The 144,179-nt window shown below is 41.9% G+C and overlaps 3 protein-coding genes across 6 annotated transcripts in view; 1 reads left to right on the top strand and 2 right to left on the bottom strand.

Annotated features, from left to right (window-relative positions):
- Positions 1–18,565: 18,565 nt before the first annotated feature.
- Positions 18,566–48,651, top strand: LOC310704685 (amine oxidase [flavin-containing] A-like). Its single transcript, XM_083498472.1, has 16 exons — positions 18,566–18,615; positions 18,650–18,734; positions 29,194–29,288; positions 29,555–29,692; positions 33,470–33,574; positions 34,816–34,907; positions 36,761–36,902; positions 37,786–37,935; positions 38,403–38,562; positions 39,622–39,718; positions 40,288–40,341; positions 40,768–40,825; positions 43,766–43,863; positions 45,115–45,226; positions 46,172–46,234; positions 46,764–48,651. Exons 2-16 carry the CDS (start codon positions 18,689–18,691, stop codon positions 46,923–46,925), a joined length of 1,572 nt encoding a protein of 523 aa, XP_083354598.1. The 5' UTR covers positions 18,566–18,615; positions 18,650–18,688; the 3' UTR covers positions 46,926–48,651.
- Positions 48,652–52,561: 3,910 nt separating this feature from the next.
- On the bottom strand, positions 52,562–109,450 carry LOC310704677 (amine oxidase [flavin-containing] B-like). Its single transcript, XM_083498449.1, has 16 exons — positions 109,291–109,450; positions 90,487–90,581; positions 89,592–89,729; positions 77,323–77,427; positions 75,532–75,623; positions 71,056–71,197; positions 70,453–70,602; positions 68,938–69,097; positions 67,404–67,500; positions 66,661–66,714; positions 64,959–65,016; positions 64,155–64,252; positions 63,243–63,354; positions 62,332–62,394; positions 59,190–62,087; positions 52,562–58,940 (listed from the first exon to the last, which is right to left on the bottom strand). The coding sequence occupies exons 1-15, from the start codon at positions 109,337–109,339 to the stop codon at positions 61,932–61,934; spliced, it is 1,569 nt and encodes a 522-aa protein (XP_083354575.1). The 5' UTR covers positions 109,340–109,450; the 3' UTR covers positions 52,562–58,940; positions 59,190–61,931.
- Positions 109,451–135,566: 26,116 nt separating this feature from the next.
- The window catches only part of NDP (norrin cystine knot growth factor NDP), a 26,433-nt gene continuing 17,820 nt past the window's right edge, over positions 135,567–144,179 (bottom strand). For 3 of the 4 annotated variants that reach the window (XM_083498485.1, XM_083498483.1, XM_083498482.1), the window contains 2 exons: positions 141,690–142,048; positions 135,567–136,458 (listed from right to left, as the gene is read on the bottom strand). In XM_083498485.1, the coding sequence (XP_083354611.1) occupies positions 136,231–136,458; positions 141,690–141,908 (447 nt within the window). In that variant the 5' untranslated portion in view covers positions 141,909–142,048 and the 3' untranslated portion in view covers positions 135,567–136,230. The remainder of the gene's footprint in view (positions 136,459–141,689; positions 142,049–144,179) is intronic. The other variant, XM_083498484.1, reaches the window with a different exon arrangement.

The raw sequence follows: 144,179 nt of genomic DNA on the forward strand, positions 1-144,179 counted from the left end.
AGCTAGGATTAATGCTTAGATTAACAGTTAACCCCCTGAGCATTGGCCTATATATGTAATTTCATTATTGTTTATTGCTGACATTTTGGCTTGGCAATGTTTTGGTGCAACCACCATTTCTCTTCATTAATGGCTGTGATAAGCAGCTTGGAAATAAAAATAAAACACTTTTTAAAGTCTCACTGTGGGCTAATGCTACACTGAACGTTTAGTAAATTTTATGTGTAAATTGGTAAAGTTCCAGGTTGTATGGTTTATCGTTCAGTCTTCTATTAGTCTAATTCATTGCAGTTTTTGCTTGTAAGCATGCACTGGCATACATAATTTTTGCAACACGGGGATGTAGGATGCCATGTGTGAAACGGCTTTGAGAAATCAAGTCTGTGACACAGGGCCTAAAGCGGACCTGATCAGAGATAGATATGCTTAAGCCCATTGATTTAATCTAACACACTGAAGCCCATTGACATCAATAGGCACCAACATTTCAAACTCTGCTATGCCTAAAAACATGTAACTAACAGGTTATCATACAACTAAGTTATACTCAGAATATAATTGAAATTAATTTCAATTGGTCTCCTCTGAGTAGTGCATATTAAGGATAATTGCATACAAAAATGAGGACATTAGGCAAAATGAGCACGAAAATTCACACTTTTTTTCCTTTGGAGCAGAAAATTGCAAACTGATATGGAAATATGGCCAACTGCACTTAAGATTTTTTTAAAAAAGAGAGAAACTGAGAAAAAAGGAAATGGGCAAATCTGTCCCTTCCTGCTGGGGACCCAGTTTCGCTGGAAGGAGTATGCTAATGGCCAGATGCAGTCGCTGCTTGTTTTAAATTGAGCTAATGCTGATGACTGTCTAGTCATGGTAACACAAGGCTTTGGCCAGTAGTTTATACCTCAGTCCCTAATCCCTTCCTATTAAGGGCTTTAAAAAGATGAGAAGAATTCTATTGACTTTTACCTGAGCTGTGCTAGAATAAATATATGGCCATTGGCCAAACACTGAAATTCCCAGAGAGTCCTATAACTCTTAAGTCCTTCAAGAGGCATGTAATCAACGAGGCCTGTCAAATGCATTTTCAGAACACACTATGCCTGATATTAGCCACATAAAACATAATGTCTAGCAAGCTCATGCCATTCTTTGATCTAGACCTACAAAGGGGAAAGGCAGCGTGTTTCACATGAGCTCAGCTATTTCCCAAATGGTTTGCAATTCCAGCAGTCCAGTCAATGCTTTTTTTAAAAAAACAACAACACTAATCCAATTAAAAAACAAAATATGGTGTCAGCCCTTAAAATCTCTGCAGCCCAGGTTCATCGACCTTCTGAAGACCAACTGCAGTAATTAGAATGGTTACTTTAATTGCATAATATTGGTAGCATAAGTGGCACTGGGTTATCTAATATCAAATGCCAGCACAGAGATGGCAATTACAGTGAGTCAAATTAATATAAGATACAATCATATTTGCTTTCTAGGGATGCTGTTGGAGAGGGTCATGGCAGGGCACTTGCAGACATTCTTGAATGATATGGGTTATCTAGACCTCTTCCAATCTGGTTTAAGGCCTGACCCTTGAATTGAATCAGCCTTGATTCACCCTGATGGATGGTCACTATCAAAAACAGAACTAGAGAAGTGCAGCCTTGCTCCTTATTCCTAATATCTATGCAGCCTTTGATGTTCTTGACCATGGTATCCTCCTGAACTGGCTTCCTGGGATGGGAATTGGAAGCATTGAGTTACAGTGGTTCTGTTCCTACCTCTGTAGCTGAGTCAAGCAATTAGCTTTGGGGGTCCACTGGTTGGTAATGGTATGGAGTGCCACATGTTCTGGGGTGCACATTTGGTTTGCAGGAGCTCTGTTGGACTTCCCACCCCCAGAAATGGTCCATGAACTGAAAATGCTAGAGCCTTTACTCCTACCCTTTAAAGCAGGATTCCCCAACTTGGTGCCCTCCAGGTTTCCCCTCCCCCCAAAAAACTTTGTTGAATTAATTAAGCAGATACATACACACACACACACACACACACACACACAACAAACAACAACAAACAAACAACTAGCCATCTCCCCCAGAACCACATTCCATAATCATATCAACAAATATTAATTAAATTTAAAATGTGTTTGTTATCTGTCTGCTGTTTCACAGAAATGTCCAACTCATCACAACTCATTGTGCCGATCAGAGGCATCCAGATTCTGAAGAAAAGTAGCTGACATTATTGGTTCCATATGAACTGGTATTCCGTTGGGATATTCTGATCTTGCTATATAATCAATGAAGTCAGATCAAATGGTGTAAAATGTGTCTTTTTTTTAGTCAGTGTCTCTGAAAATGTCAAAAACCATACCCCTTCATACCATACCTCTATAGAAAAGCTCTCCAAATATTTCCAATAGCTAAAGATTAATATTCTTGCAGCCATAAAAAAATCTGATTAAAATTTTACTTTTCCCATCTTTGTTTTGATTGCTCCATATACCTACAAGTGGCGGTGAGGGCACTGGCAACAAGTCATGTGCTGCTGTTTGAGTTAACATTTGTTAAAAAAAAACCTGAAGCATTTTTATTAGGGATTGTAGGGAAAGATCTGCCAAAAATGCTGAAAAACATCTTCATTTATGCGACAATGGCCGCAAGAGTTCTGGTAACACAAGGATGGAAGACTGAAGAAACCCCAACCAAAGAATCATGGCAAGAAAAATTGATGGACTATGTAGAACTGGCAAAACTGACATACAAGCTACGGGACAAGGATAACTGTGACTTTAAAGATGAATGGAAACCCTTTACAAAGTATTTGAAGATACAACAAAGCGAACTGGACTCCTTGGCTGGTTTTGAATAAACATTCATAAACTTTTTATTGATAATAATCAGCTAAATAGTTTGAGGATTTATACAACTGTGTAACATGCAGAAAACAGCATTTTTAGAGAAATCAAAGACTGGAACTGAGGGAAGTCGGGGGGTGGGGGTGGGGGGGTTCTGTGGGGGGAGGGGGGAGGGAGGAAAAATGGGGGGGAAATAAGGATGATATGTTTCTGGATAATATGTTTGTTTTAATTTTGAATAAAAGTTATTTTTAAAAACCCCTGAAAGTGGAGTATTTTTAAACTACAAGGGCCTTTAAAAGTCTGTGGAAACTAGCAGATTCTGGAATTAATAATATGCAAAATACTCACCTGCACTTTCTGGATTTGTGCATATCATTAACATATGAAATGAAGCCTTGCCATCTCCCATGTGTGGAATTGAATGTGCTATGCCTACACAGTGAATACCCACACCTCCCTGTGGGGGAAGATAGGGAGTCCCTGCTTCAGGCATTAACAGTATGTGCAAATGCAGAAGCATGACTCATGCTTCCAGTAGCTATGCATATGATTAACATCCTAACCATTCTCAGAAACAAGAGGAACCGAGTTGTTTGCTATCTGGTACTGTAAATGATTGGCTATGTGGTGACTTGCCTGCATGCTCAATTCTGGAACAGGAGAAATTAAAAATAAAAAGCAAAAACCACTTTCATTTTGACCTATTGCTATTCCAATCGATTTTAGTAACTCCGCAGGCCTCCAATATAGCTTGTCAAAAATCCTGATTCACTTTCCCACCCCTTTTCCTCCTTGAACTTGTATTGTGCAAAATCAATGTTTCCTAAACCTTTATTGCCCCCTGGTGGAATTTCCTAAGTGAACACCTACCAGCAGGCATTTCCAGTTGTAAACATCTGCTGCTTGATACAAACATACATGGAAAACTAACAATCATCTAATCCACCAATAAATATTTCAAGCCTTCCTAAGAAAGTGGATCTTCCAGAATGAGCACTAGTCTAATCCATCTATTTATTTTTTTGCAATTATGGATCAGAGCAAGGATGTCCACTTGCACAATGGAACTTACCCACCCTCCCTAAATCTGTTCTAGGGTTTTCCCCAACCCTTTAAAGCAGATTTGGGGAGGGTGTGGGGTGCCAAGAAGGGGGACGTTCCATTGCACGAGTGAAAACCCTTGCTCTGATGGAGCCAGTTAGTTGAATACCACTCATAGTCTATAAAATCATTTTTCAGACTTTTGTACAAAGCACATTACAAATCTGAAAAAAGACGACAATATAGCCTTTAACCCCTAGCTTCACCCTCCTGCTGAATTAAAGTAACTAAAATTAGGTCAGAGCACATTCATTCCTCAAGGCATGCAACACCCCCCCCCCATGCTGATTTTAAATCTCTATCTCTATCTCTATCTCTATCTCTATCTCTATCTCTATCTCTATCTCTATCTCTATCTCTATCTCTATCTCTATCTCTATCTCTATCTCTATCTCTCTACCTCTACCTCTACCTCTACCTCTACCTCTACCTCTACCTCTACCTCTACCTCTACCTCTACCTCTACCTCTAATCTATCTATCTATCTAATTGTGCATTCATTGTGCTGGTGAATTTCTTTCATATCTCAAGGTACTTAATGTGATGTTCTCTCAGATGCACCAGTAAAAACAGATATTAGCTTTCTTCAGTATACAGTGGTACCTTGGTACTTGTGTGGCTTGGCTCCCAAACAAATTGGCTCCCAAACGCCACAAAGTGTTCTGGTTTTCAAACATTTTTCGGAAGCCAAACATCTGATGCGGCTTCCACTTGAGTGCAGGAAGCTCCTGCAGCCAATTGGAAGCTGCGCCTTGGTTTTTGAACAGTTTCAGGAGTCGAATGGACTCCCGGAACGGATTAAGTTTGAGAACCAAGGTACCACTGTAATGTTGTTTCATATATTTTACGATCTGAGGTTAATTTTAGTATTTATTTGGCATGGTCATGTTCTGTGCTAGGCCCATGGGGCCAACTCCTGGGGGCTGAGGACACTTTGACCTCCCCAATAAAATATTTGAGGGAGGCAGCCCCCCCCCCCAGTTGATGGGCATTGCCATTCAAATGGTGTGCTGTGTCATGTGATTGTTTATGGGGGGGGGCAGAGCTTACCTGTATTTTGAACCATACAAACTGAACACTTGCCAGGCAACTGTAGAAATGTCCATGACAAGGTCATAGATGCAGATCATTATTCCACCTAGCTGTGTATTGTTCACACTGGACCTGGGACCTTCTGCATGCAAAGTACCTCTGGTTACAAACTTAACTCGTTCTGGAGGTCCGTTCTTAACCTGAAACCATTCTTAACCTGAGGTACCACTTTAGCTAATGGGGCCTCCCGCTGCACGATTTCTGTTCTCATCCTGGGGCAAAGTTCATAACCTGAGGTACTACTTCCGGGTTAGCGGAGTTTGTAACCCGAAGTGTTTGTAACATTCCCTGTCAATGTTTCCCTTTTTTAAAGGGAAATCCCCTTATTCCAAATAGGATTCCTCGGAAGAAAAGGGAAAAGTTTACAGCTATGGTTTGTAACCCGAGGTGTTTGTAACCCGAGGTATCACTGTACAACCTTCCCCTCGCTAGGAGACCTTGCCATTAAACATTTTTCATCTCTAAAAGGCTGGCAACAATTCACAACAATACCAAAAAAATGATTGCGGAAGTGCCAGTGGCGTAGCGTGGGTTGTCAGCACCCGGGGCAAGGCAAGTAATTTGCGCCCCCTAACCCGTGGATTTGTGCCCCCTAACCCGTGGATTTGCGCCCCCTAACCCGTGGATTTGCGCCCCCTAACCCGTGGATTTGCGCCCCTAACCCTAAGCCCCAAATGTTGCGCCCGGTGCGGCCGGCCCCCCCTGCACCCCCCATGCTACGCCACTGGGAAGTGCCACCCATTGCAAACAAGATTATAATATTTTATTAAACTCAAACAAAAAATTGCTGCAGACTTGTTTACGCTTGGGGAGTAAGAGTCTTTGAACATGAAGCTACCTCTGAAAGAAAGGAAGATATAGAAATGAGAAATTTGTTAACAGTTACTTTTATAGATGCCTTCTTGTGCAGCTCATACATATGCAGTCCTGCACCTTCTTCCCACCCCCACCTGCAATCAATAAAATGGCTTTTTAAAGTGCCCTGGACACCAGCACACTATGCCAGGAGCAATTCTCATACCATGATCATTAACATGAGAAATTTAAATAGCAAAGTGATTCTGTAACAAATAAGCTTGTTTTTACAGTACTTGTACTAGGAATATGCAGTTAAGTATTAATAGCCGCAGTTGTTTGACTCTAAATAGCTGGCAACTAACCACCAGCTGTAATGAAATCTCATTTTCCTCTTTTGATCATTACGCATTAATAGCCAAAGGGAGGGGATAAGGACCCGAGCTTGACATCAACTTTTAACGATCTATTTGGTCATTATGCAGGCAACACACATAAGAATGACTCACTAATGGCTTCTGCTGTAAACTGTATGTTTAAACAATGAAAAAGACAGTTTACAGTGCTAGATGGCTTATCTTGCTTTGATGGTGGCTCCTTTTACACTTGTAAGATGGAATTCCAGGTAATTTGATGGCAGTCTTAATGGCAGGTTTTCTGTAAGTCAGAATCCTGCTCAACACTGCTGACCTCAGCACAGCCAAAGGTACATATGAGGAAGGGCTGGAAGTCAGTGACAGAGCATCCATTCCACAGACAAAAGCAGAGGCGTTCCCATGGGTTGGCGAAACCAACCCCACCAGGAGCAGAGGCAGTGAGATCAAACTCCTAGATGATAATATTAGCTATAAGGCATGGTGTAATGTGAGCTGCGCTGTGGGTTAAGCCGCAGAGCCTAGGACTTGCCGATCAGAAGGTCGGCGGTTTGAATCCCCGCGACAGGGTGAGCGCCTGTTGCTCGGTCCCTGCTCCTGCCAACCTAGCAGTTTGAAAGCACGTCAAAGTGCAATTAGATAAATAGGTACCACTCCGGCGGAAAGGTAAACAGCATTTCCGTGCGCTGCCCTGGATCGCCACATGACCCGGAAGCTGTACGCCAGCTCCCTCGGCCAATAAAGCGAGATGAGTGCCGCAACCCCAGAGTCGGTCACGACTGGACCTAATGGTCAGGGGTCCCTTTACCTTTACCTTTACCTTTAATGTGAGGTGCAGCCGTACAGGCTTACTACAGTCAACCTTTTTGGGATAACATGTTGCATAGCCCCCAACATTTTGGGAGGGCAATTCAGGGCACCCCCCACACCATCCCGCTGCCCCCGTCACTTGCCCTCTTCCTGCTGCCAAGCCCTTCCTCACCTGCCCACGCGCCCCCTACCTTTGTCCGCTGTCCTCCTCTTCCTCCACAGCTTAGGGGGAGAGTCAAGAGATGCTGCAGGGACAAGCATGGCCTACTGGAAGGTTGCACCAGCCTGTGTGGTGTCAGGAGATGGAGCCACGGCAGAAGGAGGAAGAAAAGTGGTGATGGACAGGGTTTTCCTTCTGTTTTTTGGTCCCACACTCTGGTGTGAGCCAACTGACTCGCACCACAGCGCAGAACCTAAAAACACCCATATTTTGGTCCTGGCATGGCCAGAGCACAGGAGCCAAAATAGGACATTCAGGATGTGGATCAGAAGCCAGGGCAGCTTCTGTCAAGTCTATGATGTCCTGCTTAAATCAGGACACTTGGAGGGTATGATGTTGGTGCTTAGGTAACAGGTGATCTCAATTCATATCCATTTTTGGTTGTGGGAGAGAAGCAATTAATTGGCCCTGGTGGAGAATCTGCAGAAAGACAGAGGAGGTTATATGATCCCTTGATATATTTCCAGACTTCCCAGAAACCTTTGATACTGCTGCTAACCATCAAATCCTTCTGACTTTCCAGGAAGAGTACCAGTTGGGTTTTCTGGTTTTGCTCTTATACCAATAGGCAGTTCTGTAAGGTAATTTTTGGACCAGCTTTTGCCAACCTGGTGCCCTCCAGATGTCTGGGGCTACAATTTCCAGTGTTTCCCATGCACTTGGGAGTTTTGTTGCTTGTCTAGGATTCCCTGATTAATGTGCATAGGTTTCTTGGTTTAATCTGTGTTATTAATGTCACTGTGTTTTTATTAGCTCCATGCTGCACACTGCCTTAAGCATAATTGTGGAAGCCCAAGATAGGAATGTAAAGATAAATAAATAAGCTGAATCCATAACTTCATCTCGCTTCACCCTGCAGCCTCAGCTTTATAAATGGTGAAATGGCTCTGGTGTTTAAGCACAGAAGCAGCCTGTGGGTGAAATGGCTCGTGCATATTGTGCTTTGTAAAACACTTCATGTGGTAAATGCCGGCATTGTTAAATGGTGGTGTTTTATTCATTTAATATACAGCAAGGTTGCACACTTTACAGGCCCAGAACAAGAGGCTGATAACTGATGAACAGGTTAGCACACAACTATTTAGGAAAATGAAAGTAATCACAAGCTTAAGGATGGAGTCTTTACTCCAATCCATAATCACTGGACATAATCTTTTACTCTTTAATGACCAAATACTACAGGCATAATAGAATTGCTTTTCAGAGTCCCGCACACACACTTCTGACCGGATTAAACTACAACATGCTACTACTACCTTTTTATGTGCTTTACAAGCAATTTCTTACATTCCTGCTATCCCTAGAGAGTAGTTCTTAAATGACTCTGTTTCAGCCTCTGCAGTATTGATCCTGCATTCAATTCCCATATTGAAATTTGCCTCAGATTCATGTATTTAGCTTGGCACTGTCAACATGCACTGGCAAACATTCTCCAGGGTGGCAGAGAGGAGTCTCCTTTTCAGCTCTGCCTGGGTTTACCAAGAACTGAACCTACATGCATATCACTTTTTATTATTCTTGGTGAGCTCAGTCCCCTGACATTTGGCCTCATAAACAATGTCCTTAATGACAGAGCTTGTCATTTCAGCTTCAGCAGATATCCTTGCTCTGTCAGTGTGTACTCCCTGCTCTACTGGTGAGTGTTTAACCCTGATTTTAGTGGTGCTAATAAAATATTCCCATTTTACCAGTTCTCAAAATTCAGGCACTGACATAATCCTATATGCCAAATTTACACCAAATCAGTACAATCTTCCTGAAATCTATAGCAATGGATTACTGGATTACTGCAGTGCTCTCCATGTGGAACTTCCCTCACGCTTGATCCAGAAGCTGCAGTTAGTGCAGAATGCTGCAGCATGATTGCTGACAGAATTGAGGCCTTGTCAGGATATAACACCTGTGCTCAGGAATCTGCACTGGTTGCCTGTATGCTACCAGGCCAGGTTCAAGGTGTTACCTCAGTATATAGTAACAACTTTGCAACTTGGGACCACTTTGCCTATAAAATCACCTTACCACATTTGACTGCTTCAGTCTGTGGAACTGGCCCTGTTACAGATACCACATAATGCCTGTTCTTCATTTGTAAGAATGCGATCTTTTAGTGTTCTTAGGCTCTTTTCAGTGCCTGCTAATAACATTTTTTTGTTTAGACAAGCCTGCCCAGAAATTTAGAAAGTTGATGTGAGTTTTAATCTGTTTTTAGTTTGTTGTTATTTTAACTTTTTGGAAGTCTTAAAATTATGGTTGTTCATTCTTATTGTTAATTATATTATTTTGGGGTTGTTGTTTTTTGGTTAAGTACTTTGAGGATTGTTGTTGTTTTGCAATCAAGTAGTGCACATGTTATTTTATGAACTAAATACTGTACACAATAGCATACAGTTGTCTGAACACGTTTATTATTTATTTAATGAGTTAGTGAAATGGTCATTTACGCTGCTCTTTAACCAAAAACAAAACAAAACAAAAACTTCCTAGTAAGACAATCCCTGACCTCAGACCTGCATTCTAAAAAGGCATAACACAGAAGAAAAAAGGGATGGATTGGGGGGGGGGCAAAATCAGGGCCCAGTCCTTAAAATTACAGTTCTTATCATCTCCAGCTAGGACAGAACCATGATGGCAGCCTGATGAAATGGCTGCAACTGTGTGACAGTTGAAGGAGGACTAATGGCATCTGGCATCAATAGAGGCAATTACTGCTTCTCTTTTCTCCTTGCACTCTGTAGCCTGATAGAATGGTACCAAACGTGTAATCAAACCTCAGTTAGGAGCATAGGCATTAATTTCTAGGAAAGGTGCATCCTTGCCAGAAGGCTGTGTCTGCCTGTTCAACAGCCTTTCCTTAATCAAGAAGAAAAATATACTTGGGTAGATTTTGACCCGTTGTAATGGACAGTCAGGGAGACATGTCCCTACACAGCACATTTCCCCACTTTGAATTCCATTTTGAAAGACTTTTATACATGCTAAGCTGCCTTCTGTTGTTCTCTTTTAGCGGCATTTTGAGGAGGAAGCTTGAACAGTATCGGCAGATTGCTTTGACCAACCTTAAAAGCCCTTGTTCTAAAAGTGCACAGAATATTGGGTAGGATCTAGCCAATGTTCAGTGCTTTTGAATCTCAGTATTCAATGGGGAGTTTAAGCAGTGAGCTTAAATATATTCCATGGTAATCAATGGGACTTGGAAGTGTCTCAACTGTGGCTATTGTTAACAGAAATCAGTGCAAAACGAATGCTATTTAAAAGAGGTAGGAATGTGAAAGCGTTTAAAATATTTGGAAGCAACTATAAGCCTTGCGCAGCATGTGGCCACATTGATAACAGCTTGTTTTTAAACTTGAAATCTGATTAATAGCCAGTGTAAGTACAGCTATAAATGCACTACCTGCCCAGATTGCACACTTTCCTTGTTAATCTGTAGGGGCCCAATATTAGTTCCCGTTCTCTCTTTTTTGTTTAATTTTCCTAAAATGTTTTAAGGAAATAAACTGAAGGACAAAGTTATGAGACTAAAATATAGGGTTTTTTAAATCACACACCAGGCTCAGCATGCATTCTTTGGTGCTTTATTGCATTTCAAGGAGGCAGACTTAATGAAGGCATATTAAAGCAAAAGGCTATTATCTAGTCCTAGAGATCTCATTGATCTTGGCATCAATTTATTACAAGGGTTCTTGAAATTTAAGCTAATTAGATGAGAGGCCCTGCTCTCTCAGGGTAAATCCCCCCCTTCTTTTTCTTTTATATTACAATCAAAGGCATAAATATGAAATAAGGGTTATTAGAGAAATTTCATGCCTACTCAAGCATCAAATAATCAGCACTGTCCACTAATGAATTAATAGTGCTACTGAACTGGAATTCCTGGTCTTCAACCCTTTTTGTTCATTCCGCAGTTCATTAGATGCAATTAGCATATATGCAGCACTCCAAAATATTCCTTTTGAGACAAGTGGTTGAACTTGTGCAACTGTGAAATAGAATATTCTTGACTAGAGATGCCCACCACAGAGCGATGCAATTTACCAAGGGACAGAGCAGGAGAAGGCAGTGGTGGGTTTTCATAAGCCTCAGCACTGCTTCTTTTCTTGCTGGGGTTGCACCTGGGAATACAATTCCAGAACCGGCAGGAACTGGCCCAATTTGTGACAATTCCACCCAGGATAAAGCCCTGGCAGGAGCTCAGGGAGTGGAAGATGCTGTGTGAGCATCCAGCCCTCTTGGGACAAGCTCTGCGGGTATAATACTGCTTGGTACAGGAATGGAGGGTTAGCACCTTGAAATCCCGTTGATTTCAATGAGAGAGTTAAGCACATCAATGGGGCCTGATTCTATGCATGTTTCCTCAAAAGTATCATCTGTACTCAAGGGGACTTGAGCAAACATGTGTACGTAAGATAGTATCCTGACAAACATTTAACTTTGGCCGGATCACATCCAATCAACACAAATTTGTCCTCCTAGTGGTGCAACAAGAAAACTGCTACCACTTTCGCAAGGCTAAGCAGGGTCCAGTATGGTTTCGAACTGGATGGAGGACCACATGTTGGTATTCCAGCATTTCAGGGGGCTGGACTAGATGACCCTCAGGATCCCTTCCAACTACACAATGCTATGATTTTAAGCCCTCTCAGATCTCAGGAATGCAGGACAATATTTCAAGCCTACACTGATGTCAGCACGGGTTCTGTTATTCCTTGGGGCATGCACCTGCCATGGAGCGTTAGAAATGGAATGCATTAAGATATATGAAGCACAGAATCCTCCGTAAGTCCAGCCAGCCTGCTGTTCCTAAGGGGCAACGTTGCATTTACTGACCTTCCAGTCATCATATATGAGGAGTGTTCTTTGCTTCATCTTTGACACTGACTGTGTATTGGCTCAGACTTGCCTTGCCATATTTCTTCTACCAGAGAGCTGTCTCAGTCCCCTGGGCTATCATTTACCTTCCAACATTTTTGCTCCTTTTTCCCTTTGACTGCAATTTTATGCTTGCGGTGTATGTTAATAAACCTTATTTTTTATTTTTATGATTCTATTTTTCAGTTTTTCAAATTAACAACAACAATAATAATAATAATCAAATATGATGGCATACATAGTTGTTTAGACTTCCCTCCTCCCCTTCCTTGGTTCCCTATAGGAGCATTTGCAAAACTGCATCTCTTCCTTAACTCCTTTTGTTTATTACTCTTTATACTTCTTTCAAAGCCACCTTTTAACTGCTAGATTTTAAATTAATCCTGCTAATGTATTTAATTGTTTACATTTAAATAATAATAATCCACATACAGTATTCACAATAATCCCCCATTCTTTGTTGAAAGTTCTTTCTTCTTGATTTCTTAATCTTCCCATGAGTTTTGCCATTTCTGCATAGTCCATTAACTTTACTTGCCATTCTTCCTGGAACCTTATTTCTTGGTTAACCTGCAAGTTCTGAACTGGGGCAAAGGGGTGGGTGGGGATTCTGACTAATCTTAATTTACACTGCATTAATGCTTTCATCATCTTGTCCAGTAACCAAGGGAATCCACTACATGGAATACATAGGCTTCACACCACCATAAAACTGTGCTCCTAACACACAGAGGTAGTCCAGGAGGATGCCATCGTCAACAGCATCCAAAGCTTCTGAGAGGACCAGGAGAAGCTTCTAAAAAAAGTTTGTACATCCAGGCAACAAAGGCCAACTCAGAGCATCTGCATCTGAACACCCATCCTCTCAATTATCTTGCCCCCCGCCAAGTGTGTATTGGTGACTGGGTGGAAGTTGGCACAAATCTCTGTTTTCAGGATGGTTTTTTCTCCCCTGGAATGGCCACACCTGCATGCTCACACAACAGGCACCAACCCATAATGTGCTTTCACCACACCCTAGATCTACCCAGTCAAGAGAGCTGCAAAGGTCCACAACCCTGGGCCCCAGTAACTTAAATCAAACTCACAATCAGATAGGATGGCATATCAGACCCTTCAACAGACACTATCAGGGCCAGCCCTTAAATCCACATGGAGACAGGTGATTTCATCCTCAAAGTCCCTTGCAAAATCATCACAGTGGGCTTCCATTAGCTTTCCATTAGTTTCATCCTCCGCCCCCAGCAACTCATCCACCTTAAACCAATTCCTCTCCTTGCTTTGCTCTGTACCTTTCACACTATGTATGTTAACTTCCAGCCAAGGAGCAAAAAGGATAGGCTGAAAGTTTAAAAAATTGGTGCTCATGCTTGCCTTTCTTCTCTTCCGCCCCCTTCCCTTTTTCTTTATGTGTCATGTCTTTTAGACTGGAAACTTGATGCCAGGGACTGTCTTACGACTGAGCTCCAGGATGGAAGAGCACTTTTAATAAAGTGCTTATGTGGGTAAATAAAGCACTTATGTGCTTTGAGACTGTATTATGTCTGAATGCATAGCTGGGAGACCAGGGTTCAAATCCCCCCTCAGCCATGAAGCTCACTGGGTGACCTTGGGGCAGTTACTGGCTCTCAGCCTAACCTCACAGGGTTGTTGTGAAGATTAAATTAGGAGGAACAGAACTATGAGGTCCTTGGAGAAAAAGGTGGCATAAAAATACAAGTATGGAAACTTAGCAAAACACAAGTTTAGAAATCTTAATTAGAAAGTGCATACAGTGGGTTGCGAATGTGATCCGTGTGGGAGGCACGTTCGCAACCCGCAGCATTCACAACCCGCAGCGCCGCGTCTGAGCACGTGCAGGTTGCTATTCGGTGCTTCTGTGCATGTGCAAAGTGCTATTTAGCACTTCTGCACATGCACGAGTGCCAAAACCCAGAAGTAACCCATTATGGTACTTCCGGGTTTGGCGCGGTGCACAACCCGAAATCGCATAACCTGAAGCACCTTTAACCCGAGGTACCACTGTATCTAGTCATGATAATAAAGTTTTAACATCCAATATTAGTGTTCTGTTGGGTGTCTATGGTAAAGCCTTGAGTTTCTGAAAGTCAGGAATGAAAAAGAAAGAAAACAGAAGATATTACCTATTTTAGACTCTTCCTCAGATGCATCCCAGGAATACTGGCATGCTTTTTAACTGTTGTACTGATTATGGCTTTCCATATGTACAAAAGAAATCTGTGATACTGCGATCGACAAGGTCTTTGGCTTTACTACGAAGTCTCTTCTCCACATCCTTTATCCAGGTTCTCTTTACTCTGATGTCAAAACAAGCTTCCCCCAGTCAAGAAGGGCAGCCAGCCATCTGGAAAGCTAATGACTCCAATCTCCACTCTGCTAGCTTTCAATATTGTTGGCAGAGAATCAGAACTTCAGTTATCCTTCTGTTCTATAGATTTTAAAAAATGCTTTTAAAAGAGGATTTCAGAACACCATACAAAAGATTCTCAGAATAAAAATCACATTCAAGTCTGGCATCTAATACACAGGTGTTAATTTTGGCTGTCTTTAGCTGCATTTTATTCCTCCTTCCCTCCAAGGATCTCAGGATGGCATACATGACGCGCAACCCATTTTATCCTCATAACCACCACCATGTAAGGTACGTGAGGCTGAAAGACAATAGCTGACCCAAAGTCACCCAGTGAGCTTCAGGGCTTAGCAGGTATTTGGCCCAGATCCTAGTCGAATACTCTGACCACTACACCATACTGCCTTCACATTTGCATAAGCTAGCACACTTTCCTCCACTGCAGCAAAAGATTATCCCCATGTGCCACATGCTGCTGAAGCATGGCCAAGATTAATGGTGGAATCCCCCCATGAAGACATCTGGGGCAAGAGTAGCACCCATAGGGACCATTAAACCCTAAGTGTGCAGCAGTGTTACAGCTCCTGAACTGGCCTCTCTTCCTCCCCAGCATCAATTCCAACACACAAAAATCCTTGAGAGTTCTCTGACTTGTGCACTTCATCTGTTTTCTCCCTCTTCCTGTGTCTTGGCTTGTACATGGGAGCAAGCAGCTGAGACTCATGATAAGGGGGAAACTGTACCAAAGCATCTGTTTGAAGGGCTATAGTTCTTTGACACCTCAAGGCAGGGCCAGGAAAATTCATTTTCTGCAATCCTGATGACTTCTTTGACCAGCAAACAGCCCCACACAATCCAAAGGCCACCAGCTGCCAGTGTTCCTGTGCCACTGCTCCCATGGAGGGGACAGCTCTTTGAGGAGTCTCCGGGGTGAGTTAGGGGGCAGACCCATTCGAACACTGCTGGCCCTTGTTCAGTTTAAAGTGTGATCCCAAAACCTGCAGTTGTGAATGACCCAGTATACATCTGCAGCTGAAACAAGGGAGGTTGTATGAATGCAAGTTGGCTTCTGTATCTTGGGTTCGTGTGCAGCTTACCATTGCATTAGTAGAAGCCAGTGCAAGGAGGAAGGTTAACAACAGGAAGATTTAAAGGAACTATTGGAAACTCAAGGCAGTAGAGATATAAGATGATCAGAGCCCCCCCTGAACTTGAAGCATGGGAAGTCCCAATAAAAATTTATAATTTGGCAGAATATTCAGACTATATGATATGTATTTGTATAATTTGGAATATTTAATGTGATTTGATTGGATTGTTAAAATGGAAAATTTAATTATATATATATATTTGCTTTCGTAGATTTTCACGGGTACAGGAATGCAGGTTTTGGTGTCTTCGGGTGTCTTCCCGTGTAAGAGTTGGGGTGTCTAGGCGACGTTTCGACGAGGTCTCACTCGTCATCTTCAGGCTGGTGCTTTCGGCTTCTTGTTACTGGAACAGAGCCAGTAACTCTGTTCCAATAACAAGAAGCCGAAAGCACCAGCCTGAAGATGACGAGTGAGACCTCGTCGAAACGTCGCCTAGACACCCCAACTCTTACACGGGAAGACACCCGAAGACACCAAAACCTGCATATATATATATATATATATATATATATATATATACACATACATATAGCCAGTGCAAGGATTCCCACTAGCATAATGGGAATCCCCACTCCCCATGTACCCCACACCATTCCCAAATCTGCTCTGGAGGGTTGGGGAAGGCCCAGGGCATATTTAGAGGGCACACAAGGGGAGGAGAGGGGGAGAAGTTTCTCTTGACTAAGGAAAATCCTTGCACTTACAGAACTTTGACGGTATAACTTTGGCCAGAATGCAAGCCTTGGTTATTTTTAGCATGTGGTTTTCTAAGTTAAGGTTGGAGGCAACCTTCATTTTTTTTGAGAATCTCATCAGATAATAATTAACAACCAAGGCTGGTCATAGAGATACACAAACCTTTTCAAATTCTACTTGCCATGCAGCTGCTATAACATCCACATATAACAATGTTGCTCATTTAGCAACTACTATGAAGTGATACAATCAAAATGTATACTGTTATACAAAAAAACCCCCACCGCAAATATAAATTCTGTGTACGTAAGTGGCACAGGCAGCATTTGGGGGGCGCAAAACAAGCAAAAATGTAGAAACAAGTCCTTCTAAGACATCCAAAATTGAGACGAACTCAGTGACAACATCACAGTGATGCTGCTGACAGTACAAAGTTCCCTGTCTAACACTGTTGCAGAATTTGAAACTATTATTAACTGATACAGTTAAAATATAAACCGGTATACATAAATACAAGTGTAAATGTTGCAAACATAGCTACATAGGTAGCATTATTGAGGGAGTGGGTGGGCTCAGTGACATACTATTGTCCTCATACTCTTGGGCTCTTAACACTTTTCCATGGTTAACTTGCTCTGAAATGATGTTGTTGGCATCTACGGTTGTTCCAGCTCTATGGTTCTTTGGTTCTATGATTACATATGCATTTAACAACTGTCAATATATTATGTGAACTCAGGCATTCATTTTACACCTGTCTCCTGATTGCACAGAGGGTGTATTCTTGCTTTGCTTCACCACAGTCACTTTGCCAATTCTGAATGAGCATTTGAACCCATAAAAGGGGGGGGGGATACAGTGCTGCATTTTATGATAGGTGGACTAAAGCTGATTCTGTCAGTTCTCATCAAGTTGCTTATCTATTTGTGGCATTTACTAGCAGTTTGAGCTTGGCCTTCTCACTATGGAAAAGAACTTTGAACACACTTAAAAGTAAATCATCACATCATAATAATTTTTGCAAAGGAAAACTGTTATCAATATTTCATTGCTGTTGCAAATGATGGCCTTCAAAAGATAAGGAGATCATGCTTTAAAGAAAGATAAGTGGGCCTCTGAAAAGCTGATCCGATTCAAAGGACTGATATTCTGACAGCCAACAGATATCAGGAAGAGGCTCTGAATTTCAGGGTTGTGGGTTCGAGCCCCATTTTGGGCGAAAGATTCCTGCATTGCAGGGGGTTGGACTAGATGACCCTCATGGTCCCTTCCAACCCTTTGATCCTATGATAATAAGAATAGTTGGTGTGGGCGCTCCTCAACCTGCCTACCTGCCTACCAATTATATACCATTGATATATAATTTTATGGAGTAATACCACAAAATTATATATCAGCGGAAAGATAATTCAATAAAGAATGTAATGCAACAAGGTTTGTTCAATTATCTGTTTTCTATCAAAAGATATAGCCAAACAACCAGAAATAGGAGTGTTAAGAGAGCCAAGCATCTTGTTTTGGCTATGATGACTCTTAACACCACTTTTTTCTTTTCTTTTTAGTAATGCCATAAAATTATATATCAATGGAAAGATAATACAGTGGTGCCTTGGGTTACATACGCTTCAGGTTGCAGACTTCGCTAACCCAGAAATAGTACCTTGGGTTAAGAACTTTGCTTCAGGATGAGAACAGAAATCATGCTCCGGTGGCGCGGCGGCAGCAGGAGGCCCCATTAGCTAAAGTGGTGCTTCAGGTTAAGAACAGTTTCAGGTTAAGAACGGACCTCTGGAACGAATTAAGTACTTAACCCGAGGTACCACTGTATAATGAAGAATGTAATGCAATAACTTTTATGAAGGTTTATTTTTTACAACATAAACAAGGAGGGCATTTGTCAGTGTGTTATTAATAATAAAAAATAAAATGGTGTTATGAGCCATCAGACCTCAGAAATCCACTTTCTCCAAAAGCTTTCCACAATTTTGGCCACTAGTGTACATGAGTGGGAAGAGGCTGGGCTGATCTCGCCAGTTTGGGGACTTCGCCCTCTTCCTTTCCCGAGAAGGGCCTGAGAGACCCGCTGTCTGGCCAAGAAAAGCAGCGCCCCGCCCCTCTTCCGCCCCTCCCCTTGGGCACCAACCTTCTGCCCTGATTGGCGGCGCCGGCGAGGGGGCGGGGCGTCATAGAGGGAGACCCAGCTGGGAAGTTCCCAGGACTGCCGCCGTGGCCGCTTAGCCCGAGTGGAGAAGCCCGGCGCGGGCGCGGCGCTGACAGGACGAGAGGCGCGCGAGGAGGCTGGCGGCGCCCGGAGCTGCGAAGGGCACAGAAGCAGCAGCAGCAGCAGCCATGAGCGTCGACTGCGACGTGGTGGTGGTCGGCGCGGGCATCTCAGGTGGGTGAGCTTCCCCGCTCTTTGCCCGCCCGGGTGACCCTTGTGAGGAAACCGGCCTGGCGGTGCTGCGGAAGGCGAGGGCGGGGAAAGGGTCGCGCCCTCTGTCACGGGAGACCGGCTGGGCGCGTTGGGTGCGATGGTGGCCCCGCCGGGAAAGGCGTCCGGGGTGAGGCGAGCTCGGGGAAAGGTCGTCGGCCGAGCTCGTGAGAGGAACTTGGTGGCGGAGGCTCCGGAGGCGCCTGGCCCCCGGCGGACAGGGACTCTGGCCCCGCCCCCTGTGAAGTCTGCCCAGGGCCACCCGAGGCTCGGCGTTGGCTGCCTGTCGCGGACGGAGCCGGCTTCTGCTCGGGGTCAGAAGGCTGGTCACGCCGCGCCCCACTCCCTTGGGGCTCGGGGTCCGGAGGGGCCACAGGGGGGTTGTCAGGCAGTTTGGCGACTGCCAGGACGGGGCTCCGCCAGATGGAAGTTCTTGCGAGCCGAGAGAGTACAAGGGAGTTTCGTTTTCGCATTGTTTCGTTGGTTTGTTTCTTGTCCCGCCGCGATCGGTTTCACTCTGGTCTGCCCATCCCCGCCCAGCGCGCTTTGCACCCAGACGGGTCATATCAGCAGTGAGAGGAAGGGCTTCGCCAAAGCGGAGAGGACAGGACCTGAGCAGGTGCTAGGCATAGTTTGTTCCGAATAGGATTCCTCGCAAGAAAAGGGAAAAGTTGACAGCTATGGTGCTAGGGAAGACTTTCTCACTATGAGATTCTGTGATCCATTGTGTGTATGTGTTTAAAAGCCTTCACTGAGGGATAACGAAAGCAATACATTGAGTCGCCCCTTTAAAACACACACACAAATTGCCAAAACTGTTGACTTGCAGCATTGCTCCCAGGAAAGCTGCTGGCACCTGTTGAGTTCCTCTTCTGTTTCTTTTCCTACCTGAGGCAGACACCTGCATTCTGATATGGAATACGTATATCTCAGCCAAAGGGGTTGGCATTTTTTTGGCCAATCCTACATGTGCCTGCTCTCAGAAGTACGTCCCACTCAGTTTGGCAGTACAGTTATAGTTGATTGGCAGGTCTTGTGCAACACACACACACACACACACACACACACACAAGACTAGACTCCGTACATTAAGGAAACTGACAGGAAAATGCACTGGAAAGTGTGAGGTAGCACTTGTTTTGACACAGCCATTGAACAAATCAGAATCAATGCTCTTTAAATAGCTGGTATCATCTAATCGCCATGCAAACAAGTCTGGATGGATGCTCAGTTAACAGGTTGCTTGAAAGCACAGTGCTTACCCCTGTTGCACAGTATGTGCTCCCCAGCTACTGTCTGTTACATTAAAATTAATTCCCTTGGACACTTCAAACACGGGCGTCTTTTTTTGAGAATAACTTGTGTGCTAGAAATATAACACTGGAAGAACTATAACCCACTTACTTGCCTTATAACAAAGAGACATGCTCCCTGCAGGCGCTAACAGTTCTGTCCTGTTTAACAAGCCTGCACTTGCAGAAATATAATCCAGCTCTTGTATTATATTTTCAAGGATGTTAAAAAATGAATGTCCCAAAGTGAACGCCCATGCCATTCAGACCTTATGTGGTGTTTTATGTTTTTATTGTTTATTTGAGCAGACTGTTCAGCACCCTAAGTGCTTTTACAGAATGGCAGCATGGGCACTTTCAAAGCAAAAAATATACACATACATAGGAGGAGGAGTCTTTGCTACAGCCTGGAATTGTAAAATTAAGATGACAAAACACATCTATAGGAAAGTAGTATATAAACAGAATAAGGAAGGCCATGAGTCTGTGTACAAATACCAGGAAGTACGCCCTACTGAATTTCAGTACAACTTACTTCAGAGTTTGCATGCACAATTAGGCTACACTCTTGCACACACTTGCCTCAGAAGTAAGTACCTCTTGAATTTTGAAGGGAGGGGCTGCTTTTGAGGAAGTCCTCCTAGCATACGGGTGCAAAGCTTCCTTTATTTAGCTATTTCACTGTCAGACTTTTATTTATTCTTCATTTTTTTCTTCCAGTGCTTCAGATTAGAAAAGAAAGGATGTGTTAGCTAAGGGAGCAAACACACATAGTGCCAGCCTTGTTCCTGTTTTTCAGTAGCAGTTGGCTGTATCATATTGCTTTCTTGGATGCTTGCCACAGCGAGAGCATGTGGAAAACCTTTGATTGACCTCTCTCCAAGCCTCTATCTCAGGAAGCTACCAAAAATCAGACAGAGCCCTTCAGACTGAGAGCAGCATTATTATTCTAAATTAAAGGACAGAGGTCTCTTATTAAATAACAGTGGGAGTGGTGCTTATTTGTAGCTAGAACATGGCTGCTGAATTTGTTTTCAGGGCCCAGATCTCATGTGGAGTAAGAATAAAGATGGTGCCTCTAAGCACCCTAAGAAGGTACAGAGTGCTTTCCACATAGTCCCAATGAATAGCTACAGCCAGCCCCAAAACAACAGGTTTTAAGGCTGTAGGGTTTACAGAGCATAGCTTTGAACAATCTGGAGTCACATTCCACTTCATCTGAGATATTAAGCATGCAAATCTCACGGATGGTAATAGGCAACCACACTTAAATGAACATAAAAGGGGGCCTGTTAGATCAGGCCAGTGGCCCATCTAAGTCCATTATCCTGTTCTCAAATTGGCCAGCCGGATGCCCATGGGAAGCCCGCAAGTAGGACCTGAGTGCAGCAGTACCCTCCCCAGCTGTTATTCCCAGCAACTTGTATTTTGAGGCAGTGGAGGTACATAGCCATTGTGGCTAGTAGCTTTATCCTCCATGAATCTGTCTAATCCTCTTCTAAAGAGAGTGCAGTGGTACCTTGGGTTAAGTACAGTGGTATCTCGGGTTAAGTACTTAATTCCGTTCTTAACCTGAAACTGTTCTTAACCTGAAGCACCACTTTAGCTAATGGGGCCTCCTACTGCCACCACGCTGCCAGAGCACAATTTCCGTTCTCATCCTGAAGCAAAGTTCTTAACCCGAGGTACTGTTTCTGGGTTAGCGGAGTCTGTAACCTGAAGCGTATGTAACCTGAGGTACCACTGTATAAGCGCTTGGCTTATTATTTGATTATTGACTTCCTCCCCCACATGGTGCTTGCCATTCCCGCACCCCCCACCCAATCTAGTCAAGTGAAGTTCCACACCTACATCAGCAATGTCACACCCACTCATCTGGATAGAATAAGGCAGGATGTGCAAACAAAAAGTACAATATCACACCCTGTTGATGTTGGTATCTTACAGCAGCAGAGTAATGCTTTATTAGAATTAGAAGTCACCTGTTTTGAAGCAGGGTGAGGTCCAAGTTCCATGTTATAATGGGAGATCTGTTGTTGTTTTGTTAAATGCAGCTGGGGGAGCAGGGAATGCTAATTTGATCAGGAAGTGGTGCCGGGGATGGTGGCATTTAACCCTTTTCCAATTTAAATATTGCTCCATGCTGGGGGTGTGGGGGGGGATGGGGGAGAAATATAAGTCCCTTATTTTCATGTCTGAATTTTTATTCAAGACAGAGCAAACGCCATGTGTATGTGATATAGATTGGAAGAACAGTTCAGGGGCAAGGGTTAAATACCTCAAGCCCTTTCTATTTATCCCCAATCAGATTAGTACCTCCGCTCTTCCATGAAAAAAAAAGCTTGGGAATCAGCTAATCATGGATCTTTCAGCCTAGCCTGTAGTTTGGCCTTGGGATAAGAATTCAGCCTTCTTTGTCATTTATGTCCCATAATTTCATTATTACTCTATGCTGTATTTTTATGGCAGCAATTATAAGTTCAGTGAACTGATGAAGGTCTTGAGACACACAGTACAAAAGGTGGCCCCAGCCGTGAAGACTTGCAATCTAACATCTCAGTCCCTAAGCACATTTCACATGACCCTCCCCGTGAACTTGGAGATGAGTATTTCAAATCACTTTTGAACATTCATCCATCAGAAGGGAGTTCCAGATTTGTCAGGGGCCAGAACTAAAAAAGTTTTGTCTTAATTGTTCTTTCCACTACATGGGGTGCAGAGCAATCTTGCCCACTTCCTCCAGCATCCCCATACATATCGCGTTAAGAGAACCAGCTGAGGTGCTTAATTAATAATAGTAAAAACCCCCTTCTCTCCAAGCATTACATATTACCGAGAGTTCTTATCTGCCTGCTGTACATTTTATTCATGTATTTTGTGTGCTAGTTTGTGTTGGTGCAAGGGAAAATAAATGCATATAGAAAGGAGAATTCCCTGGATGCCAAGATCCAAGTTTCAGGCAAGTATCCTTGGGTGAGAGAACCCAAAAAAGTTTAAAAATAACAAAATATGTAAAACCTATGCATGCTAATTAGGGTTGTTTTTTTAAAAAACAACAACACAAGGAATCCCCATAAAAATATACAAATAAAACCAAAAAATTACCAGGGATAAGCACCAGGAAATAGGTGCTGCCTATTTATTTATTAAAATACATACATTTATATTGTGCTTTTTGAAAATGAAGTGTTTTGGCCACTCATATCCCTATTACTGGTAACCCTTACAGCATAGTTGGCTATTGTTAGTAACTCTATATTACAGATGGGGGAGGTGAACTAAGAGTGAAGATGTGTGGCTTCCTAAGACCAATTCATGACTGAGGTGAAATCTGAACTAGGTACTTCTGACCTCATAACATTGGCCACTAACCACGGATCTTAATAAAATGCATTAACTGGGAACTTGTATTGATCTCTGATGGGATATTGGATGATGGTATTCCTATCATTCATGTATCCCAACTTGAGTTGAGTGGTGGTATTGATTATTTCCACAGTACAAATAAAATGGAGGTGAGTACTGGGAAATGTTTCAATAATTTTTCCTAGTTCTGATCCAGCAGCATCAGCTTGAGTCAATGCTATATAGCAGATCAAAGTACAGAGGAAGTTAATACAGGCACTTCCCTGAATAATATTGGCGAAGAGGGATCTGAATGCATTTGTGGGCTGCTTTAATCATGGTCAGGATTCTGTGATCTTGTATTTGTTCTAGGGGTTATAATGGAAGTATGTAAGCAACATCAAAAAGAACCCTGCAGTCAGGTATATCTCTGAGTAAATTTAAGACATAGGAAACTCTGAGCTATGTTCATAATTAGCATCATCTCATTTAGTACAGAGGACTCTGAGTATAGTAGTAAGTGGTTTGTTGCTTGGAACATCAAAAACATGTTGCCAAGACAAGTGGCTTCTCAAATTTGCTGGTAGCAGTGGGAAATGAAAGTGCTTCCTACCATATTTATCTATCAAATATGGCCAATTAGTTGAGAAGAAAAAAACTGAATCCTATTCCATTTCATAGAATTGCTCATCCAGCTATATCATAATTTTAACTAGTTTTCAAATATATGAAAAACAGAAAATATAGGTGTGCTTTGTGAATTCTGCAATGACAGCAAATATCATATATGCTTTGCAGACAGGCAAAATACTCTTGGGTAGAAAATACAGACTATAGTTCCAGACACATGCTCTAAGCTTGGGAGCAAGCATAGCCATGTCCTTCTTTGATACATGGGAGGGCGGTGGAGGGAGAGAAAGAGAGAGAGAGGGAGGGAGGAAGGAAGGAAGGAAGGAAGGGGAAGAAGCTTCATTTTCTTCCTCATGAAGGTAAGGGAAAGTGACCTAGTTTAGGAACAGAACACACCCCTTATACACTAGCTAGCTCTCATGCATTGCTATGTTTGACTGCAATTTCCCACAATATCAAGGTCATCTTGATAGAATACCAACAACTTTATTTACTATGCAATTACTTTGTGTGGTAAACATTCTGCCTATGGTCTTTGGGCTGTCCACAGTGTCTGTACATCCTCATGACTGGTTTATCACTGGGAATTATAATCCTAAAAAGAAAGGGGTTTTGACTATTGGTGGCTACCTAAAGATGCATTGGAAAAACAAGTCTAGGCCATGCATTTCAGTAAGCTGCTCTAACAAAATACCATTAAAACACAACTGCATATTGGAAAAGGGAAGAATGGGCAGGAAAGTTTATCCCTGGGGGGATTTTCAAAGTATTATCTGGCCCATATTGGCAGCTCCACATTTTACTTGGCACAGAGATTCCTGTTTGACTAATGAGAGCTGAAGTTAAGATGGGCCATTGCCAGATTTCATTTCTCAGTTGTGTGTAGGAATAATTAGATTCCCCATCGAGGAAGCAGCGAAAGTAAATCATGGCAAAAGTGCATCATTATGGTGGAGCTCTAATGTAATAAAGATACATCAATAATTAGCCTTATTTACCACTAACTGATGTGGACAGTGAATAAGAAAGGAGAAATGTTGGGAAATAAACGCACAAATAAAATGCAAAGACAAGACCATAAAGGGATTTTCTGTGTTTACTGTTCAGCGTTAACTAGCAAGGTGACTGCTCTAATGGGCCAATAACTTTATTTTTAATGCACCACTAAAACCATAATCTCATGGAGGATGCTTGTGTTATCATTCTAGCATAAAGCTCATATTCGTGACTTATTTCTTTAGCTGTTCGTTACTTTAGCAGTTTTTTAAAAAAATCTTGCTTAATTAGTAAAGAACTGCGCAGGAAAATCATATAAACCACCTTCCTCCATTCGTAGAAGTAGCCATTGATTTTATTTATTTAACAAAATTTATATGCTGCTTGATTGCAGGGAGGCGGAGGCGGCTCAGTGAGTGGAAGGGAGCATGTGCACGCAGTGGCTCCAACAGCCCAGACACATGGAGGGGCCAGGCACCCTACCACTCCTTCCCTCTCCACAGGCCCAGGGTCGGGCATGCTCAGGCATCCCTAAGCTGATCCTTCTCCTCGTGGAGAAGGAGGCACTGCTGGCACCCCAGCCCCTAAGGCCTGACCAGGTGCAGCTTGCCTCCCCATGGCTCTGAGTCTCCTCCCACCTGCACAGTGGGAGCCCCAGCAGCCAACACAGTCCTTGGTGGGTTAATCCTCTCCCCTCAAAGCTGGTGGAGAGGAGTGCTACATGATGTTTCAATGTATATTATACACTCCTTTGGGTTAGTGTCCCCTGCACATCATATATGAATAAGTGTTTTGACTTCCTTCTTGTCGACTTACACCTTGCTACATCTCTGCAGGCTTTGACATAAATAAATACATTTAGAACAATTTCTAGCTGAGAGATACCTGCACATATTAAATAGTTATTGTAAGGAGTATTGCAACAACAGCCCAAGTTTCACATGTTTGGATCTGTTGAGTTGGTTCCGGTAGGGAACCTTGCAAATGGAATGCAGTTAACTAATAGTTTACGCATGTTTTTTTTTAAAGTAATGCTCAGTCTACAGCTTGTTTACACAAGAGAAGTCAATTTAATGTGAATGGGGTTGCTACAGACCATATTCTGGTCTGCAGCCAAATGGATAGTTTCTACTTAGCACTCACAGTTCTTCACACACTTAGGATTTGTTGTGATGAGAACAAGCAGCTCTTGTAGAATTTTGCTGATGTTTTATTTTGACTTTTAGCTAAATTTGGGGGCAGCTGGGAAGAACTGGCTTGTAATCTTTAGCCTGACATTGGTTTATTTTCCTTTTTATCATACTGGATCGTAGCACAAATTGTATATATCGCTGTGCATCTGTGTTTGGATGCGATGAGATTGAGGGCTTTTTCTAAAAGTAGGTCAGTTCTGGTGCTGAATGTGGCAGTTGCAGTTTAGTGTCTTTGAATCCACTGTAGAATCAAACTGGGATGCAGCCACCCCCCCCCTTTTTGCAGCACCTCCAAGCTTGAGTTGAGTTGCTATGGAAACGCCTGGGCAAACTGTTCAAGTGGCTATGACTTATTTACCCTGATCAAATAATAAGCAGACTCTACTTTGCTAGGAGCTTGCGAATAAGTCAAATTTGTGATAGTAATGTTTTGTTGTGACTTTTGGGTGGAAAGGCTTAATTTCGTCAGAAAATGCCAAGGTCTATAATAAATTGTAATGGCATGAAGGTTTTTGAAACTAGGACTATGTTTGGAAGACATGAGGGATACAGCTGAGTACTGTTCACCACTGCTGGTGAAGGAAAGAAGGAAGGAAGGAAGGAAGGAAGGAAGGAAGGAAGGGAAAAAAAGAGAAAGAAAGAAATCCCGCTGTTCCTCCTGAAGTTACCCAGGGTGGCAAACACACAATTAAAGCATCTAAAATTCCAACACAGTTGCAGACTGAGAGCTATATGTGCTAAAAAGTCATGTTGAAAGAAGAAGGGGTTGTATTCAGTGCAGTTCTTGCCTTGCCTCCCCCTCTTGGTAGTCTACAGCAATGTGCAGCATTGGGAAGCCAGAAGAGCAATGCAACCCCAGCTACACAGCCCCACTGGCCACTACTGGGAGGGGTAAAGGTAAAATCCACCTCTCTCTGTAGCCAGACTCTACATGGTTGTGAGCTGTCATGTAGTCAGTCACCTGCTGTGTCCAGCTGCATTGGAATACATGGAACTCTGCAAAAGAGAAACACTGTGGCAGGCAAATGAATTTGGAAACAGAAAAACAGCTGGCAGAGAAAGGATAAAGCCCCATCCACCTCTCTTCCTGATCATCCACTCCTGAAACTGCTTTTTGATTTTAAAGAAACATTACATGCACCTGTTTCTCACGTGTAGCTTGTTCCCCTCCCCATCATAGTTGGAGTCTTTGTTCTCCATGGAAAAGGCAAAGTAGTGTCTTACTACTTGGAGTCTCCAAGAACTAGTGAGATTCTGGAACAGAGAAAAATAAATGGCATGAGGATAAAATTCCAAAATTGCTTGCTTGGTTTCCTGTTTCGAACTCTGGGTTGTTGTAAGACTGCACTGTGTCACATGAGCCTGAGGTCCTTTCCAGGCTTGTGATGCTAAGCCTTGAGACTAGACATATGGGGCTCCAAAGGGCTTTTCCTTCCTGCCTCTGTGCTAGCTGATAGTACAGAGAGCCAATTGCTGGATTACATATAAGACTGGCAGTACACCTATTTCCTTCCTCAGACTGTTGGGAGCACTGAGATGTTTTGTGTACTTCCTCCTCACTCATAGTATATTCCTAGCCAATATATAGCTAGTTAACACTTTGCATATCCAGCCATTTTTGTATTTAAGAAGGTTTTTTTTTGTATTTTGAGGGGTTCTTTATGCTACTTAGCTCCATCCTCATGCAGTTATACATTTTTAAAAAGGGGGGTGGAATTAAACCCAATTTGAGGGTATCCATTTGCACATTGCCCAAAGGGAGAATATGTACCATAAAAAGGGGGGGGGATAGGGCAGAAATCTGCATTAAATGTGCATTTGCCAATTTTTATGTGTAGGTACAAATTTAGAAATAATTGTTAGAATTTAAATTTAACTGCAGGCAAAACAATTTATTTCACTTTGAGATTACCCCAAAAGAGTTCATTTAATTTGCTTCACACCTCCCGATCAAATGAACTGTTCAATAATTTTGCCCTGCATCATTAGGTCAACCATCTTCGGTTCATGGCCCACAACTGCAGTGTGTGTGTGTTACAAGGTGGCCAGGGGATGGTGGTCTTTTGGGGTTTTTTTCTTCCTTAATCTAAACCCCAAAAGGCAAGCTGGGAGCCCAGAAACAGGTGTTCCCAAACCACAAATGACCTGGGAATTGGAAAATAACCCTGCAGGATTACATACCCTCCTGGTATATAGCCTTTTCTTTTCCCACATGTTCTGGAAATGAAATTGAGGGTACATCATTCTGCCAGGTTGATTCCCACTTTTCAGAGACATCCTGCAGCACAATACATATTGCTTCCCTTTAGGCATCTTGCAACACAATCCTAGAATACCTGCTCTGTAACAAACACCATTGACTTCAGTGGGACATAACTATGATTGCAGTCTTATATACACTTACTTAGGACTAAGTTTAAGTAAATTCAATGGGACTTACTTCTGAGCAGACGTGTGTGTCTATATCTATCTATCTATCTATCTATCTATCTATCTAGTCTAAGTGGTTTGAATAAAAACATTAACATTCAACAGTTCAAAAAATTCATAAAAACCAGATTAAAACGATATACCAACTGAATGCTACTGTATATCACAAATCAAACTGAGTAGTGTATAAAATGGAAAATAAAAATTAAAAATTAACCGAGTCCAGGGAAGTTTGGGTAAACATAAAAGATTCTAAGATGTGTTTAAAGGTCATTACTGTCTCCACCTCACAGAGTTGTTCTGTTTGCACTTATTCAATAAACTTCCCCTCCCCTCCTACTCCCCCCTCCCTCCATGCACCCCCCTCCCCAAATCTCTACAGGGGTTTCCCTGACCCTCTGGAGAAGATGCAGGGGGCTTGAGAGGACAGAGAGGAGAAGAGGTCCTAGCATGAAAGGAGCAACTTTGTTGGAGTCAACCCAGTACTTTTTAATAGTAGAGGAAATAAAATAAAATACTGTTTTGTCTTTGTTTTAGGTCTGTCGGCAGCTAAGTTGTTGTCTGAATCTGGAGTTAATGTTGTGGTTTTAGAGGCTCGTGACAGAGTTGGAGGACGGACTTTCACAGTTAGGGTAAGAAACAAGTAGCCAATAACCATATTTTATGTAAATGTAGCATATGACATTCTTGAAAGAGGGTGCCAATTCTGCAAAAGGTTCTGCTTAATCACAAAGTTGTGTAGAACACATAACTGTGGTTCTAAGTTTGCATGTGTGAATTAGGCCTAATTCTGAGGTGGAGCTTTGTTTGCTGCTATGAAACGTAAGCACTTCCTGGCTCTTCCAGTGTGGAACATCTAGTAGGTTCTGTTATTCCTGCATTTTTCCTCTTTTGACAGAACAAGCAAGTAAACTATGTAGATGTTGGTGGAGCCTACGTGGGACCTACCCAGAACCGAATTCTGCGACTGGCTAAAGAACTTGGCATAGAAACATACAAAGTAAACGTAAAGGAGAGAGTTATCCTGCATACAAATGTAAGAATTACATTTTCTACATCTCCTTTTGGCAGCAGTGTGCACAGGAAAACATTTGATGCATTGTAATATGAAGGACATAGATCTCTTTTCTGTTCGTTTATTGACAGCTGAGTGGAAATATTTCTTATGTATTCTTTTTCTAATACAGTGGTACCTTGGGTTAAGAACTTAATTCGTTCTGGAGGTTTGTTCTTAACCTGAAACTGTTCTTAACCTGAGGTACTACTTTAGCTAATGGTGCCTCCTGCTGCCGCACGATTTCTGTTCTCATCCTGAAGCAAAGTTCTTAACCCGAGGTACTATTTCTGGGTTAGCGGAGTCTGTAACCTAAAGCATCTGTAACCTGAAGCGTCTGTAACTCGAGGTACCACTGTAATAAATTCCCTACTGCATATGGATGATCCATGAAGCACTGCTGAGTGAAGGCAATTGATCAGGACTTAACAGATTCAGGAACCTGAAGATTTACAGAACAATTTTTTTATTGCCCTCCAACAACAAAAATCCCCAAACTCCAAAACACTAATAAGAACATAAGAACTTGCTGTGTCCTGCCAGTGGCCCATCTAGTCCAGTATCCTGTTCTCACAGTAGCCAACCAGATGGCAATGGGAAGCCTGCAAGTAGGATCCAAGTGCAAGAGCACTTTCCCCTCTTGTGCCTTCCAACAACAAGCATTCAGAAGCAGAATGCCTTCAACCATGGAGGCAGAGCATAACCATCCTGACTAGCAGCCACTGGTAGCCTTTACCTCTATAAAACCTCCATGCATTTGTTTAATCCAGGCATAGGCAAACGCGGCCCTCCAGATGTTTTGGGACTACAACTCCCATCATCCCTGACCACTGGTCCTGTTAGCCAGGGATGATGGGAGTTGTAGTCCCAAAACATCTGAAAGGCCGAATTTGCCTATGCCTGGTTTAATCCTCTTTTAAAGCCATCTAAGTTGTTCACCATTACTGCCTCCTGCTGTAGCAAATTACATAGATCAACTTTGCTCTGTGTAAAGAAATATTTCCTTTTGTCTGTTCTGAATCCTCCAGCACCCAGCTTCTTTGGACAACCACAGATTTTAGTGCTATGAGTTCTCGTGTTTCCAACAAAACAAAAATGTCCCATCTTGGTTTCAGAAATTAAAGAGAATGCTTATCAGTGGAGATGCGTTCTGTGGAGGAACTGTCTCCTCATTCCATAAAATAACACAATCTTTTAAAAAAAATTAATAATGAATAATTAAATGACAATTACTAATAGCAGCAGAAATCCAGGTTCTCGCTCCTCCAAACATCCACTGAAATAAAAGGGTTGTAACTAGTCACCTAAAACTAGGAGGGGTTGGGGTTGGGAGAAAGAGTGTGTCAGTTTAATTCTTGTTTCCTTATATACACATTGTATTATTGCAAATCAATAACTGGATACAGAAGAACCGAACAAAACCCTGTACTTGCCTGTCTGTGCATCCTTTGCTGTGAGTGTGTTCAACGGGACACAGTGGGACTTACATCTGAAAAAACATGCATGAGTTTCCATAGTTACAAGGTGTGTTCTCCCCACCCCCCAATACACTGTAGACAAAAACAAGTTTTTGGAAGCTCAAATGTCATTTAAAAATAATAAAGCAATAGAGTGTGATAGCCAAAATTGTATGCAATAAAAAATAACTTCTGTCATGCCACCTTGGTTACGTTACATGCTGTTCCCAACCTTCAGACCATAATTCCAGTCACTGGTTTAAGCACAAGTTCACTGTTGAGTTTTAAATCTGAATGCAGAGCACTTAGAAGATACAGCAAAATGTTTATTTCTAACTGTTGAAGAGAAATTGCTTTCTTGATTGATGATGTTTTTCCCCTCCCTCTTGAGTTATATGGGAATGATCATGTTCCTCCATTCCCAGAAGGTGTGTATCTTGTGATTATGAGCTAAGAAAGGGTTGAGGACGTTTCCTACTTGGCTGTGATAACTGGACAAGTTTTCTCATGTTTCTGTAAATCCAATTGGATTATCTGCTGAGTTACTTTGGATAAAAACTTGCAATAGAGCACTGCCACTCACATTTATCTCCCTGCCACTCTGAGCAGCAACACAGGATTAAGTGGGGTGTATCTATAGCCCAAAAGTCTTCTGCAGTTTTCTTATTTGGTTTCCTTACGCTATGTTTATTTAGCTACAACAGTAGTTTTGGTGCCTATTTAAACACTGCATTTCACATCCATGCAATAGGGGAGCAGAGATCTAGAAGGGAGTTCAGTGTTGCAGCATCTGCCTTGCATGCTGGGAATTCTCCCTGCCTGTAATCCTAGAGAGATGCTGCTAACCTGTGAGGACAGTACAGAGCTAAATAGAGCAATAGTCAGACTCTGTATAAGGCAGCTCCCTATGTACCTTATCAGATCCATCCTCCTGGGACCAGCGCTGTAGTGACCCTGCTGTCAGGAGGGTGACTTTGTGGCTCTGCCTCACCACAGTGGTTTTTATGCCATCCAGGGAAACACGGGACATGGAATTAATAGGCAAAGCCCTAATTTGTGCATGCTAGCCTGCTTCTCTACTGAAGTTTAGCAATTGGTAGGATGGGTGGGGCAGGTCTCTGTAGTATAAGAAAGCAACTCTATTTGCTTAGGAGATGAAGTTTTAAATTTTGGGTTTCTGTCCTAAAGACCAAACTGAGCACAGTTTGCAAAGGCAGAACTGTGAGAACAGCTGAAGGAAGAGAAGAAGAAGAAACTCTGTAGGAGATTTTGTTTCTGCAATACCTAGAGGTCAGAATACTCATTCCATAGTAATCATTAACCTTTATTTCTGAGGCAGTTGGACAATGAACTTGAGCTTTGTTTATTGCATTTATTATGTGTTCTTTGATTTCAGTTTGTTGGGGTGGATAAATGGGGTTGTTAGCTGATGCTTTTTGAATATTTGAAACGTCCTGCTAACCTGTGCAGATGAATTATATAGAGCACACTTTTAAATGTTGCTTTTTAGAGCCGTTTCAAGAGCCGTTTCAATCTGATGAGCTACATGGCATGAATGTAAAAGGGTTTACTCAAGCATGAATGCAAATCAGGAAGAAGCTTTATCTTGCCATAGCCTCAATCCAGCTTTTCCAATGTATTCTGCTGACATTCTGGACACACACGCCCATATCACAACTTGGGGACACAAAATTAAATCAATTGGTAGTAGATTCAGCAGCAAAAAATTATGCTCTTCTCACAAGACATGAGAGCATTCATGCAGTCAGCAAAAGGAAATGGCAGACCTTAGCCCTTTCACGCCCTTGTGGTTCTGATCCCTATAGTCCTAAAGTAAGAAGAGTGGCATTCACTTAAGAATATTCATGAAATCACATAAATGACATATGATGCAGCAATATTTGCATCCAGTTAAATATTTATTGATTAATCTGTATGTAGTGTAAAGGGTTTGTTTTGGGATCCATCTGGCTTATATTTGAACATTATATTATATTCTCACGAAAAGGAATACATTTTCTTTGGCTTTGACTGTGGTATAACAACATGTAGAAAGTTTAATTCCACACACCCACACCCTGGAAATGGACATTACATTTTGGGATCTTCTCTATATGAAAGCTACCTTAACTAGCTTTGCTTATTGGCTGATGTCTTCAGAAAAATCCATATTTTTCTATACTTTGTGTTTATGGATTCATTTCCAATTTTGTTTGTGGATTGTAACTGATATGGCTGCTATGGAAACCTCAGATCCATGCCAGGAAACAAATTCATTGTTCCATATATTTATTTGTTTCAGGGAAAGTCCTATCCATTCTGTGGTGCATTTCCTCCAGTGTGGAATCCTATCGTATATCTTGATTTTAACAATTTTTGGAGGACAATGGATGAACTGGGAAAAGAGGTATGCTAGGAACAATAAAGGGATACTACGTATCAATATCTGCAATATTTCTAAAAGCTCATGTGGAAAATCATTAGGGCTACATGAAGATAGCATTCAGTAAGAATCCATCAAGAATCAAAGAGAGTTCTTTATACTGTATAGTCATTGTGTAGACATTGAAATCTTCAATTGTGAAATGTATTGGCCAAATGAGTTGGTGTCATCTGGCATGATTAACAACCAAGTGTGTTTTACTTCAGGAAAATAAATTGTGCCAGAGGCACAGACCTGCCTTTCCGGCACTATCCTAATAATGAAATACAGATAGTGGAAATCTCTTGTGTGTTCAGCTTTACTGGCTCTGTTGGATGTGACCCAGCCTAGCTTCACTCTATTTTGCCCAGAAGCAGAGTTAGTGGCATATATTTTGTCCAAGCCAATTTTTCTTCTTTCCTTCCACCTGATAGTTTTTTGCAACAGCAGCAAAGAAGGGCAAAATAAAACAGACGTAGTGTTGGGGTGGGCGGAGCCCAGTGCCTTGAGAGGGATACAAATTGCCCCCTCCTCAGACATCAGGTGGATCATCTGATGGGCAGAGATGGGGCAATGAAGGTCTCTGCCCAGTTGATCTTCATGGATCAGCTGAGAAAAGGAGACTTTGCACCTGAACATCTGCCTTTAAGTGGTGTCTCTCTCTGTGTGTATGTACAAGATGCATGTGCAGCCCCTGGAGGGTTGGTTATGGTTGAATGGGACCCTCAGGCTGAAAAGGATTAGCCCCCACTGGGTACCTGGGTATAAGTCCTATTGGTGCTATCTGAGTAGACATGCATAGGACTGCACTTGAAATCTTAGTGAGTATTAAATGTACATATAGTTAACTTCAACAGCAATGGAAAATATCTACTAATAGCTGTCCTATCTCCAGCTGTTCTGACTGATTAAAACAATGTTCTACTGGTTCTGAATAGAAGAATTCACCTATTTAATTTTATTCCACATGGAGTGTTCTGCATCTATGAAGCATGAAACACACGTGTGTGTGTACATATGTATGCGCACATGCACACACACACACACAGAGAGAGAGAGAGAGAGAGAGAGAGAGAGAGAGAATTGCATTAGCATGCATTTGGGGCTGTGGAGTGAAATTATTGCCTGAATGCCCTTTCGGTGCATGGATGGAAGTTCAGTTTTGACTGTGATGTATGTAGTAAGGAGAGTGACTTATTTCCCCACCTCCCACCCCTGCTCTTCAGATTCCGGCTGATGCTCCCTGGGATGCACCACATGCTGCAGAATGGGACAAAATGACAATGAAAGAATTCATTGACAAACACTGCTGGACCAAGTAGGTGATTTGATTCATTTTGAAAGTTTACCTTAATGTGATACTTGCTTCTTTGCTTGCTGCATGCCATATTCAGGCTACATACATCAAAGCCTTATTCATGTTGCCTCTCTCCTCTAGTCATAGAATAACCAATCACACATGTACAGTGTTTCTAGAGAAATACATCTGGGAGCAGATAGTAAAAAATGTAGAATATACATAAAGTGCGGAACATGCTTGACAGATTGACCTTAAGCATCCATCCTGATTTGCTTGTGCAAAGCTTATGCACAAGTTAGACAATACCTAGCCTTTGCTGAGCATTCATTCTGATTTCTTTGGTGGGCAATTATACAACAATGAGTAGTCATTCTGATTTGTTTTCAGGGTGTTCTCACTTCTTCCCGGTAAACATTGATCCACCTCACACGTTTCAGTGTTTTCCCCATCACTTCCATAAAATCTGGTTTTTTAAAAGTGCATTCATTGCATCAATGAATAATAAACATGAATACTGGAAGATGTATAGAAAACACGTTCCTGATTCTGAAGGTGAAAGGAGGGGCTTTGGGATATGGTATTATAGTACCCATTACCATTCCCTACAGTTTAATAGTTAGTTCTACTTGTTTCCTCACATCTCAATGTATGCAGGCATTGAGAGACAGGAATAGGGAGAACTGTGGTGGACTTCAAGGGAAGACTCCTCACATTGAGGGGTTTCTGCACTGTGTGTGGTGGGGCAAAGCCACCCTCCTGCCATTGACGTCATTGCTGCTTATCTTGGCAGGGCCATGGTGAGGTTGGGACTACATGGTTGCACTGGCAGAGCTGCTGGATCACCCCAGCCCAACCCTGTCCAGACAAGGAGCCATGACGCCCCAGCCATGCCATGCCCCACCACACACACCAGTACTGAGGGTTCAAAAGAGATGCTGAAAGACTTTTCAACTACATAAATGATGAGCTTAATGAGGCTCCCTTGGAGGGCAGAGCAAACATCACCACTAAATATGAAATACAGTTTTCCCCAAAGCAAATATTAATCATTGACTGCAACCATTGAATAAATAAGGCTATAGTATGTTGAATCCATAGAATTTGTACATTCATATTGCTTTTGTAGACTAACAGCCTAGTTGGGAGCTACCTCAGATCATCAGCTGGTCAGTTCTGGTCTAGACCAATATTAATATGCTATCTGCAGTTTTAAGGTCTTTGCAATTAACAGAGAATTTGGACAATTTATTTTTAGTGGAAGTGATAACATCTAGGAACGTAATAAAGGCAATAAATTCTGAACAAATCAATAGCACTACAAAATTAATGAACAAAGGAGGAGCTGTCACTCATTTAAATGATCTTTCCTCATCAGATTAAGAAACCACTTTCTTCTATTATTATTTATTAGATTTCTTACCTATCCTTCACCATAAGGTCCCAGGGCAGGTTATAATGGCAGAAACAATAGAGTTTAAAACAAAAGAAAACCAACAATCAATAATAATATTTTAAAATCCTTACATTAATTTACAATTTTCAGGTAGGCCAAAATAATACTATTCAGTTATCAAAGCCCTGGATAAATAAGTGCATTTTCATGCGTGATAAATGCCAAATAATGATGCTGCTGGAGGCACACCTCTGTTTGGTTGGAATTCCACAGTTTATGGGCTACTCTTATCTCACATTGCCACCCCTCAAGCTTCTGAGGGTGACAGAACTACCAAGAAGGCCAATTAAATAGAATCTTTGTTTGGTTTCCTAATAATAATATATAAAAAAATTGTAGAGAAAAGTACTGTTGATAATAGCAAATTAATATCAATAGCTCTCAATCTTTGTTGTCTCTACCTCTTCATTGTATAAAGAACCACTAGGGATTTTGCTACACTCTTTGTTGATATCAACGTCACTTCGGAGTCACACATGGTCTCTGCTCTCTGGTTCCTGTGGTATGTGAAGCTGTGTGGAGGAACAACCAGGATATTTTCTGTAACCAATGGAGGGCAGGTATGTGAAATCATATATGGATTCTTCCTTGTGAGAAGAATGTGCTGTTGCATCTTCTCTAACTGATGGAGAAAGAGCATTTGGCAAGAACTCAATGTGCTGGAATAAACAAACAGAAGATCATGCTATTTTGGACATTTAGACTTGTGTTGAAATTAGATTACTATTATTTCCTCTCCCACATTCACACATCCCATACTATGGAGGCTTTACTGTGCTATTGTGATAATGATCCAGTTTAGTTTCTATGGTTACTAGCCAGTTACTGTGTTCTTAAAAATTCTGTATCTCATCACCACCACCTCCTGCCCAGAGTCTCTAGTTTAATAAACATGCACCCAAAGTACAGTACTACTTATTGCCTGACATAATCACAAGGGTCTTTGGGAAGGTCCCTCAATTAGAGCAGAATTTATAAAATAGTTTTTATTATTTCTGAAAACATGAAAGTAATAAAGAGACACTATTTCAAGGAAAACTTTGTCAGGAACACTTCTGTCCCCAGTGAAAGCAATATTTCATAAATTGGAAACTTTATGCTTTCCCTGTACTCATATCAATTGTGAATTCTCCTGACCTAGAAATGATAGCAAAAGACTGTCTATGATCACCTCTTTCATAATTATACTAAATGTATCAGAGATACCATATCCCATAGAAGAAAACTAATATGCTTTTGTCCAGATATGGTTTTGGTTCAGGGCTGACGCCAGTAGTCAGCCAGGTCAAGCACATGTTGAAGATGTTTGCTGATTTTGATTACTTGGGAAATCCAGATTTCAATGTCTTTTTCTCTCAAGCTTAACTAAAGATGGACTACACCATTAAAAAAACACACAACAACATTATTATCTTATTTCTCTGATGGTGCTGGTGTTCCCAGGAGAGGAAGTTTGTTGGGGGTTCTGGACAGATAACAGAGAAGATAATGGCACTACTCAAAGGCACTGTGAAACTGGAGAGGCCTGTAATCCACATTGATCACTCAGGTGATAGTGTCATTGTGGAGACACTGAACCATGAGACATATAAGGTAATCCAATAAGAATAAAACATAGTATGCATTTAATAGGGGGCATGTCCGCTATAGCTTTTAAGCCAATGTAATCAGCCCCACCCTTGTGTGTTGCTCTGCTTCTCTCAGTACTGAGGAAATCTTTGAAATCTATTTTATTGATCTATTTATGAGAGCTTCATCAGCCTCTGACATTTTCCTGTCCTCGCTGTCACTTCCTTCCTTCCTTTTATATTTATGTCACTGGACTGCCACTACAGTGCTCACTGCTTTTATCCTGTACAAATGTAAATGTCAGAATGATTGAAGTACTGAGTGAACATCTCTCAAAAGTGTGTAACATTTCCTCGTACAAATCTGGATGAAAAGCTTATGCCACGATAAATGTTACTCTTTCAGCATTTAACAAAGCAGCGTTAGCCTTTAACTGCCATGGTTGCTCTTCTTTGATATTCGTCTTATGTTTTCCTGTTTACATTTTACAGAGCAAGTACGTGATTAGTGCCATCCCACCAGCCTTAACCACAAAGATCCATTTCAAGCCAGAACTACCAACAAAAAGAAACCAGTTAATCCAGCGTATTCCCATGGGCTTTGTTATCAAATGCATGATGTACTACAAAGAAGCCTTTTGGAAGAAGTCGGGTATGTGTGCATCAGTCTGGCACAATTAAGAATTGATTCATTTATATCCCACTTTCTGCTTACAAAAACAGAGTGGACTTTGGCCTTTCAAATTTGAGTAGCACACTGTGCAAGGTCAAAATCTTGTGCCCCCCCCCCACCTCTCACTTTCCGTTCTGCTCAATTCACATCATAGTTGCGGCGTTCCCTAGGCTATCCATCTAATGTAGCAGAACCAGTTAAAGGTAAAGGGACCCCTGACCGTTAAGTCCAGTCGCGGACGACTCTGGGGTTGCGGCAGTCATCTCGCTTTACTGGCCGAGGGAGCCGGCAGCTTCCGGGTCATGTGGCCAGCATGACTAAGCTGCTTCTGGCAAACCAGAGCAGCTCATGGAAAGGCCATTTACTTTCCTGTAGGAGTGGTAGCTATTTATCTACTTGCACTTGACATGCTTTAGAACTGCTAGGTGGGCAGGAGCTGGGTCCGAGCAGCAGGAGCTCACCCCGTCATGGGGATTCGAATCACCCACCTTCCAATCGGCAAGCCCTAGGCTCAGTGGTTTAGACCACAGCACTACCCAGTTATGCTGCCCTAAATCTGCCTCTGGTAGAGCTCAAGAAAGCTAACAACATTCAAAGTAAAACTGTAATAAGGGTGGAGTTATCAAGCATCTAAGTTTCATCTGTTGGGTACACAAGTTATGTCATCCTGTCAGTATGTACAATCACTAGTGTTGATGCACTTTCCTTCTCTAACTCATATTAATCACAACATAGATATGCAGTGTATTATCTCAGTAACTGTGTTTAATAGAATTATCATTGTATATGACAAGGGGAGACAGGGAGGCATATCAAAGAGTTTTTGAATATTGCAATGAGCAAAAATGTTTATTGTAAAGAATTTAAGATTAGAAAGTGCATTCCTTGGAAGTTTGAACAGGAAGATTTATGCAGCACAAGAGTTCTAAATGTGCAATGGCTAACAGGATACTTAATGTTAAAATAAATGTACATTTGTGCCTGGAAATACTACTCCACACTGAGTATTTCTGGTGGCCATTCTATTTTTCCTTTCAGATTTTTGTGGCTGTGCAATGATTTTGGATGAAGAGGCTCCAATTTCAATCACCTTAGATGATACTAAACCTGATGACTCTGCACCTGCTATTATGGGGTAATGAAGCCTGCATTTATATATTAGATGCAAGAAATATTGACAGAAAGACTTGTGCAAGACCAGCTGGTGTGAAGTTATGGAATGTATGCTAGGTAACATTAGAGAACCGTATAGAAAAATGTATTTATGCCTTGCTGTTAGTTCCATCATGCATGTCCTGAGCTCTGTCCTTCATTTCACACACATGCAAACATTATCTTTCAGCACTTGTTGCTGTGCCCACAAATCTCCACATACCACAAGGGAATCTACATCCCATTGCAGGAATCCAGTATGAAGTTACCAATTTCTGAAGTATAATAATAATAATAATAATAATAATAATAATAATAATAATAATAATAATAATTTATTATTTATACCCCGCCCATCTGGCTGAGTTTCCCCAGCCACTCTGGGCGGCTCCCAATCAGTGTTAAAAACAGTACAGTGTTACTTATTAAAAACTAGTTGCATGTAGCTCTTGCATATTGCTGTTCTTTTTTTTACATTTTGGTGGCATGTATTTTTTTCCAGTTGGTACCTTTATGTATGCAATATTGACATGTACTTTCCTCCCTGTTTAGCTTTATCCTTACAAGAAAGGCATTTAGACTAGCAGATCTTAGCAAAGAGGAGAGGTAAGAATAAGCAACATATCTCTGATTTGTATTCCCTAACAATAATTAATTCTTTATTATTGTATAGTGGTGCATTTTTAAGATGCAGAAGTCAGATTTTTAAGATACATACAATCAAACCTAACTTCATGGTTGTTATGAGATAGCACCTTGGACAAGGTCACCTAACAAGCTGAGCAGCAACTAAATAGCATGCTCCGACTCTCTGGAAGAGGCGAAAGTCTGCCATCTTTGTGTATGAACTTCAGTTTAGTACAAAAAAATGTAGTCTTTTGAGTAAATACACTCACTAGAAGATTTGAGTTGTTCAGTGGTTTTGATAGTTGTTTGAAATCTTATTTTGCTATCCTATTAGTTTCAAAAACCTAGTGATTATGGATTTGAGTGCTTTCACATTTTCTCTATTCCTTTTCCTTCTTCATGTAGGAAGAAAAAAATCTGTGAACTCTATGCAAAAGTCTTTGGATCAGAAGAAGCTTTACATGTAAGGAAGAAGAGCATCTAAAATTGGTGGAGTATTAATTATTACAACTTATGGTTTAGCTATATGAACATTTGAGGTCTGTGTTCATATTATTATTTGTTTCTTAGGTGAAAAGGTAATAGATGACAACTATTTTATCCCTTGCCATCTGAATGAAATCCTTAAATGTAAATATCAGGTGATATCCAGTCATATTCAGAGCAGACCCCTCAGAATCAATAAGGGAAAAATGCAGAATTTCATGCCACAAATTAGGAGATACAGGTGTGTTAAGTAAATTAGCACAATCATTACGGGTGGAATAGGGTATGTGATAACAATCTTTTTGAAAATGAATGCAGATCCTTCTATATTATATTAGAATGCACGACAAAATAAGGTGCCGGAAAACTCTTTTTGTAAAAGCATTCTTTTCTTTTTATTTGGAAATATATATTTTACAGCATGTAATTGATTAATGTAGTGTTCTTTTGTTTATTTTTCCTCGTAAAGCAAAATACAAATCTAACTTGAAAGCAGTGCTTCTGTTATAGGGAAATGTAATTTATCTAATATGACAGCAATCTTGTTAATGGTTTTGATTAATGTGAATGGTTTTGATTAATGTTAATGGGCCTAGGTAAAGGTAAAGGTACCCCTGCCCGTATGAGCCAGTCTTGACAGACTCTAGGGTAGTGCGCTCATCTCACTCTAGAGGCCGGGAGCCGCCGTCGTCCGCAGATACTTCCGGGTCACGTGGCCAGCGTGACATCGCTGCTCTGGTGAGCCTGCACCAGCGCAGCACACGGAACGCCGTTTACCTTCCCGCTATAAAGCGGTACCTATTTATCTACTTGCACTTTAAGGGTGCTTTCGAACTGCTAGGTGGGCAGGAGCTGGGACCGAAAGACGGGAGCTCACCCCGCTGCGGGGGATTCGAACCGCCAACCATACGATCGGCAAGTCCTAGGCACTGTGGTTTTACCCACAGCGCCACCCGCGTCCCTGTTAATGAGCCTATCTTGCATCAAATGAGTGACTAGCAAAAGAAGCTTGATGGCCTTTAATTACTTAGAATCTCAGAGGCAGAAAGAGGCAGGTATCTTTGAGGAATGTTGTTTGGGGATCTGATGCAGGAAGAACCATGTAGTGATAGTCAACTACCTTTTAATCAGAGTTGCTCCATTGATATTTACGTAAGAACTAAGCTAGATTAAGTTTATTAATTTCAATAGGACTACCTATGAGCAAAACTTAGTTGGTAAAACTTACTTTTACTTTGGATCTATGTGGAAGCAACCATAATCTCAATGGCAATCATAACAATTTCTATACATCTAAAGATTATCAGAGCTTGTTTGCCTATCTTATAGACTATCCTAAGCAACCCTGAGAGGTGGAATTATGCTTTCTTAAAACATGTTAACCGTTACTCTTAGAACATTATTTCAAAAGGCAACTGCCATTATTCTTTTGTACTGCTGAAACACTGTGTTTATGAAGCATTGCCTAATCCCTTGTATCCCATCACTGAAATCTTCAGAGGAGTCACTATTAACGACTGCCCATGGCTTGGATGAAAACAGCTCAAATCCACCAAGAGCTGTGCATTCAGCGTTGTGGTTCCAATCTTATGAAATTCCCTTTCAGCTGAGGTCAGGCAGGCCCCCTCTCCCGTTGAACTTCCAATACCTGTTGAAGACCTTTTTTTTTTGTTCCAAAAGACATTTTAATTGAAGTCTGGTTTTATAGTTGTAGCACATTTTTATATTTTCTGTACTGTATTCCTTGTACACAGCTTAGAGATGATTATAGTTAAGCAGTATATAAATCATTTAAATACCGTATTTTCTGCCCCATAGGACACACCGGCCCATAGGGCACACCTAGGTTTTTTTGGGGGGGGAATAAAGGGGGGGAATTGTCCCCCCCCCGGCGCGGGGCTGGGGCGGGGGAAGCCCGAGCTTCCCCCGACCCCAGCCCCCAGAACAGGCTGCTATCCGCAAGCCTAGGGAGCCCGGCGCGAAGTCGCGTCGGTCTTCTCAGGTTTGCGGATATCTGCCCGAAGCCCGGGGCGCGCTACTCAGCACGCCCCGGGCTTTGGGATCCAGGCAGCTCTCCACAAGCCTTGGGAGACCGGCGGGAACTCCCACAGGCTCCCAAGGCTTGCGGATAGCTTCCTGAAGCCTGGAGAGCGAGAGGGGTCGGTGCGCACCAACCCCTCTCGCTCTCCAGGCTTCAGCGAAAGCCTGCATTCACCCCATAGGACGCACACACATTTCCCCTTCATTTTTGGAGGGGGAAAAGTGCGTCCTATAGGGCAAAAAATATGGTGAATAAAAACAAGCCAAATCAATAAAGTTTAGAAAAAAGTAGATTCTGTTCAATACTTATAGGAACAAATTAATGCAGACTTTTCCCATTTGCATGAAGACTCTCACTTCTTCCTGAAGGGGGGAGGAAATTGCAGTGGGGGTCACTTCTACCAAGGACCCCACCCCTCGGGTTGAAGAGCATAACCTATGAGTCCATACCATGGGACTGCAACATGTGAAAACAATGCAAGTTCTGGAAATTAAAGTTCTGCTCCATTATTACCATTTCTTCATAGACATACTACAAGAATAGTCATTTCTCTTACCTACCAATCCTCAAAGCACTCGGCTCTTCGGAGATATGAATCAGGCTTTGTGTTAGAGAAATGCTTGAAAAATCACAGCCTTGTTCATAGCCAGTAACAGTGAAACCCAACTCAGTCCAAAGTATTGAGTCAGCACTGTGCAGTAGCATAACCTCCTTCTCTGATTTATATGAATTGTATTCCGTTTGTAAATTAACACACCTCCCTGTAATCCAGTAATGGAAACCTGGAAAAATATCCAGCATTTACAATGTAAATTCTGCCATGAATCAATGCCTTAAAAAACAAACAAAAAAACAATGTTTGATTTATTCCTGCAGCCAGTGCATTATGAAGAAAAGAACTGGGGTGCCGAACAATATTCTGGTGGCTGCTATTCAGCCTATTTGCCACCAGGCATTATGTGCCAATATGGAAGGTAAAACTAGCTAATAATATACTCTTGTTTCGTTGTTGCTAGCAGAAATTTGTTGAACTATAAAACCTTCTAGATATGAAGCCTGCTACACTTAGGCATACTAATACACTATCCTAGTGAGAAAAATGCCAGAAAACTGAAGCTATTGCCAGCAGGCAAAATAATAATATGCTGTAAAGCGCTCTGTAAAAGCATAATAATCTATTTTAAGGTTGTAGATAACATGCTCCTGATTTAGGCATCATTGAGGAGAAACAATTCAATTACAGTCATGGGGCTTAACTACAGATTACTAGCAAATATGTGGCTTATGACCTGTGAAGGAGAAGACAGTTGCGGGGGGCAGGGGGGGCAGTTTGGAGATTCCCACCCCCAAAATGGCCCACATATTTCCAGTTCCCTTTGTTTGATTCCTCTTAATAGATGTTGGATATATTTAAACCTCTGGAACTGGGGATTACTAGTGCTGAGGCAAAATGGGAAGGCTGCATTTCATACAGCATTTTTGTTTCTTGTAGAACACATCACCCACTCATTCCCTTGGTAATTTTTTCACTGTGTTAGGTTAGATGGCATGTCACCATTGGCTAGGCAACTGGACCCAATGTTCTCTCCTCCGGCTCTGATCACAATTAGCAGAATATTTGGGCTAGAATGTGGACAGAGATGCACATTTGAATGTGCAACCAAGTCCGCATCCTGCAACAATTAGTACTGCATAATTAGACGTGATAATTGGAGGCAGGGCAGAGTTTTACTGCACAATACAAATTGACAATGACGCTGTCAACAGAACAGTCAAGGGTGGCACATTTGGCAAGCAGAGATGCTTTTCCTTTTCATCTAAAACAATAGCCAATTAGGGTAATGGCGTAATCATGAATGGGAGAGAAAAAATGAACAGTGAAATGGAAGGTTCTGTGAGTTTTCCAAACATTTGCACCTTCCCTGAAACAACTTTCCCAGTGTTACTGGCCACCCCAATCTCTGCCAAGCAGTGCATGAGATTTCAAAGAGGGTCTTGGCACTCAACCAGGGTCCGTGTTCCTTTGGAGAAAATGAGACACAGTGGAGTCTGCAATGTCTTATATGATTTATTTACACATATTTATACCAGATCTGTAACAATACCAAAAGTTGAACATCACGAATATTTGATGCTGTACTGCCTGCTACTGTTCAGTAGCCTAAAGCTCTTTGCTCTCAGTGCCTACCAAGTGGGACTTATGTGTTGCAATGTTTGTTTTACAGGGTCATTCGTCAGCCGGTAGGTAGGGTCTACTTTGCTGGCACAGAGACAGCTACTCAGTGGAGTGGCTACATGGAAGGTGCAGTGCAAGCTGGAGAGAGAGCTGCCAGAGAGGTAAAGAGAGCCAGAACTCACTGGGCATCTTCATTAAAGACCTAAGTGATATAGCTGTACCAATGAGATTTTGGGTCTTCTTGGTATTCAAATCTCAATGTCACTGTGCTAAAGAGAGAATTCTCAGCAAATCAGAAGGACCAAAGAAGAACAATAGAAACTAACATTCTTTTATAACAATCAGCTGCTAATGAATCTCAGCTATTGTTGTTTAATGTATCCTTGAAATGCCTGAATCAAAGTTTTTATGTACAATAGGATTTTTTTCAAACAGAATGCTAATTAAGCCAGAATAGACTTGAATGGCGTGGAGCAGCTGCTTTAATTTAAACAATAGCTCTTAGTAGTCAAATGTGCACCATTCAGCTATCGAGTAAACCACTTCAGATGACTCAAATGATAAAGGTATTAGGTGTGTGTCAGTTAACTTCCTTGTGACATCTGAACCTCTTTTGTAAATATGTTGCGGTATTTTTTGTATAGGCTAGATATTGAGGACTTGGATCTATGAATCTTCCTGGCTTGCAGTATTTGTGGGAAGTAAACATGGAACCAATTCGTATCTCACCCCATTGTCCTACTGAATTATGAGTTGCCCTTGTGGTGTGTTTATTTTTCCACATGGTCTGGTTTTGCAACACCAACTTACTGGTAATGTTTGAAATTCGGATCATTTGGGATGGTCAGACAATGTGGTGCTTACCACATCAGTGGTGTACCTTCTGGGAAGCCAAGAATGTTAGCATGGAAGTTAAGTGTATGATCTGTCTCTGATCTTAGACATCACTCTTGCAATGTGGGATTCTAGTATGTGGAAACAGTGTCTGAACACCATGTGCAATGCAGGAAATGGCCCTCAGTTGTCTTTATCTCATTTCTGCCTTCATGACTTGCATGGTGATGAAAAGAATTACTGTTAGTGGGATATCATTTTCTGTCTTCCAGATACTGTGCAGTATGGGAAGGATTTCAAAAAATGAAATTTGGGCGACAGAACCAGAATCAAAGGCAAGTATGATTTATCATGCTCTTTTTGTACGGCTGAACGCAACATTTCATTGTCTGGCTTATATGACTGCATCACTATAATTTATTGCCACATTATTATGAGGATACCTGATAGAAAAATAGCCATGAACTTAAAATGGAAATCTTGGCCTAGTTTCTAGTATGTGCATTCAAGGTGGGCATATTTCATCAACAGAAGCCCAAACAGCCCTGCAGTCTCCCACGAGAAAAATTGCACATAAATAGTTTCTAGTTAGTTAAGTACAGTGGGAAGTTATTCCTGTGCTTTGCAAGTCTCTCGTTCTGCTCCTCAAACTGCCCATCTCTATCCCATAGTACCTGTCTCCACTTCCTTCTAGTTCCTGATAGTCTTGTAGTCTCACTCATTTGCTGAGGTACCAGATAGGGGTTCTTCTAGCTTTCATCTAGCAAGAGTTAGTTTCTGGCGCCCTGTTTAACTGCATTGTACAGTTGCTTTCTTTGTTGTTGAAATTGCTGTGCTCTAAAAATGACTGCACATTCTACCTAGGATGTCCCAGCTTTCCCAATCACTACCACGTTTTTGGAGAGGAACTTGCCATCTGTCCCAGGCCTCTTGGGGTTCCTCGGATGTTCTGCTTTCCTCACCTCGCTGGCTGCGGCTGGACTTCTTGCCTATAAAAAGGGACTTATCTTCCGAGAATGCTTCTGAAGAAAATGTTTCAATTTCGCCCTTCATGCTGGGTATCGTATTTTTATCGTGGGAACTGTATTTTTATCTGTTGCTTTTATAAGTGGCCTTGAGTGGGTGAGTTTTACCCATAAAGGTTGCCTATAAATATTTTCAATGAACAAATGTTGTTCTTGGAGAGAAGTATCAACACATCAAAAAGAGTTTTAGTGTCCATTTAAAAATCAAGCAGTAGTGAAGCAAAAGTTCTATTTTCTAGTTCAAGCCCCATGTTGGGCAAAAGGATCCTGCATAGCTGGGGGATGGACTAGGTAACTCACATGGTCCCTTCCAACTCCAGAATTCTATGATTCCTCACTTACTTTTATTGATTAAAGTCAGTGGCCTTTTATGCCTTATTCCTTTTGAGAACAAGCCAGAACAGATACTTTGCACATTTCACAATGCTTTTGGGGAAATTCTGTTTGTCTTAATTTTTTTTTAAATCTCACAGTGAACAAATCAATGTTAAAGGCTTACTCTAGTGGCTCATTAAACTCGATGTTTATGCTGTCAAGTGCCTGTTGTACTTAGTCTACTGCCATTTAAAATGACAAAACTGTAATTTTGTAAATTTTGCAACTGTAAATGTAGTTTCAGCTATTATAAGATATGAGGTTCAGCAAGGATTTGACTAAAGAGAAATAACTAGCATTAAGTGCAAAAGCAAGGTAATAAAGTTAGCAAGAGAGATAATTTAGGATTCCCAAGGCTCTATAAATAAAAGTGGGGTTACGATACGAGATGTGTGTAATTATTTTACATGTACTACTTTACAGAAAAAAGTATAGAATCCCTCACTATGTTCTGAACTCATAAGATGTTGCTTTGCCATTTTTGAAATAGGAGTAACTTACAAACCCCTTAATTAAAAACAGGAACTAGGGAAGTAGAGCCACATTTGTGTAGAAAGCTAGACAAAATGTTTCCCTTCTGACACAAACAAATAAAAATAAATCAGCTAAATGAAAATGGGTTGTATTCTGCTAAGCGTCCTTATTTCTCATAACTCTGTGGGATAGTTTAAGTTGACAGACAGTGAATGGAATTAAACTAAGTTTCACAGAGTAGACCCATTGAAATTGATGGGCATGACTGAGTTAGAGCCATTACTTGCAGTTGGTCTGTTCTGAGTAAAACTTAGTTGACTACCCCTCAGAAACTGACTCATGGTCATCTAGTGAGCATGGTGGCTGGACAGGCATTTCAACCCTGTTCTCCTCAGCCTTACACAGTACTCCATGGGTAATCAGTGGCTACTAGCCACAATGGCTATACTCTGCCTCCACCATGATTCTTCTGAATACCAGTTGTTGAAAATCACAGGAAGGGAGGAAGGAACACATATCTTGTGTTCAGGTCCTGTTTGTGGGTTTTCCACAGGCATCTGATTAGCCTCTGTGAGAATATGTTGCTGGACTAGATGGACCACTGCCCTGATCCAGCAGCTTTTTCTTATGTTGTTAATGTCCAATGGTAATGTGACCAATGGTTCCCGGAAAAGACAGTTTACTTCAGGTAATGTTATACAGGTATGTAGATAACTGACAATTGGGTGATAAGGGTATCCAAGTCTGTTGGGTGCTCCTCTCATCATTAACTACCTTTATAAAATGGTAGATACGATTTGTGCCTCTTATCTGTGTAATTTAGTGAAATGTGCCTTTGAACATTCCTTGAATTGCCATTAAAGTATCCATTTAAAACACTCCAGATCATTCAAGCTGTGTCATTTTTATGTCTATTGAAGGGCAATTTGTCTGCTGCAAATTACAACCTCCCTGCAAATGCGCATACGCACAGCTTTTAGGAAACATTTCAGAGCTCTGTAAAAGAGGACGTTGTGACAGCTCTAGATGCTAATGACCTTGGTGCAGGGAGAAGGGGAGGGAGGCGTTTGGACAGAAGGATTAAACTCTCACAAGTGCAGCAATGGGTGCACACAGAATTTTGCTATGTTTGTGGCTCTCTGAATTGAAGCAAGCATGATATGTGCACAACTCTGGGGGAGCTGGGTGCTCGGATTCTTTCTTGGGGGTGGGTGTTTGAGGCCAAATGGCAATGTGGCACTCAGGAATGTTGTGGCACTCAGGAATGCCCCGGCTCTCTCTGAACTCAGCAGGAGCCAGGGTGTTCCTCAAAACAATGCTGCTTACCTGGCTTCTCCACCAAGGCCAGGGAAGATGAACATCTATGACACATGCTGGAGAGCCTCCCTCTCGACAGTGGAAGTGGTGGGGTGGGTGGAGGACCGCCTCTTGCACTTCTGCCTGAGGTGGGTGCTTCACCTCGACTCTTGGGTGGGCTGGCTCCGGCTCCAAGAATCATTGGAGAGAAGACATGACTTTGTATTCCCAACATTAGTATCCATTTAGAAATCTCTCTCTTTGGTGCAGAAAGAAGTAAATCAGGTTGAAGCATAGCTGTCAACTTTCCCCCTTTCTTGCGAGGAATCCTATTCGGAATAAGAGAATTTCCCTTTAAAAAAGGGAAAAGTTGACAGCTATGGGTTGAGGTTCCTGTTGTGTGTTGTGGATCCAATGCAGAATGGCCTTTTGCATTGTACAGCCCACTTCTTCTGCAAGTGGATCAGCCTTGCTGGTTTGGGGCATTTAGGGGGAACCTTTTATTGGCTTGCAAAGTGGCTGTATTGTTCTGCAGCTGCTCTCTTCAATCACTTAACATTGCCTTGTGCTGTGTTCCAAAACTTCACACAGAGAAAAGCACTTCTCATGACTGTGGGAGCTGCAAATGGGATTTCGACTAAAAGACTTTCATTAAAATTGGCAGTGCCCTGCTGCTTGCTGACATGATGCTCCTGCTGGAAGCAACATCTTTCTTTTGCTGCAGAATAAATTTATACATCCAATTTCTTTCTACTTTTTGATGTTTCTGACAACCAGCTCAAACTTAACAGAAGTAAACTTAAATCTTTCTGTAAAGTAGATACAGTGAAGAACATGCTGAGCTTTAGCTGCAAGGACAAAACCATTCTTCTCAGAACACTGGGCTGAATCCAAGTACTGTTGCCATAGAACTGCTGTGTGTGAATAAGTGCCCTGAGTCAGAGAAGATGTGACACTATGGATCTGTTGTTTGAAAAGCCAGCAGTATGAGCTGGAACATCTCAATTTCATATTGTTTATCTCTGCGTATAGGGATATAAATAGCCTAGGATTTCTTTCATTAATTCTGTTGACTGGTTCTGTTTTTGCTGAAACCAGGCTATGAAGAGGTGTAAACATTACAATTCCAAGGCCATTGTGTAGCATAGCATATTGGTTACTAGATATATAATTGGTTGCAGACCATTGTGTTGCATAGTAAATGTTGGCTTTAAAAATACTCTACAGTGACATTGCAGGGCTCCTCACACACATCAGGATATCAAAGAACTAGAAAAGTTGCAAAAATATTGGCAACCATCAGTAGTAGACAGCATGGTTGGCGAGGGGAATGATGCTCATCTGACCTCTGGTTCATTACATCCCTGCCTTTTATGGGGAAGGGAGAGGCAGTGGCAAGTTCAGCATGGTGCAAACACACTGCCTGGAACACTGCAATGGCCTGCACCTTGCTGACCTTGCTGCCAGCTCTCCATCCCATTATGTAGCAGTGATGCAACCAACTGGAGGTCAAATGAGTGGCATCACCCCACCATGACATCTCCTACAAGCATCTAAAACAATCAGGCAGATGTAGCATTTTCTCTAAGAGGAAAAGCTATGACATTCAGGGATCTTTCATTTAGAAAAAGGCAACTTCATGAACTAAACATGCATGAACTGGGGGAATTATAGTTTTGCAGGAAGGGACTTGCCTCAGCAACAGGTGAGGGAAGGGTCAAATATTCTCACCCGCCGCCACCCACCTCTTCTCCACTTTGCATTTCAATAGCAAGCTGTCAAGCTTTTACAAAATTCTTTGTTACCCAATAGCAGTGCAGACTGGGGTGGGGTGGGAGCTGTCATCCAAAGGGATTGGAAAGCCACCAAGAAGGCTTGTTTCAGACTCTCACAGAGACCAGTACTAAGACTCAGATGCAGGCTTGGCCTATTTGTTTTGCGTATTTACAGACGGGCTGGTGGCATCTGTTCATAGTTCATGTTCCCAGAGTCAGCTTCTTGATAGGCATGGCTGAGTGTTTACTCTGTCAACACTGTGAAAAGGGGTAGGCAAATCAGTCTGTTCCAGTTCATGCCTCTTTCACATTTGTTGATGCATAAATCTGTCTTGTCCCTTTTCTACAGTCAACCATGTTTGAAATCCACGCTTTTAAAACATTTTAAACACATATTTTTGCACATACACGTTTCTAAACTTATTTTGATAGTCTCTCTCTTTTGAGCAGAGAATTGCACCAGAACATTCTGTAGAAGAACCAGGGGACAACTTAGCCCCAATCCACACATTAATCTGGGAGGGAAGGGTCAGATTGGTTGCAGGTTTTTCTAGGACACCACTGATTTTTGTGGTGATGATTAAAAATATATATATCCAGCCCAGCTCTCTGAAGGGGAGGCAAATTGTCCTTTCCCTCATCAACTGATGGATAATTTGATGGATGGCGAGAGGATGATACTCATTTCCTTGGCTGATCCATGCAGATCAGCTGAAGAGGTGGGGCTCTGTGCTTCTCTGTGGACATGCCTGTAGACTTGCATGAGTGGTAACATCTACCACTGTCATGTAACCCCTAGCAGGTTGGCCAAGGGTGACAGAAAGAGTTAGTCACCCCTGCCATAAGCAACTATGAGAGCCAGTGTGGTGTAGTGGTGTAATGAGAGCCAGTGTGGTGTAGTGGTTAAGAGCGGGAGACTCGTAATCTGGTGAACCGGGTTCGCATCTCCACTCCTCCACATACAGCTGCTGGGTGACCTTGGGCTAGTCACACTTCTCTGAAGTCTCTCAGCCCCACTTACCCCACAGAGTGTTTGTTGTGGGGGAGGAAGGGAAAGGAGAATGTTAGCCGCTTTGAGACTCCTTAGGGTAGTGATAAAGCGGGATATCAAATCCAAACTCCTCCTCCTTCTCTTCTTCTTCTTCTTCTAACTACAAAATATGAGTGATATCCACCTCATACAGTAAACCCATTGATATCCATGGATGTAAATGCATTGGGTATCACCTGTTAGGATTTCTATCTATCGAAGCTGCTCCAGTGAGTGGTACTATGATTGTATAAATCATGTGAGTGTCTGAGAGAGCGTGAGAAAGGAAGTCTGTATTATCTCTTCCTTCTGAGTACTATTGGAAGTTAGTTTCACTTCTGAGTGTGTCACAGGTTTCTGTACTGGTGTTCAGAGAGCACAGACGTACTGAAGGAGTCTTCTGTATATAAGACTGTAAATAAAGTAGTTTTAGAACTATGATTGAATCTTTTTTCTGCTATGATATACCAGAAGACTGGCGTGCTCTTTTCAGGAAAGAAGGATCGATTATTACCAGCTACTCTGGACTGAAGGAGATTTACAGCCAGAGAGGGGCACCGAAGAGACACTCCGAAGACTTGGGAAGCTTGCAGCCTTCCCAGGGCATTTTTCCAACATCACACCTTGACCAAATCAATGCACCAATGGAATGCAGGGACTGCCAAAAATTAAAAACAACAAAAGACATTCAGTGTGGCAATGTTTATTCCTTTGAGTTGAATTTTTAAAAAGGTTCACAGCTGCCAGATAAAAATATCTAGAACAGAAAAAGGAACATAATAAGGGACTCAAGACGAGATAGCCACCACAGAGGCACTTAAGAAAACGCCACAATCATGTAAGGCACAAACAAACCATGACTGACTGAATCCATATCTCGATACTGTGATGTTACACTTGTACAAAACAGATACGACGACTAGTACTAGTATGTGATCAAAGGAGAAGAAAGCTCAGCTGCAGGTTAGATCAGTATAATTTATTTAATTTAAAAAACCCCTTTTAAAAACCTGCTTTGAAGATTTTCACTTTTATTTCCACTGGAACAGAAACCATTAATAAGGTTTCAGGGATGAAGGTGCTGGAAGGAATATTATGTTTAATCAATGGGTACATTTACTTAGGGAGAACTGTTAACTTTTAATTGCACTGTGCAAACTTGCCCAGGTCTCCTGCGGATTAGCTCTTCCAGTTTTCAAGCACACACTTTCCTAGTGTGTTGTAATTTTTCCTTTTCTGCGACGCAAATATTTTATTTCTCCACACTTCAAAATAGGCTTAAACTTTAGAAGCCTGCCTCTGGACACAGTTCTTATAGCACAGTAATATTCTAGACTAATGTTATGCTAGTTTCAGTTCCATAAACTGAACCTCTTGGGGGAATGGGACTTTCCAGAAGATGAAATCAGCTAGAGGAAGTAGAGTCCATCCCTTTAGGATAAAGTAGAGCCCTTCTCTTTCTGAGAGTGTTAATGAGCATGGAGGACCTTTCTGAAAAGTGAGCCACTATTTAAAAAATCACTGCAGATTTGGACAGGCCAACATCCAAGACGGTGAATGTATTAATTCTCATGTGCATGTGTTTTTGTGGCCAGAATGCATGCATATAAAGATTTTTAAGTGTTAATTTTTGAGTTTGAAAAACTGAAATTTTACTCATGGACAGCTTTTTAGTGTCCCAGCCTTTAGGAGATGCATGCTAAATGTTCTTCAGATATCACAGTATTGCAACTTTTCCTGCACTTCTTCATATCTGCTGCCAGGATATTCCTACCAGAGAAAACTTAGTTAAAATCACTGAAAAAAATATAAGTGTCATGCAGACACCACTGCTCCTACAGGCCCTGCAGAGCAGATCTCCATGCAGATCAGCTGGGGCCAGTACAACTTCAACCCAGTGTGGACATGCAGGGATCAGATCTCAAAGACAGATAAGAGTAGACCTACTTGAAGCTGGCTGCTTATAGGTATGTTAAGTTAATTTCTATGCGAACAGGTCAGCGGTTTTAAAATGTTGGCATTGGTCTTCTCTCCAGCACTTAATAATCTGCTTGATTTCTGCTGATAATTAGAATTCAGGTGTTATCTTGGAACAGGACATCTTACAGCAAAGATGACAATGTTTCTAAAGCCTTTAACAGGGTATTGCCAGAATATTCATCTGACTGGGTGCAGAGAGGGGCCCTTTAATGAACTATGCACCAATTCTCACTGCCAAGTACAACAGCTGATTTTTCTGACCCCTTTGACATTTAAAACAGCAATACAATAGTTACAGCTCTGCAGTATATGAACAGATACAATGGCTTTCAAATGCATTGATATAAGGGGCAATTAGTGCACACTTAGCAGCACCTTTTTCTCTTCATTGTCTCCTGGACTCTCTACATTCCTTCCCCTCCAATTTTTGCAACCTTATCTTTAACCTGTAGGGCAGCACCATAGTCATTTACAGAAAAGATACAGTGAAATGTTACCGTGCGCCTCTTATTCAACAGCCTTCCTCGACATCAATGGTGCACAGAGTCCTTAGTTCACTATGTCCTAAGTGTCACTTTCCCACAATTTGACATATTGATCTGAGTACTGCAACTGACAGTGGGGCATGCCTCTATGCCAAAATAGTTGAATTCATTATCCACAACACACACACACACACACATGTGCGCGCACCCCTCCTTCAATAAACAAATGAAGTATGAATGGATTGTCTGGCTCCCTCGAAAGATGCTGGCATTGTAGCCTGCTGCCCATTCCAGAATTGGGCATGTACACACACACACACACACACACACACCCTTTGGCGATGTGGCTCAACAAGGGCCATCCAAACTGTGGCACTAGGGTGAACTTACAATAAGCACCCTGGTCAAATAAAACACTGACCCAGACATTCATTAAAAAATATTGTAGCCATAGCAGCATACATGCTGTCTTTACTGAATCAGTGAAGTGCAGTTTTAAAATTGTGTCAGATTTCCAATCACATATCGCAGAGAGTCAAGTGGCACTGCACAGAACAAGCACTTACTTAAAAATGTCATCAAACTCCATGCTGTGTTATGTGCCTTACAGTCCTATAATGCCTTTCAGAGGAAGTAATTAAATTCCTAGTGTGAAGGGAAATCTCTGTTATGCCCTTCTTGTAAGCTCCACAGAGGCACCTAGCTAACCAATGGAGGCTGCAGTCCTATATCCACTTAAAAAGGTAAAGATAAAGGACCCCTGACAGTTAAGTCCAGTAGTGATTGACTCTGAGGGTGTGGTGCTCATCTCACTTTACTGGCCGAGGGAGCCGACGTTTGTCCGCAGACAGTTTTTCCGGGTCATGTGGCCAGCATAACTAAGCCACTTCTGGCAAAACCAGACCAGCGCATGGAAATGCTGTTTACCTTCCCACCAGAGCGGTACCTATTTATCTACTTGCACTTTGACATGCTTTCGAACTGCTAGGTTGGCAGGAGCTGGGACCGAGCAGCGGGAGCTCACCCTGTCGCGGGGATTTGAACCACCGACCTTTCGATCGGCAAGCCCTAGGCTCTGTGGTTTAGGCCACAGAGTAAATCCCACCAAACTCAGTGGCACTTACTTCTAAGCAGACATGTGCAGGCTTGCACTACACATTGATAGAGTACAACCTTAGATGGACATTTCATCTGAGGATCCAAGCAAGGCAACCTCTGTGTTCTTTTCCTGTTATGTTGTATGACATCATACACATTTTTGTCCATAAACAAGAAACAGGATGCTAGTTAAAGTATGATGCAAAACAGTCGGTTGTAAGTTAACGAAACACACCTCAAAAGATTAAGACGCTGTCATTTTATGAAGTCTAACACAAACAATTTATGAGGTGACAGCTTAACAGTTTGCATCTTCCTTCTCCCATCTGACCCTGATTTTGGTTCTGAACTCTCAGAGAAGTTTATAAATTCATGAGAATAAAACACGCTGCTCTTAAAGATGTTGGTCCTAGCCTTAGAGGGGGGATTGCAATATACTGAGTGCCCAGTATTTGGCTTGTAAAACCCTCCTCTTCTCCTTTCCCCACATTATCTTAGGTATGATCAGCATTTATCAGCTCTGAAAGATTAATCACTTGGTAGATAAGAAGGTTGAAGAAAACATCATCCCTGTATTGACCCCAGTTCTTGTTTTCTCCTCAGCTAAAGAGGTGATTGGAGATGGCAGGCACTTTAAATTCTTTGCATGGTGCTGGAGCTTAGTGGTACCCGCACCGTGTGTTGGCTTGGGGTTTTCCCATAGCAACCTTTTATACTGTTATTGTAAATTCATGCCCAGAAACCTGTTTCCATTCATGGATTGATGTAGAAGAAAGTTATATTGAAATATGTGGGACATGCTTCCAAGAAATGTTGATGAAAGAACAGAAGTTCAGCAAGTTCAACCTCTTGCCTAAAGGCAGGATCATTCATCCACCAAATCTCATAGGCCAACTTCCAGACCAGAGGTAAGACTTTAATGTGCAACCGATTTCTGTTTCTGAAAAGCAGTTGCATTCTCTCCCCCCCCCCCCCCCAAATCTCCACATTCTCATTTATCTCAAGAAATGAGGAACTGAAGAAAGCGGGGAAACAAAACATTTATGGAAAAGAATGATTAAATGGAAGAGCTGAGGATTGTTGAGAGTGTTTGAGTGCTTTTTTGAAAATGATCAAAAAGTAATCCACAACCCACTTTTTCATGCCTGATGGGTGAATTTCTGTGACTGCTACATCATAACTTAGTTAGAACAGGGGAAAGGGGTGCCGTAAAGGAAATCACATTTTGCATAAAATATGCTGTCTTTGTTCTCCGCCTCCCTCAGTTCTGCCAAATATTCCTAGGGCTGCATACTTACTCACAACAGTATAGGGAAATGCTTCTTTATTAAGTCTAGTCTCTTGCCCTATCGTATGATGCTGATGGGATACTAAAGCAGAAATACCACAAACAGCTGTATGCTCACCTTCCCCTCCTCTCTATAAACTAAATATTGCAGGTGCTACAGATCCTCTCATTCTACTTGAATGGCCGTCACTGACACCCAAGTTATACACAGGAAGAAACCCAGAGCTTCTGTGGTCTCACACCTCTTTCCTCTCCAGTCTTTGTAATTTCTAACAAAACCAGTGTATAAAGCAAGGTGCGGGGAGCCTTTGGCCCTCCAGATGCTGCGGAACTGCAACTCCCATCATCCCTATTACTGGTGCTTGCTGGGACTGATGGCACTCATAGTTCAGCAACATCTGGAGGGTCAAAGGTTCCCCATACCTGGTATAAAGTGACCTCAGGTTGGTCATTTCTTTGACCCCTGCCTCACATTATTGACAGGAAGACTCAACGTGCTAAAATGTCACATCGCATCATATTTTATAATGTCTAATGCATTACCGAAAAACAAAACAAAGCAAAAACCAAACCCAGATAGGAAAGAGGCACACAGCTAATGTCCCGTCTCTTTAGCCCAAAGACAAGTGTTTATGATGCTTCCAAAAGATGACTGGACTGTGGCAAAGCTCTGAGAGGATGAACTATGAAGCACAAATGTAAAATGCTTCATTACAGACCCTGAGGGGAAGAGGCCATTGCTTGGTGGATGAGAAGATGCTTTGCATGCTGACGTTCAGGTTCAGTCTCTGGCACCTGTTGCTAAAATGAATTCAGATACCAAGCTGCTACCAGCCAGAGTGGGCAGTCCTGGGATAGATGGACCAGTGATCTAACTCTGCAACCTGTTTTTATCACAGACTTGCCTTCAAAGACCCAACTGTGTGATACATTTTTGCATTCAGGTGAAATAATAATCAGACTTTGACACCTGATTACCATAACATTCCTTGTTTAGAAATATCAATTTGACAAGTGCCATTTGAGGAATTATTATTACTTAAGAAAAAAGTTCAATTGAATTCAGTAAGTTTTAGTCCCTAGTAAGTGTGCACAGGAACACTGCCTTGAATTACTAATTTCTTTAATAATTAAAATGGAATTAGTTTCACCACTGTTTTGACTAATAGATTCTAATTAGTGATAAAGCCAAGCACATTCTGACTGATGAGAAGAAGCAATTGAACAGTGCTTGCTCCCTCTGTGAGAAAAAGGGAAGGATCTAGAATTGCTGGCATGGTCCCAGAACCCAGCAGAGCCTTCAGGAAGATGAGGATATACAGGCTGTCCCACTAGGGGGGTGGGGTGGGAATCTTTAGCACCACCTCCTACATCATCCCAGCTTGAGAATGTGGTCCTTCCACTTTCCTTGGGTTCCAAATCTCCAGCAGCATCTCCATCTCTTCCATCTTGTAGACAAACAACAATAGTTCCAGAACACCACAAGGGTCATTTAATGGAGCACAGCCAGGTCTTCCAGGGAGATGGGCAGACAGAAAAGCCCTGGTGGAACATGATAATTTCAAAACTCCAGCATTCTTTAAGCTAGAGGTAAAGAACTTTTGGCCTACAACTCTCACTATCCCTGCCTATTAATCATGCTGGCTAAGGCTGATGGGAGTTGAAGCCCAACAACCGATCAGCGACCCATGCTTTAAACCTTTTCAGTTCCAAGCCAGGAGCCACAAGGCTGGGCGGGAGAGAGGCCACACATAGACAGGGTGACTTCTCATTACCAAAAACCAACACTTACTACTTAAAAACCTGCCCCTCAATTGCCTGAAAACTGCTTCTGAAGCTTAGGAGAACATGGAAACAGCCTCCAATAGTGTCACCTGGAAAGGAAAAGGGGGCAGAGGTGGAGGCCACAGTGTGCAAGAAGGTACTTTGCTGTGCCTTGGGAGCCCCCTCAGGTTCTGGCTACTGCCCTAAAATTTCCTCTGTACCCACGAGTAAACTGTGGAAAAGTGATCCATTATGAAAAAAGGGAAATATCTTCATAACAGCAGCCCTGGGATATTGTTAACAAACCTGTCTGTCCAAAGAATATAAACAAAAAACATAATACCACCCAAAGGAAGAGGATGGTAAATTCATCAGGCCAAAAGCTAATAAACCTTGGCATTCCATTTTGGTCAAGGGATGTAACTTGGAAGTTGTATAAATACAGTGGTACCTCTGGATGCGAACAGTATCCGTTCCAGAGCCCCGTTCGCATCCTGAAGCGAACGTACCCGTGTCTGCGCATCTGCACAGGTCACGATTTGCCGCTTCTGCACATGCGTGTGACGTCATTTTGAGTGTCTGCGCATGCACGAGTGGCGAAACCCGGAAGTAACATGCTCCGTTACTTCTGGGTCATTGCGGAGCGTAACCTGAAAACGCTCAACCTGAAGCATGTTTAACCTGAGGTATGACTGTATACATATGTAACTCCCAGGGAGTCACAATGCCATTAGTAAAAGATAATCCTAGTTTAGAAAAAAAATGCAAAACAACTCCAAGACTTGGAAATCTTTTTGTAAGAACATGACTCTTCCATAATACCCCAAAAGAAACATCATGTCTGTCCTATAGCTTGTTCCTCTGTCTTTCAAAGTCCTAAGAGATGCTCTCTCAAGTTAAATTGGTGCCTTCAGTTCACAGTGGCACACTGCATAGCCAGAGCACAGAGAAACAGCTTAATTCTTGCCAGAGGCAAGCAACAGACTTCCCAACAGATTGAAATCTGGCATTCTGAAATGCCATTCTAGTTGGCCGTCTTGATTTCATTGGAGCTACTTGAGCAGCAAGATGTTGCAGTTCCATTTTGTGGGTGAAAAATGGGCTTCAAGACCCTTCCCACAGTGTACTTCCTGTGTGCCATCTCATTAGAAACCAAAGCAGAAGCACTTTCACACATAGAAATAATAAATCATTTTAACCTGATGAGGATGTTAATATCAGATAGGAAGTAAACATAGATTTTGGACAACAGTAAATGTTAGTTCCTACTGCAAATCCAGGAAGTGCAAAAGAAAGCTAGTATCATTTGTATACACTTTTAAAATAATGGATCTTCAAGATGATGCAAGTATGACAAGGTTCTTGAAAGGACCTTTCCCATAGCCTCAGAGGTAGACATGGACTCCATGTTACGTTTTTAAGATACCTTTCCATATGATACGGTTTTCAAAATTCAAAATCAAGTATCTATTGCTGAAGCTGGGATCCTGAAAATCATGTTTTAATTTAAAAAATAAGTAGTAGTAGTAGTTAAGTGTCCAGTACTCATATAGAAAAGCTTAGAAATGTTTGGGTGCCTGCATGTTTTTGGAAACCCAAAATCTAAAAGGGAATATCTAGGGAGCTGAACTCTTGTACCATGCACAGTTCTTTGTCCAGCTCAATATTATTTCCTCTCTTTTGCCCATGTACTGCTGAAGTTCATGTTGGTACCTCCCTGTGTGAAGTGCAGCACTAGTTTTCTTTCCTCAGCTACTCACAATGCCAGGCGTTTCTAAATGCTCAGGGTACACGAGTCTTCATAACACTGCAGTGGTCAGATTAAGATGACAGACAGGAATCTTTCACAATTCACAAAACAGCGTCAACAAGTTCCATGTGATAATCATCACAATGCTGTTTTGAGAGGCCATTGGCTGAGAGCAGGCTTTGGCTATAGAAGCTCCCAGGTTACACCTCCAGCTTAAAGATCTAAGTTGATGGGCATCTACTTAAGAACCAGAACCTGTTGGTAGATATTACCTAGATGGACCAATTTTCTGATTCAGTATATGGCTGCTCCTTGTAGATTATCATCTTTGGTAATTTATTCCCTGATTTGTACAGCCAAAGACATGAGAAAGGAAAAGCAACACTGGAAATGACCCCTAACTAGGATTTGCACCTGTATTTAGCCGGAGTTGATAGGTTCCTTCTTCGGATGGAAGGATGTGTCCATTTTGGTTCTCTCAAGTTTCACATTTTCCCCGTCTTAAATTCAGTTCTCAACATTTTGCAGCAATTTACCATGTTTTAAGAAATACTCATGAAAATTCACCGGCATGTTAGAGCGAATTTCTCCTAATAAACACAAAAGCTTTACGCAACTTTGGCTAATGTACACTTTTTAACAAACCTATTTCCCCATCTGCATTTTAAATGTTATCTCTTTTTTACTAATATCTTCCTCCTAATACCTGCATTATTGTGAACATTGCTTGATTGGACAAGTGCACCACAAAAATGCAGAGAACTGTGCTCCGATTCACATACTGTTTTGGAAAGTCCAAATCTGAGTGCGTAGTGATTTACACTTTTCCTCCATTCCTAGTTCTTCATAATGCCACAAGTCAAAGGCAGGAAGTGACAAGGGGGAGGGTGTCTAACCAGGAGTCCCAACAGCATCAATGCCCCCCAACCCCCTTGCACACTTTAATCTGGTCCTAGTATTTTTAATGACCAGATTAAGACTTGGCCATGTAAAATAAAATATTTGCAAACACATAACTCAAGCCTTAAAAATGTGTGTTTTCACTTGTTGGGTTCACTCAGGTGTAACTGCTCTTGCATTCTTGGAGTTAACACATGGTTGAATAGTAGTTTGCCTATGTGTTCTAGAAAATGTGCCATGGAGTGGAATCCCTCAAAAAAAGAGACCCCTTCCAGCTTTTTGACAACCCTTCTCTGCAAAAAAACAAACCCCAAGAACAGAAACCAAAAAGTACTTCTGAAGAAATAGACCCCTAAATTTGTGTAGAATGTTGATCCTGGAATTTATTCTCTCATATAATCTCTTCATTTAATTGTCATTCTCCCAAAACATTTGGAGGCAATGGAAATGTTCGATCAACTACTTTTCTCCCACTGTGCAATGATTTTTGCTTTGCCACTGTGGTGAGATCAACATAGTAGTTGATTTTGTAAAAAAGGAAAATGTCATGGCAATACACTGGGCTCCACCAGACCACTTTAAAAAAAAATAACCAAAATAATAATAATAACAACAGCAGCCCACTTTGTACTGGCCTCAGAAATACATATTGGACCGTTTTGCAAGATAAAGTTTCATAGGAGAAATACATGGGATAATTGTGAATTGCATTCATCGCTACCTGGCAAGAGTAAAATGAACCTGCAAATGCACACAAATCTGCCAATTCTTATTAGATTCACAGATTGATTTTCAGTTTTTCACCAGAAGTCCCCTTTTAAATGTGCAGAGCCCAACTGCAGTCGCTGATGTCAAGAGAGCACAGAAGCCAAACAACTTGAGGAGTCCAGGTACAGAAGGCAAGTTCCTTTCCCAAAAGGTGGTAGTGATTGGCAGGGCTGGGACATCCTGGATGAAAGAACATTCACTATTAGTGTATGGCAAATGTGATGTTCTTCTTAGGTGGCAATCTTAGTCACATCTATTTGGGTATAACTAAGAGCCATGGAATTATGCAGGACTTGCTTGTGACAAAGCATGCGCAGGTTTCACTGTTAGTTACAGATCCTGTATAAAGCATGTCATGAAATGGTTGATAAAATTAATAATAATGCAGTGCTATTTCACCTTAAAGGAAGAACTGCAAACTTACGAGTGATTCTGGTTCTGACTTCCAAATTTCTGCTTCCGAAATCTTCCCCATTGAGTGCAATATCTAAAAATGAAGATAACATTTACATGGCTTCCTTTTATTTCCAAATACCTTGGTAAAGGCTTCCCAAAAATTATACACTAAATGCACGCCAAGGTTTCAGATCTTTCTGAAATGAGTGGGAGGTGCACAAATTCACACGTAAAGCAAATTTATCAGAAAGGTCCAAGATTTAAGGGCATATCAAAACAAGCTAGGCAAAACATTGCCCCCACAGATGCATAAATCCTGCATCTGCAAACCAAGTAAAGTTTCAACTGGCTTTAAAATGGACGATTTCCTGGGAATAGTCCAAAATACTACAGGCCTCCCCTAATCCCCAATGTCGAATTTCAAGCTCTCTTTCCAATTTTAAAATGCATTGCATTATTTTAAGCACAGTTACAACCAGAGTATGTGTTCAGCAGTCCGCAGCCATGAGAGATCCAGCAGGTGAGACAGGGCCTGTTCAGTTGTGGCACCCATGTTTTGCAACCCTCTCTCAAGGGAGGCTCCACTTTATTAGAATTCCAGTCCATTTTCCTTTCTTTGGTCACATTTTGGGATTCATTTGACCACCACTACCCTTCCTTCTGTGATTTTATGTACTGACTTTCCCATTTTGGTGGCTTGATTGTTTTTGTTGAGTATTTGCTTTTAATGGGTATCTCTTAAATTGCTTGGCCAAACCGTGGAATACAAATGTTTTAACCAACAAATACAATTGCCCTTTATTCAGACATATCAGCAGTGCAATCCTATATGCCCCTATGAAAGAAAAAAGCCCCATTGAGTCCAATGGGGCTTACTCCTAGATCCGTGAGTATAGGATTGCAGCCTCACAAGGCCTTGTTACTCAGGGCTCACTGTACCTCTCTGACGGCTCTCTCTCCAGCCTGCACTGCACCTTCCATGTAGCCGCTCCATTCTGAAGCCGTCTCGGTGCCTGCAAAGAAGATTCTCCCAACTGGCTCACGAATTACCCTTTAAAAGAGGCACAGAATATGGAAAGCATGAGGGACCCATTTCTCTAATCGTAACTCAGACAAGAGCATTCCTAATATCATTCTACCACATCAGCATTGCAACCTATGGCAGACTGCTTCTGGCCCCCTTTTCCAACTTTATGAAATCCTTTCTGAAGAGAGGAAAGGTGACTAGAATTGAGTAACAGTCTTCTGATACAGAAAGTTTTCAAGGCACAGAAATCTGAGTTCACATCCAGAGCACCCTTGTTGAGCAAAGGCATTGAATTCCAACACTAATTACGTAATTTGTTAGCTTACTACTTTGATTTATTAGAGACATATTATAAACTCAAGAGTTGTAACTGAATGTTAATCAGAGCTGTTATGTGTGCAAGGATGCTCAAGGCTGAGGGCACTGATATAAGTAGCAACATAAAACCTTTGCTTCAGATAATATGCTTAAGATATTTCCAAATAATAAATGCTTTATCTTGAGTGAGGAAGTTACTTTTACTGAACACCTGCAAACTCTCACCAACACTTAGACGTTCTAGTACCCCTTTAATTAAGGATGCACACTTTCCTGGGATCTCTTGCATAGGACTGAGCTGTTTGGAGCTAATTAACTCATTAAAGGCATGGTCGCCAATCAACAACAAAACATGAATCTGATTACAGTTTTTATTAACTGCTGAAACAAATGCAACCCTCCTGCCAGTCATCGCGTAATCACAAGCTAGGGAATTGTGTTTCATACGTTATCATCTCCTCAGGTTTCTTACTGTAATGAAACATCCTTGCTTATTGTTAACATACCTTCCAAACTGAGTCATTATCCCTGGTGGGAAATAGGCTGTGTAGCACCCCCCAGAATACTGTTCTTCACACCAGTTCTTCTCTTCATAGTGTACTGGCTAGAAAGGCAGAGTTAACAGGGTTAAAAGTAACAGAGGAAGCGTAAAAAACAACAGAGAACTTATTTCAGAGATCTGTGAGGAGCACCCAGTGTTTTCTCATGTCACTTCAAAATTTACACATCTATTTACAGATAAAGCCACTCCAATTTGAAAATACAGATCAGGTAGCACATTTAAAAGTGTAGGTAAAAATACTTTAAAAGAGAAAAGAAAATGGGTAACACACATAAACTTTAATCCCGCTCTGCCCCACTGCTTTGTTAAAGGTTTCTTAGAAATGTATTATAATAAGGTACAAAAAATATAGCAAGTGCTTGCTGTTCTCAGTCCATCTTTGAAAAAATTGAAATGCAAAATACATCTTTGAAAACCCTCACGTGGTTGACTGAGATCCACATAATGTGAAATATTCCCAAATACTAACACTCAAAGTCAACCTACTGGTTTTCTGAGGTCATGGATTGTGTGTCCAGCTTCATGGACCATGACCTCAGAAAACTAATCCAAGATGACTAGTCTTATAAATCTTCCAAAAGATGTCCAAGCACTGTCCTGGAGCCCTAGAGGAAGATTTGGTGCCAGAGTACTGTCATACAAAAAAATTACTAGAAATCATCCACTAAAGGAGGAGAATGCATGAATCCCTGCTAGCTGTATCATGAGAGCTAATCATTAATAAAAACAATATATATTCTCCTCTTACATGCAAGGCTTCCTGGGATCCCAACACCTTTGCATAGAGCTCACAGATCCTTCTTTTCCTATAGCAGAAATACATGAAAATACATATTACTGAGCTTATGTTTCTGAAACAAACTATAGTTTGCTCTGAATCTGGATTTTATCACCTCAGTTTTTAAGATTAATATTTACAGAGATTGGGGCTATACATTCTAAAGGCCCTCATAAACATCATGGGCCTGAGCCTGCTAGGGACCACCACCCCACACACAGTCTGCATACAACATCAGCAGCAGCAAGGCTAGCCCTATTGTTGGGCTGCTGGCCTTCTGAGTGAGACTGCAACCTGGGGCAGCTTACTGGAGTGTCACAAACAGGCAGCAAACATTACTGTTGCATTTTTAAAGTGAGGGAGGGGAAAGTGGTGCTTGTGGGTTTTTCTGCCTTGGGTACCAAAATGACTTGGCCAGCCTTGGAGACTCTGCCTTTTCTGCTTTTCCTCAGGTAGCAAAATTTCTCTGGATGGCCCTACAGAGTAGCCACATGTGCAAACAGATCCTATGTGTGCAGTTTGAATAGCTGGGCCTATATGCATGGAACTCTTCCTTTAAAAAGCTAAAACAAAGCTTTGCCAAATTCCTGTTCATAGGAAGATACAAGCAAATGGAAATGACCCCCTTTCCTTTCCCCACCCAATGGCTGATCAGTGGGATTCTCACTTTTAAAAAATGCATTACAGGCTGCTCTGTGTCACAGTAGTTGCATCGTATCCCCTGTGCTTGCTATGAGCCAGTTTCACAAATGACTCCCATAAACGGATGGGGCGGATACTGAAATTGCACAAAGGCAAAGGTGGAATCCATGCATGAAAAGAAGCTTCGATGCATCATTGGTGGGTCTTCTGGACATGTTCCCATATACACAAAGAGTGCTGCAGGAGGAGTTCCCCCCATCCCCATGGATGCACAGAGCTCATCATCTTTTGCAAGAACAAGGCTGACTCCAGGCCCACCCTCTCCCACTATGTTGTTATACATGTTATGACCATCATTGCATATATCAATTTCTGGACTGGGGAGTCGTAGTAACTACGCACCAAATGAAATACTTTAAACTTAGCAAATATCAAACAGCATTAATTTGGAGACCATCGAAACCATCAAAAACATCATTACTTCCTTGACTCCATTTTGTCCTGGGAGTCAAAACCTATATGAAATATATTTGCAGCAGAATCATTTATTTGTTTATTTACAAAGAATATTTGTATGCTGCCTGCTCATGTAAAAGATATAAAGCAGTGCACAAGATATACAAGCACAACAAAACACAAAACAATACCCCCCCAAAAAACCCCCAATAAAATGAATGGCTTGTCAAGAAAGTTTAAACAGCTGCATAGACCTGTTAGTGCATAAAGGGCTTTACATGGGGCAACACTGGGAGTAAGGAGGAGGAACTTGACTGGCAGTGCAACCACCTGGTCTGGCTGTAAGTAAGAAAGAAGGGAGGCAAGGGTTGGTTGAGGCTGGTGGAACAGTGCTCCACTTGCCCTAGTGGGTCAGTCTCCACTGATTCTACCACCATATGAATGAATGAATTTATTATTTCAGTCACAGACCGGTTCCAGCTCACATACAAAATCAGGGAAGTCCATATGGGAATGGAAAGAAAGGAACATCTTGGGCTTCCAGAAACAAAATCCAGAGGTTTATTGTTCATACCTTTCCTCCGCAGTGAGGTGAGTCAATTTCCTGCATTTCCGAGCAAGGATAAAACTAAAATACAATAATATAGAACAGACTCTTACTTCTATCATCATAATAGAATCAATAATAATTACAGTTTAGATTAAGACCATATGATGCCGGTGGTTTTCAAACATGTCATAAAGTCCTCTTTCAAGACTTATGCAGACTCCATCAGGTAGCATCTTTCCACGCGATGTGACAACACAGAAACACCAGCCATTTCACTTTGTCTCTCCTTCTATGACATTGTGGAAAAGGGAAGAATGGATTTTTCTCATGGAAGCACCCAAGGGCACTTGACACCTGGTTGGCACAGCTTATGCATGGTACACACAGGAAATAAGAAACTCCACACTTGCATGTTACCAAAAAATGTGTGAAAGAATGAGGAACCCATTATTTCTCTTCCCGTACTTTACATAACATATGAAAAGGTATGCAGGTTATAAACGAAATAGGTGCAAACTCAAACATAGTAGACTGAGACAAGAATTCTTCTTCACAGACAGCTTTTTATACCCTACAGGACATATAAGGCCAATGTCCTCTTGATTTTCCATAAAGAATGATGTTCCAACTGTATGGTACAGTTGCTCAAGTCAAGCATGTATGGTACATGCTTAAGTCAAGACACAAATGATACTCTCTTCACATTTCATTTCTGATTCTCTTCCTCTCTTAAAAGACTCAGAAGGTGGCTTTTCAGTATTCCTTACCCAATTATTGCTGGAAAACTTCCATCGGGTTTAGTGTCATCTAGTGTCAAACCAATAGCTGCATCCTCATCTTCAATTATCATGGTGCCACAATAATCTGAAATGGGAGTGAAAAGTGAATGCATGTATCAGTAATCTAGGTAGTTCTAACAACTATGTCACTCTCATGCCTCTAAATAATATATCTTAACAACATCTCTTGACAACAGGGGCACCACAGGAACATTAAATTTAATGCAATGTATATGCAGCAATTTAAAAGTCACAATACACAGCTACTTAAAGTGGTTGGGAGAAACTACATAGTGAAAGGGCCTTTAGAAAGCCCTCCTAGTAGGTCCCAGGAAGAATTATTCCCACCTAATGTCCCCAAGATCACTTAACTGTGGATATTGATTGATTGATTGATTGATTGATTGTATTTTAGTTATTATTACACTTTCCTCCAATGAGCTCAAGGTGGCATGTGTGGTTCTGCCCCTGTCCATTTCATCTTCACAACAACCCTGTGACATAGACCAGGCTGAGAGAAAGCAACTGGTTCGAGGGTATCCAGTCAGCTTCTTGGCTGGGTGGTCCAGCATTCTAACCACTATACCAATTGGCCTTCTGGGAGATGCCAAGAGTTGAGCCCTAAAAGTGCCATGCACCACCATTATGTTTGGATTTCTAGAAGTTTCTGAGATTCCTATATTGTTACTGTGTGAGGTAACAGCAGGCTTTAAAAAAGAGAGAGAAATGGATAATCTTTGGGTGGCTGCCAGATTCTGGGTTACCATGGTAATTCTTCAGGCACAGAGAATATCGACAACTCTTTGCATAAGATCTTGTTCTCCATAGTGCACCACATTAATCATAAAGATAAAAGACGTAACCCCATCTTCAAAGCACCTTCCCCAGGGAGGGTCCAGTATCTTTTCGGCACTATTTGCTCAGGCCTTTTAGACTCCCTTTAAAATGCTGTCTTAGTAAGGGTTATTTTGCTGCCTTTGGTTTTAATATGCATTGTCTCTTCATGGCTGTTCCACCATCTTAATGTTAATGTTTGGTTTAATTGTTAGCTTTAATTGTTTGCTTTTAATTATTAGAATTATTAGTCACTTTGGGATTCAAGAACACACACACTTTATGCATCTATTTCAACATGTGGGTTGGATCCAGACTTCATCCATGCTGCTGGAAGGGAATGGTGGTGGAAGACAACTTTCTCCATTTCCTCACTTCCCCTGAAGTCGCCAGAGGATTGGGGGGACCCTTTGGAACAGCATGGGAGGGAGGGGAGTAATAATAATAATAATAATAATAATAATAATAATAATAATAATAATATCACCTCCCTCCCTACCACGAGCAGTATCAAAAACCTTCAGTGAAGGAACCACAGACAGCAAGATTGTGCCTGTCTAGCTCTCCATCTATGTGTCTGTCTCTCTAAGATGATGCTGAAGTAGACAGGATGAGAACAACATGTGAGAAAAAGTATACTTTAGGGCAATTCTGCATGTGCCCCTTCCCTTCAATCAGCAAGAAATACCTTTTTTCCTCCAGAATGCTTCCTTGTAGTATACTATGCATTTGATGACTGATCCCATAGGAACCCGGCTGATCAACTGATTCCTCATTGAAGGCAACTGTGGGTTAAAGTGAATCTTCATACAAAGTGCAGGAGGGATGGCACTAATAACATACCGGGCCTTGAAAAGAAATACAAAGAAAAATCAACTCTATCTTCACAGGATACTTGAAACTGCTTGTGTTATTCTGGGTGACTTCCGGTTACATTTCAACGAAAATTTGACTCACAAAAGAGGATACAAATTTCTCATCAGGTTACAGGTCACAGAAATTTAAAGTGACAAGCAATTTTTCCAATGATGACAGAAACGGACCTTTGGATTTTTCCAAATGGCTGAATAAATTGTTGAAAAGGCTCTTCGCAACACAAAGAACACAAGGGTAGTTTTAGATACCATTTAGATACCCAGGCGTCTCCTGGGAAAACAAAGAGGACAGAAGCCACAAGGAAGGAGTACAGTCACAACAGTCAAGAGAAATAATTAGAAGTAAGAAAGCACAATAGCATAAACTCATTAAGGAACTTGCAACCAGCATGCATTTAAGCTTTACACATTAGTAATTTTCCTTTAAAAATTTTTTTAAAGGGGACAGAAAGGGGGTAAAAAGGAAGAAATACTTTGGGATTCCTGCTTGCTATTGAATCCAGTGTGTTTTGACTATACACGATTTGGGTTTTATGCACTATCCCCAGAATGTAACTCCCACATGAGTTGCCTGTACCAAATCAATTATTGCATAGAGATATGGCAATCAAGCCATGGCTTACACACAGTCTTCTACCCTTCCCTGCTTCCTCAGGGTATGAAGGGAGATTAAATCTTTAATTCCTGGTTTGCAGCAACCTGCTCACAATTTTGTTGTCCAAACCTGGCAAACCATGGTTTGTACAAACTCTATTTGCTTCTAAACCACAGACCCAAACCATAATTTGATCTGTGCTTGAGATCTGCTTTGTGGGTAAACTATGAGGAAGGAATGAGGAAGGAAAGTTTATCATCTCCTCTCTCACAAACAGAGGAAGGAGAGGGGGAGAAAGTGTACAGGTCCAAGGCATAATTTGTTCATGTTTATAACAGCAAACTGTGGATATTTAACGCAGTCAATTGAACACAGTCGTTTGAACATTTTTGTTTATTGAGATTCTTCGCCCAACTAACAAATGTCCTTTATATCCTCTTCTCCTTATATGACAAAAAGAGAATCCTTGTACAGTGGTACCTCGGGTTACATACGCTTCAGGTTACATACGCTTCAGGTTACAGACTCCGCTAACCCAGAAATATTACCTTGGGTTAAGAACTTTGCTTCAGGATGAGAACAGAAATCATGCGGCGGCAGCGGGAGGCCCCATTAGCTAAAGTGGTGCTTCAGGTTAAGAACAGTTTCAGGTTAAGAACAGACCTCCAGAACAAATTAAGTTCTTAACCCGAGGTACCATTGTATATATTAGAACTGTAAGCTTTTAAATCACCTCGTATGTTTCATGATCCAGTGTCTCCACAATGACACTTTCACCAGTCTGATCAATGGAGGTAACAGGCTTCTCTAGTTTAACCAGCTCTCCTAGATAATCCATGATCTTCTCACAAATTTGGCCAGAACCTCCAATGAATTTCCTCTCCTGGAAGATAGAAAAAACACACAACATAGTTCATCAGACCAAATTGGTGGCTTAAAATGATACCCAGATGGAACAGATGAACCACAATAGAACCCCCTTCATATTAATATTTTTATTCTGGCTGGGCTACACACACACAGCACCTTCATATGTTGAGCATGAAGGTCTAAAGGTGGCTTCTAGCCATGTTTGGAAGCCTCTGTACAGCTAAGAATCCTGTTATCGGGGCTTCCAAGCTAGAAGAGGCTACTAAGCACATTCAGCCCCCTTCAGACCTTCCAAATAAAAATATCAATGTCAGAGATGGTGTGGCCAGTGCATGGAGAACATGGAGGTCAGATTCTGCCCTCTGGAGACATTTAACCCTCACTCAATCAAGCTGAACGTCTGAAATTATTGCCATAATTGTTGAACATAAATAACTGGGGGGGGAGGGGTTCTAGTTCACTATACCTGGCCTCCATTGGTTGTTGAAAATATCCTGGATGTCCCACCGCACTGTTTAACATACCACAGGAACCACAGAGCGGAGACCTCATGGGGCTCAGAGGTAACATCGACATTGACAAACAGAGTAGCAAACCGCCTGGCAGCACTGCATACAAATCCAAAAGAGAGAAGGAAAATGTTGAGTCTGGCCTCTCCCCCTGCCCCACCTTCATTATAGGTGTGGAGATGCTGGATTCTTGCTGGACAGCTCTTACTGCATGCACAGGGACGGGTGGCTAATATCTCCATTCTCCCTTTTCATGAAATGGGGGGATCTCAGTTCCAATCATGGTGGGAGGGTGAGATTAGTCTTCCCTCTTCTGAGATGCCTTCCCAGTAAGAACTGGACTACACTCATGTCTGCTGAGTATTTAAAGAAAAACAAGATATGCCACTGTCTCCAGGGCACATCATGAGAGGACAACAAATGGTTAGTTAATTTTTAGGGTGGGAAAGAGGTGTTTTTCCTGCCTCAGGTGCCAAAATAACTTTACCAGACTTGGGTATTAATCACTTTAACATGGGGAGGGGGAATGCTCCACTTTGGCAGTCCTAAGTTCAACAGCTACTGAATGGCTGTGTGTGTGCACGCGCATACATGTACATGTATACATAAAGTATGTATATGTGTGTGTGTATATATGCACACCCACACCCCAGTGGACTGCAGCTAAAGATTTCTATCATAGCTATAAATGCCCTGTTGAATGGTCCTTTGAACTTTTCATTTACTATTCCACTTGAGACTATCAAGTAATTCATGTATTGAAGGGAATATTTTTTTTATTAAAAACCCACAGCTTTATAATTTTAATTCTTTTATAAACCAAGGGAGCCAAGAAAATGTCAAATAAGTGAAAACCAATGAGAAAATATTATTCAAGCAATGTTATTTTTTCTGATTAGTTCTTTCCAGAAACCAGCATGCCCCATTTGTTCCTACCTGAAAGAGCACACTGTGCTTAAGGAAAGTGTTGGCCTCCAGGGAAGCCTGACATTTTGATCTTTTTGTGCATGATTTTGACAGCAGAGTATTATTTCTAAATGATCAACCACTGAAATAGCAACAGTGCAATTGCATGTAATATTTATCACATGTTTTCACATATAAATCTGTTACTGTTCCTCACCTTCTTGAGATGCTTCAAACAAACAAGGCAATAAATAAGTGACCCAAAAAGGCTGAGAGTTATTTCCATGATATTTGAAAAGCAAAGGAGTGAATTAAATATTTCCCTGGCATATAGACTAATATCCTGTTATGAGAGAACCATAACTGGAAGAAATAGACTAGAGGCGAAAATTTCCCCTTGTTCGTGTTTTGATAATATTTAGTATTTTAAGAAATTAAGAGGAAACAAGGAATGCTCCAGTACTACCATCTTGGCAAAGGATGGGGACAGGATACCAAAATCCCCCTTAATGTTATAACCACTGTAACCATCAGTGATCTGGACACAGAGGCTACAGGGGCACCAGATGGGGAGTCAGTGGAGGGCTCAGAGCTGATTGCTGAAGATAGGAGGCCCCAGAGGAACTTCTCTATAGTACTCTCATGGGCACCTTCCCCTGACCCTGAAGCACCAGTTGCCTCCCAGTGCACATCACCAGTCCAGCAGCACAGGCAATGCACCAGGAAGGAAACTATGGAACAGGTGAGAAGTGACTGTGCACAGGCCAGAGGGTTGGGTCTTTAAATCAGTAAAGCTCACTCAAGGGAGCGGAACCTGGAGGAAGCAGTCTGGAAACAGGCATAAAAGACCCCAGTCCGCTCCCAACCTTTGTTGGAACAAGTTGCTCACTAGGAGCTGTCCATGGTCCAGTTTTGATCTGCCTTGCCTCCTTCTCCATGGAATCTGACATCAGACCAAAACAGGGCACATAAGTCCTGGTTTCTTTCAATCTACTGTTTCTGGCACAATGTTGGAAGACCCTCCCAAATCTCCCCCATGTCCAAATATTTGTTCAATATTTCAGAAGTGGGTCCTCAGAAGCACCTCTGAGCACACCATGCATCACATGCAGCTCTGTGGGTTTTGTCCTAAGTAACAGCAGTCTTCAATCCTAAATAGGTTAGTGGTACAACACATGCTTTCAATCTGTGGCATGCTTACAATCCTGGGAATATCCAGGTAAGGCTAGAAAAGACTGACATGAGCAACCCTAGGGAGCTGCTGCCAATCAACATAGACCAGGAGTAGCCAACGTTGTGTCCGCCCGATGCTGTTATACTATAACTCCCAACAGCCACAACGATGATCATCCCAATGATCAGGGATGATGGGAGTTGTAATTCAGCAACACTTTGGGCTGGATTGGCTATCCCTGGGGTAGACAATGCTGAGCTAGATGGATCAGTGATATAAACAGCTTCCCATGTTCCTTTGACTTCTTGCTGTCATGTTCCAATCAATCCAGAACTAGTGCTGTGCCAAAATATTTCTCCAGAGTTTTATTTCCCTGTGAAAATTGTCATTTTCCCCTGCCTCATTGTTCAGCATTTCTGTGGGTATAGGATTTTGAGCTTGCCTTATAGTTTAAGAGAGTAGTGGTGTGTGCATCTTTCCAGAAAACATTTATTCACCACTGTGCAGCCTCCCTATCTTATGATGTGTTCCCCTAGGCTTTAATTGAAGCATGGGTACCTGGGCAGGCTGCAGAGTGCAGACTACTGGTGAGATAATTTGCAGAATAAAAGAAAGGACACTCAAGTCCACCCATTGGCCACCTTGAAAGCAAGGTAAGCACATCAAAAACACTGTACCCTAGCCACGAAAATTTCACCAAAATCTACTCTCGGTTTTTATTATTTTTGAATGCAATTTCTTAACACTTGATAGAGAACGTTTAAAAAATGAGAGAGAAAATTAGCACAGCACTCATTTAGAACATCAGTGCACACATGCCATGGTAGAGACTGCATGCACACACTCCATGTCTCTGGAAGGTTTTACTTCCATGCCTTTAGAATTAACTATACAGGGAAATAGATGGCTCCTTCTATTTTATTTGTATGTAGTATGGCCCTTGTGGATTCATCATTTGAAATATGTAAAGTTTATAGGAAATTATCAAACACACATAGCTTTCTGGCTGCATTAGAGCTTGCCAGACCTAACTAGGCACCTAATATATGTCATGCATCTCATTCCAGCATGCAATGCCATATAAAGGCAAATTTGTTCAATTTGTCAACAGAATGGAAGAAAAATGGAGATTACCCTTCAGCTCCATTGCATCCTAGAGAAGGGAAGCCATTTCAAAAAACATAAATCTTGATCACAAAGGCAGATCAAATGCATAGAAGTACATGAAACATGCACATCGATAGGTTTCTAATAAGAGAGAGAGAAATGAGGTTCACCCAAAGGTCTTTCCTGGGGCTTAATATGAGATAGGACTCGGTTTGTGTAGGCACCATTGGTTTTAATTCATTTTTCTAGACCACATTCCCCTGGAAGCTGAAGAAGAGTGGGAGGTCTCACAACCCTCCTGGCTGAGCATTAAGTTAGGAATGCTCACTGCAAAAACAAAAGTGTTAAGTGCTAGAAAAACAAACGCAGAAACAGAAACAGAAAAACAAAAAAGCCTAACACTAACGCAGGGGCAGTGAACTGGATCTAGTGGGAGAGCAAGATCCAACCCTCCACAAGCCACTTTGACAGGCTGGCAGGGCCACCCATCTGTCAATTACCAGGTATCATATGACACCAGGTAATTTAAAACTTTCATGAAGAACTGGGAGCACCTACTGGGTCAGATAGGGAGACATTGGCTGACCACCTTAGCCCATGGCTTGTAGGCTCCCCATCACTGATGTGTGGTGCTGTCACTGAAGAGTTCTTAGAAATGACCTCTGGTAGAAAATGGGACTAACAAATTGACCAGAGTTGCTAAGAGAAAATAAATGAATCAGCTCCCATATTTTTTTTTTTTAAAAAAGGGCTGTGGCTTTTCCGATGTTGCTTCGCCATTGTCCATGCTGGCCAAGGCTGCTTGGAGTTGGTACAAAATCATACTTCATAAACCATGGGTTGCTTAACCCCAGTCTATTTCCCTGTTGCTAGTTTTATGGTGGCAGATAACAGTTTAATTTCTAGGAGCATTTGAAGTCCTCTGAATTGCTGTTTGGGAGTTTGGAGTTTTCCACTGCTAGTCTGTTTTGTTTATTTGTTTTTTTACTGTTGTTAAACTCAGCAGAGCTTACATGAGTAGACATGTGTATGATCACACTGTCAGAGCAATATAGCCACATTTCCACATGCACATTATTTCACTGTATCTCCCAACTGTGAACACAATTCATCATTCACTATGATAAAGATTAATATTACTGTAGCAAATAGATGGCGTTACTTCTCAACTTAGGATGGAGGTGTTTCCTCTAGGTACTATTGCTATTGAGCTTATCAATATGGAATGTATAAAACTGCATCTCACTTTGTCCAGCACACTTTGTCTATCAATTCTTGCATAGTCATTTTGTCCCATTCCTCTGCATGGGGCGCCTTCCATGGAGCTTCATTGGGAATCTAAGAAAGAAAGAGAGTCACATCTCAAGAAAGAAGCCACAGATCTGTTTAGAAATTATTCACTCTCTTCACTGGCTCCATTGCTTTCTCCACAGGAGCGCCATACTAGTTCACTTCTAGACTACTTAAGACTTTAGAAGCAGAATACTAACAGGATTCTCTAGAAAAATAAACAAAAGAGTTTCATTTATCCATGACACCAAAGAGTTTTTACCTTCTGCAAAGCCCTCTGCTTCCCAGTTTAGTAAAAGAAAATAAAGCCTTTGTGCTTTGGGAACATATTCTGCATATCAAACTGCAGTGTTCAATGGGCTGGACAGATTTTCTTTGAAAATTTTAAAATACTATATAGCATATTTTAAATTAATTAAGTCCTGTACTCTTTTTATTGGGTTTCCCCACACAATAACCTATTATTATTAAGTCTGCAATGTTATATATCCTTACTTGGGAATAAGTTCAAAATAGCTCATTGAGAAGGTATGGACACAATGCTATGGATAGAATACTGAATTGAGCATCATGTGCATAATGGGCACAGGCAGTCACCTCTGGTGCAGCTGCAAGGAAGAGATAAAAAGCATTGTCTCCAATTTCAATTGAACATGGCCTGCCATTATATCCAAAGTAGATAAATGCTGTTTAGTTTGAACTTTGATTTATCCTAACAAGCCAACTTCCAACCATATCTTATGGACCTTGCTTGTTCAGATAAACCATAATTTTAAAAACTAACTGAACTTCCTAGTCCAGACCTAACATCAAGCTGTGGTTAGGTGAAATGGAAGAGGACACTGGAGGAAGAGAAGGGAGACAGGAGCCTATTCATTTATTGCTAAACATGAAGACTCATTCTGGGTTTTTGTTTTGGAATAAGCCATTTAGAACTATGAAATGGATTGGCTTTTATTTGTCTTGCTTTATTTGTGCATTTTTGGAATTAATTCTTATGCTGTTTATAGCTTATATATTTATTTAGTCCTCCATAGTTCAATGAGACCTACAAACAAAGACCTACAAATAAATACTGCATAGGATTGCAGTATTTATTGTTTGTTAATTTTTATTGTATAAATTTATATACCACATGATTGTTTTTATTACAAAAACCCCCTCAAAGTGGTTATCTTGATTATTTCTTTATCTTGAAATTAGATTTGTATGTCTGCTTCCCTGCAAGTTACTTGACCACTCCTAGATAACAGAAAAATACCAACCTAGCAATGCAGGAAAGGGGTCAAAGGTAAATTTGTAGTGCAAAGAGGTATGAGAGATAAAAGAGTATATTCTGGAGCAGGATGGAGAGCTTATGGCAGGGGTCAGCAAACTTTTTCAGCAGCGGGCCGGTCCACCGTCCTTCAGACCATGTGGTGGGCCGGACTATATTTTGAAAAATAATAATAATGAACGAATTCCTATGCCCCACAAATAACCCAGAGATGCATTTTAAATAAAAGCACATATTCTGCTCATTTAAAAACACCTGGCAAGCTCCACGAATAACCCAGAGATGCATTTTAAATAAAAGGACACATTCTACTCGTGTAAAAACACACTGATTCCCCAACCGTCTGTGGGCCCAATTGGGCCGGATCTGGCCCCCGGGCCTTAGTTTGCCTACCCATGGTTTATGGGCACTGAAGCTCCAATGAAAGGCTTCTGATAGATATCACCAGTAGGACAATAAGCTGGAGTTTACCTCCTTCCCCATTTCATCCATTGTCCTCCACAAATTGTTGTAATCCAAATAGGCAATGGGATTCCACATTGGAGGGAAAGGGCCTTTGAACGGATAAGATTTGCCCTGCAAAACAGAAGAAGCAAGAAAAAACCCCACTCAAATCCATTTGCTTATTTTCCTCTATTTTGATTGAAAAAAGGATGCAATTCAATACAGAAGATCCATTTTAGAGAACAGATCTCTCAAATGAATATACAAAACAAGTCCTTGAGATTGCCATTAAAAAACACACACATTCTGTCCAAGTTGATGCAAATAACTCTTCTTTGAATCATACATGTAGGCAGCCAACCAGGGCAAGAGCACCTCCTCCACCTTTTTGGCAATTGCAGCTGACACTGGAAGAGGAGGAGAAAGTCCTCCATTACTCAACTGGCCTTCTTGAAACTCCTACAGACCATCTTTGATGAGCTTTCTAAATGGCAATGATAGGCGCAGCTTGGATTTGTATCACACTAGCCAAGCAGTTTCCTAAGATGGAAAACTCTGAGCCAATCCGTACCTTATACCTTAAAGGCCTTTGGGGAAGGGTCATAGCTCCATGGTACAGCACCTGTTTTGCATGCAGAAGGTCCCAAGCTCAATCCCCAGCGTCTCCAGGTAGGGCTGGGAGGGACCTCTGAAATCTCAAAGTGTTGTTGTCAACAATACTTAACTAGATAGACTTCACTTGGTAGAAGGCAGCTTCCTATGCTCTAAACCAACTTATTTACATATCCCCCAAACTTCCCTTTAACATATAGCTCAGCAACGCTCTGTCTGTGGCAAAGGTGAAGGAGGGAGGTCTGCCTCTCCGACAGCCCTTGGAAAAGACCCAAGGACTTCCAACTGCTGGCACTGCTGCTGGTGAATGCAGGATGGATGGAGACCTTTGGGCAGGGGGTAAGACAGGAATTCTTCTCCGGTTTGGATTCTAAATCTGAAGCAGAATAATTCAGGAACTCGTAACACACATCAGTGAGCTTTGCTGACAGCCTCATTTATTAGTTTAAAATATTCAGGGCATACACATAAAGGACATAGCATTAGAAATGGACACATTAGCTAAAATCTGTACTGTAAGTCAGTGCAAAGGGATTTAGGCTAGGCTGGCCTCCCTGCTTCCATCAAAACAGCCAAACTGCCACCCGCTTTTGTCTTAATTGGATTGTAGATTATGCCGCTTGTGTGCATGTAATATCAAATTTTAATAAGTATTTGATTAAGTGTCCAGTTAAACTGGCAAATTAATTGAAATGAACTGCTACACAAGCAAGATAATATGATTTTGAATGTTAATAGATTGATCACAACAGGAATCATTTGATAGGAGAGATTTTGTGGATCAGTGTTATGTCTCATTTTATTTAGTGTCTTTAACAATAATCTTTGGTGAAAGGTAGCCAGCATATGTAAAGTGTGCAGCTGTTATAATTCATTTCCTTTGCAGCTATTTCTTTAAGAAAAGCCCCTGAGAGGCTAGAAATATCAACTGTACATACAGCACATAAAAAGCAGATGCATTTTTTTATTAGCTTAAAGTCTTTAGAAATTGAATTCAAAGGAAAGTAGTAAAAGCAAAACCATGGAGACAAGGAATAGCAAACCTGGCCTGCTTGAAAAAGTACACAGTATTGGAAAAGACAAATTGGATGACCTGAAATAATATGTTCTACTTTACTGGAAAAAATACAAGTTCTTGGAACGTCTTACAAGAATTTTATCTGTCTAGCACTGTTTGTGGAATGAAAACCACCTTAGATGCCCCTGTGGGTGATCTATTCCCAGAAATGAGGAGGGGCTGATGAGGTTGAACATCTTAAAATTTTTATTTCATGATGTATGGCTGGACGCGGGTGGCACTGTGGTCTAAACCACTGAGCCTAGGGCTTGCCGATCAGAAGGTCGGCAGTTCGAATCCCCGCGACATGGTGAGCTCCTGTTGCTCGGTCCCAGTGCCTGCCCACCTAGCAGTTCAAAAGCACGTCAAGTGCAAGTAGATAAATAGGTACCGTTCCAGCGGGAAGGTAAACGGTGTTTCTGTGCACAGCTCTGCCAGAAGCGGCTTAGTCATGCTGGCCACATGACCCGGAAGCTGTCTGCAGACAAATGCCGGATCCCTCGGCCAGTAAAGCGAGATGAGTGCGCAAGCCCAGAGTCGTCTGTGACTGGACCTAACAGTCAGGGGTACCTTTACCTTTACCTTTACTACCTCTCATATCGCTGTGCCTCTGAATACCTGAGTATCAAGTAGGGAAGCTCTTTCTGATATCTGTTTGGCCACTGTGGGGACAGGATGGGGCTCTGGTCGGATCCTGCATAATTCTTTTTATATGCTCTTATTTTCAGCTAGTAGACTAGGCCTTAGCCCATGTTCCAGTGGCTGGGGAAAACCTGAGAAGGATGACAACATCTTAAGTCATCTTGACTCTAATATTTATGCTTTAATTAGAACAGGTCTCCAAAGAAAAGTTTGAAAATGAAAAACGAAAGCAATTTCACCCAGTCATTTAAAATCCATTTAAGCTGTTCTACTCTGATCTCTGCACATGGAAATGGCCATTTATTTTGTGGAGCATGTCAAGGATGAGAATAAATCAGAGTATTTAACTCTTACACATGTATTTCCAGCCATAAAAGAGATGCCACAAAATTGAATGTGTTCCAATACAGCAATCACGTACTTTGGGGCTAATTAAGTCTGAATGCTCCAGCTGCTTTGCATATTTTATTCATAAACAAGAAGACGGCAAACAACATTTTAATAAACAGTTCCAGAGCAGGAATGAAAATGAACAAGGCTTGAGAGAGCCTTGCAAAGTTGTAATTCAATGGTTAGAGCCAAGGAAGAAGGTAGGCTATGCACTTTACATAGAGACAGATTTGTGGCTTTGGTTAATATTTTATGGGAACCAAAAGAGGAAGGGAAGAGGAAACTTAGAGAAAATAATAACCTACCCTCTTAATTAAGAAATATATACATGTTTGCAGATAAGATATTCATCACCTGTTGAAGAATACACAGTGGTGCCCCGCAAGACAAATGCCTCGCAAGACGAAAAACTCGCTAGACGAAAGGGTTTTGTGGTTTTTGAGCTGCTTCGCAAGACGAATTTCCCTATGGGCTTGCTTCGCAAGATGAAAACGTCTTGGGTTTTTTGCAAGTTTGTTTCCTTTTTCTTAACACTGTTAATACAGTTGTGACTTGACTTCGAGGAGCAACTCATAGAACGCGGTGTGGTAGCCTTTTTTGAGGTTCTTGGTGATTTTTGAAGGTTTTCCAAAACTTTTCTGACACTGTTCTTCGCAAGATGAAAAATTCGCTAGGCGAAAAATTTGCTAGGCGAAAAAACTCGCGGAACAAATTAATTTCGTCTTGCGAGGCACCACTGCATTTTGAAGTGATTGAGGTGTTAATTTCCCCCCATGGTAAGGTAGGTGGAAGGGTGCAGAAGGCAAAAAACCCATATTGTTATTTCAAAAGTCCCCAGACTACCACATGCCCTACTCATATTCATGAAAGTGTATGTAAAATTATATTTTTTTTTTTCATGCATAATTTTTATTAAGTTTTCAAAAGTCAAAATACATAACAAACTTAATCAGAACTCATAACTGTTCACTTAAAGAAAAAGAAGTTGACTTCCTTCAGTCATTCCACGAGTCGTCCAAAATAACATTAAACAATGATTCCGCATTTCCTTGTTTGTAAAGCCATAAGCCACTCTTATCCATCCATTTCCTTTTAGCTTTACCCTTTACCTTTTACAGAGCTTCTTGAAAACCTACTAGTGTTATCTGTTCATCAATTAAGCTTTTCAGATATTTCGTAAAACTTTCCCAATTTTCAACAAACCTCTGATCTTTTGTATATCTAATTTTACATGTCATCCTGTCCATCTCCACGTATTCCAATAATTTACCTCTCCATTCCTCCATTGTTGGAATATTCTCCTGCTTCCAATTTTTTGCTATTAGGACCCTTGCTGCCGTTGTTGCGTATTGGAACAATTTGTAATCTTTCTTCTTAATTTCCTTTCCTACCAAACCTAGCAAGAACGCCTCTGGTCTTTTGTTAAAGGTATATCTTAGCATTTTTTTCATTTCGTCATATATGCTCTCCCAGAACCCTGTAATCTTTGGACATTCCCACCACATATGGTAGAAGGTACCTTCCCTTATCTTGCACTTCCAGCATTTATTGCAGGATCCATACATTTTAGCTAACTTAACCGGAGTGAGGTACCAGCGGTAAAACATTTTCATTAGGTTCTCCTTCAGTGACACACAGGCCGTAAATTTTAAGTGTTGTTTCCAAAGTTTTTCCCACTCTTCGTAATAAATATTACGGCCCAGGTCTCTAGCCCAATGAGTCATTACCCCCTTAACCTCTTCATCGGCTAAGTTCCAATCTAGTAAGTGCCTGTACAATTTAGATAGTATTTTGGTGTTACTCCTCAAAATTTCAGTTTGGAATATGGAGTTTTTGTCGGCATAGCCTTTGTCTTTTACGTCTTTCCTGAACATATCATTTATTTGGTGGTAGTGTAGCCAATCATATACTTGAGATTTGACCTGATCATACGGCCTCATTTTCCATTTTCCTTCCTCCTTCATAAGTAATTGTTCGTAAGTTGCCCATTTAGTTCCCATATTAACCTTTTTGATGGCCATTACCTCTAGTGGAGATAGCCATTGGGGTGTTCTTGGTTCTAACATCTCCTTATATCTCTCCCAAACCTCCAACAAGGGGCCCCTAAATATGTGGTTCACAAATCCTTTGTGGCCCTTCTTCCGTCCATGCCACAGGTAAGCATGCCACCCGTATCGGTTATCGTGACCCTCCAAGTCTAGCACTTCCTCTTCTTCTAGTTTTATCCATGTCTTTATCCAGCATAAGCTGGATGCCTCATAGTATATCTTCAGATCGGGAAGGGCGAAGCCTCCTCTTTCTTTCGTATCCGTTAAAATTTTAAACTTTACTCTCGGCTTCTTCCCCTGCCAGATGAATCTAGAAATATCTTTGTGCCAGACTTTGAATATCTTAGTACCCTTAATAATCGGGATGTTTTGAAAGAGGAATAAAACTCTTGGGAATACCGACATTTTAATTGTGGCTATTCTACCCCAAAATGACAGTTTTAACCGACCCCATGTTTCTATGTCCTTCTTAACTCCTTTCCATACCGTTTCGTAATTGTTTTTGAAGAGATCTATATTTTTAGGCGTTACCCATATCCCTAAGTATTTCACTTTCTTAGTTACCTCTATTCCTGTTGCTCTTTGTAGTTCCTCAGTTTCGGCTACCTGCATGTTTTTAGCTATTATTTTTGTTTTCCTTTTATTTAATTTGAAGCCTGCGACCTCCCCGAATTGATCAAATTCTCTGAGTACCTTTTTTGTTGAGTCTAATGGTTCTTCCAATGTTACAACCAGGTCGTCTGCAAAAGCTTTGGTTTTATGCTCATGTTGGCCTATCCTGATTCCTTTGATTTCCTTATTTTCTCTGATAGTTTTTAGTAAGACTTCTAATATCATTATAAATAACAGTGGGGACAATGGGCATCCCTGTCTTGTTCCCTTAGTTACTGTTATTTCTTCGGTCTCTATGTTGTTTATTATTAATCTTGCTTTTTGTTCCGTGTATATTGCTTTTATACCGTTGGAAAATTCAGTCCCCGCTTCCATGTACTCCAATTGTCTCAATAGGAATTCCCAATTTACATTATCAAACGCTTTTTCAGCGTCCACAAATAACAGTATTCCTTGCTTATCGCATCTTTCTGTTAGATATTCTATAATATTTATAATATTCCTTAAATTATCCTTCATTTGCCTGCCGGGCAGAAAGCCGGCTTGGTCTCTGTGGATGCTGTTTTGCAAGATGCCTTTGAATCTTCTTGCCAGAACCCCCGCAAAAATCTTATAGTCTACGTTTATTAAGGAAATCGGCCTGTAATTTTTGACTTGATCTAATTCTGAGTCTTGTTTTGGAATTAGCGTGATCAGTGCCTCCTTCCATGTCTCCGGTATTTCTCTTTCTTTCAAAATATTATTCATTACTTCTTGTAGCGGGTATATCAGAATCGTTTCCATCTCTTTATAATACCTACTAGTAAACCCATCTGGGCCTGGGGCCTTCCCATTTTTTAAGTCTGTTATTATTGCTTTTATTTCTTCCACCTCGATCGGGGCATTTAGTTTCTCTTTATCTGCCACAGAGATCTTTTTTATATTCTTGGATATTAAGTATCTCTCTATTTCCCTCGTCTTATTCTTTTCTGTGTTTCTGAAGAGTTCTCTATAGAAATCCAAAAAGGCTTTTCTTATTTCTTTGGGTTTATTTATCTCTTCTCCTTCTACCACTATCCTGTTTATCGTATTCTGTTCCTTCCTTTTTTTCAATTGCCACGCTAATATCTTCCCCGTTTTGTTGGCATGTTCAAAATTCCTCTGTCTCAATCTTTTAATTTTCCATTCTATCTCTCTATTTATCAGCATTGTATATTGGGATTGTAGGACTTTTATATTCTCTTTTATTTTCTTATTTTTTGGATTTTTGATTAATTCCTGCTCATTCTCTGCTAGTTGTTGTAAAATTTCTTTCTTCCCTTTTTCCCTTTTTTTATTCTTAATTGCACTCTGTTGGATAAAGAAGCCCCGCATGACCGCCTTTCCTGCATCCCATACTACCTTGGGCTTTGTGTTATTGCCCAAATTATCTTCGAAATATTCTTTTAGTCTTTTTTGAGCCTTTTCTACTATTCCTTGATCATCTAGCAGATAGTCCTTCAATTTCCATCTAAATAATCTACTTTCCTGCTCTTTCAGTTCCATTTTTATTGGATTGTGGTCTGAGATGGTTCTAACCTGGATCTCCACCCTTAGTGATCTTGGAACTAACTCTTTCGAAACCCATATCTGGTCTAATCTTGATGATGAATCGTTAGGTTCCGAATGGAATGTATATTGCTTTTCTAGAGGGTATTTAAATCTCCAGATATCTACCAAGTTACAATTCTGAACCAAGGAGAAAAAAGTTCTGGGTAGCTTCCCTTCTTTCCCTTTTGTGTCCCTCAATCTATCCCATTCTAGCGACACCACACCGTTCATATCGCCTAATAGTATAATTTTTTGGTCGGCGTAATCTGCAAGCCTTTCTTCCAACCTTCCATAGAATTCTGACTTGTTTGTGTTGGGCGCATATATTCCAACTATTATAATCTTTTCCCCCTGCCAGTTTATTTGTACTGCTAGTATCCTTCCTTCCTCGTCTTTAAAGAGGAATTTCGCTTCAATTTGTTTCTTTATATAAATAACTATTCCTCTTTTTTTACTTTGGTCTGAGGATATAAACTCATTTCCCAATCTCGGATTAATCAGAGTTCTTTTGTGTTTCCTCGCTATATGAGTCTCTTGGAGGCATATAATATCTAATCCTTCCTTCTTTAAGATATGTTCAATTCGGTTCCTTTTCCCTTTATCATTCATTCCATTAACATTCCAACTTAATATCTTAAACACCATTGTGGTTTAATTAGAAAAGGTAGCGAAAGATAGAGAAAGAAAAAGAAAGGATAAGGAAGAAAAAGCACAGAGCTAACTATTGATTTCTTTTAGGCTTCCTCTTCAGATCCTCCTCCCTCTGCACCCTCCCCCCCCCCGAGTCCCCCCCCTCCCCTCCCAAATCCCCTCCCGGTCCCGCCCCCTCCCCCCCGACCTCTCTTTGCGATTTCAACTCTTTGTATTTCCTCAAGAATTTATCTGTTTCGCCCGGATTTGTCAATTTTTGCCTTTTGCTCCTGTAAGTGAAGGAGACGCCTTCCGGGAACTCCCACTTAAACTCGATATTGTTTCTTTTGAGTATCTGAACTAAGTCTTTGTAGGAGTCTCTCCGTTTTAGAAGCCTGACCGGGATATCTTTGAAAATAATTATGTTGCTTCCTCCGATGTTTAGCCTTTTCTCTCTACTCTTATGTAGGATCTTGTTTTTTATTTCCTTATCTTTGAATATGATTAGGCAGTCTCCTACGTATTTTTTGTTCTTTGGGACTTTAATTTTTAATCTGAACGCTGATTGTATTGCTTTATCTACATCTTCTGTTGGTAATTCCAACCAGAGGGCTAATTCTGTTGTTATTTTCTCCTTTATATTTTCCCCTTGAGCTTCAGGTATGCCTCTCATCCTAAGATTAGCCTCCCTCTGTCTTAATTCGTTCATAGCAATCCAATCTTTTAAATCTTCTTGACTTTTATTTAAACCCAGTATCTCGGCTTTAATTTTTTCTTCCTCACGTCTTACTTCCTTCAATTCTGTTTTTGTCTTTTTCAGACCTTCCTCCACTGTCTGCGTCCTCCTAAATACCTCTTTCATTTGACTTTTCAGTTCGGTAACTGTTTCGTCTAACTTCTTATCCGCTTCCCCAATTCTATGTTCTACTTGTTCTAATTTACGCTCAACGCTTTTTTCACTCTCTTTTATCTCCGCAAACATTTTCAATATCTCTGCTCTAAAGTCCCCTTCTTGCTTTGATCCCTTCCTATCCACTGGCGTTCCCCCTTCAGGTCTTTTCCCAACATTTGACATTCTTAGATTGTAGGGTAATCTAAGTTTAGAAGAAGAAAAACCAAAATACATATAACACTCCTAAAACAATTGCCCGTGTACTTAGTTGGTCCTGCTCTCAATTTGGTAATCTTTGGGTTGCACCAAAGTTAACTCCGTTGTCAGTCCTTTATCAGTCTTTATACTGTCAAAAGGTCGTCCTATTTCATTTCGCCATGTTGCAATTTTAGGGGGGTCAATAGTAGTCCTAAAAGCCTCAGAGTTCAAGAGAGTTCAGTATATTGTGCTTCAGAAGTTTCTGAAAGTTGGAAATCTTATATTTGCGATGAAATAAGATGGATTGGGGTAAATGTTCTCCGGTCTCCACATTAAATTTTTAAAGATTTTGTCACAAATTAAGATAAATTCATGAAAGTGTATGTAAAATTATATTGCTTTCCTCACCCCACTTCTCTGAGCAGCAAGTAATTGCCTGCATTTGGTTTTCTTTGGAGGAGCCCACTGGTGACTTATGCTGTTTTGTGATGTACGAATTTATTTACAACTACATAGGCCACATCTCCAGCACAGAATCATCATAGTCCAACCCTCTGCAAATAAGTTTTCCAAATCTAAATACTGCGACCAGAGTAGCCCATCTTCTCCACACTACAATGGGCTAAGCAAGAACATAGATACACCATACCCAAGCATACCATACCCAGAAGGTCAGTCTTATAAAAACAATTGTGCAGCTGTAACTTATTTGTTGCATTGGAACTAGGTATCTTCCCTCCAATGCTTTGTCGCTTGATTATTTCTCCCCACTAGGATTCCTGTGAGGGCAGAGCAGAATGTGGTTGCGTGAATATCACCATCACAAGCTCCTCCCACTGGATAGGGACCATGACTTCATTAGTTGAGTGACACAAACGTCTTGCCACATACACCCCACTATGTACATTTTAAATGAGAGGGAGAGAGAGAATAATCTCTTAAGAAAAATCGCAGTGGACCCTCCTATTTGCCTCCACTCAGTTGCTTATTCTATAGCATAATAATTATTTTCTAACATACAGTCCATCCTGGTCTGAAATTATTTTGTTAATTGGTATTAGAAGTAATTCATACCCCTTGAATTAAAGAAGCACCTCAGTTAGTGAACTTAATCAACTCTCAAGTATTCACCATCAGAAAAGAAACAGAAAGATTTTTATACAGTGCTTTTTAATGAGAAAAATAGTACTGGTACCCACCATGAAGTTATTACAGTGAGTGCCACATTTTAACATATGGGGGGAAAGGTGCTGGTTGCATACCCTTGAATACCCCCGGAAAAATGAACTGGTTTTACATGACCCTCATTAAAACTTTCAAAGATAACGTGGAGGTGAATCCTTTACATTTCTTGCAAAGGCACCCACTAATGTTTTAATCTGAAAGTATGACATCATTCCCATATTGGATCGTCAGACAGGCAGTACTTTTCTCTGTGGGTACGCAGGGGTACGCCTACCCCTAAACATTTTGTGGATCTTTGAAGTTTTGTCCATTTACTGTATTTATTTTCCCGGATTTGAACTATAAAATGGTGATTTTCTTGAGTCAAAATGAGAGTACCCCTAAACTTTTTTTTTTTTTAGAAAAAACATTTTGCAGGTATGCAAAATCCTGCAAAACCCTTGTTATTTTAAAAAAATAAATAAGGTAATTATTATCCCAGTTATACAGATGTAAAGTAAGCTTAATATGGTGAACGACACTCTCATATCTGAACTAGAAATGAAGCCCACATCTCCTAGGTGCAATCCATTGATTACAATGCCTTGGTGCCAGTTAGCAAACAACACTAGAGCAATAATTTGTCTCATATTTATTGATTAGTACACCAATAAAACATCACTTAAGGGCCAAAACACATAAAGCCAGCCCCATGTAGAATGCTTAACATCCCACACATATCCCATCATGCACTTGCTACATGTCGGTGGGCCTACACGTAGTATTACCAAACCAGTAATTCCTGGCCTGCTGTTGTGGTAATGATGGAGCTTAAATGGTAAATGTACTTAAATGCACTGGGGTATGCATAGAACATTTACTTAAACAAACATTTTACCTGTAATATATCATTATGTATGTTATAGTGGTTTTTGCTTGGAAAACATAGACCGATCATAGTTCTCCCTAATAACTCTTTGCTCCTATCAACATATATTGACCTTTTGGTAGACACTGTTTTGTTTGTTACTTTGAGTGATATTTAGCTTTTGTCATTCCACCTAAAGGAAAGAACTGCTATAACCTAATCTATACTGGATTGTGCTCAAGGCAGCAAAGCTTCAGATACCAATTGGCTCGAATGTTCACAAATATTCCAACTGCTCAGAGAACTAAACTGTCAGAATGGAAAGTTGTCTGGCTGCCTGGGATTAAATACTGACCCACAGGTCCCAGGAAGAGAAGTAGTTTTGTGGGCCAGACTGAAAGGAAGGGGAGCCAAGGGACACCAAACCTAGACACAATGGGACTAAGAGAAATGTGCAGATTAGGCAGTAGAGTAAGAAACAGGAACATGAATGAAAAAGCTATTTGGGGGCAAATGGACGGCTGAACTTCACATTTTGAATTTTGAACTTGCCCACCATATTTGCAGGCTCCTGTTGCTTCTTTGATGCACAAGATCTAGATTCAATATTCCTTCCTTACAGCAAGCATTCTGCTCCAACCACAGGTCTGAACACCCAATGCAAAAGTGAATGACCAGTTCAAACGTGAGTCCATCTGTCTACTTCTACCTTGGGCACATTTGCAATATCTGGGAAGCCAGAGGGTTTATAAACCATTTCCGTTCAAGGATGATCACTATCTGCCCTTATTGCAACTGTAAAAGTTAGTGAGATACTGCCAAATACAATGTAATGTAATAACATGATGATTAATATTTCCGCCCTTATCTGACATACAGGTAAAATGGTCATCATCAACCCTAACCTTTCCCCATTCAAGAAAATGAAACTGAATTTGTAATATAGTAATCATGCTGGCCCATGCTAAATCATTTAGCATTATATGCTGAGATGGCCTTTGAGACATAATTAGAAAGCTATCCAGACATTAAAATCTCCCAGTATAACCAGGTCTGCCACTGGGCATTCATCTAAGAAAAAACCAATTAGGTTTTCTTCCAAGACTCTCTCAGATACAGCAGAGCTGCTACTGGGAAGCTACACTTTCACAGCACTGAGGGGAAGGGACACTTAAAATAATAAGATAAATATTGCTACCCTTTACTGTAAATATCCCAACTAGATGATGCCAGCATGTTTGAACTGCCTGAAATTCTGCATCTAACAGAATTTTGCATATCTCTTTAGAAGGCATTAAACACTTCAAAACCCAGGAAATAACAGCCACCTCATTGCTTAATTCTGCATCTTGATCAAATTCCAACAGGGTATCACTACAGTTAATGATATTATTTAATACTGCAATAATCCATCAAATTATTTTGATTCCACAATCAGATTAGATCACTTGATCCAGTCAAACTCCCAACTTCTTGCAGAAAGAATGATTATACATAACCCCAGTTAGGCTTAAACATTGATCTTTATCCTATTTAGGGATTCCAATAAAGATGTTATGAGCCACCATCCTAATTCCAAAAACATACACATTCAGAAAAAAGTTCTAGTCATACCTTGACATGGTGAATGAGATGTTCTACTTCATTCACTTTATAGGTCTCTAGTCCCAGCTCCTTAGATAGTCGCAAGACACGGTTTTGTGTTGGCCCCACGTACGCCCCTCCCAGGTCCACATATTTGACATGCTTATTCTGGCAGAGAAGGGAACAAAGGGAACATTCTTGGCAAATGGCTATCAGACAAAACTTGTGATTCTCCATTTTTGCCCTCAATTCTGTGCCATGGGATGAAAATATTTTTTAATGTTGATGGAAAAAGAGTTTGTCTCTTATACACACACACACACACACACACACACACACACAATACATACACATACACATACACATACATACACACAATTTCTGCAGCAGTGCAGTACATGGGCTGAAGGCTTGTGGTACAGAAACCTGTTGATGCGAACTGGGTACAAGCCTGGCTAGCATTTTGGTGGGAGACTGCCATGGAACCCTATGTACCACACCTTCCATGATGGAAAGAAAGTTGTGATACAAATGTAATAAATAACACCATGGGAGAGGAGTTTTCAGCTACCCCACCTCCTGCCGCTGGAAGCCTTGTAAGAAGCTGCTGCAAAAGGGGAAAAGTGAACAACATCACGGGACTGGGGTTTCTAGGACCAGGAAACAGTGTTAGACTCTCTTGTTATTTTTGCTGTTTGCCAGGAGGTGTAACACTGTTAATGTAATGTTGCTATACAGTACTGCAATGTTTTTTTGGGTTGCAATATTTGCTATTGTCTTGCTGTTTTATTATGTTATTATGAAATAGTTTGCAATGTTTGATTTTGAAATGCATTATTGTTTTCTTTGTTGTGAGCCAATTTGAGCATCATTTTGTGACGCTTTGTGAATGAATGAATAAAAGAGATAAGACAGGAATACTTACTCTGACCGTGAATGTTCTGCCTCCAACCCTGTCACGGGCTTCCAGGACCACAACGCTCAATCCCGAGTCAAACAGCAGCTTGGCTGCTGACAGACCTAAAGAGCAAACAGAAGGATGCATTACGCTCCCTCCACCACGCAAAGTACTCATAGCTACATGAAATAAGAGTCAACCTTGAAAATGGATTTCATTAAATATTTCAGAGGTTTAAACCACCCAGTTACAAAGACTGAATAGTGAAGTGCTCCTTAGCCAGTGTTAAAATGCCATTATGAAATCTGGAATGCTATTGCCATGGATGGACATAGTCAATTGTTCATCAGATGGTGTTCACTTGAGAATACATCATTGTCTCACTCACGTCCTGCTTACAGGCTTTTGCATGGGCATCTCATTGGCCACTGTGAGAACCGAACGCTGGACTATATGGGACCTTGGCCTGATCTTGCAGGCTCTTCTTATGCTCTTATTGTACATAATTCAGGGCAAGGGCTTGGGAAGGTCTTTGGACTCCAATGATGCAGCGTGACAAATGAGAGCACTTCCTAGCTATGCCACCTTTCTTATCCATTTGAAGGAGAATAATCATTCTAATATATTACATGGCAGGAAACTAAAAGCATCTCCCATACCTAACCCTAATAATATTTTCACACATACACAATATTAGGGCACATGCTCTCTGGCATATTTTTCTTGTTTTATGGTTGATATTTAGCAATATATTGAGAATACCTCTCTCAGCTTCAGTTCCACAAATGGAAGTTAAACGTGCAATTTTATGAAGAACAGTGAAGCAATCACATAAAAATATTCTGTGCTGAAGTTCTATGCAGTATCTCACTGCATACTCTCTTAACAGCTTTTATTTTTGTTAGTTCCAGTTCCAGTGCTACAAAATGTTACTTTCTTCATTGCATTACCCTATTGTCGAGTTACAGCTCGGCATCCAGAGAAAAATCAGTCTCACACCATGATAGGTTCCGAATTATGGCTGCTCCTAGGGAAACATGGCAGCTCCTAGGGCTAATGCAGCACAGCTTTTATTGTGTGAAAATCAGAAAGATACAAGCCAAGTAAGGATACAAAAAATGTGTGAAAATCAGAAAGATACAAGCCAAGTAAGGATACAAAAAATACAAGTCAAGCAATTTGTTCTAGCCAGCAGATAAAGACCTTCGTAAACCGTGCGAGCGATCAGGCCATGCTACGTTAGCCAATCATATGGGACAGCACGAGCTGTTCACGCGCTATTCATGCTCCAAGGATGCTTCTAGCTATGAGATCACCCTGTAACAATAAGAACTTTGCTCATGCTCTCATGTACAAGCAATCATTTTCCCACATGTCCCCTTTTCTTATTTATATTATTAGAGGAAAAGAGGGACCATTAGTCCAAATCGTACACTTCATTGCCTAAGCGTCTACACTTTGCAACATAAATTCCTCTTGTAACCCCTGTGGTGGGCCGTGGTCGGTACCACCATGCAGTGCATTGGGAAATCAAAGAGGGTATGCATTGAATGCAACAACACACCACGACGAATCCAGCAACACATGCAATTACAATCAATAATACTTTTCTTAACCATACTCCATTGGGTAACCAAGAAGACAACCACTCCCATGGATCAAAACCTTCAGGTGGATTCAAAGGATTATGGGCTATCATTTGTTCCATATGATCAATAGTAGCAGAGATATTGGTTGATTGATCAGTTATGTACATGCAGCAATGAGAATAAATTAAGGCACAAATTCCACCTTTAGAAGCAAGGATCACATCTAAAGCATAATGATGTTGAAGAACTACATTTCTTATTTCTGATATTTCTTTGTTAATCATTTTTAAAGCCAAAATGGTGGAATTAAACAAATTTTCTGTCCAATTTGCCAATTTATGCAAATCACGGTAATTCATGGCTGCACCTAAAGAAGGCAGAAGGGACCTAGAAATGGCTGTCCCTGTATATTGAGAAATAGGTGATTGTACTTCCCTTCTGTTACGCAAACGGACCTCTGGGAGCTTATCTATTTTGTATATCAGGGGTATCACTATTCCTAGAATGTAGGTTCCAGAAAAGGCAAAGGGGATTACTGCAAGCAACAAAACACAGGTGATAAACTTATACGATTGTCCTTCATATTATTGCTAATCTTAAATGAAGCATTTACTGGAAAGCTAGAATACCATCACCAAAAAAGACTCAAAACTTCTCAAAACTTTTTAAAATCATTTTTCTCAGCAGCTAGAAGGCACTAGCCAAGCATATTCCGCTTCAAGCATATTCCACTTGCTGTAACTAAAAGGGATTGCAACAAGGTCGAGAACAGAGCCCATTGTAGTCGCGGGCCGTGCTAAAGAACCATATTGCAACTTTCTTTCTGTCCGGGAACCATGCCAAAGCACAAAAATGAAACAACTGGAACACACTAAAAAAATCCCCTCACCCCCTCCCTTGCCAAGAGTCCACAATAGTTCCAAGACAGCCCTCTGTCCATGCTCAGGGGAACACATCATAGGGCAGGACTCCTGAGGGAGGAGAAAAAAGGAAGAGATCTGGGGGGTAAAATCCAAGTGATGTCAATAAGGATGAGAATGGTAAATTAGTTCAATGGCTATTACTGAGCAACCTGTGTGATATTTCGTAGCTCGATTATTGGCATGTAAAAACCACAATCCAGAAGAAGTCACACAACCATTTCTGCAGATACAGGAGCCCATTTGCTGTAAATAAGTCTGATGTATTGCTCCCTGTACTGCTGAGTCAAAAGTCCAAGCCCAATGAAGCGTGATGATACAGATGGGATGGTCGCTATTGGGAGGCAGCAAAACTGTAATGATGTTTGGTGGTTGAAGTGGCTTCCTAGGGAAAAGGGGGGCCAATGCAGTAGGGATGAAGATGGCCTTTCAGCGTGCCAGGAAACACTGGAACAGCTGTGGAAGATGACTTTATCCATTACAGAGGTGATTGTGATCTTGTCCGCTGGATTCTTGTGTCCTTTAAGGGCAGAAAATAGTGGAGACAGAGTGGATGTGGGCAGGTCCAAATAACTCTTTATCCAATTCAGCTGTCCAAGAATTTGTTGTAAATCCACCAGTTTAAAATCAGGAAACTGTAGTTGAGGCGTGACTGGAATGGCTGCAGATGCTGTCAGCTGGTGTCCCAGGCACGTAATAGGTAAAGTCCGCTGGATCTTTCTTTAGCCACTGTCAATCCAACAGGTTGTAGCCTTTGCAGGATTTTGGGACACGGCGGAGGACAGGGCCGTGGCTAGCAGGCCGTGGCTAGCAGTGCCCACTGACTGGCAGGCTTTAAGCATGTCTGCAATGGCTATATTTGATGTTGTCATCAAAGGGCGCAGCACTTGCTTACAGTCCTCATGATCAAACGCAAGCTGGCGTACAATCAGTTCTTGTGTTGCCAGGTCCTGAACTTGCCGCTTGAAGGTATTATACAAGCGATCAACAAATTGTCCATAGGGCTTTGCAGGGTCCTGTCTGATGCTTCCCCACCGGCCATCTCGCTCATTCCTGTCATCAGGGACAGAGGCCAGAGCCTCTTGGGCTGAGGCTGTGGTGGCCTCCCAATACATAGGATCAAGGGCCAACTGTTGGGCAATGGTAAGAAAATTGCCTCCTCCCGTTAACCCATCGAGAACATCGGTTTGGGTCAGCATGACGGGGGCTGGGGGTGCAGGAGCAATCACAGGAAAGTGATTTGGAGTATCAGAATCAAAAGGCAACAACGGAGCGGCGGCACGGAGAGATCCTTGGAGAGGAGTAGTAGAAGCGGTGCCAGATGCCTTGGGCGGAGGAGGTGGTGTGAGACTGATTTTTCTTTGATTGCAAGAGTTGCAAAAAGAGCAGGGAGCACTTACCGAGGGATCCGTAGGAGGATGAGAGAGAGGCGCCTTTTGCCCTGTCCGGGCGGAGATAAGTGCTGATAAGACCGTAACGTAGTCCAGAATCACATTCACACGGGAGCTCTCACCGGGGATCCACTACGTGGATGAACGACGCGTCTGCAGCCCTTGCGGGGCGAGGTGAGAGCTGAACGTTGTACACACGGGAGCACTCACCAGGGATCCACTACGTGGATGAACGACGTGTTGGTGAGTGCTGAATAATGAAAAACAGACAGTCACACGGGAGCACTCACCAGGGATCCACTACGTGGATGAACGACGTGTTGGTGAGTGCTGAAAAACAACGTGAAGTCCGAAGGCAATCACACGGGGCACCAATTGTCGAGTTACAGCTCGGCATCCAGAGAAAAATCAGTCTCACACCATGATAGGTTCCGAATTATGGCTGCTCCTAGGGAAACATGGCAGCTCCTAGGGCTAATGCAGCACAGCTTTTATTGTGTGAAAATCAGAAAGATACAAGCCAAGTAAGGATACAAAAAATACAAGTCAAGCAATTTGTTCTAGCCAGCAGATAAAGACCTTCGTAAACCGTGCGAGCGATCAGGCCATGCTACGTTAGCCAATCATATGGGACAGCACGAGCTGTTCACGCGCTATTCATGCTCCAAGGATGCTTCTAGCTATGAGATCACCCTGTAACAATAAGAACTTTGCTCATGCTCTCATGTACAAGCAATCATTTTCCCACACCCTATAGATCCATATTTTGCACAGTAAACCATGGCTTGGCATGATGTCCAAATTTAGCCATTGTGTGCCCTGCAGCAACTCAGCAGCTTTAACTCAAATTTCTCCAAGAGTTGCAGTGGTAGCAAAATTAGTAAAAACAACTAAGAATTGACAAGGATTGATCTTATTTGCACAAAGGGCACTGCAACATTTAGACAGAGGTGAAGCAAGGGAAATGCAGTAAGCCTTCATAAGTAACTATGGCAACCTGCTATAAAATTGCATCCCCTTAAAGACTGGCTTCTAAGGGCTTTTACAATGGAAATTTAATCTGCAAAGACTGCTTCCCTATCACAGAATAATCTGTATTCAAATTACTGTCTGACTGAAATGTCAGCAATCATAATTATTAACCAAGCTCAGATTTTGGCCTGTTGGATTCCTGGTGGTTCATCTTTCATCAATCAGAATTTTAGATTCAATCATTTATCTACCCAAAACGCCAGAAAGATAAAATAAGATGAACATTACACGGGTTCTCTCAGTTAGGCTCACCTTTAAAGATGAACTTTGTGCAGTTATAAAATATGAACTGTAAGTGATATTGCTGTATACGAAGGGAACTTGACAGAAGGTTTGGTTAGTGAAGTATATACACATGTGATCTGACAATATCCATTCATTCCCATGGCCAATATTTTCTACAATTTTAACTCAACAATCATCTTCTCCATCCATCCCTTTGATTGGAAGTTTCCTCTCTGCGCCTTTTGCTTGCCCATTTGCCTCCATGGCTAAATGAGCTCCATGGCTCATCCAAAACCAGCTTCTTCTGTTATGCCACAGGGCCTTATTCTTAGCATCTGTGACCTATTGGTGGCTGCAAACTCCTTCACCAACCCCAAACAGGTGGTGAAATGAAGTCAAGGAAGGCATCAAAAGGCATGCTGAATGGCACTTTTAGAAGCAGCTTTCCAAGCATGAGCCCCAAAGTCTGGGACATTAATGAATTAGACTGAAAACCATTTGCAACAACTAAGATGCTTAATTTTGGGGCCAAGAACAAGCATTTCCTCTCCACCCCCCCCCCTTGGATTAAGAGCCTGTCTGGAATTTCATCTTTCCAAACCATCCAAGGTCAGGGTCACAGAGATGCTTCATACTTTCCAAAGCAGCCTGGGGGGGGGGGAGAATACAAACCAGTGGTCCTTCCTCTTCCCACGCTTCTTGAGAATGTCAGAAACAGCTCCCAGGCATCTACCTCTGTAAGGAAATCTGTCTGCTTTCTGTCCCTACATGTGTAATGCATTCACTTCTCCAAGGAAAGGGAAGCACACAGGGACAGCCAAGGAGATGCTAAACAAGTGTGGGAGGAAGTTCATGTGTGTGTGTGTGTGTGTGTGTGTCCCAGCTTGTTCTGAACATCCAAGACAGTTTTGCCCACAGATAAAAATAGAAGTGTTTTCTAAAAAGCGCAGTCAGACAGTATACAACACTTAAATGTCTCAAAACGTTTAAAGACAGTTTCACGCAGAAGACTTTCCTCCAGATTGTTTTCTCTCCTAAGTACTCTAGAGAACAGCCACTTCAAGCCTAATTTGGAACTCTGAAGTAATTTCACAACTAAATCATACTTAGCAGAATATCGGCTGCTCAAGTGAGACATTAAAAACACCTCTAAAAATTAAGGTGAACTGGGAAGCTACACTCTCACAATTACCACAGTGGTGAAAAGCTTTACATAGTCAAACCACAGAAAGCACAATAATTGATAATCAAATAACCGTTGACTGTGGAGCCATTGAGTTTATGTCCAATTAGGTAATGTACCCACTTTAGATATACACTGGGAAACTAGCTTGTGTTCAGATACAATTACTGGTACCTGTTTGGTAAGGCTGGTCACAGATATTTTTGCAACTATTCAGAATAGGTCATAGTCAGAGTAGTCGCATTGAAAGTAATGGATAAGAGCAACTAAGGTTAGTTACTTCAATGAGTCCTATTATTAGTAAAACTTAGTTAAATGCAGCCCAATGTATGTACTCCATATAGGACTGACCTGCTTTAATTAATGAACCTAAGTTAGTTTTGTCCATTAATTTCAATAGGTCTATTCAGAGTATGATTTAGTAGGATGACACCCTGTGTTACTTACTTATGAGGCACCCTCATCAGCATACTTAACAAATGCCTCTTTCGGGAAGTGGATAGGCCAGCCCCATGCAGCTGTTTTTTCTTTGAGTTCAGGTCAGTTTAGTCCATGATCAAATCAGACCCTTTTTATTTACAGGCTAACTTGCAAGTCAAGCACTTTCTTGAAAGCATAAGCACAATAAACTTTGCAGTTCACTAGAATATACAGAGACAAACAAAAAATTATGTGATGCACAATGAGGGAACTAGAGAGGGTAAGCCTCTTTTGTTCACAGCTAGAAAGCAATTTCCCCAAGCTTAGATCTCCTTTCAAGGCCTCAACATTCTGCTTATTGCATTACTTTGCCTGAAAATTGGATTTAATAGCATTGGGGTCATTAGAACAGTCAGCACAATATAAACAATCTGATTACTGGGTTTCAGCTGAGATATTGAACTTGGCATCAAGTACTTTGATCTCTGTTCTTACTCACTGTCAGTCAGCAAAATTCTGTTAATAAGGTAGCACTGAAATTGCTCAACTGAACAGTTTCACACGCCTTTGATTCTTCATTTCGTTTAACTTTGACAGATTGTTTTGGGGTCCTAAATTATCTCTGTGTTTAACTAAAGTCATGCAGTAGTTGAGAACTCTGGAACAAGAGTGTTCTATGTGGACTGTGGTGTTTTTAAGGATACATGGTTTATTTACACATATAGACAACCTGAGCCTACAATGGAGGGGTTCGCAGCATTAACACCCCAAGAGGACCTTGCTTCCCCCTTAGCTGCAGCCTTGGATTGAAACAGAAATCAGACATCACTCTGTCTCTCTCAGGTCTGGTGTGCTGCTTAAATTCTGTCTCAGATCACTGACAAATTTATATTCATGGCCCAATAAGATGATAAGAATGCAACCGCCCTGTTATAATATTTAAAGATTAATTAGTGGTAGCAGGACATCTCACCCAGTTATATCCAGTTTTCTTTCTGGAAGGAAGGAAGGCAGGCTGTGGTCTAGGAATACACTGGGAGGTTCATGAATTAGAGAAGTGCTCTCCTGTGAACAGAGTTGGTGCTATTTGAACACACCCACCCACCACTCAGTACACAACTCTAACTTTGACAGATTGTTTTGGGGTTCTAAATTGTCTCTGTGTTGAACTAAAGTCATGCAGTAGTTGGGAACTCTGGAAAAACAGTGTTCTATGTAGATTGTCCTGGTCAATGTCTATGGCACATTCGGTATTAAGTATGTAGAGTCCATGCAGACATTCAACTGAACATGGTGTATGTTGGAGGCAGAGCCTGTTTTCAATAATAATAATAATAATAATAATAATAATAATAATAATAATAATAATAATAATTTATTATTTCTACCCTGCCCATCTGGCTGAGTTTCCCCAGCCACTCTGAGTGGCTTTCAACAGAACATTAAAAACAGAATAAAACTTCAAACATTAAAAACTTCCCTAAAGAGGGCTGCCTTCAGATGTCTTCTAAAAGTTAGATAGTTGTTTATTTCCTTGATGGGAGGGCGTTCCACAGGGTGGGCACCACTACCGAGATGGCCCACTGCCTGGTTCCCTGTAACCTCACTTCTCGCAGTGAGGGAACCGCCAGAAGGCCCTTGGTGCTGGACCTCAGTGTCTGGGCTGAACAATGGGGGTGGAGACGCTCCTTCAGGTATACTGGGCTGAGGCCGTTTAGGGCTTTAAAGGTCAGTACCAACACTTTGAATTGTGCTCGGAAACGTACTGGGAGCCAATGTAGGTTTTTCAGGACCAGTGCTATATGGTCTTCGCGGCCACTCCCAGTCACCAGTCTAGCTGCCGCATTCTGGATTAGTTGCAGTTTCTGGGTCACCTTCAAAGGTAGCCCCACGTGGAGTGCATTGCAGTAGTCCAAGCGGGGGATAACCAGAGCATGCACCACTCTGGCGAGGCAGTCCGCAGGCAGATAGGGTCTCAGCCTACCAGATGGAGTTGGTATACAGCTGCCCTGGACACAGAATTTACCTGCACCTCCATAGACAGCTGTGAGTCCAAATGACTCCCAGGCTGTGCACCTGCTCCCTCAGGGGCACGGTTGCATGTCACCTGCATACTGATGAACACCCAGCCCAAACCCCGATGATCTTTCCCAGTGGCTTCATACAGATATTAAAAAGCATGGGGGAGAGGACGAAACCCTGAGGCACCCCACATGTGAGAGCCCAGGGGCCTGAACACTCATCCCCCAAAACCACTTTCTGGACACAGCCCAGGAGAAAGGAGCAGAACCACTGTATAAGAGTGTAAACAGTCCAAACATTTGCATAGGTCTAGGGCAGTGTTTCCCAACCTTTTTTGGGCAAAGGCACACTTGTTTGATGAAAGAAATCTCGAGGCACACCACCATTACAGCCCCGTGACGTCAGCGCGCAGCGTCACGCCGGGAGGGACGCACGAAAGTGTAACTTTCAATTTTTTTCCCTCCCCCTTGCCGGGGAACCTCCAAGCTTTGGGGGTGGGGGGGAGGAGGAGGCAGCAAAGCGAGGAACTGAGGGACCCTAACCCTAACCCTAACCCTCACCCTCACCGATCACCCGGGAAAGCATGCGAACGAGGAGCCCCCGTGTCCTGCTCCCGGCAGCGGACGGCACAAAGCGAGGCGGCCTGGACAAGGCAGCACGCTCCCCGCTCTCGCTGCATCGGGGCTTTTCTCCTCCAGGCCACTTTCGAAGTCCCCTTCTCCGCTCCCAAGAGCCGGAGCTGCTGCTTCCAGGCCCTGTCCGAGCCCTGACTTGTGGCCTCACTTCAAGGAGCGCCTGTTGCTGGGGACGGGACTGCATCCCCCTCAGCCGCCGCCTCGCTTCCTTCCAGGAGACCCGACGGCTCCCCCTCTCCTGCTCGCCCTCCTGCGCCCGCAGCAGACCGAGACCTCCCCGCCCCCGCCCGGCTCTGCCCTACCTGGGCGCCTCCAAGCCCGGCCGGCTCCGCGTCGCGCTCCACACCGGGCAGCTGCAGCAGGGCTGCGCGGGGGCGCGCGGTGGCCCGGCTGAGCGCGCCCCGGAGCCGCTGCGTCGTCGCTCGCGAGTCCCTCCGAGAGCCCTCGGGACTGACTCCGGAGTCGCGAGGCGGCGCATCGCCCAGGGAAGGGGCGGCTTCCCACAAGTCCTCCGGGAAGCAAACGCCCTCGCCCGCCTCCCTCCAGGCAACATCTCGCGGCACACCAGGCAACATCTCACGGCACACTAGTGTGCCGCGGAACACCGGTTGGGAAACACTGGTCTAGGGAACACGATATTTAGTGGTAAAGGCCACACAGGTCAAGAAAAAAACTTAAGCCACTTTCTATCTTCACTGCTCAGGGTTACAATATCTAGTTAGTCGTCCCTCAGAGATATTGGAGGGTGAGATGCCCAGAGACAATGCACCATTTTGAGAACACAGCTTTTTCTTCCAAAACAATAAGAAATGTGATGCCATAAAAACCTGAATGTATTCTGTTGCTTCAGGTAATTTGACCTTCATAGCTGTATCAAAAAGAGATTGTGCAAGTTGTCATACTAGATATTTCCTTGGCAGCTACCCAACGCTGAAACCAAATTGATATTGTAGCATTATGAGCTATTTAGGCAATTACAGCATGTTGCACAAATTGTTTAATCAGCTGCTTCAGAGGCTGCAAACTCTGTAGATTGGATTCAGAGCCTTATCTGAAACTTGATATCATGTATAAAGAGGAAGTGCAGGTGATAGACAAGAATGGGCTTAATGCTGTGCTAGAAAGGAAGGCCTGTGAGGCTCAAATCTAAAAGAACAAGTTACCAGAGATGCTAGACAAACTATGTGCCCATATGAAATAAGAATGCCGTTCACGCCATTTATGGCAGGGATGAATTTGCCACAATCCTCCTCCCCTGGAAAAAGAAGAGAGGTGGTATCTCCCTAGGGGAGGACAATGGTCTGAGGGCAATTTTGCCCAATGGGGAGAGAGGTGGTGACAGGCTATTTAGGCCTACTCCACCCTGCACGCTTCCCTCTTGTTTATTCAGCACCCTCCCTCCATTTTGCAGTGTGGGCCTACAGGCTAGTCATCTGTTTTCCAGGAGCGGAGTAGGATTTTTTTTTGAGACTGTAATTGGCTCCTGGTCTTCTCTTTTTTTACTGACTCCACACTGTAGTGGTGTTTCTTGGAGTAGTGTTCCTTCAGTTTGGTTAGTTGGCATGTATTCTGGACAGGTGAGAAGATTTCAGAAAGAACGGAACACGTACCTAAGGCCATGTTGGGTTGTGGGCATCCCTTGGTCACTGTTGTCAGGCATGGCTTGCAGGTGCTGAGGGTGGGGTGCCCTTTGGCCTGGCAGACACAATGAGGTGAATGCTGGTCAATGGGCCACAGTGTGCCTGTTTGGCTCTTACACTCAAGGTCCAGGCAGCAGGGAGGGAGGAATATTAGGAAACCTCACTGCATGCACACAATGTGCAGCTGTTAACTTGCCCAGATGATGAGGATAGAAATTGCCCCCTCTATTAATGAACACCTGCCCAAAATTAATTAATTTGATTTGGTTACATTGGCTGAATGTGACTAGTTAATTTGTTTTGCAGATCCGCAAGTTGTTATATTTAGTAAATATAACCTATTTATCCACATTTGGTTGTCTTGACACTTCATCTTGGTGTGCTGGCAAATTAATATACTGCATAGATATTCTACAGCAGGAATGCTTGATCTGTGCTTTTCACCAAAGGAAATAGTCTTGTACAGCCACATTAGCAGCATTAGTGAAAACACAGCATACTGGCATGAGCTCTCTGAAACTACCAGATACATGAGGTTGTGTGAATTTTCATAGTATGGGTACTTGTGACATCACAGAGATGCCTAAAATTGAATGTTTCTACCAGAATCTGGACATCAGCAATATAAATGGCAATATAACTGGAACTGATGAAAACTGTTGGGTAGCTTATTACCCACAGAGTGATAATTACCGTACCTAGTTTCCATTCCAAGCACTGGAAAGGTTTCCTCACCCACCGGTACCCTTAAGGAAAAGACAAATTAAGCAGAGATCAAGGGAGCAATCAAAGATACCCCACAGTTCAGAAACAGTCTGTTACCCATGACCAGTTGGAGGAAGGTGTGTGTGTGTGTGTGTGTGTGTGTGTGTGTGTGTATGCTACCACAATCTCCCTTGTTCTTGTTTCCCATAGAATGAAGCACAGTGGAGACTGTGGTGTTTTAGGATACATGGTTTATTTACACATATATACAACCGTTTGCAGCATTGACACCCCAAGCGGGCCTTGCTTCCCCCATAGCTGCAACCTTGGATTCAAACAGAAATCAAACATCACACTGTCTCTCTCAGTTCCTAGTGTGCTGCTTAAATTCTGCCTCAAATCACTGAAACTCTCTGTTCTCAACTCTGCCTTTGTCCTTCTAACTATCCACGAGTTGATGGAAGGCCCCACTCATATGCCATCTCACACAGAGGCCCTTTCCTTTGCTCCCCTTAATGGCTCATCACCCAGCTGACTGCCCCACCAAGAAGCTAGCCTCACTTATAGTTTAACACTTGCTGGATCCAAGGGTTAGAAGGGTCCCTGTTCCCAATCACAGCGCTCTCGCTCTCTCTGGGGAAGGTGACAAGAACAGTTCATTTTGTTAAAGAAATACTCTTATAAATTATTTGTAAAGAGAATGCAGCAACTAAATCTTTCAAAAATGTTGCCTGGCTACCTTACCTAACAGCACAAAGTGATAATAGTGTGAGGGTGTTTACACAGTGCACAAACATTGTGCAAGGCTCTATTTGCTGTATTGAGCAAGTTTAATGTTACCTGGAGTTTTGCCTTCAAAATGCAATGTCAGCCTTTGAACAGTAGCCATTAAAAATGCTGACAGATTTATATTTATGGCCCAATAAGGTGATAAGAATGCAACTGTCCTGTTATAATTTCCCCAAGCTTAGATCTCCTTTCAAAGCCCCAACATTCTGCTTTATTGCATTACTTTGCCTGAAAATTGGATTTAATAGCATTGGGATCATTAGAGCAGTCAGCATAATATAAACAATCTGATTACTGGGTTTCAGCTGAGATATTGAACTTGGCATCAGATACTTTGATCTCTGTTCTTACTCACTGTCAGTCAGCAAAATTCTGTTAATAAGGTAGCACTGAAATTGCTCAACTGAACAGTTTCACATGCCTTTGATTCTTCATTTTGTTTTTTTAACTTTGACAGATTGTTTTGGGGTCCTAAATTATCTCTGTGTTTAACTAAAGTCATGCAGTAGTTGAGAACTCTGGAACAACAGTGTTCTATGTGGACTGTGGTGTTTTTAAGGATACATGGTTTATTTACACATATAGGCAACCTGAGCCTACAATGGAGGGGTTCGCAGCATTAACACCCCAAGAGGGCCTTGCTTCCCCCATAGCTGCAGCCTTGGATTGAAACAGAAATCAGACATCACTCTGTCTCTCTCAGGTCCTGGTGTGCTGCTTAAATTCTGTCTCAGATCACTGACAAATTTATATTCATGGCCCAATAAGACGATAAGAATGCAACCGCCCTGTTATAATATTTAAAGATTAATTAGTGGTAATTAGTGGTAATTAATTATCTCACCCAGTTATATCCAGTTTTCTTTCTGGAAGGAAAGAAGGCAGGCTGTGGTCTAGGAATACACTGGGAGGTTCATGAATTAGAGAAGTGCTCTACTGTGAACAGAGTTGGTGCTATTTGAACACACCCACCCACCACTCAGTACACAAATGAGTTTCACAGCTCACATCAGCCTTCCTCAAGCTGATGCCCTCCAGATATTACTTGGACTGCAACTCAAAACATTCCGGCCTCTTGGCTGAGGCTGATGGGAGTTGGAGGCCAGCAATAACTGGAAAGTTGCCCTCACTATCAGGCTGCAGCCAGAGCCATGAACTGAACTCTATTTTTGAAAGAAGGCTAAACCTGGAAATGGGCAGGGAACCATGGCTTCTCTCCACACATTTAAGTACAGGTCCTTCGTAGGTCCTTCAAACATGTTTCCTAGCTACCTTGCAGTCACCTAACAGCACCAGCAGATAACACTGTGAGGATGTTTTGGCAGAACACAAAGCCACTTTCAACATTGTGCAAGGTTCTATTTGCTGTATTGAGTACGTTTAAGGTTACCTGAAGCTTTGAGTTGAAAACCCGAAATCAGTCATAAATTTAGGTGGTTTGAATAATGACAGAGTTGCCCAGCATGCTTCTGGTGACTGAAGCTTATTAAGTCCATTCTTTGAGAGAGAAATGTCAGCATTAGAGTCAGATACATCTACTTTCCAAAATATATATTACACTACAAAAGGGTTTTAGGAAAGTTAAATGCTAAGTTCCTCTTCCCACACTGAATGATAAAAGACATCTGATGATATTCATGCCTGGGAATCTGTATGTCCTGAGCCAAAGGGACAATTTGCTTAGAAAATGTTTTTTCTCACATTATTTTTGGAATAGCCAAAGTCAAAACATTAGGTCCCTTATACTGAAAAGTAAATATGTACCTAATTTCAAGAAGCTGGAGATGGTGTTTGTAAGTGGTCCATGTTTCACAAGCATACAGTAAAGTTGGTAGTACAATAGCTTTGTAAATAAGCATTTTGGTTTCCCTGTGAATGTCCCGGTCCTCAAACACTCTGCACTTCAATCGGGAGAAAGCTGCACTCACAGAACTCAGGCAATGATGGGTTTTGGCATCAGTGTTGACCCTTGTGGAACGATAACTGCTTAGGTAGGAGAAGTGATCGGCATTTCCCAACGTTACACCATTGAGTTGGATTTGTGGTGCTACAGAGGGCTTATTTTGTACTTGTTAGTGCAGCACTTTGGTTTTTTGGATGTTGAGCGACAGACCAAGCTTTTCATAAGCTTCTGTGAAGATATTTAGGATGGTTGGGACATCTCTTGGGAAGACAGGCAAACTAATATCAGTGTACTGGATGAAGCAAAGATCACCAGTGTTGAAGCAATGATTCTTCAACAACAGTTTCGTTGGACTGGTCATGTTGTGCGGATGCCTGATGATCGTCTTCCAAAGCAACTACTCTATTCTGAACTTAAAAATGGAAAGCATAATGCTGGTGGTCAACAAAAGAGGTTTAAAGACTCTCTCAAGGCAAATCTAAAAAAATGTAGTATAAACACCGACAACTGGGAAATACTGGCCTGCAAGCACTCCAATTGGAGAACAGCCTTTACCAAAGGTGTCATGGGCTTTGAAGACACTCAAACTCAGGACGCAAGGGAGAAACGTGCTAAGAGGAAGGCACGCTTGGCAAATCCACACCGTGATCAACTCCCGCCCGGTAACCAATGGCCCCATTGTGGAAGGATGTGTGGATCCAGAAATGGCCTCCACTGTCACCTACGCACTCATTGTTAAAACCGTGATTATGGAAGACAATCTTACTTGGCTACGAGTGATTGCCAAAAAGAAGAATGTACCTAATCTATGAGGAAAAACACACACTTTTCAATTTCCTTCACAACAGTCCAGCAGTTACTCTTCACCCAGAATGATGTGAATGATTACCATCTACTGAAAGCTTCCTGGACTTTTTCTTTTTGCCTCGGTTCAGTGAGTAAACATCCTTCCCTTAAAGGCATATCAGGATATGAGCACATGGCTAGCTTGTTCTTGCTGTCTGGATGCATGGCAGCTGGTTCAACAAACACAAATACAATATAAGTTGAAGTAAGATTGTGGTGCAGTCCCCCAACTAAACTTTTTCAACAGCTCATACATCCATGTTTCCTCTATTTCTCATCCCTTCCCATAGCTCAGTCAGTAGAGCGTGAGACTCTTAATCTCAGGGTCATGAGCAAAAGATTTATGCATTGCAGGGGACTGGTCTAAATGGCCATTCTATGAAAACAGTAAGAGAGAGAAAGTTGCCCCAATACACTTTAATCAAACCTAAAGGTTTTAAGCCTCCAATATACATTTAACTCTTTCAAGCCATTCCCATCACCTCTGAACATCCTGCCTGCTACTGCCTCAGGCAGGTCTTCAGAGCATAAAGGCTGAATACACCAGCAGGCATTAAAAGCACATTATCCCCCCCCCTCAAAAAAATAATCCTGGGAACAGTAGTTTGTTAAGGGTGCTGGGAATTGTTGCTCTGTGAGGGGTAAATTACAGTTCTGAGGATTCATTGGGGGTAAGCATGTACTTTAAATGTGCTTTGAATTAATGGTGCGCAATGCAGCCAAAGTCTACTAGAGTGGGGTAAAGGTAAAGGGACCCCTGACCATTAGGTCCAGTCGTGGCCAACTCGGGTTGGGGCGCTCATCTCACTTTATTGGCTGAGGGAGCCGGTGTACAGTTTCCGGGTCATGTGGCCAGCATGACTAAGCCGCTTCTGGCGAACCAGAGCAGCACTCGGAAACGCCGTTTACCTTCCTGCCGGAGCAGTACCTATTTATCTACTTGCACTTTGACATGCTTTTGAACTGCTAGGTTGGCAGGAGCAGGGACCGAGCAACAGGAGCTCACCCCGTTGTGGAGATTCAAACCACCGACCTTCTGATCAGCAAGCCCTAGGCTCTGTGGTTTTAACCCACAGCGCCACCCGCGTCCCTACTATAGTGGGGTAGGAGGAATTAAAGTGGGACAAGGGTTGAAGTGTCTGACATGCACCTGATACTACTAAGCAGAGCTGTTGAATGAACTGAAAAGTGCATACTATGCTTTGTCATTCACCTTCAAAAATGATCCTTTTGTTCTCTTAGCATCTGCTGGAACATTATAGGAGCATGTAAATCTGAAATTGCAAATCTTAACTTCAAAGACTTTTTTGTCGGATGTTGCTCATTAACCCTCACGACCCATATCAAACCTCTAGCACTAAAAGGATTTGTGCTTTCAGAAAAGTGTTAGGTGTTATAGGTGGTAACCTGTTGCTTTGATAGTCAAGATTTATGCCAAAAGTGAAATACAGAAGATTTGAAAGAGCTGTAATGGTAGACAAAGTTTCTAAGGAGATTTTGCCACAGAAGTCAACCTTTTACTTAAAAGTTCTGACTTGGTGACTGCTGATATTAGAGGCAGAAAGAAAAGCCAACTCTTTGCCTACGTATGTAGACAGGATTTAGCTCAAATTGGCAATAAAATATCTGGAGAAAGAAAGGCCAGTTCTAGTTTTCCAGACTAGACTTTTGAAGTCAGAAATCGCTAAGCCCAACAAAAAATACAAAGCTATAAATTTGCCCTTATGGTGGCATATATGGTAGCCATGTTTATGACAAATGACCTATGTCTTTTACCAGCTGCATGGCAGAAATTTGAAAGGCCTTTCTCTCCACCACTGCATATCTCACCTGGGGAAAGTTGCACCTGTTGAGTTTTGACCTGTCATGGACCTGTTAGAGCCACAGAAACTGTCATAAAATGAGTTTAGAGAACAGTAAATGCATGACGTTAGGTAAGCAGGTTCCTTGGAGTTTTATAGCACATCATCATGCAGACTACAAAGTAACAAACCCTAATCTGAAATAATAATATAAGCCTAACACAGAGACAAATCAGCAAACTGTCACCATTTCCAGCTGGTAGGTTAGTAGTGTATAAAACAGATCCAAAAGCAAAAGCTCTCAGAATATTGAAAATTCAAATTGCTGGGTGGGGCGGGGGGGGGGGATCGAACCAATTTTTTGCTTTTAAAAAAGCAGACATCCTCTACTGTAACAGAGAGAAATAAGATTGGAAATGTAATAAGACCGTGACACTACCAGTGCAGTCTACTTAGACGTGAGCACCACTGAGTTTGATAGGACCTACTTCCAGGTGGAACCCTTAGCTGGGAATAAATTCAATTTAACTTAGTGGGATTAACTTCTGAGTAGGCATGTAGATGATTGCACTGTGACTGACCTAGAAAAATACCTTGCTTCACTTCAGATTGCTGCCCCACCCTAAACTACAGTTTTTAGGCAGGATACACCTCAGCCCCCCAAAAAATATTCTGTAAAGGTAAGAGCAGACAGCAATCCATTTTTTCCCCTACCCCTTAACAGTGTATAAGTTTTAAGCCTCATTCCCTCCTTAAATGCCTTAAAGGCACCTCTCCATCCTTTCCCTTCAATAAGCCTTTTCTTCCTCACTCTAGTGCTTCCCTTTAAGAGAAGAGGAAAACAGAATTATGGAAGTAGCATGGAGGCACTTTCCTCACTGCTCCTTCTGCTTGCCTCTTTTGATCTCATCATCACCATCTCGTGTTACTACTGATGCTACTGTGGGTACAAAGAGTGGCAATTTATTTGGGTCATGTTACTAGTGGTGGCAACCAGAATGGATCCACTAGCTCCAGCGGAGCTAATAAATAAACACACAACAGGGATCTGCCTCAAAAAGTCTCCCTTCTAGCCAGATCTCCACTCTAACCATGCAATTCATTATCACCTTTAATTAATTAAAGGATCCCAAAGGATCCCAGGGCAAGCATTCCTAGGCGCTGATTTGGTGCTTCCACATCAGGGTCTGGGGCAAGACAGTCAGCCTTCCTTGCCAATGACCCCTTTGGATCTAAGATGACACGCATCTGGGTACCACAAAACAAAACACGAAATTATGGGCACGGCCTTGGGAGGGCTTCTGCCAAAATAAGGTGCCACCGGCATTAAGCGAGGCTAGGATACCCCCAGCCTGCAGCCATCCTTGTTGAGGGAGCCAGACAGATCGTCCCTGGTGAGAAAGAGCAGTCGGGGGACGGGGGGAGACTCCAAGGAGCGGCCGGCGCCCCTCGTCTGATATGGAACAGGCTGCCCGGGCGGCTGCTGCGTAAGAGCGCGTTATCAAACCATTCAGAGAAAAGAGCAACATAGTCTGTGTTCTGGCGGGGACGGGGCACCCGGCAGCTTCGCCAGTCTCCGCGAGGGATATTAGTGTTTCCCAGCCAGTTTAACCCAGTTCCAGTATAACCCAGCGACTGGATTGGGGACAACCCTGGCACGCCCCGAGCGAGGCGCACGCCCCTTCTCCCTCCGGCGCGGAGATGCTTTCGCGCTCGCCCCGCCACTGACCTGAGATGCCTGCCCCGATCACGACCACATCGCACTTCTGGCTGCTCATGGTGGCCGCCTTCTCTCTGCTCGTCGGCTGGCTGGTTGTTCTTTCTGGCGGCCGCCGAGGCTCCTGGAACAATTGCCAGCCGGCGGCAGCAGCAGGAGCTACAGCGCTAGCTCGGCGCCGCCCCTTCGTTCGGCCTGGAGGGGGGCCCCGCCCCCTGCTTTCCTCCTGCCAAGGCGGCTGATGGAGCAGAGGCTCGCCATGGAGCTCACCCTTGGTCGACTCTCTCTGGCCAAGAAAGAGACAGCAAGAAGGCAGCAGCTTCTTGCCCCTGAGCAAGAGCCAGGGCCATTAAACAGGTGCCACCTTTATTGGCAGTGGGGACAGGTAGCAGGTAACCCCTGGGCCTGGGGGGCGGCCTGTGGCCAAGGAGGTCATGTAGGCAGGGGCAATAAGGTCATATGTGTGGGACCAGGAGGCAAGACACAAGAGCAGGGACAAGTAGTTCTGGCTTTCTTCCCATCGTTCTCTCTCTGGCAAAGGTGTGGGCTGGAAAGCATAGCAGTTGTTTAAGCGCTTAGCACCTATCTCAACTGAAAAGTGTCTCACCTTGGTTTAGGAGGGGTCCCTGCTGTCACACTTTCTAGTGCGGGTTGATGTCACAATAACCACACTCAGAAGTAAGTCCCACTAAATTCCATGGGGATGGCACTCATAGAGGACTACAGCCTGAAAGTGTTAGTTAGTTGTTGTTTTTTAATGTTTATTTGCTTTTGTGTTTTATCGTATCATCAATACATAATATGTTACAGTCAAACACTTGGTAGTAAGAAGGAAAAAAAGGAAAAGAAAGGAGAATGACAGAATTATAATATATATATATATATGTAAGTAATAATAGTAACATAACTTATTCCTCCAATTTAATGTGTTAGTTTTAAAGGTATCATGCACAGCTGTTAAGAAGCCCAACCCAGATTACCAAATAAGCAGAGTAGGCACTGGCCTAGGGGCCCCATTCCTTTTAGAGGCCCCACAACAATGGATCAAAATAAATACTGTTTCTTTTGTGTAGTAAATTTGGTTTATTAAAATTGTTGGTTGGTAAAATAAAAAATGTATTAGGAGATAATTTGTGAGGGCTCCCCAGAGATTTTGACTGCCTAGGGGCCTCCACAGGGTTTAATCTGGACTTTCAGACCTGCGGAAAATTATTATCACCCACCCACCCACCCACCCCAACTTATTTACTTCCATGGCTTATTCCACCAAGTGGGGAAACAGGACGTGCTGCCCCTGATCCATAAGCTTCCAAGGCACAATGGTCAAATTGAGTTTGCAGAGGGGAGATGCCAGTCCTAGTCAGGTACAGTGGTACCTCAGGTTAAGTACTTAATTTGTTCCGGAGGTCCGTACTTAACCTGAAACTGTTCTTAACCTGAAGCACCACTTTAGCTAATGGGGCCTCCCACTGCTGCCATGCCGCTGGAGCACGATTTCTGTTCTCATCCTGAAGCAAAGTTCTTAACTTGAAGCACTATTTCTGGGTTAGCGGAGTCTGTAACCTGAAGCGTATGTAACCCGAGGTACCACTGTATTTTAAAAACATCATGGAAAGAGCATGTGGAAGGACTAGGATGGTCACATTCCCCAAAAGTCATTCCCTTCACAACCTCCCCACTTTAAGGGGAAGATCCCAAGGGGGAGGGGTCTTCATATGTTCAGCTGAATGCACTTAGAATCCTCACTGTGACCACGAATTGTGACTATGTGTACTATTTCTATATAGTTTGGAAGAGTGTCTAAATAAGACTTTGATCATGTAGTGATCTGGCTTGGAAAGTGACCTTACTTCAGTGCCACCAGAAGCCTGCTTCAGTGATATTTTCATCTGGTTAGACTCAGAGGGGAAAAGAACAAAGCACCCTTCTCCTCCCTTTCCCATTCATTCCACCTGCATGACATGATCCTGCTCAAACAAGACTGTTTTTCAACTAGAAATCACTTCCAGATCTGTAGGGTATTAACAGGCTGCAGACCGGCATTGCTATCAGGCTGGCTTGGGTGCTTAGCAACAATCTAATCTGCAGCATCCATCCCCAGGGCTGTGGCTCACATTACATTGTCAAGATACAAATGCTCTTTTGCCAGACCCACCCATGTCTGCTGCCTGGCAGAAGAGGGAGTCACTGCTCCTGTCAACCCAAGCAGGAGCATGCTGAGCAGGACCCAAGCAAAGCAATGGGGCAGGTATCAGGACAGGGCACTCTGCAGATGGCCAGTCAGTGCCACATGCTCATTATTATGAGATGAGATGAGATGAGGTTTTAGATCACGCTTGAGGATATCTTTATGTATCTTTATGGGGAGTCCATATCTTGTAAGATTTGCTGGAGTCAAGCAGACCACATTATGAGCTGTGTGCTGTTTACTCAGGTCCTCTTGGAGAAGAAAGAGAGAGCAGGGAGAAGCTTCCTTAGAGCAGCTCAGAGAGTATTTGCTCATCTAGCGCAGTATTGCCAATAATAATAATAATATTAATAATAATAATACTTTTTTATTATTTATACCCCGCCCATCTGTCTGGGCTTCCCCAGCCACACTGGGTGGCCTCCAACAAAATATTAAAATACAGTAATGCATCAAACATTAAAAGCTTCCCTAAACAGGGCTGCCTTCAGATGTCTTCTAAAAGTCTGGTAGTTGTTGTTCTCTTTGACATCTGGTAGGAGAGCGTTCCAAAGGGTGGGTGCCACTACTGAGAAGGGCCTCTGCCTGGTTCCCTGTAATTACTACTGTGACAAGACAATTTTGAGGAAGATATGAATGCAGGAAGTGCCTTAAATCAAATCAGACCATTGGCCCATAAGAAGTTGCTTTATACCAAGTCAGAAAATGGTCCATCTAGTTCAGAATAGTCTACCCAAAGGGATCATCCATACTTCCAGTTGTCTGCTTGTCCCATGCTTTCTAGGCATGGGTCCAAGCACCTTTCTCCTGGAAAACATGCTCTTCACCACTAAATTGGAACAAATGGAAATCTGCAGGAAACCCAAGTGCCATTTGGTCCAATTCAGTGTCAAGCTGCAGGTTTTCTGGAGGGGAAGCAGCAGGGCAAACAGAGGTGTGGGCAAGCCCTGACTGTGGTGCTCCAGAATTTCAGACAGGACTCTTTCGTAAGCCTACTCAGAGATGCCTTTTGGATGCAAAGCATGTTCTCTGTCTTTGAGCTACAGTCCACTCTGATCACCTGCTACCCAGTCCCTTTTTAACTGGAGATGCCAGAGATTGAAACTGTTTAGATTCACCCCTTTAAAAATTGACTGCAGTCTAAGCAGCTGTTTTAAGAGCAGTGGTTTACGCTCCTCAGCCTGCTAAAATAGCCATTTAATAGTGCACTCCAACTTCCCTTTCCCCCCTTAGCAAGCACACGAATCCAAGTGCCACACAATCCTAATAACTTCAGACACTGGTAAGCCATGCTCAGACAGGTGACTGTGCTGAATAATTTGCTGCTCTTCAGCCAATTCCTTCAATTATTCTTTCTTTCCCTATGTGACATTCTGTGTTTCCTAAACATTCAAAACCACAAAATACTCTGTTTAATCCAAGACACTGATAGACAAGATTAAGAGTTGAAGAGTTAAGGTTTTTCAGCTAATTCTCAGTGAGAGTTCCCACATTCTACTTCTCCTTTTCCTCACTACTCCCCACAGATGTTTTCATGTATTTTAAGAGCTACTTTTTCTTCTAAATGCTTTAAGTAAGTAGTATCCGTATATTGTATGAAAAGTTTTATCCTCACTTATATACACTGGGCTGGAATAATATGCTGAAGAACAGTTAATTAATAGAATAACACTGCCCTGGAATCTTGAGCAGTTCAGAAATTTGTATTTATAAATAAAGTAATTAAGTGAATGGCCTTGCTCCGTTGCATGAAAGCATTCAGATCCATTCCCCCTGCAAAGTTTCCAGTGATGGATGACTCTATAGCTTCTTCTGACTGAGCTTCAATACCTAGCTGTTGTCAGGATCCAGAGCAGGGATAACCAGTGGCATTTAGTTCTCAAGATGGTAAACCAAGGTCTGAAAATTTTTATATGCATTAAAGTAGTCATAAAGTTTCAGACAGAGCTGTTATTGGTCAGAACAATTTCTGTTTAATCAACACTTCGTTAACATTGGTTTAATATTATTATAATCCACTGTGGATTTTATGACTCAATAAACAAAACTGTGCGTCTGCACAGCCTGCAGCAGCCTTTCTTCCTCAACCTGGCATGCTCTCAAAAAATTAAGTTCCAATTCCCATCAGCCAAGTCAGGGCAGCTGTGCTGGTTGGAGCTGATGGGAGCTGTAGTTCAAATCTTCTGGAAGGCACCAGACTAGGGATGGCTAGCCTACAGTTTCCCATGTATTTGATTTACATGGTCAATAAGGCTCAGGAGTTGACATGTCACACTGTGGTTATATGAGAGGAAAACATGGCTGCTCCCGTCTGTAAAATTATTTTTCTTTTATATTGTCAATGACACCTACAGTGGTACCTCAGGTTAAGTATTTAATTTGTTCTGGAGGTCTGTTCTTAACCTGAAACTGTTCTTAACCTGAAGCAGCACTTTAGCTAATGGGGCCTCCTGCTGCCACGCCGCCGGAGCACGATTTCTGTTCTCATCCTCAAGCAAAGTTCTTAACTTGAAGCACTATTTCTGGGTTAGCGGAGTCTGTAACCTGAAGCGTATGTAACCTGAAGTGTATGTAACCCAAGGTACCACTGTGCATGTAGTTGTACAGTGTACAACTACACGTACCCTAGCTTCTCTGACATAGGAATGGAGGAAAATTTCATTCCATTTCTGAACTGAGCTAATGCACAATTCCTTGCTGGAACCTGATTATTCTGTGAATTTCCAAATTTGGTAATGCAATTCTAAGCTCTAAGCTCACTCCAGCTCCTTAATAAGGGGGTAGTGCATACTTTAGAGGGATAAACATACAAAACTGCATATTTTAGCGGGGAAATGTGTACAATTTAAATACAATTGTTGCTGTAGTCTCTTTTTTTGGAAAAAGAATAGCAGAAAATGGGATGGACATATGATTACTCCTGCAAAACTGACACATGCTGGAAATAGGCTGATCCATCTGTCCCCAGTCTGGCATGATTATGATGCTTCCTAAGATTGAAAGGAAGAGAGGGGGTGCATCAACCATCTACTGTCGAATAGCTGCCCTTGTTGATTTTGGCACAGGCGACAGGGCTGCCATTCGCTATTAATCTTTCTGAGCAACTACTGCATGTTAAATAGTATAGCATTATCTTTAAAAAGAATGACTGGCTATCTAGGCATTTGTGTACAATTTGGCTGTATCCATTATTCTATATGAGCCTGCATAGAGCAGTTGCTAGAATAATTCACAGAGATCATAGCAAGCCAGATTTTCCATTCCATAAAATTCTGTTTCTAAGTCATTTACTATGGGTGGGGAGAGCAGGGATGATGTTTGGGCAATCCCAGATAGCTAAGCAGTCCCCTGAACAATGGGGGCATGGAGAGGCTTCTGGGAGAAAGAAGAGGTGGAGACTTTCCTTCTGTGAGTGTCCTCAGATCTCCAGATCTTGGGATCCAAGTCTCTGGCCCAGCTCACCCATAATGCTAAGCCAATCCACAGCTCAAAATGAATGAGCAAGCATGCGGTCTCCTGGAAAGTAGATCGTAGCTGCTTTTCTCCTCTTCTAGTCCTGCTGCAACTGCACTAAGCCACAGAACAAACCTTGGTTGCAGCTCATTGTTTTTCTAGAGCAAAACAAACCATGTACTTTGGTTTGGCTGTGATGCTGAGCTGGACCAAAATGTAGCAGCAGATAAACCAGGGCAGGAGCATAGCGACGGCAATCTCTGCTCCAGGAACCTGCACATTTCTTGTTCACACTGAAGTTAAAGGGTATCTTTTGAATAATTTTACAGGACAAGAGACCTCTATATCTTTTGAGTGCGTTTCTTTCTTTATGAACTTTCTCCTTTTTTATGTCTCCGAAGGGCTTCCCTACACTACTCCAATGCATTATATATTTTGCTCAGAAGTATGCCTTTAGGGTTATTTCAGCTGCAAACCAAGATGGAGAAAATGTCATTTGGAATATTGCCTGGTGATTTCAAATACCCCAAGCTCATTATAACAGTAATTACTTCTTGTCTTCTCAAATGTCAAGAACTAATTGGCCACTAGAAGTAATATTCTGTAAGTAAATAAAGGTAACTGTGTAGCTTCCAGACTATGGCCGGGAAAGCGGGCTGAATTTGAACATGTCATATTTTGCAGGAACTAGTAAATGTTCCTTAAAAAGAAACACAGGGAGTAAAGCCCAACCAGAGGAATGGCAAATGTTTTCTTTTAACCGTGGTTACACAGTGCCTGGATTCATTCAATGTCACCAAACTATTCTAAGAGTCAGGCTACAATTTATGTTAAATGTATTTTGGCATTTCTCACTGGAAGGACAGATCGTGAAGCTGAGGCTCCAATACTCTGGCCACCTCATGAGAAGAGAAGACTCCCTGGAAAAGACCCTGATGTTGGGGCAGACTGAGGGCACAAGGTGAAGAGGACGACAGAGGATGAGATGGTTGGAGCTTGAAGCTACCAGCATGAGTTTGACCAAACTGCGGAAGGCAGTGGAAGACAGGCGTGCCTGGCGTGCTCTGGTCCATGGGGTCACGAAGAATCGGACACGACTAAACGATTAAACAACAACATTTTGGCATCTGTTTATTATGTGGTGGTTGTTTTTTAAAGCAGCCACCTAAGGTCCTGGTCTGGAATAGTCATGCAGTATGGGTTCTTAGTCCTTCCCCTAAACAGTGATCATTGTGAAAATCACACACCACACCCTGAAGCTATTTGGCCCATGAGAGATCCTGCTATTAGCAGCCATAGCAGATTTCCTCTGGGGCAAAGAGGAGCTTTAGTGTAGATTTTCAGCAGGATACTAGAAGTGGGATAGTGGTGGTAAGTGAATCCCCATCACCTGCACTGTGGTTCAGCCCAGATCAGAACTACTCCAGTGTGTGTGTGTGTGTGTGTGTGTGTGTGTGTGTGTGTGTGTTTAAGGCACACTCATATACATAGTCATACATTTACAATAACTCATATTTGATCTTAGGGCTATGCATTAACCATTGCTTTTCATTGCCAGGGCTATGCATATTCATTATTTGAAACACCATTTTGGTGTATCTTATTCAGAAGCTGTATCCTAACAGATCAATCCACAGTGTCCCCATGTGTAGAATTTCATTTGGGGCCCTTGTATTTTTTATATTATTATTATTATTATTATTATTATTATTATTATTATTATTATTATCGCTACTACTACTACACATCCAGGATGATTTGTGCTCATGATGGTATTGAGGTAGTTATATGTGACCCTGCCTTTTCTCCCCTTTTAAAAATATACTATTTTATTTTCAAAGTTTACATTAATCCAAAAATTCCAAATTGTAACTTAGAATAAACTAAATACAGCATACGGCTGTATATATTCATTGCGTTTGTTAGTCTTACACAGCAAGAGAACCCATTTCCCCATAAATATATGAGGTTGATTCTCCTACAGCAGGTTAATTTAATCATTGCAACCATAGACCAAATATTTTTAATTCATGCAAAACTAGAAGGAGGCGAGGGGTTTTTTGTATTTGCAATTACTATTTTTGCTGGGGGGATCAAATTAATTTCTAGCTCAGGATCACTGTCCATAATAACATCTTTTTAAATAACCCAGCAAAAAAATCTCTGAGTCCAAAGGAATATAAATTTCTGAGATAACGTTAGATACAAAGTTCTAGAAGGTTTATGATTCCACTTTCAGTGCAGCTTATGCCTGAAAATGTTTCAGGGTGGACATACTGCTTCTGTGTGTGCAGTTGTGCATATCCTACAACTTCCTGCTGAAATCCTCTAACTTTTCATGTCACTTTTTCTTGGGGGGCAGGTGGAGTTTCTGCTTTTATTGCGCTGCAGCACAAGAGTGCTCTCCTAGTGGCAACAATGCAGTATCATTCTGGAAGCACAACAGAACAACAAATAAAGTGGAACGATATGTAGACGATCAAGTTTAATTCCACCACTAAAGCACTATTATTGCATCAATGACATGTTGTAGAATACAAAAAACACAAGGTAAGAGGGGGTCTTGGTGTCTTCACCACTAGAATAAAGCTATACCACCCGTCCATAAAACCAGCAACATAGCTTAGGTAGCTTCTTGTCTTGTGCAGTTTTCCACCATATCAAACCAGCATCCTCATCCTCCCAGTGCTTTGAAAGACTAGGAATCTTGAGCAACATTAATCCGCTGTAGATGTGTGCCATAGACAGATGCAATTATATCTATGGGGATGATTGTAGCCAAATGAAAATATTCAGCTGTTAACATATAAGAAGAAAGAACTAGGAACAGTAGCTATTTGTTACCTGTAGCAGTGATAGAGCATTCATGCCTTTATTTATTACTCTTGTTTCCATTCCTCTGTGCTAATCATTTAAATAGTTTGCCGCTTCAGACACTCCATTTGTTTCAAATGCTTCAAGGTGCATCCTTGAAATGATATTCTAGGCAATTGTGTTATCTCAGCAAACATTGTTTATCATTAAGAGTGATAAACGGCTGTGAGAATGCTGGGATGAGTAGTACGCAAGGGTCCTAATAGCCTTTTTGTACAGAGAACGGGTCCGGGAGACATCATTGTAGCAGCAAGCAGGAACAAAGGGGGGGGTCTCCTTTCAATATTCAGCAATGCATTAGCACCACCTAAAGGTGGATTGTATGTATTCCCATTTGCAATTACTGTGAAATATGAAATACCGTAGATTTTAAAAAATTTAAAAATGTCCAGTAGCACCTTAGAGACCAACTAAGTTTGTTCTTGGTATAAGCTTTCATGTGCATGCATTTGTGCGATATGCCCAGTTTCCTTCCAGTAAAATACAAGTCCATTGGCAAAAAAAGTCTTATTTCTTTGACTAGTCATGAGAACCTCCGTACAAAAAGAAAGCAGAATTTTCCATCCTGATTCTGTGCTTTCTGCATGAACAATATCATTTTTCTTCATGCAGCAATTGGCTTGGGTGTCAGATAGATTTACTCAACATCCTTTCAGTTTTGCTTCTTGTTTTCATTTTTAATCCATTTTATTTCCTTATTATCTACCATGCACTTGGACCCCATAAAATTTGCTTGTATTTCCTGGAAAAGATACTGCAACCTTAGCGTAGCAACTCCAGAGTTTCCCCTGCCATAATTATTGCATTTATTTCTAAATCATTAGTTTATTCTTAAATATATGACAAGTATTGATATTTATATATAATGCAAAACATGCTACAAACCTATCATAATGGTATGAAAATAGAATAGCAAATACATTCTAAGACTGAGTTTAATCATTTCTTATATTCATAGTACAAATAGAGTACATGGAATTGCTTCTGAAGGCTGCCTGAAAACTTCAGTTAGTTTCTAATGCAGCTGGTAGGCTTCTAATTGGGACTGACCACTGAGAACACATTTCACTGGTTCTTAAAGAACTCCACAGACTCCTGGTCTGCTTCTAGGCATAGTTCAAAGGGTTGGTGCTAACTTGTTAATCCTTGAGTTCTTGGTGACTTGAGGGAACGTCTTCTCCCACCCTGAGTGCCCCTATCATCAGTGGACAAGGGCTGTTTTGCATGCAGAAGGGTCCCAGCTTCAACCCCCCAACATCTCCAGATAGGGCTCAGAAAGACCCCTGCCAGAAAGTCAATATACACCATACTGATCTAAGTGGACCAATGATTTGATTCAGCGTAAGGCAGCTTCCTGGGGATGCGGGTGGCGCTGTGGGTTAAACCATGGAGCCTAGGACTTGCTGATCAGAAGGTTGGTGGTTCAAATCCCCGCAACGGAGTGAGCTCCCATTGCTTGGTCCCTGCTTCTGCCAACCTAGCAGTTTGAAAGCACGTCAAAGAGCAAGTAGATAAATAGGTACTTCTCTGGCGGGAAGGTAAACGGCGTTTCCATGCGCTGCTCTGGTTCGCCAGAAGCGGCTTAGTCATGCTGGCCACATGACCCGGAAGCTGTACGCCAGCTCCCTTGGCCAGTAAAGCGAAATGAGTGCCACAACCCTAGAGTCAGTCACGACTGGACCTAACGGTCAGGGGTACCTTTACCTTTACCTTTAAGGCAGCTTCCTATCAGTGCTGGATTTAGGGCAGTGTGGGTGGTTCCCCCAAACAGGGCACCGAGCCAAGGGGGCACAAAACTGAGATGATCAATAACTGAGAAGTTCCATTTGGGGGCACCAAATTTTGGCTTCACTCAGGATGCCATCTTACTAAAAATTACCAAAGTCCTCCCCTGTCCCTGTGTTCTCTTTGGATATCCTCCTCTGGGAGCATCCAACACCCAAGGTGAAGCAGGTGGTATCTGGAAGGGAAGCCCTTTCAGACTCAGCTAGTACTCAGGTTGACAACTTTTCAGTGTCAAGTAAGGAGTTTTATAGTTCCATAGTCTTTGTAACTTGATAAGATTTTATGCTGCTCTTTTTATTGTCCTTTTATTGACTGTTGCTTAATTATTTTTTGTTTTATAACTTTTTAATGTAAGCCACCCAGTCTTATGGAAGTGTGTGTGTGTGTGTGTGTGTGTGTGTGTGAAAGTAATTTTTACCCATACAAAACTTGGTTAGAAGAAATAAGAAAGCACTTAATTAAAATGGGCACAGTCTTTCAACCCTCATTTTGCAGCTCCTGCAATCATACAAGGAAGGCCAAGCATCATGCAAGGCCAAGCAACAACAGATTTTGGAAAAGCCATTTTGCTTTTGTAGCATTTATGACTCACAGAAGTACACTTATACTCACTCAAAAGCTGTTTAATCTCCTGTACTATAATAGCTGCTCTGTTTGAAAGGCAGCAATTTATTACATACTCACAGTGTACCTGTTTCATGAGATTACATATTTATGATGTTGCTTGTTCAAACTAACATTCTTTAAAAACAAACCAAACCCACAATGTTTTAGTCTTGCCCATTTAGGTTGGTTGTTTTTTGTTTTTTGTTTTAATAAAGGTCAGTGTGGTTTTGCAATCATGGTTTGACTCTCTAGCAAAGCACCGATCACTGGAGACGAAGAGCCTTTACCTCTGAAAGAAATGGTCCATGTTAGCCAATCATGACACCTGCTGGCTAATTGAATAAAACTTTTAACAAGCCTTGGAAGAGAGCAATAGATAGAAAAGAAGTCTAAGAAAACTAGCAGATAAAGGAAGATGTTTCAGAAGTATGAGAGTTAATTGTACGGAAATTTAAACTTTTGAGATTAATTATACATATAGCAAGAAACAAGATGCCCTCAGAAGAGGTGAGGAAGGGAGGGGAAACACATTGAATAGATCTAAAGTTTTCAAAAAAAATCATGCCCCAAAATCTGAATACAGTTCCAAACACATCTATGGCTGATGAGGGTTATTTTTATTTATTTTTTGCCAACCTTGGCATCATCAGCCATAGATGTGGTTAGAACAATGTCCACATTGTTACACTACATCCCATTTCACTACCGTCAACCTGAACCCCAACAGCAGTAGCTACCACATATCTCTATGCAATTTCCACCTCCCCACCTGCCATGCAAACCCCTTCCTTTCTTCCATCTTACCAGAGAATTGCTGAAGTTCCTAGAATAGCTCTAATGCACACAGAGGCAGAGGCAGGACAGCGTAACCGGTTCTGCCGCACTGGACACTGAGCCTAGGGGGTGCTTCAGGGCATCACAACTATGATGTACGGTAGTTGTAGTGGGTGGAACAAAACAGGAGGCAAGAGGTGGGCAGTGTGCCAAATTTTGACATGGTGCTGCTGCTGAAACTTGAAAGGCCAAAGTCCACCCTTGATGCACGAGGACAGCCAAGACTGACTCTTGCAACTCTCCAGCATATGTTGCTTTGAACCAGGTCAACGGAGACCCCAGTCATTAATAAGCATAAGCCAGGGATGGGGAACATTTGGCCCTCCAGATGTTGTTGGACTGCCACTCCTATCATCCCCGCCCAGTGGCCATACTTGCCTGGGCAGTTAGAAGTGGCAGCCAGCAATACCTGGAGAGCCCCAGGTTCCCTATCCCTGATTTAAGGGCCAGCTTGAAAGCTATTTACTGGGTCATTTAAAATCAACCTCACAATAAGCTTACAGCCCAGTTGCTGTATCAGTATAGCCTGTTAACAGGCAGTGCTGCTAAGTCTAATGCTTGGGGAACTCCAATGCAAGTTTGGTTTCAACCTTAGCTCTCACCAGCCATTAGAACAAATGCTGCTTTTAAAGGAGTCTTTGCCAATTTGCCCCTCCTACAGCCTAATGAGCAGGCTGCCCTTGGCCACGGGCACATCTGATTGGCCATGCTGCTGCTTTTTCATCTTTAAGGTGCTTCCCAGATCTCCAGTTGAGCACAACTGGGGCCAGTCCTACTGTTAGGAAGAATGAGCTGCCTCATGCAATTAATTTTGGGTGTCACATAAGGGGGAGCAAGTTGCTATTTCATTTATCACTGTTGCATTTTATTCTATTTTTACTGCCAGGGAGGGAAAGAGGCACTTGTGGGGGTTTTCCAGCTCGAGTGCCAAAATAACATGAGTGACCGTGCATACTTTGGCTTTGGCAATGGCGTGGAGAGGTGCCATTTGTTGCTCGCAAACGTCTTGGGCCAGCCTTCACCATAATATCCAATGCGCAGTGACATTTTGGATGCCTTTCCCCTATGTACCTATGAAACATAACAAGAAGAATGGCCCTGAGCCTCAAAAGAGGGCATCAGTGCCAAGAGGTCTTGTTGTGAGCGCCACCTAGGGAGGCCTGTTTTAGCTTGCCACTTCTCTTGTTGTTGACTAAATGAAATCAGGCAAAGCTTGGGAGAGGAGAGGACGATATTGAAAAAGAAGCATTGGCAGAGAGGTGCTGCAGATAAATTCTGCCTTGAAGGAGTCAGAGTGAGAACTTTGTGTTCTGAGGGATTCTGTTTTGGAAGTGTGGTTTCGCTTAGGCTCCACAACTGATTATACAATTTTCTGTCAAGGTTGCCAAGTAAACAGGACTCTCCAGAGCTGTTTCTGTTCTGACCAGTTGATCATGGCCTTGTTCCATTAACTTTCTGGGCAGAACTAGAGATTATAAGAGATAAGGAGCTGCTGTTGCTGCTCTCAGCATCTTTGCTCCCTCTTTCTTTTAACATCTACCGCAATATAACATGTAACCAACCTGTTCATGGCATTTCCATGCCCCAGTTAGAAAGTGGTATGAGATGATGTGGGGGGGGGGATGTGTACAATGCAAAGATGTTAAGTCACACTGGTTATGGGCAAATCTGTTTATTTCAGCTACTCTGTTTCTCGTTTAAGTTCTCCACATTTCCATGATTTTTTTTTTTGGGGGGGGGGAGTCCTCATGAAAATTCACCAGCATACCAGTGTGATTTTATCCTAATATACACATTTTTGCGAAGCAATTTCTCAAAATATAAAGCATTTTCATGTGTTATTTTCACTAATATATGCATTTTTGCACACATTTCTTGACTGGAGAACTGCATTGCAAAATTGGAACAAGTGTGAATTTTGAAGGAAAGCTGCTTTTCAGTTCATAGATCATTTCAGGAAGTACAAATTAGTTCAGTTGACCATCAATTGCATCTGTTTATTTATTTATTGTTAAATATCTATATGCAGCCCTTCATTTCTCAATTCCTAGATGGTTTGCAATGAATTAAAAACATAACAAGAGCACCATAAAAACTTCAAATTAATGCCTGGCTTTAAAAAAGAAAAATCCTCAGCAAGTTCCCCCAAGCCTGGGTGCATAAAAGAGTTTTGTTTTGTTTTGTTTTACCAAGCTTGTAAAGGATAAGCGTTGGCACCAGGCAAGTGTCCTTGAGGGGGGCATCCCAGAACAAAGGTGCCATAGCCATAGAGGCTCTTTTTTATGGTTGCTGGCCTCACCTCCGCTGGGAGAGCCCATGGAGAAAAACCTCAGCTCATGATCTTACACTGCAAGTAGGGTGGCAGGAGATTAGGTGCTTTTTCAGGTAACGGGATCTTAAGCCATTTAGCGCTTCAAGCACCAGCGTACCACTGAAACTCTTTCAACACTAGAGTAAATAATATGAACAAAACAAGCAGCGCCTGTCAAAAGTCTGGCCCTTCTGCATCCGGTGCTAAATGGAGCTTCCAAATCATCTTCAAATGTAGCCCTAAGCATAACACATTGCAGTAATCGAACTGGGAGGTTTCTGGAGCATGAATAACCTTGAGCCAGAGAGCTCTGCCTTTCTTAAAATGTCTTACTCTGCCCTTTGACTGTCTCCATGACTTCTGAGAATTGGAACTTCTTATGGTCATCTTTTAAGACTTTCTGTTCTTCTCCTTCTCTATCTCTCATTGGTTTAGAGACGCTAGTAATGCATTAGTTGTTCTTAGCTGTGTCTGAAAAGAAATCATGTGAAATGCCCTGGGGCCAGGGTTTTTTTAAAAAATCATTTTGCTTTGAAGCTTTGCAATTTCTATTGGCGTAATGTAAGTTTAACACAAACAACACTAAAAAATATAACTGTGGATAATTTTCATAGCTGTTTGCAGACATGTACAATCCAGTTGGAGCTGCAAGTGTGCACAAACACAATTATCCACACTAAAGGGCTGTCTGTCACCATAAGGAGGCAACCTGAAGGGGCAGGGGGCAATGAATTGGTCCCTTTCTTGTCTGCCTCACTGCCTGCCAGCCAGCCCTCCTGCTGCTACTATGACCAGCTACCCATCAAGCAAGGCTTCCACCTCTCTAGCCACTCTGCTCACTCTGAAGAGGCCAAAGGAGTTATCAGAGCAAAGCATTCTGGGTGAGGTGGCCATGAGGGCACCTGGACTGCCACCATGGTTTGCCACAGTGGCTAAAGATGAAGTTTAAAGTCACTTTGAATTCTTAAAGTTTAAACAGCATTTCTAGCTGCAGCAGCAACACTACAGGCACTCCCCTGGCCACTTCACCTAGATTGCCTCACTCTGAGGAAGGACCACCTCAGCCCTTCCTCAGAGTAAGGCAGGAAGGGAGACAGAGGAACTACCACTGGGGCTGCCAGTAATGTTGTGGAGGGAAAGCCAATAGGAGCTGGGGAGGATGTGTGGGCAATAACTATTGTACAGGGGAGAAGGAGTTGGGCTCTAGCAGAGCCTCCAGCTGCCTCAGGTAGAAGAATCTCTTGTGACAGCCCTAATGGCCCAGTTTGGATGTTACATCCAGTTAAAGTTGGCTTGTTTCAAACAAGCCGTATTTAAGATTAACCACAGGTCGCTTGGGATGGCACAAGAAGCTGTGGTAAAGCGAAACTGATGGGGGAGCCCAAGGCTGACTGCAGCTTGTTCTCATAATACAAAGCTATGGTTTATTGTGGTGGCTAAATATGACCAATGAATGTCAGTCTGTGTTTTTCTCCTCTTGCTTCCCTGTCTGCCATCTTCCCTCCCCCTTCCTCCTAGTGTGACAGTTCCTCCTGCTTTTCCTCATTGCAGCTCCCTTTGGTTTGGCTTCTCAACTCTCAAACCTGGTCTGCAAATTCCCATGGATCATCCCAGTGCTCCACCAAAACTCCAGTTTCAGCCCTACTATGACTTGCATCTTTAGTGTCTCCACCCCCATCGTTCTCCCCGGACACTGAGGTCCAGCGCCAAGGGCCTTCTGGCGGTTCCCTCAGTGTGAGAAGCCAAGTTACAGGGAACCAGGCAGAGGGCCTTCTCAGTGGTGGCACCATGCCCTTCCACCAGATGTCAAAGAGAACAACAACTACCAGAGTTTTAGAAGACATCTGAAGGCAGCCCTGTTTAGGGAAGCTTTTAATGTTTGATGGATTACTGTATTTTAATATTTTGTTGGAAGCCGCTCAGAGTGGCTGAGGTATAAATTGTTGTTGTTGTTGTGTTTGGCTGCATACTTAGCTTCTTGTGCCTTTCCCTCAAGGTCAGAAGTCATATGTTTGTGAAGGGAAGATCTCTACCTTCTTCTTTCACTAATCTCCCTTTGCCACCTTCCACCACTGCAACTCCTCCTCCACCCAGTATGGAGGAAGGAATGGAGTTGGCATCCCACAATTGTATCTAGTCTAGCCAGAAGGGTTAATTCATTTCTCTCTCCCTTGGTACTATGCCGCACATGCAGCATATAGTTGCTACTGTATACGTTAAGGAAAGTTAGAGGATTTAGAAGGATTACCTATGCTCACTGGAGTCTGGGATATATTAAATCTTTGTATTCATTTTCATACACCTGATCAAATGTCTGTTGAGGCTGGCTGTGTTAATCCTTAAAGCCCATACTTTAAGATTTGTGCTTTGTTTTTCACTTGAGATTTCACACCGTGGTTTTTTAAAAAAATCATTTTAATCAACTGACCCTGTGAAGGCTTATTTTTGTTAGAGGGAAATGGCAAATATCTTGCTTTCTGAAATGATATGTTTATGAAATGGCATGTTTCGGATATTTGTATTTCTAGAAAATGCAGTTGCGGATTAAAAGAAAAGAAATTTAGCTAGCCCACAATTACCGGAGAATATATTGTACTCAATTTCCTCACTGCCTTTTCTTCAGTGGCCAGCTAATCTGCACACTACCCTTGCCACCACTTGCCTCCATTTGCCAGCCCTGTTTCTTCACATAGGCACATTTAGCCTTCCTTCACGAGAAGGAGGCGGGGTGATGATGAGCTTCATCCACTGGCGGAAGTAGCGACTGGGCTTCTGTGCCCTTATAGAGCCTAACCATAACTTGCAGTGACGTTCGGGTAGGTCCACCAAAATGAATAACACAAGGAGTCATTTGGAACACTGGTATTTTAGTCATGCCAGTGAAAAGAATGTGCAATCCTAGTCTCCTGTCCCCAAATTATCTACATCATTGCACAAGATCCTGGGTTATATCCCCCCCCCCCTCCAATCATTTTCTACTCAGGATAGCAAAACATTTTGCTCTGGCCCTGAGCTCATCCGCTGCCTGCAAAGGTTTTTGAAGTGTTTATTCATACAGTGTCCAATACCCAGGAACAGTGCTAGCTATGAGATTTGGGGAGTCTTTGGACAATGCTCCCCTGAACCTGGAAAAGGTAGTGCTGCAACCCAAGACTTACCTCTGACCCCCTTGGATGTTTCATGATAAATATTGTCACCAAGACTGACAACCTTGGTGGGGCTGTGATATCTTGGCTCTTCTTGGGTCCCAGGCAAATACCTGAACTTGCCACCCTCTGGAGCCAGCTCAGGTTAGAAGTGTGATCTTTATAGGTGAGTTGTCAATTTTTCAAAGATCTACTGAGTCATCAAAGGAAATCAAAACGGCGTCTTCCTGTGCACCGTTGTTCCAGTCTCCTGCTGTGACTCTGAATCTATGATGCCTTTTAGCTATTCTCTGTGCACTTCTGTTGTATTTCCAAAAACCCTCTGCCAAGGAAAGCTGTCCTCCTGTTATTAGGACTCTATCCTGTTCTTGCTGTGCTCAGTTGCAAATCTCCCGCCAGCTTTAATGGCAAACAATCACACACTGTAGTACATTTTATTTTACAGAAAATGATACATTGTCATTTGTTCCCTCCAAGCAGATGTTTTCCTCCTTCTTTATCAGATGTTGCTTCATTCATAAGTGTGAAGGCAGTAATAAAAAGGGGCCCAGGTGCAAATAGAAGGACATTGGAACATCCCCAATTACAGCCAGAACTTTGCCTTTTAAACATCTCTCTTGACTAGTCACAAAAATGCTACCTTTAACTATAGCACATTTCAGTGCCTGGCATAAAAATATTGGCAGGATTTGCCATGCCTCCAAACACCTATCTGGAATTGTGCAATGTTGCCAGTTGGCAATTCAGCCAATGCTCGTTTTGTGCAATTTAGGTTTCATTCCCCAAATGGCTTGTAGCCCCACATAGTGATAAACACAGGTAGGCACAGAATCTCTAATTCATGAATGGGTCCTAGAAGATAATTCAAAGGAAGTGTTAAGTATGTTCCATGTTTGTTGGTGACAACTTTAGCAGAGGCGGTTATAGGGTGGCACAACCGATGTGGTCACACTATGCTGCAGGGGGCACTAAAACAATGTTGTTGAACGGAGCGCGAGAGGCAGTCATGCCAATTTTTAGCATAAGTGCTGATCCAAAGCCTTTGTTTAAGTTAATGGGATCAATGAAAGCAACACTTTCTGTCCTTGTGTTCCCTGAAAAGAAGTTGAATTAGCCAGATGTTAAGTAGAGACTGATGCACTGGGAAACATCCACCACTAACCAAAAAAACCACATTGCGTTCCCTGTATTCACATGTTAAATAATCTTTTCATTCAGCCTTTCCTAGCTTTGTACTCTTAGTACAGATGTATTGGACTACAATTGTCATTACAATTGGTCATGCTGGCTGTGAATGTCCTGCCTGGGCCTCAACTCCTGAATGAGATATGGGAGGTGTCCTTAAAGCTATAATCACATTTCTCCTCACAGAAGTTGTAGTCCAACAAGAAGTGGAGGGCACCAGATTGGAGAAGCCTGCTTTAGTTGTTTTCTTTCTATGACAGCTGATCTGGCAAAGCAGTTAAGCATGGAGGGGAGAACTTTAAGCAGCAAGCAGTCACACCAACAAAGCAACATTTGTGCTGAAATTATTCATACAAATAACTGCTTCGCTGGACCCATGCCCTAGCCTTCAAAGTTTACTAGACGTTTAAATGAGCATTGTGTTCTGGGACATCACAACCTCCTCCTGACAGATCATGATATAAAACATTTTACTGCACTTCTTACAAATAAACAATACCAGTGAGGAACTTGGTTATATTATATGCTGTGCTCAGAGTTCCCATCTCTGACCAGTTGGCCTTCAGAACACTCCCAGCTCTCGTGAAATTGTTAGTTTATCTTACTGAAATTTAACCGTCCTTTTGCTGGACAGAAAGCTAATACCATCCACATGGAACGGCAAGGCGTTTGATGAGAGGTGAGCATGCGGAAGAGACTGTTGTTGTCAAGCTACATGAGCCGAAAGGAAGAAGGGGGAGGCTAATGATGGTTTCACACAGCCAGTTTTCTCATGCTATCAAATGATTTGTTTTTCAGACCCCATGCAGAACAGGACCATGGGAAAGGGGTTTGGTATATATTCAGATCATGCGGCAATATTAGTTTAGAAAACTGTATTTTGGGGGCTTGCCCAGATAGTGTTTATACAATATCATCAGGATGTGTTCTGCACAGGGACCAGTTCTCTTGTCCCCCAAATCGGTAGAACTCTGGAATATTATATAATATTACATGGCAGTATCCAGATGTAGCCTAGCCTTCACAATGTCCAACCACATGTACGTGGTTAGGGCAGTAAGTCTCCTTAAGAACAGGAATTTATTGCATTGAATCAAGAATGTGCCACATAGACACACAGAATCATAGAGTTGAAGGGACCACAAGGGTCATCTAGTCCAACCCCTGCAATGCAGGAATGTTTTTGCCCAACTTGGGGTTCAAACTCTCTTGCTCTACCAACTGAGCTAATGCAGGAGCTCTTAATTGCTCTGAGTTCATAACGATTGACTGTGACTAGAAAGTAGCATTCTTACTTTCATCCTAAGGTCCCACAGTGGGTAACAACTATTGAAAAGACAGCATGTAAAACAGTTTAAAGCAACTCCTTTTTAAACAGCATCTCATATCCCTCTAAGAAGAAGAAGAAGAAGAAGAAGAAGAAGAAGAAGAAGAAGAAGAAGAGGAGGAGGAGTTTGGATTTGATATCGTACTTTATCACTACCCGAAGGAGTCTCAAAGCGGCTAACATTCTCCTTTCCCTTCTGTGAGGTGAGTGGGGCTGAGAGACTTCAGAGAAATGTGACTAGCCCAAGGTCACCCAGCAGCTGCATGTGGAGGAGCAGAGACGCGAACCCAGTTCACCAAATTACGAGTCCACCTCTCTTAACCACTACACCACACTGGCTCTCTTTGGACAGACATCTCTTCAAGTTGACTTCCTACAGCCACTTAAGCCCTGCTGTTAGTTTTAGATCATCCGCCAATTGTATAGGCAGTCATCCCTTTGTCTTTTAAATGTGTGGTGTCGTCATCCTATCACAGCTTTATTCCATTGACCTGAAAAACCTTTTGCCGCTGTCCCACATTAAAAAAAAAAAACTTACAATGAAAGGATAGACTCTAAAAATACAGTGGTGCCCCGCAAGACGAAATTAATTCGTTCCGCAATTTTTGCCGTCTAGCGAATTTTTCTTCTTGCGAAGCACGGTTTAAACGGTTTAACAAAGTCGCAAGACGTTTTCGTCTTGCGAAGCAAGCCCATAGGGGAATTCGTCTTGCGAGGCAAATCGCAAATGAAAAAAACCTTTCGTCTAGCGAGTTTTTTGTCTTGCGAGGCATTCGTCTTGCGGGGCACCACTGTATACACCCTGGGTGTCGAAGGCCCAGGTAAAGAGTTGTGTTACTTAAAAATAGGGAGGTTTTGGAACTGGAAGGTTGGGATAAAATTTATAGATGGCATAGCTATTTATTTTACGGGAAAATACAAGTACATAAAATATTTATGAATCATTTAGTGAGAAAGGCCTTGTTTGAAGAATAGGAGAGAACAAAGGAGAAAATTATAGAAAAAACTCCATGGTGGACCTCCCCAGTAGAGGCAACCTCCACACTTAAAAACAATGCAAAAAAATTGTGGCCAATCTATAAAGAATTGGTGGAAGAAGTGAATGAAAATCCTAAATTAAAAGAGTATGAAGAATTAAAAAAGATGGCTGGAAATTGGTTGGAATATTTAAATTGGCTGGAATATTTTCAGTTGAAAGCGACATTTGAGAAAGATATAAAGAGTAGAGGATTTGAAAACGAAACCAATTAGATAAAGAAGTTTTACAAAATAATAAAAAAAACCTCACAAAAATGTATAAACCATTAAATAATACACAAACAGATCAAGAAATTAAAAGGAAAAATATGCTAAAGTGGGAACAAGATTTAGGTTATGAAACTGATTATAACGATTGGGGGAAAATTTTGGACAAAAAAATATAAATTTTACGGCCTGTTACCAATTAAAAGAAAATTTTATGAAGATTCACCATAGATGGTATTTGTCTCCAGACAGGTTGGCAAAAATGAATAAATCGGGTAGTAATGAGTGTTGGAGGTGCAACAGAATGCCTGGCACTTTGTATCATATGTGGTGGTTCTGTCCTGAAATTAAGAAATTTTGGAATATGATACATGAGGAAATTTTAAAAAAATGATAAAAATATCATACAACAAAAGAGCAGAATCATATTTATTAGGAATCTTGAATGGAGACATCCTGAAAGAGAAAATAAATATTTTCCTGTATGCAACAGCAGCAACAAGAACGCTGATAGCCAGCTATTGGAAAGGAAATCACATCCCAACCAAAGAGGAATGGTTGAATAAACTATGTGAATATTTAGAATTAGCAAAGTTAACTGATTTAATAAGACAAAAACCAAAGAGTATAATTCAGAAACAATGGAAATGTTTAAATGATTATTTATACAGACAAGGATCAAATAAAAGGTTTTGGTTGTGTTTAGAGTAGACTTGTGAGAGACCCAGAGAACTTAGCGACTTGATTAATTAAAAGAGATTCTTTGGGAGGAGAAAAAATATGGAATAACAGATACAATTATGTTTAAAATGTCTATAGGAAGTGCAGTGTAAGCGGTGGAAGTCATTCAATGAAAATTTATTATTATTTGTTTATTGAAAAACATGTAGAATAAATTTGGAAGAAATTCTTCCTACTTTCTTCTTATTATTGTTCTTCTTTCTTCTTTTTCATTCTTCTTTTCTCTTCTATATTTTTCTTTTTTATTAACAGCATTATGGAGGATTTTGGATATATGCATGTAATTGTAACAGTTTGTTAATTGATTTTGATTTTGTAATAGTTAAAAAGGTAAAGGTATCCCTGCCCGTACAGGCCAGTCTTGCCAGACTCTAGGGTTGTGCGCTCATCTCACTCTAGAGGCCGGGAGCCAGCGCTGTCCGTAGACACTTCTGGGTCACGTGGCCAGCGTGACAAGCTGCATCTGGCGAGCCAGCGCAGCACACGGAACGCCGTTTGCCTTCCCGCTGGCCTGATGCTGGCCAGTGGATCCCAGGCTGGCTCCATCATCAGGATGCCTCATTTGGGGGTTTTCCGCTGGGCTTCACTGGTGAGGATACTGCCAGTGGCCTTTCCACCCACCCATATGCCTTGTGTCAGGACTCTGGCAGCAGCCAACATAATGTAGAGTGGGGTGGATCAGAACCTAAATTTACCTGATAAAGCGTCAAAATTGAGATGTGGAAAATGTGGAAACAACGAAGAGAGGCAGGACTGAGATGTGGAGATATGCTTCAGAGATCCAGAACGTGGGGAGCTCTGAAAAATTAATAATTATAAATTGGACTATAATTTGGTCTTTTTTATTTTAATTGGAGTGTTATGATTGGATATATTAATTGGATGTTTTTTTATTGGAAAATCAATTAAAATGATTTTTTTTAAAGAACCTAAATTTACCTGTTTACACTGTATAAAACTTAATAGCGTTCTAGGTTTGTTGTTAAAAATCGAGCATCAGTTAATGTTTAAACAGCTGGGTTAATGCCCTTACAATTCATTGGATGCAGGAAAGACTTTGGTGCTGTAACAAGAATGTGATCATGATTATTTTGTAGCAGAAAAGGAAGGAATCTATGAAGGAGTATTAATAATACACAAATATCTTTTGTGTGTCCTACTGTGGTGATAATAGTTCTGGTATTGCGGTAGCCAAAGGGAATATGAAAATACACACAGTCCCAAGTTCTTTTGTCTTACTATAAATACTTTCCTAAGTTGGTTCTGCAGTGGAAATGTTTCTTTAAATTCTCCTTCTCTTTTTATGCAGGGCTGGGGAGAGAGAATGGAACAACCACATGCTTTTCTATTGCGCATCATTATTCAGGGGGTTTTTTTGCTTCCTGGAAATATGATTCCTTGGAAAGATGATTAGTGCCTCAAAATCTAACCGGTGGGTGGAGAACGGATGGAGATGCTGAACACAGCGGTTAGCTGAGGTATATAACATTGCTACAGTGTTTGAATAGCAAGAAATTTCATTTCCTGGGTAATATTATTCAGCTACTGGAACAGTTTTAAGAACACCCACTACAATTCTAGGCTACTAATGATCCAGAAACTCAATGGAAGTCTTGGTGTAATATATACATGCATCAAATATGGGACAGCTTGTATTAGGCATTGTTGAAACTGAAAATAATGGTTCTGGGGTGTGTGTGTGTGTGTGTGTGTGTGTGTGTAAGTAAAATAATAATCTATGAGTAAGCATTATGCTGGTAACTGAAGGCCTCTGGATTTAATTCCTTGAGGAAATGCAGATGTCATAAGGTTTCACGTTATTGAGTCTGTATATTTGGGGTCAGCAACCATTTCCCTTACTGCCCAGACCCTAATCAGAACCAGATCCCTTTCAGGCGAACCTGACTAGATTATCTCCTTACCCTTTCTGACTCAGTAGTTCTGGTCACCTAACCTCACAAAATGCAATCTAAAGCTGGAGGAAAGTTCAGAAAAGGGCAATCAAAATCATCAAAGGGATGGAGTAACTCCACAATGAGGAAAGATTACAACGCTTTTTAGTTTAGAAAAAAAGGTAAGTAAGAAGGGACATGGCTAGGGATGTCAGAGGGCATCATTTTCCCATTCCACCCTGTTTTTGTCACATGCAACACTACGGTTTATCTTCCACCAAAAACTACACTATTTGTCTCACTGCAGTGGTGAAGTAACATAACTTGCATAACCTACGCAATTAATTATGTAAGTTACATTATTCCACCCCATTAATTCTAGTGCAAAGGAAACAATGCATATGAGGAAGGGAAATGTAAACAGTTAGGTATCATTTGTGGACTGAAAGCAACAATAGCAGTGAATACTGATCAGTATTCTCTGGATTGCGTTCTGGACATGGAATGAACAAGCAAACATTGGCTCCAATTTCCATTTCCATCAGAGTTCTCTGACACCCATCAACATGCTCAAGCTGTAGAAGATTAAACATGGTATGGAGAAAGTGGGTAGAAAGGCATAATTCTAGAACCCAGGGGGCATCCAATGAAGGTGAATGTTGGAAGATTGAAGATATACTTCTTTACCCAGTGCATCGTGAGACTATGGAAGTCTCTCCTACAAGACACAGGGATGGGTGTCAACATGGATAGCTTTAAAAGAGAATTAGACAAATTCATGGTTAAGTCTCTCGGTGGCTATGTTCCATACTGCCAGAAGCAGTATGCTGCTGAATACCAGATGCTGGGAATCACAAGTGGGGAGAATCATGGAATCACAGAATTGTAAAGTTGGAAGGGATCACAAGAGCTGTCCAGTCCAACCCCCTGCAATGCAGGAATCTTTTTTGCCTGTTGTTGGGCTCGAACCCTCGACCCTAAGAGTCTCATGCTCTACCAGCTAAGCTATCCTGAGTGCTGTTGCACTTGTATTCTTGCTTATAGACTGCCATAGACATCTGGTTGGCCACTGTGAACACAGGATACTGGACTAGATGGGTCTTTGGTCTGCAACATGGCAATCCTGCCATAGATATGAAAATTTGGTAGCTGTAACCATAATATAACTAAAATAGTAATGCTGCAATCCTGTGCACAGTTAGCTGGGAGTACATCTCTTTGAACTCAATAGGACTTACATTTGAGTAGACTTGCCTAGGCTTCCATTATAAGCAAGTGTGTGTGTGTGTGTGTGTGTGTGTGTGTGTGAGAGAGAGAGAGAGAGAGAGAGAGAGAGAGAGAGAGAGAGAGAGACTCTCCTAAGTGCTTTGCTCATGAGTTCATAATAATTTCAGAGGGGTGAAAGAAATATCAGTCAAGATGAAGCAATGTATATCTATCTATGATGACCTCATGTTCTTCACGTTTCTGTCATGAATGATATCCTGTCTATGAATTTAGCTGCACAAAACAGCTCACACCTGCCACTAATCTCCATTTTCTTTAGCTTATTGATGGAAAGCCAATAACAAAGAGCTGTGGCGTTCCCTGGATGATCACAATTATGGGCATGTAGGTCATAAAGCTGTTTGGCTACAAACTCCACGGGCCATTTCATTTGTTGTTTTCATTAGCCAGGCAACCATTCCCCAAGAGACACTGGGGACTCCTTCAGTGCGTTTAATGGAATCTCTGTGATGTAATTGTCAAAATCCTGGTTGCTATATATGGCAATTATTCCAGACAGATTAGATGACATAGAACAGATGGGCTGCTTGCCTGCTCACTTCTGGCCCCCAACTTTACTCTTTTCTCATATTTAGAGCGGTGCAGTAAAACTGCTCCAACTAAATTAGCCTGGCTGCAGCTCTTAGATCTTTAATACAAGTGATTGGGGGATTGGGTTGGAAGTCAAAGAATTCAGGGCGAACATTATTTCCTCATATGGTAGATCTATTTGGGTTTCTGCGGAGGAAAAGAGTTTCTAAAACTGGTTGATTGTTCTGAAGAATACATTGCCATCCAAGGCAGGACTTATATTAACCACGGAAAGCTAGGCATAGAAAGCTGTAACTGCAATGGCTTCGCCTGCTCCTAAATTTTCAACAAGAAGTAATTCATAAACCATTAGACTAATTCAGACTCTAATGTATTTCTGCTTATAATCCTATCCTGTGCTACTGTAATGTCATCTTGGAAACATAAATTTATATCCATTGGAAAATGGAAAAATGCATGACTTAAAATAAGACTCTGGTGTCATTGCTTTGTATTTAATGAAGGAAAGCTGTTGATTATAAATGCCACAATGTTTAGGGGTTTGGGGGGGGCAGAAGAGTGTATACAGTCCCCACCACAAAGTATGATGCTCAAAGTTGTATCAAGGGGCATGACATGGGTGACACCATTTCACCCATGTAAGTAATCAGTCAATGATGCACTTACCAAGTAATGGAAAACCATGTCTTCACCAATAAGAGAATCCTTCATTTAAACTTGTGCCTATTGTGAAGGAAAACAAGACTAGCTATTACTATTTTGGAAGCTCTGGACCCTGCATAGAAGTTAAAATAGTAGCAAAGAGGCCCAATTGAAAACAACTATTTTCAAAGCTTCAGTCCCTGATCGTAAACACCACTTCCCAACACTGGAGGAGCTGCACTTGTTGTTCAATAAATTTTCTGTTATTTATTTTGTAACTGCACCTAAACCACAATAAATTGTCCAGCACTTGGCTGCCAGACCAGATAAAATATAACTTTTACCATCAATACAGTCCATTTCCAAGGCCAATATAAACTAATGGGCATATTTAAAAGATACAATAGGCTTCTGCATACAGGGACAGAGTCTTTCTCTTCTTCTAAAATAAAACATTTCCCACATAATAGCATCCAATGTACATATTCTATAATGTCTTTCGTTCTTTTTACTTTTACTGGCAGGGCACTCAAAATGAAGAGTCATAATTTCTCACGGGCCCTTATTCAGGATTTAAAGAAATACTGAACCAGAAAAACTACCCAAAGTATTTTCCCAAGAAAAAGAGGTTTCTAAAAACCAGTCCTCCACCACCTCAACAGGGTTTTTTCCCTTCAGCATAGATATACATTCTGATGTCTGTTCGTGATTTGGCACATTCCCAAGCAACATCGTGATTTGCTTTCTGCAGCTCTGAAAATTAAATCCATGCTTAACTGGCCTTGGTTGTGTGAGACCTGTAATAGCAAGTTGGTGAAAAGGTGAGCCTTGGCTGCTGTTGCTTCTGAGAATTCTGCTGCAGACCATGTGTCTCTCCCACTCTTTCTGCTGCAGAGGGTTTGCTCCTAGGAGTTGCACTCCTCACAGTGGCAGGAGAGGATGTAACGGTAGGTGGCCGTGAGCCTCATGCCACCTGAGCAGCGCAACCTCATGGCTTTCAGCTTGGAAGTCTGTGGCTGGCAGCAATGGCACGTGGAGCGGAAGGGCTGTTTCAGGACCGTACTGAAGGACACCATTGGTTCGGAGCGTGATGTCTGAGTGCAACGTCCCTCACAACGAGCTAGCAGCACCATCTGCAAAGGAAGGAGACAAAGGAATCAAGGAACGGAGCCCCAGAGCAGTGCAGATTTGTGATGCCGGAAGAAATTGTATCGTTCATAACTACCTGGTTCCGATTAAGCAGCCCACTTCACAACCCATTTAGGCCTCATTGCATTGTGTTAATAATTTAATTATGGGTATATATACTCTGGGCCTAAGTTTTCTATCACATCAGCTACATTTTGTATACATTTTTTCATCATATTGGGTTTTTTTAAAATATAGAATGCTTTGATTATGGATCAGGAGGGGTAAGATATGAAGTGTTGCAAACCCAGTCATGTGATCTAGCACCCGTGGCCACCTGGAAATGGCCAATTTGGACCCCTTGTTTCACATGAGTTCTTTTCCTAGTCCACTTGTTTCCTGTCTATTCCTCTAACGCACTTAAGCAGAAAAAGTAATCTACTGTAGTGCTTCCGAGGCAGAGGCATGTATGTGTGCAATAATATTATAGATATGACAGCAGTCTAATTAAAACATTCTTAGCAAAAGAAGAAGAAGCCATGCTATTGCCATTGATAATGGTGAGCTCTGCCCCAAGATGCTGTTACAGAATTTCTTCTTCCCTCTGGGATTCTCTCCCCAAATTCTCCGCTCTATTCATGGGTAATGAATTGCCTCACCCTATCCACTGCCCATGAATAGCATGGAGAATTTTCTCTCAACCCTAGGCTTGCTACTGTTATAGAATTAAATACTGATTGGCATTCATTCCTCTCTCTTGTTTTTATGGACCATATTTCCCCAGACACAGATGATACCTTCCAGATTTAATAATAATATAAAGGAGTCTTGTGGCACACAGTGGCACACAATGCAAGTAGTCTTTTGTTAAGCAAAGCTTATGCCATAATTAACTTCTCAGTATTTAGGTGAAACAAGACTCTTTGCTGATTTCTCTGCAATAGTCTAACACTGCTATTCTTCTGGAAATCCCTTACTTGTTGTATGCAATGCTTTTAGAGACCACTTGCCCTATATTCCTATCTGGCCCCTGGGCTCAGCTGGGGAGCCCTTGTTGGAGGTGTCACATATTCAGTATGTGGGTACCACCAAGAGGGGCTTCATTGCAGTTGCACAGGCATTGCTTTAGATCAGGGGTCAGCAAACCTTTTCAGCAGGGGGCCGGTCCACTGTCCCTCAGACCTTGTGGGGGGCCAGACTATATTTTTTTGGGGGGATGAACGAATTCCTATGCCCCACAGATAACCCAGAGATGCATTTTAAATAAAAGGACACATTCTACTCATGTAAGAACACGCTGATTCCCAGACCATCCACAGGCTGGATTTAGAAGGTGATTGGGCCAGATCCGGCCCCCGGGCCTTAGTTTGCCTACCCATGCTTTAAGCGCTGTTCTTTCTACTGCTCTTTCTACTCAGGCCTTCTCCAGCTGAATTGTTGTTTTCAGTTTGCAGTTGACATAATCTGCTATGAAGGATTTATATTATGCTTTGCAGTTTTCTTTTATGCATTTCTTTTATGCATCTTATGTATTTTTATATGTTTAGTCTACATTAGCCTATATATAGTATAATATAAGGCTGGTATCAGTCGTTTGCTTTTTTTCAAAGGCTGAACAGAGAAGGCAAGTTCATTTTTAACAGGCAGTAATGGGGACAAATCTCCGTATGGATTTTTGAGCTGGTTTTTGCAGAAAAAAGAAGGGCAAATGGTCAGCAGCAGCAGCAGGTGTTGGAGCTACAATCGATGGCGCTGCCTCTCTTCCCCACTTCCATGGAGCAGAACATAGCAGAAAACTCAACAGCTGCTATTAAGCCACAGCAAGTTTCTCCAAGCACAATATTCCAAGCAAAAACACCTTTTTTGGCATTTTCTCATGTTTCTAAATGAAAAAGGAAAGGTTGGCCAAAAATCACTTGAAACCATATGTAAACCACATCTACTACATTTGGATCAAAAGAAAACTGGATCTGAAGCTGTCATGGAAGGAGAATGTGTGTGGACACAAATGAATTTCATATCCCTTAAGAAAGGCAAGTGGTGTGTTTTTACCTCAATTTTGCTACCAACTGAATGTAATTAAGAATATAAGAAGCTGTGTTCTACCGAATCAGACATTGGTTCGCCTAGTTCCGCAGTGACTACAATGACTGGCAGTGACTCTGCTGGGTTTCAGACCAGGGTCTTCTCCAACCCTGACTTGAAGCTATCAGGGATTTAACTTGGGACCTTCTGTATGAAAAGCTGATGTTCTACCACTGAGCTATGGCCCATCCCGAATTACAGAAGGGCCATTCCACCCCACTGCCCTACTTTCAATCCACATGGGATTATTTCTCAATAGCACCTCTTTGTCTCGTTGTGATGAGGTCTACAAGGTAATCACACACAAAATACACTGATTTTTATTTTGGACGATATTGTCTTGAATATATGAAATATATACTAATATTAGCAATTCATAAAAATAGGTAAAGGGGGCATCACCAAACAGAAGGAGACTAAAAGGGGGCCAAGGACTCAAATTGTATTGAAAAATTGAAATGTACTGAATAGTAAAATGTCTTTAGAAAATGCCTGATACATTTTGGTAAAAAACTTTCCTCAAGTGTACAATATTACAGTTTTCCTGTCCTGTAATAATAAGAATAATTTGAATATTGTAAGAGGGAAAATGTATTCTTGTGCTCTACTGAAGCACAATTTTCTAGGGACATTTTCATATTCTATAAATTTTTATTTTTGAAAATCCTTCTTGAGGTCTTCTTCCTCCTTCTCTTCCTCCTTCTCCTCCTCCTCCTCCTCCTCCTCCTCCTCTTCTTCTTCTCCTCCTCCTCCTCCTCCTCTTCATCCTTGCTAATAATTCACAGACGCTAAAAATCATATGGACTTGGCAGGAGGGCTACAGAAATTTCTGATGGTGATGAGGAAACCTCTGGTCCTTCCACTCATTATGGAAGTTCTGCTTTAAAATATGGTGGTAGCACCACCACTTGAAGGAAAGACTGTCTACATGGTCAGTCACACTTTCCCCTTAATTTATTCACAATATGAAACATATCAGGAAGTCTGTAACAAATGAAGTTGTCTGGCTGAGAAGGGAATGACTAGATGAAGTACTTTAAAACAACCTGAATGACGATGACAGTCCTGAACACTGAGCTGAGTCAGGAAAAATTCCACACAATAAAAAACAATCTCCCCAGCCTACATTGTGTCTTTTCAGTGAATGCAGCAACTCAATCAGCACACAAGAAAATATAATCCGGATGAGTGTGGCTAATTTCCCTATTTTAGCTGTATGTATTTGTTTGCTTGTACTCTGGTAGATTTCTGAGTGAACATGTTAGTCTTTTTAAATGGTATATTTTTCAATTTATAAATGTACCTTTCAGAGTATTTCTTGCTGTCACATTTTCTAACGCAACTCTGCAGCCATAAAGGCTAAGTGCCAATTCACATAATCTATTTTGTGTCCCTGCAGGCAGTCCATGCCTTCTCTAGGAATGTGCTCATGTGGAGAAACTTAATATATATGAACTGACAGATCAAAAATATGTCAGCAACAATTTCTGTGACTGGAGTGGTTGGAAAAATTGCCACCTCACTCAAGGGAAGTTGAGCTGACTAGATTTGCAATTGGCCAATTCATAAATTTCTTCAAGCAGGTGTATCAAAAATTATACCACATGAATCAGACAGAACTGGCATCGTCATGGGGCAGTTACTTCAGACAAGTTTCCAGAAAGAGTGATGATTTTCCTGCCTCCAAAGAACAGTGTGACTACTCTCAAACACTGAACAGCAGTTCAGGCCTCGTGGCAAATTGCTTTTGAAACTGAGGAGACTTTGAGATATGGCACATAGGTCTGCAGTGCAAAGGGTGGGAAGTAAAAAACGACAGCTCAGCCCCTTGTGGGAGGCATCTTTTCAATATTTCACTCTGGAAGCAAAAATCTCTATGATCTGTCCTGGAATCAGCCCTTTTCATTTAAAAATAAAAATAAAAGTCGGACTTCTTAAGAATCTCCTTGGACCTTCACAAACACATAGTTGTACTGACATCATCTCCTCTGCTTCTCCTGCAGAAGAAGCGTTCTTTGTGTGAGTGATCAGTTACACTAGGGATGGGAAAGCAATGGCACTCATGATGATGTTTGACCATCATTCTTGACCATTGGCTATGCTGACTTGGTATGACAGGAGCACCTGAAAGGCAATAGGTTGGGAAAGGGCGAATTACACCATCAGTTTTCTGGATGTCCATCTGATTTTCAGTCTGTGATATTCGGAGGTATCAGCTTTATTAATTCATTTATTTTGCAAAGGATTAGATGTCATATTTCCCTTAATTCAAATGCAACCAGTCATGGCTGGAGAAGTTCACTTCGGCTACAGCCCTATGCCCACTAAGCTCCTAACTAGGGATGGTGGGAGTTGCACTCCAACAATAGCTGGAGACCCAAGTTTGAGAAACACTGCATATGCAGTACTAGGATTTAATATGATTTTTTTTAAAAAAAGTTTAGGAATATAAAGACTGGTTTACCAGGGCAGCTCAAGACATTTTGCCACCTGATGTGGAGGAGCAAATGGTGCCTTCCACACCACCCACAAGTCAAAATTCACAAAGCACAAAGTCAGCTAAGTTACTTTAGCACCTGAGGCAGCACATCCTACCAATTCCTTCCTTCCTCCTTGGCAGTAAAAAATGTAACAATAATAAATTTACTGCTGTTTCATGACTTCCAAAACTGGCTGCTTGAGTTGGCTGCCTCACTCTGCCTAACGGTAGACCTGGCCCTGAGGTGGAACTATTTATTTTGTGCTTTTATCCTGTATTTGTATCTTGTGAGCCATCCTGAGATCTTTGGATGAAGGGCAGCATATAAACTTAATGCATAATAAATAATAAAAACAATATTTCAACACACCAGTTTCCAACCCCTCTCTTTCAAACTACACACACACAGAATTTATATACACTCTGTTTGAGGGGAGAGGAGTAGATAACACCATTGCACAGACAACATGAATAGCAGCTGCCACTTTAGATGATGTCATCACACATAGCTGTGTACAATTGCGAATCAGCATGTGCAAAACTGCACTGTGAAAAATCGGCTTCTGTGTGCTTCAGATACATGTGTACACAACACATTGTTCTCCCTTATGTTGTTGGTTTTTTATGGTGCTTGCATGTAAGAAAGGTCGAGAAGTTTAAGATAGCACTTACCTTTGAACTGCACTTGTACAAAGGGTGGCTGATGGAATCCACATAATGGTGCCTCATGCAACGGTCTGGGTCTGAATCGATCATGAAAGTACTGTCTGTTTTACTGTCTGTGTCTCCCATTATTGCCAGAAGGGACAGCACGGAAATGGAAGCGGCTAATACATGATTTCCCATCGTTGGAGAACTTCTCGGGAAATACAGTAGAGGGAGGCAGAGCATCAGAAGCACTCTAAAGACTCAGGCCCAGTCCCTTTCGAGGAAAATGAGAGCTCTGTGCTAAGTCTCTGGCTTGTCATTGCTGGTTTTGAGTTAGGCATTTGTGGAGGGTATAATCCATCAGAACATCTCCTGCATGGCTGCTGGGATAGAAAATAAATAAATTAAGATCCTGGAAAAACAACAAAATGGCCTCTAGAGTGAACTAGGCATAAATAATAATAAAGCTCAAAAGACCGGTGTTGGCCAAGAAAAACTTAGTGAGCAAACATCATCCCATTGTAGGTGTGGTGGAAGAAGAGGTCAAAGCCTCTTCTATCAATGTTTTAATAATAAGGACATTTAATATTGCAGAAAATGTTTTTATGCAATGAAGTCTCCGGTCGGTTCCGTTCAATGTCAATTATTTAGCAAGGCACCTGAGGATTTCTGAACATTAAAAGGCCTGAGGGTTCGCATGAAAAATTGAAAGGTGTGTTCCAGAGGATTAAAGAGAGTTACATTAAAGATGGAAATGTTGGCTCAAAGCAGAAACGAAAATTAATTCACTGGGCTCATCCCTCTCTCCAGTGATCTGTTCAGCCATTCTAATCAGTGATTGCCCCAACGATAGACTTGCTTTTTTGTGCTCTACACACAGCTGTGTCCACTGAAATGGGCTGAGATGTAGGGAACATATGTGAAAATAAGTGTGCAGTCTTGCTGCTAGCAAAGAGATCTTACCTACACATCCACAAAGGGTGCGTGAGCACACACACGGCATGAGTTTGAGGGTGAGTCTCTGGAGCTAGGGGGGAAAGTGCTTGCCTTCATAAGTAGGAGGGCACCCAAGTTTCAGAAATACTGATCTAAAACAAATCTGAATGAGATTTTACTAACAGGAGGTTCTGTGACCATACGGAGGGCACATTATAAGAGTCAGTTTTTTCCATCTCGAAGAAAGAGATGGGAGCCACTACTTGACTGTATTAAATTTGTTCACCTGTACAGAAATGTTTATTTACTTGCATTAAGCCAAAATAAATAAATCCCAAGAAGCTCCAGCAAATAACCCCCAAAGCCACATGCATTTGCTTTAAGTCACACTAGGATCGAATCACATAGCACGCCAAAGGTTGGGGATCTTTATCAGCCTGAGGGCCAAATTTATTGGCAACGGACGAGACTCTGATTTTTGCACAGTAGGCTACATTCCAGCACTACGGATGCCAGAGGCTTCTACACACAGACACACATCTATCCATCTCTCTATCCTCTACCCAGGCATGTAAGCGGCATTATCACAGTTCAAAAGCACATTCCAGCTAGGCAGACGCTCTCAAGGAGTGTACCAAGCAGGTTCAATGGGGGATATCGTGTGAGGATCAGATAGAGAGATGCAAAGGGCTGTGAGGCGTGGAGGCCGCTCTCTGCAAGGCCTTTTCCACCTAACCTAGGGGCGAGGCCCCAACTCACCCAGCCCTACTGAAGAGGCTCCTCATGAGGTCGGAGGAACATTGCCTGGCTATTGTTTTATTGATTTAATATGCTTTAAATTGCTTTGAGATTTTTATTAAAAATATAAAGCGGTATAGAAATTAAAAATTAAAATTTGGCCCCCCAGGTTTCCCACTCCTGACATGAAGTATCAGTGGTGGCATTTCATCAAAGGATGAGGGCTAGAAACATATATTCTTTAAAACCTCCTAATATTCCTGCTCGAGATAACTGGTGCTTGAAAATCTGAAGTTCTTGACACTGAAAGAATAGATGTCCTGTTGTACTTTCTCTTTTTTCACCAAGAGTTGTTTTATATATGTTTTATATCATGTACATTAGAACATAAGAAGACCACCGCTAGATCAGGCCAATAGCTCATCTAGTCCAGCTAACCCAATGTCTGTGAGAAAGCCACTTCCGCGATCCCATAGGAGGTGGGGTTGCGGGCTTCACGCCCCTCCCCCACTCTCGCAGGGGCTGCCTCCAGCCCCCACAATAGCAAAAGGAATCCCCAGCCACATCATACCCCGGGCCAGCCAATCGGCTGGTTCTGGGGGCGGGCCTCGGCCATTTAAACCCACGGCAGCTGAGGCTCCTCCTCTTTCCCTCGCTGCAGCTGACCCGGCTTTCCCTCCCGTCCCACCCTATTCAGGCTAGGTTCTCTGACGTTGCTATGAACTATGGTTGGTCGCCGTCAAGGGGCCTGGTAGGAATTTTTTCCAGGTGGCAGATTGGCACCAGCCATTTGGTTTTCGCCTACCTCATAGCAAACCGTCACAACTCTTCGGTATTGGC

The sequence above is a fragment of the Podarcis liolepis genome (genome assembly GCF_965112155.1).
Source record: "Podarcis liolepis genome assembly, chromosome: 4".
In the NCBI taxonomy this organism is placed as follows: Eukaryota; Metazoa; Chordata; class Lepidosauria; order Squamata; family Lacertidae; genus Podarcis; species Podarcis liolepis.

Coding starts and splice junctions, on each gene's coding strand:
- LOC310704685 (XM_083498472.1), top strand. CDS start 18,689: ATGAGCGTCGACTGCGACGTGGTGGTGGTCGGCGCGGGCATCTCAG. Junction 34,908..36,760: donor GACAAACACTGCTGGACCAA/GTAGGTGATTTG, acceptor CATTGTATAAAG/AACCACTAGGGATTTTGCTA. Junction 40,342..40,767: donor GATCTTAGCAAAGAGGAGAG/GTAAGAATAAGC, acceptor TTCTTCATGTAG/GAAGAAAAAAATCTGTGAAC.
- LOC310704677 (XM_083498449.1), bottom strand. CDS start 109,339: ATGAGCAGCCAGAAGTGCGATGTGGTCGTGATCGGGGCAGGCATCTCA. Junction 89,730..90,486: donor GCAGAACATTCACGGTCAGA/GTAAGTATTCCT, acceptor CTTCTCTGCCAG/AATAAGCATGTCAAATATGT. Junction 65,017..66,660: donor CACCTCACTGCGGAGGAAAG/GTATGAACAATA, acceptor TTTCTGCTATAG/GAAAAGAAGGATCTGTGAGC.